The following is a 144,179-nucleotide window of genomic DNA, read 5'->3' as shown; positions in this document are numbered from 1 at the left end:
GTAAGCTCTTAAAACCATTATTAAAGATTTTCTAATTATTTTTAAACCGCCCTCAACTCAAATTTTTATAATACCATAATATTCATTTAATTCATTTCTTTAAAAGTATGAAAATTTCCGCAAAAAATGAAGATATATCACGTGATTATTTGCATATGTTATTTTACTAAAATAAAATTTTTAGGAAGCAAAAGAAAATTCTTTTTTTGTTGATTCCTTAGGATAAATCAAGGATGATTTACACTAGAAGAGAAAAATAAATTAAAAACGAAAAAGAGAAGGAGTAAAAAAGCAAAAAAAAATTAATTTCTATAAATCCAATATATTTCTTTGTGTATAAGGACGCAGCAAAAAATTTTCCTTCAAGGATGCTCTTTAATCCTTAAACACAAAAAAGAAATAATAAAAGAATAATTATTAGAAAGTGCGAAGAAAAAACGAAAGGAACAAAAAAAATACCGAAATCCTTTTATTTATTTATTTCCAAAGTACAAAAAAAAAAAAAAAGAAAAAAGAAAACCATTGACGCAGACACCGTTAACATTTCTTGTTGACAGGAAATTAAAAAAAAAATTGAAAAAGACAAAAAACAGTAATTTTTTTTCCTTTTTCATTTACACATGGGGATTTTTATACCATCTTAAATTAACAATAATCCTTCTTTACTAGACTCTTTTACTTTAATGAGTTTTTCAATAATAATCAAGTAATTTACATATGACTTTGATTTTAGTTAAAAATACAGGTTGTTTCAATTTTCTGTCTCAAAAATTGTAATATATAAGCCCTAAAATTGCGAATTTCAGCCACAAAGTCATTTACTACATTATGAGCTCTCTTATTTATAGTCTCAATTGCAATTCAGTAGTCATTTTACATTGAATACTGCTAGGTATAGAATATTAAAATAAATACGTAGTATTAGAATAGTCTTAAATTGTAAATTAAGATATAAGGTTATAATTTTATCGTCTAACTGACTAGACTAGACAGGAAGTGAGTGAATTAAATATTATATTGTAAAGGTGATATAAAATTCTAAAAAGATTATTGAAAAAATCCGTAATCTTGTTAGAAAAAATATAGGCCATAGGTATAGCTCAATTTAACACCTTAAATCTTAAACACGGTATAATTTACATAATTAAATAAAGGCTTAAGCTACTCAAAATGCTCATTTGACTATTTCGTTAATTCCCGGTCTGATACATGTGTATTCAGGGCAACACAAAACGTATGTGCTTAAATTATTGTCAAAGTGCAATTAAATTCAAACTTCATCAGTTAAAGGATTTAGAAAATATTAAATTCATGAACAGTGTTCTGTTAAACATGTTTGATATAGGTGTATTATTGGTTGAAGTGTTATGAATATAATTTAGCAAAATTAAATTTGTCAACAATATTATTTATATACTAAGTAAACATCCTGTTCCTTTCTTGAGTTTACACTTGGTGTGAAAGGACATATCTTTTTAAGTATATTAAGCAAATAAATTATGTTCCTTTATTCAAATTTTTTTATATATACGTGTACAAAATAATTCATATAGGTATGTGTTGCATAATGTATATAAGAAAATATGTATAAAATTATGTATGCGTAAAAGGATTTTAGGCTGATATTATACCACAAAAAGGAAGAATACATAACTAATCACAAAGCAAAAAATTATTTTAAGAAAGTAAATTAATGAAAAATATGTTGACAAAGGTAAAAAAAAGAAAGCGTGAAGAAAGTAAATGTGAAGAAGTGTAAGGATAAATTAAAAATAAAAAATTTATAATTTTATTGTACAGATCACGTCTGTATTTTTGTTGGAACGAGGTGAAAAGTGTTAACAAAAACATTCATTTAATTAAAATTGTCTCATAATGTTCTTGAAAATTAGGACTTATTCGACTTTAAATGCTATTCTTTTCGGAATTGAGACAAATTGTTAATAGAAAACAGCGTCTTTAGTTTTTGGTTTTTATAAATAAAAAAATCTGATTAGAAAATTTTTAGTTAGATATTCCATTCAATTTTCTTATAATTTCTTGAAAAAGGTCTATAAACTCAATTTAAATACTAAATAACAGTATGCCTTTAGCAATATTCCTCTTAGCCATTTTCAATCGCTGCATATGAAGAATGAGAAATATTTTGTATCCATACCTCAACGTTTCTATTCACCTATAATTTTAGATGAGTAAATTTTTTAGTTACAAAAAATTCTCAAATAATGACAAATTAAATTTTTGTAATTTTTGTTTTCTTTGTATTGTGGTTTAAAGAAATTTAATAAAATACATGAAATATTAAAATAAGAAGAAAAAAAAATGGTTAAAACAAAAGAGATGAAAAAATTTTTAATTTATTTGAATATTTCCTTTGGTAACATTTTTATTATACAATGTTGTGGGAAAAACTAGTAAATAATAATTGAAGCTCAAAATTATATTTTATTAAAAAATATTCAGTACAATTAAATTTTACATTATTTTATCTAGTAATAAAGGGATGAAAGATAAAATATTTGAATTTCCTAGATTTTTAATAATTTTATTTACAAAAAGATTTTTCATATTTGTAATAATTTTAACAAAACCTATATAATATATGTATTTAATTATATACAAGAATTCTCGAAATTCCAATAATATGAGTAAGTTAACACTTGCTTTATATTGCATAATTTAGTATTAAAAGTGTTTCTAGTTTTATATGAATATTAAATCGGATATTACAAGTGTAAACCATACTATATCTATATTATTCATCATACACTAATCAAGCACATTCTTCAACTTTTATGTATTCTAAAACGAAACAATTATATTTAATAATTATTAAATTAGAATGGGGTTAATATTATCCGTGTGTACTTACATTATATGCTAGTCGATAAGTGAAACTGTTTTTATTTTTAAACAAGCTGCCACAGTTTAAAATTTAACATTGATACAATAAAATGACGAACATTATGCAATAAAATTATTATTGCATACTTTCAGGATGCCAATAAATAATTTTAAGAGACTTTAAAGAGAAAGAGAAAGGGAGACTCATAACAATGATGATCGAATTCAATTGGTAATATAATTAGACGTTTTAATGCCGACATAAAATTTTTTAATAAGTTACCTTTCCTTTTTACTTATGTATAGAAATTTACGAAAGCTTATTCCGGAAATATAGAGAAGCTTAAATTCAAAAATTTTGATAATTTTGTGAGTCTATAAGTTAAAAACGGAGATAGGTAGAATAAAATACATCGCTGATATTCCAGACACACTTAAAATTTAATTATATGTTGATTAAGAGAGAAACACACAATTGTTTAAAATTTTACTTATAACTTGCTTCCTGCAGAAAATAAGCAATGCCAAATACTTGAGAATAACAATAACTTAAATGTGTAAAAATTATGAACCATTACAAAATCTAGTGTAGCTATATTTGGATAAGATATATTATTATATGTATATCTTTATTATTATTACATCTACATTCATAAACACATTGTAATTCTGCATAGAAATTCTGTAAAAAATTGCACTGTATGTAATTTAAAATTAAAAATTAAAAAATTCTGTCTGCAATTAAAAAAATAAAAAAATTTCACGAAATCTGATAAAAATTAAGACTTGGTACCCATATTTTAAATAAAAATTGTAGCCATTTTCGATTTTTGGTAATAAAATATTGGGTCCTTTACGGAATTATACAGTATATATAAGTACAAATATAATTATGAAAATATTATGAATTTCCAAAAAATATGTACTTCATATGTTGTTCATAATTTTCGTACACATACAGGAAGAATATACTCATAATTCCTTTACTCTACACGTTTTTTTATTGATTCTTAAAGTTTAGAAAGTCATAAATATAAGGAAAAAAAATATTGAAATCCTTTTTAATCAAAAATAATCTCAAAGAAAGAATAACTATAGCATCGAAAGTTTTTCCTTTTCATATTATTTATGTGTACTAAATATGTGAGATCTTTTAAAAGAATCTGCTTCGAAAAGTTTATTGAAACATTTGGTGGTGATGAAGCAGAAAAAAATTACAAAAAATCCTTTTTACTTTTCTTTCTCGATTTTTTTTCTTATTCACATTCATATATCCTTTTTTTTTATATAGTATTGGTTTACATAATATCTTATAATGATCGATACACAAAAAATGATAAGCAAATATTTTTATAAAAATTTTCTTACTTCCTTACTTGTCTTAGAAGAACATACAATATACATAATATACATATATATATATATATACAAATAAAAAGGACAAGTCCTTCTTGAAGTTTGAATTTTTTATCTTTTCTAAAGTAATTTTTCTTTTTCGACAACACTGTGATTTAGTTAGTTTTATTTTATTTTTACATTTTTTTTTTGTTAATACACAAAAAATTAATATCCTTTTATGTTGATATAGAAGAAAAAAATCTTTTGAATTATCAAATCTCTTGTATCATATCTAAAATATTTTCTTATATACTTTAAGTCAAATACAAAACTGTGTTATTTATTAAAGAATTTAATGAATTGTGGTCTTAGTTTATCAAAAAAAAAAAAAAGTAAAAATAACACACACAAGAACTCATAGAAAATTCTTCAATTTCTTTTATTTTTTTTTTTTGATTTTCCAACAAAAAAATAAAATTATTTTTAAGGATATAAATTTCTTTTGAGTAATTTTTTTTTATATAATTAAATTATAAATTTACTTACTATATATGTATGTACACATTTATTTGAATAGACCCTTTTTGATTTAAGTAGAAAAAAGAACAAAATCAGAACACTTTATAAAATGGAAAAAATTTATTAAAAATGTGAAAAAGAAAATTAAATGAAAAAAAGGACTCTTCGAAATTGAATTAACTTAAAAAGAAATGGAAAAATTTTTTTTAATTGATTGGAAAATAAATGAAGTAAATAATTAAAAAAAGAAAAAGAAAAATAATAATTTTTTTTTAATAAGAATCCTTTAGTTTTCTAATTTCAATTGAGATAGATTTTTGTTCTTTGGGACTTCAAAACAAGAACTTTGTGAACTTCAAAGAAATTTAAAATTAAGATCTAATGAAGAATAAGTACTCAAAACCTTAAATCAATTAATATAACAAATTAATTTAGTAGAATAAATTCAAAAATTAAACCAAAAGAAAAAAAAATGAAAAAAAAATACAATATTTCTATAAAATAGATTTTGAAGAATTAAAAACCATTTAATTGGAAAAGTATAAAGGAGTGTAGAAAAGGGTCATTTGATAACTTTAAAAACCGAATTTGAGAATATTTTTTAAGAGTACAGAGATTATCTTTGAAGATCAAGATCGATTTTTAATTGAATACAAATTTCATCTCATTTTACTTGTACTCGTATAGGTGGTACTTTACCTTTAAAATTTTAATGTAAAAATAAAAGCACTATATAATATATTTGACTTGTGATAAAAGAAAATTGAAAAAATTTTTAACTATTTTCAAATACTAATCTATCAACCTAACTCTAAATCACTAGCGTCATCACAACATTTATTTGGGGGTGCAGCATTAAAACGCATGTAAATTTATGATTGGATTAAGCAATCTTTAAATTTAGAGTGTTCTTTTATGAATTTCACACAGTCTTTTGCTTGAATTCACTCAAAGCCCGTAGTAGTTTTCGTGAATTTTTAGCTTTTTTTTCCCAAAAATGGCGTCTCGTATAAAACTTTATATACCATAGGCCCTTATGATTACAATAGGCTATAATATATAATAGGCTCTAATGAGTAGGCAAAACTTTTATATGGAGATGATATTCAGAGTTCAACAAGTTTGAAATTATGAAAACTTAGAGTTCATTTCGACTGATCATTTCACTCTTTGAAATTCGACTCTTTTTGAAATTTTATTAAATTTCACTCTTTTTGAAATTTTATTAAATATTAATATTAAAATCCTTGAGTAACGGCATACTTATGAATATCTTATTATATATAATATTATATATTAGTTATAATCTGTTCAGATTTCGGAAGCACATGTCTTCGAAAATTTTTTCATTTTTAAAAAACGATTATTTTCTAGGTTGTAGAACCACCTACCTGGAAATAACTACAATTTTAGCACAGCTAGAAACCTGATCAGCTGAGCTTCAATTTTGTATATGAGTCACCTTCTTACTTGTTTTGGTTTACGAGTTATTGAGAAAAATAATGTACTGCAAACTTTTTTTATACCAAATTTTTTTTCCAAAGATTTAAAAAAATGTACAACAATCATTCAAAATGGTGCCTCTCTTCTATTATACAAATTTTCAACTTAACAACCGAGTTTTCTTTACGTTTGCAAAAATTATTGGCCGAGAAAACACAATATGGTGCCTTTCATTGACACAGGCCAGCAAATCATGGTTTTGATTTCAGTAATCTTCTGATTTGACTTAAGTAAATAACTCTGAATATAGTAAAAAAATAAAGTTTTGTCAACTCATTAGGGCCTATACAATGGTACATAGCAGTGCACTTTAATACGAGACAATCTGTATACAAGTTTTCTGTACTTATACAATACTAAAAATCTACCATCTTTTGTAATTGAAATCTATAACAATGTTACAAATTTAATAATAAAAACCATAAATGGGAATAAATTTTCTTAAATTTTTTTTTATTTTCATTATCTTTGCAAAATTTTTACAATTCATCAAATTTTAAATCCTTTTATAGATATTAAAACGGAAACAAAACATAATTTTCTATATTCATTACTATTATTGTGGAAAAACTAGACCTATAGCAATAACACTGAGGAAAATATTTCAACTTCAAAACTATCACGTATTATCGCCTATTTAAGATATCGAAATATTGGCAAATAAATTAAGGAAAACTTCAAATTTGATAAGAAAATGGAAAAAAGAAAATGTTGAACACGAGCAAATTGAAACGAGGAAAAAAGAAAAAAATTATTTTACTCGTGTGCTTAGTCTTCAGTCTTTTTTTTTTCTAGATAAATTTTTGTATGTCGGAAGTGGTTTTTATCGTAAAATTTTATTAAATAAAAAAAGAAAATTGAGAAAAATTTATGTACATAATGTAAACGTGCTATCAAAAGGTAGTGTCGAATTTACAAACACCTCATTAATTTTTGAGCACAAATGAACTTGACACTTACTGGTTCGCATAAATTGCAAAAGTATACAAAAAGTTATGAATACTATGACGTGGCTAAAATTTTCTAAAAATTATTCTAGCATGATATAGTCTAAAACATCTTATTATTATTTTCGTACAAGTTTTAGTGAAAATCAAAAAATTTCCAGAACGAATGACATGAAATTAAGAGTGGAACTTTACTCAAGAAAAATTTTACAAAATCTTTGTGCGATAGGGTTAAAAAATTTTAATGCAAAGTGAATATTGAATTGCGTTATTTTTTTAATTAATATTCTTAATTGTCTGTTGGAAAAAAATAAATCTGCAATGAATTTAAAACAAAATTTATCTCTAAAATTTTACCAACAAAACATGGCAATAAATATTTCATTTAACCGTGTTTGATTCTTGTTAGAATGGGAATCAATATTGAGTTATGAACTTGTTAATTCAAATAAAATTTTATTAAATTGACAAGTGCAAAATAACCAGATATAGCCGTACTCTTTGAAAATTGTGACCTCTATTTGAACTGGTTTTTTTGAAAGTGGTATAAGTCCACTTTTTAAAAAGGCTAAGTTAATGGTGATTTTGATGAGCTATAGACATCTTATCTCCACAGTTACAATCACAATTTCAATAGAGTTCTGCTTAAACATAAAACAAACAAAATATGTTATTATGGTCAATATTTTTTAATTGATTCAAATGCAAAACCTTAAATATGTCAATATATGAAAAAATGAACTTATACCACTTTCAAAAAAAACCAGCTAATTTGATGTCCTCATTGAATAGCGAAATTTTCGACAAAACGACCAAGTTTTAGATATCTTTTAAAGTCTACTCCAAAATTCAAACTCCAAAAATCACAAAATATTTTGAATTAGGCAAATTCAATTGAATTTTTAAATTAAAAAAATATTACAATATTTTACTTGCCTTATTACAATTAACTTATTACTTTGTATAATTTATTGAACATGCATACACAGAGTCGAGATAATTTTCTTAAAAGAAAAACAGAAATTTAAGGATATTGTAATCACATTGTAAAAGAATTTTTTTTTTGACATTATCTTTGGAAGACCGACCCAGTTTTTTTTAAACCATATTTCATTTTCAGTAAATATTCAATTGAATATTTTTCTCTCTTTTATTATATAATTTTATTGAATCATCTGGAATTTTTTTTTTTAATAATAATTTTTTGAATGTCTGTGTTTTCAATGTTGTATAAGTAGGGCTACATGCTAACATGAATAGTAATAAGAAAAAATGGTTATAAATTATATTTGCCAGACTCTTTTTTCATAATATATGAAATAAATTTTTTTTTCTGCACGTAAACTTGAAAATTTAATGGAATTTGTATTGAAAAAGAAAAATACACTTAGAAAAAATTTTGATTATTTAAGTGTTTAAAAGAAATGATTTTTTAGGGTTTTCGGAGAAATTTAAAATTATTATTAATGGATCACACTACTTGCAAAGTAATTGTTTGTTTAATTGTTAATTCTTTATTTTATAATAATTTTTTAATATTTTATTTTGGCTTTAATATTTGGTGGTTGATATTTTTTAACCCAATTTTATGATTTGCAATAAATTAACAATTGTTGTTGGAATATAGCTACAAAAATTTGTTGTAAGTATCCTAAACTGCACTAATAATTTATTAAGGCTACAATAAAAATGTAAAAATAATAAATGCATCTTTTTTTGTAATAACTTAGTATAAAAATGAAACTCATATAGTGCCGCATGTTATTTACAAATTTTTTGCAAGTTCCTTATGCAGAGGTTCGACACATTTTTTTCGGTGTTGAGCTATATTATTATTAAAAAACTATGGCCGAAAGTACTGATATTAAAAATTACAATTTGTGGCGTTAAAAATTTTAATTTAATTAAACTCGTACAAAAAATTTTTTAAAACAAAATTTTTTTCAACTAAATAAAGAGTAAACTTTGTCAGGAGAATTGTTCGAACAAGTCAAAACAACAAAACTCAGTTTAACACAACAATATGCCGCCAATCAGAGTTACCATATTGATTTCACAGAAAATCTGGAAAATTTCGGCAAAAAATTTTGAAAAATTTGGCAATATAAAAAAAAACTCGCATAAAATCTGAAAATTTAAGCATATTTTTGTTGTCATATAAGTATTTAGGTTGTATTTATTAAAATTTATTTTTATTACAATTAAATTTTCAACAAAAAACTTGAATCAAATAAATTTTCAAAGTGCAATTTTTGTTGATTCTGCTTTTCTTTATGCTAGTGCTCTAAATAAAAAAAAATAAATTATTTTGTTGCTTAATTATATTTTTAAAATAAAGCTTACCCAAATTTTTTAACCAATTCTTCATTTCACTGTTAGATCCTTAATAAAATTACCCTTAATTCACAAACAATATCTGGCATTTTGGGTAAGAAATGTGGCAGATCTCGCCAAAATCTGAAAAATCAGATAAATCTGGCAATATGTGCCCGCATATGACGGAAATATCAATATTTCAGTATTAAGTTTAATATCGCCTATTATTCTGCAAAACTTAAATTTCTTTAGAATGGATTTTCCTCTATTTCAAGTGCTTTCATCATTGGAAAAATCAAAATTTAAGGTATGGGTCAGAGGAAAGGAAATCTTTCAAAAGTTTTTCATACATACGTATACAAAGAATCAAGCCCATTTAAGGTAACTTAATCTTTATTAAATTAAATTTTTAGTAAATTATAAGTGATGCAGCACTTGTCTTAGGATGTATTTACTTTTTCATAAATATTTCTGACACAAACCATTCTAAATTTTGTTTGACGACTTTTCTCTTCAATTTTTACGAAATGAAAAATTATTTTCTTTCTTTTGAGTGTAAAACTAAACTAAAAATAGGCTGCTATATAAATTATTTTTATATTTTTTTTACATAATATTTCAGGATATAAATTTAATATTATAGAAATTTTTCGAGAACGTAAAAATGAAAAAAAAAATATAAAAGTAAAAATATTTTCTGACATGTTTTATTTTCTTCAATATACCTAGAATTTTTTTTTTGTTGGTGGAACAAGAAAACCCAGGTAACATGAGCATTAAATTACACCAAAAAAAAAAAAATTTTTGTAATGCTATAAAAAATTATGTAAATTCCTATAATACCTAGAAAATTTTCTGAAACGCATTTTAAAAGTCCGGAACGAAAAGCAACATAAGAAAACAAGGAAGTTTAAAAAAAAGGAGAAAAAAAAAAGTCAAAAAAAAACAGGAAAAAAAAACTTTTTCTTTTTTTTTGTCATTTATCCTTCCTGCTCCTTTTTCACAATTCCTTCCTTTACAATTGTGACACTATAGGTTATACCTGATATCTTTTTCATTATACTTGAGAGAAATATCGATTACAATTCAGTTTGATTCCTTTATTTCTGCCAAGGTTTATTTTTTATTTTATTTTCATATTTTTTTTTTTGGTTTCTAATACTCTAATCTTCGATATCTTACATTTTAAGAGAGAAGAAAGTATAAAAATAAAAGAAATTTTTTTTTACAAAAACAAAATAGAAGGAAAAACTCAATACTTTTCCGTCTGTTCTTTGGAGGCTTTTGGAACATAAGATTGCAGAATTGTTGTACTTGTACTTCGAAATCTTCTTTAACATGAAAAATTTTTAGTGGAAAATATAATTTTTCATATGGTATTTTCTTTGTTATTAACATATTGTTTCCTTAATTCTCTACTTTCAGGTTTTGAGAAAAATTGAATTGGACAATCTTGATTCATTAAGAATTCATTATTTTACAAATTAATATTTTCAATTTAACAATTAATTGAGAATAAAAATTAACAATAATTGCGAAAAATTTTAAAAATGTTGCTTGTTTATAAAGCAGCCGTTCCATAAAGTCTTAGGATTTTAGGGTATTGACGGTCGCCATGCAAGAACATCAACATTTTTATTAAGTTGCATAGTATAATATTTTATATCAAAATTTTAAATTGCTAACGAGGGAAGAATGGAGTCATAATATTCACAAAGAGTTACCTATTTTCAACTAGGTTGCTATATAAATAGCAACCTAGAGTTTGCATTTATTAAATTGAATTTATAATGTGAGAATGTAACACCATACAATCAGAATTCTCCTTTTACATATGCTGTTTGTTTTTGTATTTTGATATTATTTCCAATACAAGTGATATGAAAATAGAAAAAAACAAAATAAAAGAAAAATTTCTCTTGTTTTTTCAAAATCTAGAAAAGTTTTCTATATACTTTGACAAAATATTCAAGCCATTGTGATTTTTTACTTTTATTGTAAATCTAAGTATGTATGAAATTCTTAATTTTTCCCCGAACACTTTTATATTTTGTTCTTATTTGGTTTTGTGTTTCATTCTTTTGACGCCAACATTAATTTTGTTTTTGTTTTTTTTTTTTTTAGATATTTACATAATAGACAGACAATGAAATATTGCAAGCAATTTCGAATAATTTAATTTTTTTTTCTTCCTCTACTTCTTTGAATGTTATCTATTCTACTTTGACAATATACGATGTTTCACCTATACCTTATCTAGGAAGAACTGGAGGTCTTGTCAGTTTAGTTGAGTTTTCTCTATAAAATATTCAAGATAACTTTTGTAGTTTTAACTTATTGTATATTTTCACATTTATCACCCGATATAGTTGTTTAGTAGATAAAATTTACAATATTAGAGTTTATAGACTCTCTTGGTGAAAAAAAAACTTTATATACGTATTTATTTTACATTTGTTGTCAAAATGTGGGATTAAACTTTACTGTATTGATTACTTAAACTTTGCGTAAACTTATTATAGTAGTATAACAGTTTTCATTCAACATTTTGGATTTTACTTTTTAATTTTTAACGAATTCATGTTAATAATACTTTGTTTCATAATCATTTAGTTGCGGGACATTCTAAATAATATTGATTTTAAGAGTTTTGAAGTTTTGTGAATTTTTTGAAGAGATTGATCAAACAGAACTTAAAATAAAATGTAGAAATTCCCATTCATAAGAGACAATTTAATTGAAAAATTCATTTGACACAAAATTTAGCGCAGCAAAGGTTATGAGTAAATAAAATAGAGTAATTTTGCAGAATTTATTGAAAATTTTGTACTTCAAATTAGAGCTCTATACAGAATATGGTCGAATATCCTTTCAGAATCAATATTAGCTAAAAAATTTGACGCCGGAATTAGAAAAATATTTTTTAATACCTACAGAATTCGGCCATTACCCCTTTTAATTTATAATCTGTAGTAAAACATTATTACGGCCATTCTAATGTAAGGGAAACTTTTATTCTACAAAAAGAACTTTAGATCATATAAGTAAATAAAAATGTTCATATATAGTTGATAATGATTATTCAACAAATCATATTCAACGCACCATATTCTAGTAAAAGATTATTCAGTACAATATTCATTCAGTTCTGCATTGAAAGCGTTTTAAGGAAATGAATGAAAAGTATAAAAAATTTTAAATTACAACATTATATGGGGCATAAAATTCAATTATTTGATAATAAAATTTATGTATACAATAATATTTAAACATACTCGTAAAATGAAGGAACTACATATATAGCAAAGTATTGAAAGGAGTTAAAGTACACAAACACATGTGAATGCCCTAATGGTATTATAAAACAAAAAGAAACGATATATAGTTGCTGTTTGTATGTTACCATGACTTCTATTTTTTTTCTATTAGACTATAAAATATAGTGATGTTTCAATGTACTAGTTTGTCTACAAGAAACTATTATGTGACAAGGTAAAAAAAAAAATTCTTTTTCCCCCCTTTTAATCTCCTTACATTGATGGACAGCAGAATAGTTGAATGGTATAGTTGAGTATAATAGTTGAATAATAAATAAAGAATGAAGGGGATATTCTGCAATAATTTACTTAAAAGTAAACAAAAATTTTTTGTAAAGGATTGTTGAGGAAAAAAAACATAGACGTGGAGTATTCAAAAAATTTAAAGAATTCCATTCAATAATTGTATTGAAAGTAATGGAATAATTTCCTTATCGGTATATTTTAAGAAGAGAACGGAAGATTTGATTCCTTTGTATAGGTACTTAGATGAATATGTATGTTAATTAAAATTTCGCGATTAAATATAGCTAGTTTGTTTAATAATTTTGGTACTATGCTCTTGTATTGAATGTCAATAAAATATAGCACATTTTCATTTAGCAATAGGGATAAATTGTGCAGATTAATCTTGGATAAATTTATTTGAGATTTTAAAAGATTACTGTAACAATTGCACCAGAACTTAAAAATACACACAAGTCCATAATGTGTACTATGTAAAGGGTGCCCCGCAAAATATGCAATATTTTACCAAAACTAGTATTTATAAAACTGTGAGCAAGAAATGTTTTGTAATAATCATTAAATGAAATTGAAGATCTATATAACTCTTTCAAATGCTTATTGAGCACTAACATGCTCAAAAATATTTTCTCTATTGATTAGATATGCCATTTTCCAATGACTACTCATCGTTTCACCAAAATTTTCTCATTTTTCTCGATATTCGTTGTCGAATTTGTCACATTGTAAAATGAAGTGACTGAATGGCAAATTAATTTTGAAGAAAAACCAGACACGAAATATGAAAAAATTCTTTAAATTTGAAAATTATAATACTACTCAAACATAATATTGTAGCCACTTAATATCTTCTCACTCGACCAATAAAAAGATGAGATACATAGTGAATCTTTTTAGTGCTTTTGAAATAAGTTGAAATTTTAAATTTATTTTACCAGAAACTACAATATTATGGCGACACCATATTAACTGCAATTTATAAGCCAACCTAACTCTTTCTATACAAATGTACAATAGTATTTTCATTTGTAAGTTTTACTATTTAAATAATAGTAACATTGATGATGGTGATTGCTTTATATCCGGTAGTGACTGGTCGTTTGAAATGTTAAATTGAAAAAAAAAAATTAAGTTTGTTGAATGAAAATAATTAATAGGTTTTTTTTTTAAAAAGAAGAATTAGAAGAATTCTCTATAGTTGATAAGGACTAGTGTTTTTATAGAAAAATATAAAAACAAAAAATATATGAGTACTCGTATTATTGATTGAATCAATTAAATGACCAATAAAATAGTGTATAGTAAAAGTTTATTTGCTTTTATACTAGGAATAACGATTTATTAAGAAGTCTAGAACAAATTTTATAGAATTTTTTTTTCTAATATTATTGATTTTCTATTTGTATATGTAAAAATGTAAATAAATGAATGAGATTTTTACCCTTATATGACTAATTTTAAATGAATTTTATTGGTTAGAAAAGAGAAATAAAAGTGCACGTAACTGTGGGTTAATTTAATAAAATAAATTTTATTTGTATATTTAATCAGTAATTGTAAGAAATTAGAAGGTATAGTAAATTCAACACTGATTACGATTTTAAAGAAGCGTCAACAAAATTTCGCCCCCATAGTTTATTGTAAAATTATAAAATTTTTTTTCTGAACCTAATAGATTACCCATGAAATAGTGGGAAAAATATGGCGTAATATAATTTTTCTGATACATAGTTTATTATACCTTTGTATTGTTTCGAATTCAAATAGCGATACAAATAACTGGAGATAAAAAGCAATTTATTCAGATTTGTTTCATAGGTTTTTCAAATATTTCGCAGTTGTATATCTAAGAAGCGTTTATAAAAATATTGAAAGACCTAAAATATTATTTGCAGAATAATATAATATAGACTCCTTAAATTGCAAATGTTGAATGATGAAATCAATTAATTATGTTGTCCGACCCATGATTTGTGCTACTGCCGGTCGATAAGAGGAGCATGAGCGATGCAGATACAGAACACAATTTAAATACCTACATTAAATCATTATTCTTATCCAAAATTTAATATTAAATTAAACGTTAAATATTATTTTCAAAGACTTTATATGATTTCATTTAGATTAGTTTGAAATTTGGAACTATAAACAACCTTGATTTCTGTTCGGTTCAAAAAATGTAAGATTATTAAATATCTTTGAAGTTTTCAGAGAATAAAATCCCTGATTGATAACCAAACTCTGTCTTTGAATAAAAATTACAATCATAATTATGTTAAGGAATATTCTTCGGCAATTGGAACTCCTGTAACATATTAACATTCTCAGTTAGTAGTTGAGTAATCAAACGAATATTTAAGCTGTTTTTTTTTTATTGAATCCAATTAGGCAGTTAATTATGTTTTATTAGAATATTTTAAATAATAAAATTTATTCCCGCTATAAAAATGGTTGATTAATTTGTAAGGCTGTAAGATTAGATAGTAGGTATACAATACTAGTTTTACCTTTTACGGTAACAAAAAACTGAAATGGAAGCTTTATAGCATTAAATATCACTTTAAGTGATTTTTTAATACCATTTTTTACGACTTCAACAAATCAATTTCAATTTTAATCCTAAAGAAAATTCACCATAAATTCGATTTTATTCTTGCTTCTTTTTTTCGTGTATGTTTCTTTCTATAATGATTGACAGTAAATGTGTGAGAAAAAGAATAATAATAATAAATTTAGAAAGGTAAAATCCTTCAACTTATTTAGCTAATAAATTGATCCTAAATCAGGTTAGCAAAATTCAAAATAAGATAAAATCAAATCCACAAAACTCTTCAATAGTAATAAAGAAAAGAAAAACTCAGAAAATAATAATATGTTAGTAATAATATGTGTGTGGTCAATCAAAAGAATCCTTGAAAAATGAATTCTCAAAAAATAAAAAAAAAAAAGAAATTGTAAGGTACTTTTTATTGTATTCCTCTTTTTTTTTTGTTCGCCTATACTAAGGGAATATGAACCTTTTGAGATCTCAAGTACAGTAAAAAATAATAGTTGTATAACATAAGAATTCCCAATTTTCTAATAAAATTTTATAACAATTTTTTTATTAAGGAAAAAAAGGAGTGCAGTTTTAATATATGAATTATAAGAAAAAAGGCTGATAAGGTAAAAATGAAAAAAAAAACTGATGTCCTATAAAAGTAAAGAAAAAAAAATGAACCGCAAAATCTATCCTGATTTTCACCTTTTTTTTTAACAACACGTTGTAGAAAATGTTAACTGAGGGAATGACAGAATCTGCTACTTAACTATATATGAGAAAAATCTTGATTGGTTTAGCAATCAATTGGTATTTAGCATTGAGAAAAATTTTTTATAGAATTTTCGATGAAATTTAATATTTCATTCTTTTTTTCAGCTTTCTTTACATAAAATACAAGAAAATTTTCCTTGATCGTAAATTTTATAATCTGTTAATAATTGTACCATTTGAAAGTTTTAATATTACTAGAATAAATTAGTGATCGCCCTTCATACATTTTTGATTAATTCATTTTATGCCGCAACAATATTATGTGAACAACATTGGAATTCAATTTGGATTTCTTGATTTGTTTTAGTTACTTTGATAGATTTGACAAAATATTATATGAATGCGACAACAGAAACGATGCAAGTCCTTTATGCAAGTCAATATCATAGAAATAGAATTGAAAAATCAAAAGGTGAGTGCTTATTTCAATGTACTATTAAAAGAAAGGTAAACTCATAAAATATGTAGATTGTAAGTAAACTAACTACTATGGTTCTCTATAGATTTTAAATTTTTTAAATTTTCAATTCATTTTTATACTAAAAACTGCGAATTTGGTCATCATTTTTTTATTGCCCTTAAAAAATTATTGTGCTCAAGTAAAACATATTCTTCGTTGAATAAATTCCAGTAATACAATAAAGATTTCAGTTAAATGGTCGTATGTTCTTTGTAAATTGAATGTATTATTATTCCTAATTTATTAATAAGGAACGTATTATGAAAACTTGATTTTATGTGAAAAAAAATTTTTAAAGAATTTCAAATATAAAAGAACAAGTTGGTTTCATAACGCATCTTGGCTCTCAAAATAAATTCAGTAGAACTTATTGAAATAGAAGAAAATTTTCTAGCGAAAGCGGGCTCAAGAGCTGGTACACATACACTATAATATAGTAATAAATCATTTCAATATAGATTAACGGATTGCATTTCTCTAAGTTTCATTCAAGTATATTTAAGGTTTCAAGACCATAATATTAAGCGTCAAAATATTTTAAGATGAGTGTGTAAAAAAAAAAATCCAAAGTTTTAATATCAACCCACACAAAAAATATTACACATGCATAAATAAAATCTTTTTATCCACCTACTTCCAATTATATCCTTTTTCGATTGAGTTTTTGAATATATGAAAAGGATAGGTGTAACTCTTTAAGTGCTTAAAAATGTCTTGAATTCGATGACAATGAAATCCAGGAAGAAATAAATTTTTACACATATTTTTTTTTCTTTACGGTACATAAATGTTTCTTTGAAAGATACCAACATTTTTTTTTTTATTGAAAGGCATAATAAGGAATAAAATATTTAAAGGATAGGAAAAAATGTTCAAGAAAAATTTATTGTTAAAAAAAAGAGTGTGCTAAAAATAGTAAGTTGCTGCAAGAGACTGGAATTTGATAGTTACTTTAAGAGAATTACAGGGGTAATTATTTAAAATCTTAGCACTGCCCAAGTAATAGGGCTTTAATAGATATTTTGAAAACTTTCAAACATTTGTTAAAAATTTTTATTGTTATTTAAAAGCCAATCAGTTTTGAATCTTTGAAAAATGCGTTTTCTGGCTTTTCAATTGAATTTTTGGAACACTTAATATAAAATATAAATAAACACGAGTATAAATAATTAATATAAAATGTATCAAAATATAGGATCAATATAAAAATTCAGGCATGATAGGCTGTAGAATATTATTATTATTGAACGTCTTTGAAAATTATCGCAGCCTTCTTTCAACTTTTAAAAACAAAACAATATCCAAAATCCCAACTTATTTGCATGTAACAAATTTCAGAACTCGAGTTGGTTTGAACAAATTTCGATAAGGAAAATCGTCGGAGTCTCGATATGGGAATTTTTTTATAGTTTTTCTTGAAACTTTTTCCTCAACCTTAATATAAAAAAATAAAAAGGGAACTAGTATACCTAAATTATTTATGTTAGCAAATACAGAAAAAAAAAATTATAAAAATCGTCAGAAAAAGGCTTGTAGGTGGGTGGATATTAAATACAGTTTAACTACAATTACTTTTGTTCCTTGAATATCAATTTGTACTTAACAACACCTCTTTCGACAATATTCAACTTCAAAATTTTAAATAAACCAAACCCTAGTAACAAAGGATATTTTTTTACAATATAAATTAATTACTGCAGTTCTTCAAGTCAAAGCGTTTTCAACCATTGAAAATTTATGCTTAACCTTTGTATTTGACTATGAATGACGAAAAATCCTTCTTGGACTCGTTCTTAAACTCTTCCAGGCAATCATTTCCCATGTTAGAAGAAACACGATCAGTGTACAAAATTTTTATTGCAAAACCAATTTCACCTAATCCAATATTATTAATCATTTATAGATTCTTTATAACACCAACAATTACTGAATCACATAATATGCATAGAAATTTGAAAACTCTTAGGAAAAAAATGCCTAGCAGAAATCAAAGAAAACTTTTTAATTTTACAATAAATGTTTGATTAAAAGTCTAAAAATATTAAAAATCAAATTTATTTTTGCAAAAAATTCTTTTTAAATTCTGAATAAAATAAAAATAAAATTAGGATTTTGCCCTTAAGTAAAAAACTTGTGTCGTTTTTGTTTTCAAAACTTTTTCAATTTTTTTGTTATTTTTGTTCTTAAAACAAAAGGTTATCTAAAGGAAGCGAAAAATGTTATTTAAGTTATCGTTTTTAACTTTTTCAAATATTTTGAAAAATGTTTAAATTTTCTTAAAGCCTTATAAAATTTTAAAGCCATATTGGTTTTACTTGATGAATTAATAATATGCTTTCAACTCATTTTAAAAAAAAAACGAGATCATGACAATCAACTCTGTGATACCCTATCTGACCATGACATATACCATACTTGACCTAGAACAGGCTTTAAATTTAAGTTGCCATATTACCATAATAATATAGGCAAAATTTTAGTATTTTTATTTTAATTGTTTCTAAGGTATGACGAATCAACTATTGAAGTTGTATGACTGCTAAAACAAGAAGTCAAGAAATTTATTTACCTAATATCGTACAAAAAAATGATTCTGAATTCATTGCACGAATGCATGGCAGTAACAAAATGCCCACACAATGACGCTAACCGAACTGTAACTGAGAATAACGATTATAATCAAATGGCTCTTAGAAAAGAACCAATCTAAAAACGCTTATTGAGAAATAAAAATAAAAATTTGTCTTTCCAATGAAGTTTACGTAGGTTCAATTTTTTAACTTTATTATTTGAAGTAGAATTTTCGTTATAATGTGTACTAAGTTAGAAATTTTCAAATTTATTTTTTAAGATAGCTAAGATTTCATAAAAAAATCCGTTTAATCAACAATTTGCGAAAATTTTTCTTCCAAAAACTACCAGGAATCCTATACTTTACAATACTATTAACGAAATAGTTTTATCCAACCCGAATTTTCCTATAATTTATGATTGATAAATAAAAAAGCCTGATTATCTAAATAAAATTTTTGTATTTATTTTAAGTAATGATAAAAATATTAAAAAAATATTTCCACAATAGAACAAAAAAAAAATTGTATTTACAGTTTGCTTCTTTTTTCTATAGATTATTTTATTGAAATTATTTTCTTATTGAGATTATTTGCGATAACTTTTCTGTACTCAAAGAATTTTATTCATGCACATATACACACATACATATATACATATTTTGTACCCACATTAAAAAATAAAACTCACAAATGAAAATTACAAAGGAGAAAATAAAAATTATAAAAATAAAAAAAAATCCTTTACTCTTAGTGCTACCTTAAGAGAGAATTTTTTTTTGTTGTTTTATTTTGAAGGGCTCTCCTAAACAATTCTACATTAGTACATAATGTATTAGTACTAAATGCGTATGTATGTGTCAAATGAAAAGTTATTTGAAGTTAATCCCTTATAAAAGGTTTTTTCTGTTTTTGATATTTTCACTCCTTTTCATTTTTCTTTTATGTTTTTCAGAAGATTTTCACATTGTTAAGGACTTACATATTATATGTATAGGTAAAATAATATAAAAAGGAAAAACAAGAAAATAAAAGTAAAAGTATAAAACTTCTTGAATTCCAAATGGTTATTGAAATTTTCGCATACGTATGTAAAAAAAAAGGAATTTATTTGATAGTAAACACTTCAAAACATGTTTAAAGGATAATAATGTTTTGACGTACGATTTTGTTAAAAGTAATATGTGAGCTTGTTGGGAGCAAAAGAAAGGTGAAATGTTTAAAAATATTATTTACGGCTATTTTTATCTGTAAAATTGATTAGCTTATGATTATAGATACTTATTTTTATTTATTTTCCACTTAATAGATTATTTTTAAACCAGTTTCCAAGACAAAGAAAAATTATGAATTTTCTATATTCAGAAATTTGTGATTATTTGAAGTAGACCTAGATATGGTGTATTTGTTAACATAAAAGTGAAATATGGAACGTAGTGTTAAAAATTTTTAATTTCATGAATAGTTAGTACAAAGCTCAAAAATCATAGTACCTCCACGGTTGTGCTAAGAATAATATAAGTAAAAAAGAAGGCAATAATATTCAATTATAGCAATAAATACTTAATTAAGAGTCCAAATTGCATTCGATTAATTTTACCATGGTAAATTTATAACCAAGTGGTACAATCCCAGGAATCTCCGTTTTTATCAAAGCCGGACATTAGCAGAGGATATTGGTGAACATCTCTAGTCATTTCCTTTCCTTCATACAGCAACATCTGTGGGAATGTATGTGTAGCTATTGAAAATATAAGACTCCTTTGAACCATCTTCAAAATATATCAAAATTTCAAAAAAAAAAATGAATAAAAGTATTTCTGAAAATAATAGCTACATGCACTACATTTTATTAAATGAAAAATCGCTTATTGGGAAGGCCCAAAAAATATAATAAAAATATTGAAATTATCACATTATAACATCGTCCACTTTAATTTTTTGAATTAAAAGTTTTGTTTTTTAAACTGATCACTATACCCTAAACGTTTCTTAAAAATCGAAATATGCTTAATTTATTATAATAATTTTTGTATTTGTATATGAAAACCTGGGATTTACTCAAAAAATTCATACTACTTAAATCTTTTATGAAAAAATTTTAGTATTGCAGTCTTAATAGTACGGTGGTTATTATAAAAATATTTTTGAAATTGTATGGTAGTTTGTTCGAACAACTCTTTATTAATTGTATTTATGATTCCTATGCAGCTTTAATAACAATCAAGGTCTGTTCTTAATACTGTTCCACTTACTATAAATTCTCTTAACTTTCAAAATCTTGCTCTTCTTTTTAGATATTTCCTTTATAACCATGGAACATTTTATTTGAACCATGGAATATTTAATATCAATTATACGTACTTAATATATTTTAGTCATGCGTATAGTTGCTTTTTTCAATAACTTATTTTCAAGTTTTAATATTTTAAATAATTATTGCACATTTTAATTTGAAAAATGTTTTAAAGTGTATAATTGAAAATTATATTTTGACTAAAATTTTAAATGCCATATCAAATTGTTTCAAATTAATTTGTGTTTTTTTTAAGAGAACTTTATACTGAAATTTTAATGTGGACACTAATTTAATATTAGAAGGTTATTCAATTTGAAAATATATTCATGTTAACGATGCTTATGCAAAACGAACCATTAAGACTGGCTATTTAATTATTAAATAAGTACTTTTAAAATGAAATACGAGATTAAATTAAAACATATGTATAAGTGATGAACTTGCAATTAATTTCAGTGAAAATTTTTAAAAATTCATAACCGTAAAAAGAGTAGATGAAATTCAATCCAAAACATCACTTTTTTTTCTCCCTTTTCTCAAAATAATTTTAAAAACAAGAGTATTAAATTTTTTCTATGTTATTGCATGATATTGCGAGAATACTAAGTTTCCATATTTTTGTAAGATTACGAATATAACTAACTGACCCGGCCGAAACTTGGAGTTATAAACGATATTTTTATAACGTTAATGTGGTAATATTTTTATGATATTTGGGTGGAGTTAAATTATTTAACGAGTATAACAAAAAAAATGTTAAATAGAATTTTAATAAAATTTATCAAATTTTAATAAAAATATGAAATTATTCAAAGTTGTAAGAACCTCCTCGCACACATTTATAATTTTTGAAGAGATTAAAGAAAAAAAAAAAAAATTTCAAGCTCTTAAAATTTAATTTTTCTAAAAATACAAAAAAATTATTTATTCATGTGCAAAATATTAAGAAAATTTTCTTGTATGTTCTCATTGAATTAAAATAAGTAAAAATTCCAAAAATTAATTTTTGTTCTCAAACTTTTTAATAAAAAATTTGAATTGAACTTGAATAAGAAAATTATAATGCTAAAGGATAAAGTATTAAAATTAAAATTTCTAAAAATTTCTCATAAGATGTGACAAAAACTAAAAAAAGTGTATTAGTTAATTAAAAACAACATTGCTTTATTTAATAAAATATTATAGATATAGTAAAAACGAAGTCAACTTCTAACATAACATGACATCAACGACTTAAAAATTAAAAACCTCTTCAAGAATCTTAAGTTTATTTTCTTTAAATAAAAGGCCTTTTCATAAAAGACTTGCGATTATTGAGGAAATATTTTTTACGTTTTCCAAAAATTCCAAAAATTTCGTGTTAAATTATATAAGTTATGATTATACTGTTATATTACTCAAACCCAGATACCGAACCTATGCTCCCTTAATTTATTTTAATATTTCACCGAAATCTTATATTTTGAATAATATTCCGCATTAAGTATAATTAATTTTTTTTAATAATTTTCATATATTTTAATTATGAGGTTTGCTCGATTATTCTCCTCCCATAGACATAAAGACAGCCCCGATACCTTTGGAATTTTTATGAAATGGCTTGACAGTAGAGTTAGGCTCATGAGATTTAGAAGTCATATTTTTAATTATAGGTTAAAGGTTTTATAGAATGGCTCAACGGTAACTGCCATATAACTATGAAAGCAAATTCTAAAAATTTAAAAAAAAAGTTTTCTTACTCAGATTGTCAAAGTGCCGGTCGGTTTCGTTTATAATTTTACATGTTATTTTTAATCTACTTAAATTTGCATCTGTTTTACAAATATTTTACCAATTTTCTCGTTCATCTACCATTTAATATGCGTCATATTATACGTAAAAATGCAGAAAATGTTAAAGCAAATATTTTCAGAATAGGAATTTTTTTTTATGTTAAAAATTTTCCAATTAAATTTTTAAATATTTTCCTAATCCTTTAAATAACTTCCTTTTCAACGCAAGCACATGAATACATTATATTATATGAGACACAAATTAAAGTTCAAGAATTCATTCTGTATTAGATAATTTTGTACATGTGTAACACCACACTTCCTCCTCACCTTATCTATAATATTAAAAAAACTTCATAAATCCCCCACTCTTGCTGCTCTAATTTTCATATTTATAATATTATATAATATAGAAAAAAAAGTTAAATTAAAAATGGCGTATTATAGAAAAAGTATGTGCTAAGATTAAATGAAGATTTTCCAGGAAAATTGGTTTTAAATTTTCAAAGTTTAATCTCATGTAATTAAAGAAAACAAAAATGGTATAAGTTTATTAAAGATTTCTTTTTTTCATTTCCTTAAAGTTAAAATTCTCATATTATAGGTACTTGTACATATAAGAAATTAATTATGAAGTAAATCGAAATTGTGTTTAAGTAAAAAGGATTAAATTTTAAAGTAAAACTTACTTAAAATTATTTTGATATGAAAAGTTTTAAATTTTTATTATTTAAAGAAAACTCATTGAATTTTCAAAAAATTAATATAATTTTTGAATTCAAGAGTAAATTTTTGTGTAAAGTTTTAATATTATTATAACACGTTTCATTTTTCAAGTTTTCCAATAATTGTTGAAAGGCGCAAAATGAACAGGATTATAATGTTGTGAGAATACGGTATTAATTTCATCGTTAATGTACGTTATTTGTCCCAAAACACAACATAGAATTTTCGGATTTTAAAATGTTTTGGAAATATTTTAAAGTATATCATCGTAAGATTAAAAATAAGACTAAGTATAAGCGCAAATTTAAGTTACAATTATAAATGGAATTATTATTGTTTAAGAAACATGCTGTCCTTATTGAGTAATTCTAGTAACAATTTAATCTAGTTCTATGTTATAGTTTTTTTCGCGTAGTTTAAATTACTTACCTTGCTATTCGTCTTAATCTCAAAAATTTTTAATATAATGCAACATTGTATCTATCAACATTGTATGACGCAAATAAATCATAAAAATACCAGAACAAATTGACATACACATACCCAGTTATTCTTTACATAATATGCACACAAAAATATCTGTTGTAAATTTACGGAAAATTTATATTTTCTTTGTTGTAACTTAAATTACTGTATAAATGAACTGCACCTATTAAAATAAGACAGTCACTAAATCTAGGAAAAAAAATACTAACTATTTGCAGTATAATTAATTATAAATTTAAAAATTTTTGATGTTATACTTTGTCGTTGTATTTTTTGACTTCCACCAGATTAATGCAAAATAATCGCATTTTAAACAAAATAATCTATTTTAATTATCTATGTATAACTATTTTAAGCCAATTGGGTAGACAATTTGTAATAAAGCACATTTCCTATGTTTATTATTTTAATTCCACTAGTGTTTTTGCATTTACAAAATTCGAGTATGAATTAGGGCTTTTTATAAATTATTTATTTCAATAAAGTTTCTGGCACAAATTTGTCATTCCATTTGTTTCTCAAGAACCAGTTAAAGTCTAAACGTAAAAGGAAAAATGTATTTCTCTAAAAGAGCAGTATAAAATTAAAAGATTAAAAAAGAATGAAAGAAAGAGCATTACTTCCGACTCATAAGTCAATATCACGTGAATTCAATCACTTCTGACTCTGGAAAGAATTCAATTGGCAAAAAGACAAATTTTTAATTGAAAATGGTCAAATAAGCAAATTACTTTGAAATTTTTCGAAATATTTCTAAAATTTAAATTATTTACCCAAAATTTATTATTGTAATTTTGACATATTAATTTTTTTTTAGATTACATGCTATATACATGATGTAATCTAATCATTTACGTATGCGGACACAAAATTTAATTAATGTTTTTTTATTTTATTTTGCACCACATACAATTGAGTTACACAAAAAAGGATTTATTTTTAAACAATTCATGTGAACATTTAAATTATAAATAATTTATATAACAAGTTGTAATGTTATATATGTAAGTTTGAATAAGGTATAATATGTAATTATAACAGTTATTTTGTATAATGCATAAAATATTTAGGTAAATTTATTTTTAAATTACAATAATAATGCATTTGCTCTTATATAATACAAGTTTATTGTTAAATTTTAATTTTATGTTATACGAGTACCCATACATGAGGTTTATCGTTTTTGGTCAACTACAAATATTATGCGTAAATTATTTTGAAAACTTTATATTTTTAAATACTGGAATGCGGTTAGCGATTTATTCTATTGTTTTTTTCAAATTATCATGTAAAAATAATTTACTCCTTGTAGTATTTTTTTTAAGTTTCAATAATGAAAGCACTTATATAAATATAAATGCATTATAGTTGCATGGTTATTATAGAACGTGATCACTGTGTAATATATTCGAGACCCATTTTGTTTACTGATTTAAGCAACAAATTTGATTGAAATCGTATAATTTTTACACAATATCTATAATTTATTGAAATCATTTTACGTTGCTTAATACAGTGGTAACTTATGGCTATTTTTCGAACTTATTTTGAACATATTATAAATATATGTACTTTTATGGTGCAATAATTTCTATGATATGCTATACCGGGCCACATATTTTTAAATCAGACTCCGTAAATACTTAAGCAACACAGGAACTGTATTTCGATTTCCAAAGTAAAATGATATATGAGGGGCACAGATTCAAAATGACCTAACCCTTACTCCAAAAATTTTTGCCACAATAGATGAGTTAGAAAAAAGTGCTTTTTTTTAAAACTCACTTTTGTGCCGGAAAACATTTAATTTTGGATTTAGACCAAAAAAAATAACGGAATATAGGAAATATTTGACTTTTTCGTCGATAAACTTAAATTTAGGAACTAATTTTATATACATTTCTAACAAAAAAGTAAAAATTTTGGGGCTGAAGATTAGGTCACTTTGCTTCTGGGCCTATGCATACTATATGCGGGATGTTTAAACTGACATATACTTCCAAAGTCTTAGAATTTATCAAAAGGATCTTTATCACACCAGTTCTTTATAGAAAATAATTTGATTTTTGAAAAATCTATTCATTGATAAAAATTCAAAATTTGCATAATTTGGAATAGCAAAACAAGCCGAGAAGCAGAAACTCTTTAATTTTATTTTTGTTTGCATGTTCTTAAAACGTGACTAGTAGAAAAAGCTTTTAAAAGTACGTAAAAGTCTTACAATACAATTGAAATTTTTAAAGTTTTCTTTTCTATAATTAAAGAACTCTCACATAAATTTTAAATTCATGAATTTTTCCAACTTTTCGAATATTTTTCAAATATTTTATTTTATTTCATTAATTTTCGAAAAATTTTTTATCAACAAAATAATTTTTATAAATGTTTATTTTAATTAAAAATTATAATTTCGTTTCTATGATTTCGGGAAATTTTTCTATTTATATCATAATGTAAATAATGCAACGTACATAATAATTTCTATGGAAATTCACATTTAATTGGAAAATTTTAAATAAAATTAGTTGTATGACTTCATTTATTTAAAAATATTTTGTATTTAATTGGAATTCGTTTAGAAATTTTGCTGCTTATAATTAAAACGTTAAAATTTAAGTGGATATTTCAAAATATTTTTGATCAGATTTTTTTTTTATAGCAATTAATTTTAATTTTATGTTAGAACTTAGAATTGCTTCTGCATTAATATATTCCTAGGAAACTGAATAATCATGCATTCAATAATAAATATTGTTTTTAAATTTTTATAGTTAATGTTCATAAAAATGGGAAAAAAATATTTATTTTCTTTAAAACAAAATATTTTATAGCCAAAATTTTGAACTTTCCATTCTCTAAATAACTCTTTACAACTCTACTCTAATGATTCTGTAAATTTTTTCTATGTTTCAAGGGACCGAGTGGGGTAACAGGATCTCTCCTTGGTTACCGCTTTCATTTGTGACTTACTGTACACCCTCCCCACGCTCTCGCATATAATATTCGTGTCTCAAGTAAAAAGCAGGAAATATTCCAAGGGTTGTTGAATAGCAGTTTCATAACGCTTGGGAATACCCATTCAAAAAAATTGTGAAAAAACCAGTATCGGGCAGTTTCAAAGGTTATGTATGAAGTTTTCGTTACTGTCTTCACAAAATCTGCACAAGGGGGAGCCCGATTTCCACAGGTTTTGCAGGTGGGATTTTACTGGGCTGTACCCAGTAAAGAGATTCATAAAAACGCGAACCCAGTTTTTATATATTCCAAACAACTCTGCCGCCAACTTTCTCGAGCGTGATGGAGGAAATATATTCGCCTGGCGACACCCCTTTGTATGATAAAAAATCAACTTTTATCGAAAGCATACTATAGCAGTAACGCAATAGTTGCACAGCACAATACAGAAAACGTTGATAAAATGTTATTTGGAAGTCTTTAAATGGATCTAAAGGTACCCATCTCCAAAATTCTGTACACCTCTTTGATTAGCTTAAAAAAATTTTATTTCTGTGCAAACATCTGACTCAACTAAGAAACTATATACTAATAGCCCCGTTTTTATAGTAAACAAAAAGCATATTAACATTTTCCACAAATTTTAAAATTTTAAATATTTTTTAACATTAAAATTAAAAAAAAATATTTTAAAATGAAATTAATAAATAATAAGTCTTAAATAGTAAATTATTCCAGCAAGCAGAAAATTTTACTCACAAAATATTTTCTACAAGCATTATCTTATACACGGTTTGCGTCATTGATAACTGCGGATAAAAATTTCAAGTAAAATAAATTGTTAAATATTTTTAATTCTTAAATAAAAAACCTTATTAAATTTATAGGAATTTGATACGAAATATAATTTATTTTAATTGATCACTCACAGAATAATTATAACAGGGCTTAAAAATAAATATTATATTAAAGTAAAATGATTTAGCTCGTAAGAGAAAAATTGGAATAGTAAAATTTTTCTGGTCCATATGACGTGTTCACTCATTTGCTCTACAAAAATATTTATATTTTTATTTATAATTATTAATTTCATAAAAATAAAACTAAAATAATTTTTTTTTCTTTTTTTCTTTTCAGAATAATTTCTAAATTAAACATGGATGACCTTTAGTAAAATACAAAATTTTTAATACAAATAAAATTAAGAAAAAAAATAATAAACAAATTTCAAAAATTATTTACAAAAAAAAAAATTAAAACAAAAAATGACAGACTTATAAAACAAAATAGTATTATACAAATAATAAAATATCCTTTATTATAATAAAAATATCCTTTATAATAATATTATGTGCAAGTATATAAAAAATTAACTCCATATTATTATTGTTATCCTTATATACTTTTATTATTTGATATAATATAATTTTTTTTTTCATTATAACTAATTTTAAAGTAAACAAAAATTTTATTATTAGGTTTGCCTCGCATAACAAAAGGACAAAAAGGCATAGTAAAAAATAATTTATTCTTTTGTTTTGTTTTTGTAATACCATATGGAAATTTTAAATCAAATTAAAATAAATAAAAAACTAACTAATAAATTATAATGAATGTTATAAAAATAAATATTTAATGAAAAATTTTTGTATATAAAAAGTAAAAAATTTAATTAAAAAAATATAATAGAAAAAATAATAACAATATTTGAGATCGTATGCAATAATAATAAAAAAAAAACAAAAAATAGAAAAAATAAATAAACTAATTAAAGTAAAGGATAAAATAAAAATATTTTTAATTTATTTGGTAAAAATTTTGTGATCTTATTTGGGGCCTCGGACATTGTTTCGTTTTTTTAATAAAGAATAAACAAAAGAACCAATTTTGCAAATAAAAATTAAATAAAATATTAATTTTTAATAAAAAAAATAGCCTCTCTTTTACATTTTCATAATACCTTTTTCTTTTTTTTTATTCATTGCAATGTTTTACATAATTTTTTTAATTACATTGAAAATTCTAGGAATTCATGTTGTAAATTTTTTGATTAATTTTGATTTTTTACATGTCATGTACAAGATTATTACAAGCAATTTTTTTATTTAAAAAATATTCAATATAGGAAATTTTCTATGAATTTTTCCTTTATTAATATTTTTAATAGTGTCATTTCATTGCAATTTTTTGTTTACTGTGATTTTAATTAAACTAAATTTAATTTAAAATGTCTGAAATTACTAATAATTTTGTAAACAAATTTTGAAATTTAATTCGAAATTAATTGGTTTTTGAATATTAATATTGTGGTGATAATTCTCTAAAATAAAATTGAATTGAAACAATAACAAAATATAATTAATATTATGTAAATGTAATAATTATCTATGAATTATTATGAACAATTAAGAAAATAAAATAAACTCAAAATATCGATTTAAATTGTATGCTTCTTAAATAATACGTAGCCAATGTATAAATGTCTACTACAAAATTCCATAATAGAATGAATTCGGTATAATGCCAATCCCTTTTAGACTTCAAATTTATAGTATATATAATATTTTAGAAATTGGTCGAAAATTTTTCTGCAACTCGATTTTATTAAAAAATTCAGTTCACACCATTGTTATTAGTATAACTGATATATTATAAAATTAAAAAAAAAGTATATTATTTTGTCATTATTTGGAATGGTGAAAATATTTTATTGTAAAACTAGAAAGCTCATTTTATATCTGAAATGAGCAAAAGTGAAAAAAATTGTTTTGTATTTAATTTTCAAGCCCATACATAATTTTCAAACTACAATTTTCAAGAACCACGTTCATTTGTTTTCAGGTATCGGATCGAAAATATAAAAAAAAACAAATTTAGCGAATATTTTAAATTTAGGGACCTAATTTATCCAAAAAATCACATTCAGAAAATTTAATATTTCACAGTAAATTTAAATAATAAATTTCATTGACGAGAAAGAAGTATACGATTTGTAATAATAGGTTCGAAAATTGCCTCCCATACCATAATACACCATATTTTTAAAAATTTGTTACATAATTTGAGATTAATCGGAATTGAAGAAAATGGAAGTTAACTTAATGAGTAGAAAATTTAAAATTACATGCAAACGTGTTTTCTATTGCATATCGAATAAAAAATTTTTGTAGAGAAATAAAAGAAATAGTTTCAAAAGCATACGTCAATCGAATATTGTTCTAGTAAAACTCTACTTGCTCAACCTCAAAATGAGCAACATTTTAGGTTTAACAGTCTTATAATCTTTTGATTTTAAGCATGAAATTTTATTCAATGAAATTTCAACACTTAATTAGCCAAAATTCATATTTCAACTTTAAATTTCAATTATTTTGTTTTTTATTTCCAAATTTTCATGCAAAATAATAATATTATTCTTTTCCATTTACATTTTAGTTTTTTTAGCTGTTGAAATAGGTCCAAATTATTCTTAAAATGAACGAAAATGAATTTAATGTTAAAAAAAAAGAAGAAAAAATTTGAACAAACAATAAAAATAAGTTAGAAAATTTTTAACGCCATCATCACCCTTAAGAAAATTTGTGAAAGAAAAGTAGAATTCAAATATTGATTTGTTAATTTTTTTTTTAATCTTTTCCCTTATTATTTTGTATTTTCTCTTAAAAGTGTATTATAAAGTTCAATAAAAATCTACAAAATGGCGCCATCAAATAGTTATTATAATTTTGAGAGTAATACAAGCTCATATAGTTTCTGGAATTCACCAGACTATTTTAAATTGTATGATGATGTTGGTATTTGGAATCAAACAATAACAATTTTAAATCATACAACATCATCAATACCACCATTATTGGCATCTGTTTCACCGTCTACTGCAACAAAATTTGAACAATACGATGATAGTTTTTCATTTGATGATGATGATGATGATAGTACCAGTAGTAATAACAGTGGTAATATTAATATTAGTAATAATAATAATAATAACAATAATAATAATAATATTTTAAGAAATGGTAAAAATTTAGATAGAATAGAATATGGTAGAAGATCAAAAACTAATAATGGAATCATTGGATTTAGAAACATTTTTAATAGTGATAGTGGTAAAGAGCGTGAAGTAAGAATTGCTGCTGAAAATTCAAATTTATTACGTGGTAATAAAAATTTAAATCATGATCATAGTGATACTTCAATTATTGATTATTCATCAAATGAATTTGGTGTAATTGATGGTAGTAATGGTTATTCAAATACACAAACTGGTGGTTTTGAACGTTTCTTTAATTCAAAAAATTCAACGAATAGTCATATTAGTAATATAGATGATATTAATAATTTTGATAATACCGATATAATTGGTATTAATAGTAATAATAATAATAATAATGGAATAATTGGTAGTACTAGTAATGTTGTTGGTAATGGTGGTGATGGCGTCATTAATAATAATGGAGGTAGCAGTAGTATTAGTGAAATATATCAAAATTATGATACAGGAGGATTAAGTGATAATAATAATTTAATTGATGAAAGTAATGATAATAATAATAATATTGGTGGTGTTAGTATTATTGGTAATAGAAATTTGGGTAGTAATGGTTTTAATGGTTTAAGTAATAGCAATAATAATAATAATAATGGTAATGGTGCAAGTGGTAGTAATTTTATGTTATTATTTGAAGATTTCGGTGAATATTTTTATAATTATAATAGTAGTAATAGTTTAGGTATTAATAATAATGATGGTATATTAATTGGTAATGGTAATGGTGGTATTATTGGTGCTACAAGTAGTACAAGTATAAATATAACAGATTATGATTTACAAACAAATTGTTCATCTGTGAATGCAACCTGTACTATAGATGATATAATTGAAGGTAAGTTTAATGAAAAATATTATTTTATTTAATTTATAAAAATTATAAATTAGATTTAAAGATTAGAATTAAAATCTAATTTAGAAAATTTTAAAATCGGCTTAAAAATCACTTTTTTGCGAGAGTTTTTATTATAGCAGTGCCCTATAAGTATGCAATTTTAATATAATTTTAATTTTCGTTTTAAGAAGAATGATCACATAATATTTTTTGACATAAAATATTATGTGAAAACTTTCATTCTAGAAATTCGGTTTTATTTATTACTTGAAATTTCTAATTCCTAGATCGCAAATTTCGCTTTATCTCCATTAATTTTAAATTCTGAAACTATTCTGTACAAATTTTTTCCGATTGAAAATTCCAAGGACTTTTATAAAACATAGATCTAATTTATTGTTTTCAATTTTAATCTAAAAAATTTATTCATTTTATAGCTATATTGAAAAAATATTCATATTTAATTTTAACTTTCAATTTTATTTTATCTTTACAGCTCAATATAATTACTGGGCATTAATATTAATATTATTTCCAATTTTAACATTATTTGGTAATATTTTAGTTATATTATCAGTATTACGTGAACGTTCACTACAAACTGTGACCAATTATTTTATAGTTTCTTTGGCATTAGCTGATTTATTAGTAGCTGTATTTGTGATGCCATTCGGCGTTTATGTTTTGGTAAGTTTTATTTAAATTGTTGCCATTATTATTATTTAAAATTTATCTAAAATAATTTAATAAAATGCATCTATTAATTTATTATATTAAAATTTATTTTTTATAATGTGCATAAATTAAATCCACTAAAATAATAAATAATTGCTTAATTTAAGTTCCAAACAAAAAAAATTTCAACAATTATACACTTTACGGATTCGCGTATATAGAAGGACATGGTAAAGGACAATTAAAGTATAACCTTTAATAATAAATTACAATTGAATTTTATTACTCTAATATATTTTGACATACTAAATACCTTAAAAACGAAAATTTAATAACATTTTTGACCTTCATTGAACATACAAAATTTTAGGATATGTTCGTATGTGATATGAGGTTCTTGTTTTAGTACGACTAGATTTACTTATACAATATTATATAGAATGAGGAAAATTGTTCTATAAAATTATGGTTGAATGAATGTTATTGATATGCATAATTTGAATTTAAATATTATGTACATACATTTGAAAATTAAACCACATCTAATTTTATAGCATTAAATAAAAAATTTGTACAATATATTTGAAGAAATATTATTGCTTCATTAATATTCGTTAAAATAATAATGATATTAAATAAGCATAGTATCCGATTTAATCTTTCTAATATTTTATTTTCAGAATTGTAAAATTTCGAGTAAAATTAGTATTTAGCTTCAAACTATTACTATATCTTTATGATATTAAAAAATATAAGCCCAAATTGTAGTATAATCGTCCTAACGTTGTGCATTTCTTATGATTTATAATTTTAAACGAATTTGTGAAGCAATACCATTTTAGCATAAATTTTTAGATAAAATTCATATTAAGCAATTTATTAAAGTATTTTTAAAAAGTTGGAATAAAACGAGAATATGAGTACAGCTTCCATAATATTTATGGAGAAGTTTTTCATTATACAAGTAAGCTACGAACATGAAGTCAAAATATGATATAAAAACAATGATAATATGACAATATTTTGCACGAAAATCATAATTTTTCACGGATATTTTATATCTACAAAAATTGTGTTGTGAGAATTATGAATCGAGACTATGGTAGAGTCTAATTACCTACAATAGTTTATTTGTCAGATTTCCAAAAACTGGTAAAAAAAACGCTTTTTAACTGTTATCAATAGCGCCCAGCTCTACAAAGAAAAATATTACTCTCATTTGAAGAAACGATCATTGTTGAATAAGAAACAAATTTCTAAGAAGATTACCAGGATATTAAAACATTTTCTTAAAAACGGCTATATTTTTAATACTGACTTTTGTAAGATTAGTTGCATTTTGTGTGGCACAATTCGCAAAACATAATGGTGCTAATTGAAATTTTTTTAAACTGCTCTATAATAATTTAATTCAATATTCCCGTTTAAAACTTTCTAACTATTTTATTAAAAATCAAAGAATTTTTGGTTTTAATTCTTGACCTACATATTCCAATAACTTCTAATAAGTACAATGTTAAAGAATAGGTAAAAAAAGCATAGCTCATTATGGGTGTTATAATTTATTCAATATTATAACAGTTATTAATCCCAATTGCGTTTTTCACCTTGATAAAAACATTATTACCTACATGCTTAATTTTACAAAATCTACGTGGAATTGAAAATCCATGTAGATTTCATAAAATTATATAGATAGAACTTGAATTTGAAAATATTTCCTTACCTATACAACTATGTGAACGTAAATATATTATGTAAATTAGAGTAAAATGTTATGTACCATCTAATGAATATTTATATTTATGCATTAATTTGTTTTCCCTTTAAAATAAATTTTTTAAAGAAAAAAAAAATATTTTGCATATCTAAATTATGGTTATATAGAAGGAAATATAAAATGTCCGCCCATCTAATAATTTATAACCGTAAAGAAACATTAAGAAGGTGTGATTCAATTTTTATTCTTTTGGAATACAAAAGTTTTGTTCCTTATTCTTTCAACCATGCGTAAATTTATATTAACAAAATGAGAGATGCTTAACGAAAGCATCACATTTTAAGTTTTCATAAAAAATTAAAAAATTAAAAAATAAAATAAATTGACATTTAAGGTGTGCAGTGTAAAAGAGCACATTTCATTTTAAATATTTTGATTAAATTCGGCTCATGATTTAATTTTCTTAAATTGTTTCTGATGAATTAATCAGTAAAAGGCAAGAGACATTTTCAAAAAAATGCAATATACTCGAAAGCAATTATTCACAGTTTTATAAAAAACATTGTATTTTTTCGGGTAGTATGGAAGTGTAGTCTCTTACACATTGATTTTACTCCATATGTAAAAATTTCTCATGTAACAAGTTCATCCGAGGTAAAATGGATCTCATAATTAAACATAATTTTGCTTTGATTTAGAACTGTTATACGATTAAAACCGAATTGGTAGCAATACGATGTACATATAGTTAAATTCTCGTAGCTTATATTAATTCACCACTTGAATCTTATCTAGACGAAGACTATAAGATCTTTTGAAAATCATCTACGGATCATTAAAAAGCTTTGTGATTTGAAATTTATCTTTACTGCTTGAAAGATGATATGCTTAAGTGTCGGCTGTAAATCGTACAAATTGTCGTACAATTTACTTGTACTCAATGTAAACCTCAAAAAGATAGTGCGGTATAACAGATATTTAAAAGTTAATCCTTTTGTATCCATTTACAACTTATAAATCATGTGATACTTCAAAGGTTCCTTAACTGGTCCACAATGCACAAATTATTAGTGGATTTCGAAAAAAATTAATTTTTTGTTTTATTTTGTCATTATATTCAAAGAGTGTAAGAGTAACTAATTGCTCTCTGGTCATACATAAAAATATTTAATTCAAAAAAATGACATACCGGAAAAAATGAATTTTTTATTTCTTAATAGCGTTAAAGTAGCCTGAAAAATGTCCTAAATTAACATCACATTTTTTTTTTAAGAATGATTGAAATGTTTTATAATTTTTCTTATTTTTGAAAAATTTAATGATTCGTACTGAGATTTTTAATTTAACATTTTATAAAATCATTTTACAAAACATAAAAATATATACATTATAATTACCGGAGGTTTGGTTTGAATTAAGAAATCTATTCTTTTATAAAATTTTCAAAGTAAAAGAATATAATAATGTTAAATAGCTCGTGAAAATTTGTGGTCAAAATTACTGCTTTCATGGTATTATTTTGATAAAGGTTAGGATAGTTATTATGAAATAAAAAGTAAGAAGATAGAAAGTAATTAAGGTGAACCATTTATTTTTATAATAATTTGTTAATTTTAAATGTCTGTCCCATTTCAAAAAGAAATCATTATTATTTGATTTCTTTTTTCCTTTTTTTTCTTAATTCTATATAACTTATAAAAGTTTTAATACTTATAAATTGTTCTTACCAAAAATTAATGTTGATTTTCTTGATCTTATATTATATTTATGTATGTATATATAATATAATAAATTTTATTGATAAATATGTCAGAAAATTTTGTAAAAATTTCGGAAAGAAGATGAACAAATAAAATATAACTTTTGTTACATTAATGTCAAATTTTGGTAAATTGATGTGACTTTTGATTTATCATTAAAATTATTGTAAAAGTATGAGAAGTGAAAGCCTCAATTTATAGTAAATTTTGTATTAAAATTAGAAATATGAAATTCATTAAATTAATTTTTGGAATTTAAATGGTTCAATCAAAGTGTTATATTTAATTAAATTAAATATTGTGTCATTCACCATTATATTTAATTATTTTTGATAAAATAAAAGTCGTGTTACTAATATGCGGAATTTCCAATTATAAACCACAAATGAAATTATTAATTATTTTATTTATTAGTATAAGCTAAATCAGAAATTTCAATTATAAAAGTAATTGGTTAAAAAATTTTGAATTTCACACTTATTCAGTTATTGTGACAAACTAAATAAAAATTTTCTCCAACTAATTTCAGCTTCAATAACAAGTGTTTGATATTAGATCGAACAATGTTGCTGTATGTAGAAAAAAAAAAGTTGAATCAAGCCAATGCTTTGTAATAGTGCTACACTTTTCCCATCAAAAAGTGAAAATACTGATTCTGAAAACAATCTATGTATATACAAAATTATTAAAATTACTTTCATTCATATACGAATATATTTAAAAAAATTGCATACATTTAGGATTAGCGCAAGGTGTTAAAAATTCAAATTTTACATATTTCGAGAAACGATAACTTGCAAGGGGGTAGAGATGGAAAAACATTTATTTTAACGAAATGAACTATTTATTAGAGTCTAACAGCTGCTAATTTAAGACTCCTACAACCTACCATCTTAAAGGAACACGATATCAAAAATTTGGAAAAAACGGATATTAGCGTTAAATTTTAACGACCATTTTGTTTTTTTTTTAAAGTTCAAGTATGGAATGCTGTGGTAGAATAACCCAGCCACCACTTTTCTGCGTTTGTAAAATTTAAAAAATTCTTATGGTTTAGCTACTATATATTGTTGAAAAATGGAATTTTTAAGGTTTTTAGAGGTTATAAATTGTACAGGTGAGGAGATAGGTAAAAACTTTCTTACCACGGAAATGAATATCTAGTAATTGTCTATGTAAATATAAAGTTTTAGCTTTTTATCTTCAAGGTGTTGAAATTTTGTAAACATGGTCACACAACAGATGGATGAACGCACGGGCAGATTGAAACTAATATGAACTTTTTCCAAAATATTTGGGGCTAGTAATTTATATTTTTTAACCAACCTGGTTTAAAATTAAACAGTCTTCTTCATTAAAAATTATTTCATGAAAATTACACTTTTATGCTCGAAATGAATTCATTATGCTGAATAATATTTTTTACCGAAATTAGTAGCACTTATATGAAACCCTTAAATTAAAGTAAAAAAATAATGAAAATTTTAGCAATATTAATTAGCAGATAATTTTGCGCGTTTCTAGTTCACTAGTTAAGTTAAAATCTTGAAAATTTTAAGTATCTAACCCCACGTTGCAATAAAAATATAAAAATCTACACAATTCCATTTTAAATTTCATTTTAATTTATTCCTGTAACAAATTACTTCCTTCTTTCTAATAAAAGAAACAAATTTGTATAATTACAAATTTTTACTTTAAATTACTAAGAAATTAATTTTCTATTCAGCAACATGCCAACAATCTTATCTATAGATACTTTAAAGTTTTATAATATAGTCGATTCAAATATCGTATAAAATAAAAATAGCAAAGGAAAATAAAGAAAGGACCAAATAATTTTGAGTTTTTTTTTTTTTGTTAAACGTGCTCAATTCCTTTCCTTGTCAATTAAAATAAAGCACAAAAAAAAAGTAAAACTTTTTTCTTTATTTTGACTGCTTCTTCTTCCGTTGTCTTAAATTTTAAGAGTTGTTACTATCTATACTATGATAGGAAAATTTATAACCCATAAGGGAAAACATACGTACAAATAAAACGATTCCCAGTAATGAAAGTCGAAAATGTAACTGCTACCTATGTGTATTTGTAAATAAATAAATATAAACTTTGTAAAAAGATTAAAACTTCCAAAAAAAATAAAAAAAAATTATAGTATAGAGGCCGGATAAAAAAATGTTATAAGCTGAATCTGAGAAATTTTTTTCAAAAATTACATAATATTTTTCCAATACAGTCGCTATCTTAACTTACACGAATATAATTAATGGCTTTATCTTCTCTTTTAGACTTTATCTTTTGAACAAATTTTGCACATTTCAGCCAAAAAGTTCGTCATCCATGTATGAACCAAGCCAAATTTTCTGTAATTTCACTTTTAAAATTTTGTCGTATTTCATACGCGATTGAACTCTTACTAAAATGCGACGAATCCAGAGAATTCGAAAAGATATTGGAACTACTTACAATACCATTACAAATATTAATACTCTTACTAACTAGTTAGTAAGAATATTAATATTTGTAAAGTTATAAATATCACTAAAATTTAGTGAGATATAACTTCAATAGCTGACTGTCATTCGTGCTATTAAACTGTTGAAAGTCCTTACATCAAAAATATTACTATGCAATATGGCCCAGTACATAATAAATTCTGTTTATAAAAGACCTATGAGTCAATAATGTTCATAAATAATTTCGAATTCCATTACACATTATAAAGTACGCTTGTTCAAACAAATTTGATATATTGTCCGAAATTCAACGAATCTTTATTGAAATCTTTATATAGGCATATAAAACACATATATATGTGTGAATGAATATAATATTATTTAATAAAGAATACAATTCATCATAAAATAGAGTCGATCGATAATAATCAGTATTTTGTATATAATAAAATATAATCATAATAGTAGTAATGGAAGAAGAATACAAACAAAATATTATATTTGTACTCAGAAACTCAGAACAATTCTAATTTTCAGGTCTATTCTGCATGGACCTAATTTTATTATGTATAAAAATATACAAAATCAAGATAATAAGATTCGTTACACTTTTATATACACAATAAATATACGACATTTTTACGTAAATGATGTAGACATTCGTTTGAAGAAGATGTTTGCGATTAAAAAAGAACTATTTATAAAGGAAATGTTGGCAATTTTTACTTAACAGCACAATTTTAAAAATTCTAAATTTAGAAATTTGTGTACAAAATAAGAAAAACATTTTGTTTTTTTTCTAATTTTATTAATAACTCAAGTTCTCCAGCCTTGATTCTATATGATACTGATATACATTGTAATGCATTTTGATGCATTGAATTTTGTTTTTCTTTCCAGCCCGTAGAATATCTTAACGACTGAACGACTTACTTTCACTAATTTGTAAATTAGTAAACTTGAACAATTTGGTAGGAAAATTTAGTTGTTAGAACGCAATTTCATTAATTTTCAGATGAGTACAAGTGTAGAGCCCATAACAATCATAAAATGATCGCAGAATAACAGAATTATAAAAAATTATTATAATTAAAATTTCTAAAAGAACATTGCAGTATATTAAGTATAAGTAGATGTCTCTTGGGAAAAACAATTTTACTCTAAGACACAAATTATGAATTAAGGAAAAATTATAAAAATTTCTTTCAAATAAGATCTAAATTTGCCTTATAAGGATGTTTTGTACTAAAACGCTCATTGAACATTTCAATTTCAACAATTGAAATTTTCACATTAGTCATTAGGATCGATGAGAAATTTAGCCTTTTAATTTTTTTTTATTTTTCTATTTTTGTACATTTTACTATAGGAACTTGATTCCCAGAACTGAAATAAAAAAAAAAATCTATCTATTATTTATGTGTTATAGAAAAACAAAGCGAAAAAACACTAGGACTTCAAATGTTCGTGATTAAATCTTTTAGTTAAGTTATGAGCTTTGTTTTTTCTTTTTCCTTTCTTTACCCTTTCCAAGTTTATTATGTGTTTCTTTTGTTTTATGTTATTTAAATTCTTTGTTATCCTTTTTATTTTTTGTTGCTTTTGTTCTATTATTTTTTGTTATAAATCGACATTTTAGTCCTTTTTTTTCACAATATATTTTATATTATTTTTAGAATTCAGGATTTTATTGTCATGTTTCTTGATTTCTATTTTATCTGTGCAATATGTATAAGTATTTACGTATATATAAATCACGTATAATATTTTATTTATTGCCTTTGTATTTGTTTTTTTTTTTATATACTCAGCGGTTTTACCCTTTTTTTTAATGTAAGGTATAAAAGGACCATTGTTTTATGTTTTGTATTTTTTTTTTATAATTTTTTTTAATACCATTTCATTCAAGCTAAATTTTGTTTACGAGTATAAATGGCGGCGGGAAGAATATCGATTGATTTATTCCTGGAACTTGTCCTAAATTTCATTTTGTTTTTTTTTTTGCCTTTGTTAAGTTTTCTTTTGATTATGTTTCCTGGTAGTTATTTATGAGTAAATTTAAAATGTTTTTATTATTATTATTGTTTTTGATATAGGCAAAATAAAATTTTATAATATGTATATATGTAAAATGTTTTGTTAATATAGTGTGACTTATATTTTACATTTATATTCAAATATATTGGTTTTTATATTGAATTTTACGTAATATAATAAAAAATATTTTAAAATATTTTGTTTTGGAACAACGAAGAGTGTTAGAATAGCGACAGTATCAAGTGGAGGATATTCACCAGTAAATGGAGAGAAGATCTTACTCACTCAGAAAATGAATGCATACTGAAAATTTTTAATAGGTATTTAGAGCTTCAAATTAAATATAGAATTTATTACTTGAGCTGATAGTTTAACTAAGGCCAATACAGTTAAAATTACCTCAATTAAAGGCAATATAGACAGTTAATACACATTCATCTCAAAAATATTATTCATCAGACAGATTTTTGAAGGAGTAAGTAATTGAAAAATTATTTACAACATAAAATTCAAGAATATCTGAAATTCACCAGCCAAACCGACCCAATTAGCTACATAATTTGGATGTCAACTTGCATTTCCTAACCTGTTCTATAGTATTATGCAATTTATTCATAATTTTATATTCATTGTTTGAATATCAGTTAAATTCATTTTGAAAATTTCATAAACTCTATAATATCATTTAATAGGTACTTTGATCTCCACAATATTGAATAAATTCACAAGGAAAAAAAATATTCACCTTTATACCACTGAACCTTGAAATTTTTTTTATTGAAAATATTTTATGGTTGTATGCCCTCTTAAATTAATTTTTTTGTTTTTTGTTTTTATATTCTCTTATATTCTCCATCCATTATAAACAAGAACAAATCATTAGATCCGATAATTGATAAATTTTCCAAATTTGGTGTAAATTACCATCGTAAAAGAAATCATGAAAAATGAAAAAGAAAAAAAAAATCCTTAATATATAAAATTTTCTATATACTAAATTAACGGTTCATTTCATTTAAAGGATTATTACTCATGATGATGATAATGATGATGGTCGCTATCTATATACTTGTGTATATAATATAAAATTGAGTGATGATAATGAAAACCAAAAATAAAAAAAAAAATAAACGAATGAAAAAAAAAATCCGGGCATATAAAAATGAGAAATACAAGCGAAATTTTAGAAAATGAGAAAAGGACATGATTTTCAGATTTTGTTAACCTAATTTTTAAATCGATAAGCAATCAACACAGGAAAAATAAAAATTAATGATAAAAAAGGAGAGAAAACAATGAAAAACGGAGGCTGAAAAATAAGCCTGACAAATTCATTTCATATTGCGGTTGGGATCGTATATATAAAATATTTTTAATTGCTGTTAATACTTAAAAAAAATTAGGATTGTGGTGAATTTTTTTACAACATGGAAGAATGAAAGAAGGCAGGGAGTAAATACTAACTTCGGAATTGAAATTATTAAAATTAAAATGATTATAAATTTAAAATGAAAATTTCGAAGATTTTCATTAAGACATTTAGAAAATGTAATTATCTTATGTTAGGAATTGGGCGAGTAAACCCATTAAATTTGTAATAAAAAATTTTATATTGAGTGAAATCTGAGGAAGATGTAAGTAAAATTGGAAAATTTTCTAAGGCAATTGATATTAATAGGGTGTAATTTTGAATTCCATAAGATAAACAATTTTGTATCCATTGCGAAAGTCGATTGATTTCATAATGATTAGATATCGTAAAGGAACTACATAATGATTAATGAAGTTTTTAATTTTTATTGAAGCACCAATTAGATGAAATAAATTATTGAATTTTTACGTTATAATAATATTATATAGCTTAAGAATTTCTGTTTACAAAATTTGCAATTAAAACTGTCATATGAATAAGGAAACCACAAACAAAGTCAAACTATTCGATTGAAAATAAAAAGTTGGGAAAATGGACAAATTGAATTTATATAAGTGCAAGAAATATTTTGATACTGTTACAGTTTATTCATATTTACTTCATTTGAAATCTCCATATTTAGGTTTTACTCACATATTTGAAAATCCGATTTTAATCAAACAAAAAAATATTTTGTTCTTGGACCCTGGATGAGAATTGTAAACCATAACAGCCTAATCGTCTATTTCACTTCTACATCTGATTTTTTATCCACTTTCAAATGAAAATTCTCCACTTTTCTAAAGGATATTCAATTTTTCCAATAAGATTGCAAATTTTTTCAATTAGATTCTTGCATTTTTTCTCAAATTATCGACTAAACGTCTCACCTTCAAAAACAAAGTGAAATTTATATACGAAAAAATTAGCTTCTGTGTCCATAACACTTATACATGTGGACTATGTCAAACGCTCTCTATGGTGTAATTTGATTTGACCTTATCAACAATCCTAAATCTAGTGCAATCTGAGAACAATTTTATTTTGCAATCAATATAAAAAAATTTTAACTATAGGTGGAATTTTTTCTCTATAGGTGGAATTTTTTTTTAAATTTGTAATTTTACGTAAAATAATTTTTAATTTAAAAAAAAAAATTCTTTCAGTTCATTTTCAAAGAGGCAAAATTTATTTTTGATTGATATTTTCACATCTTAATTTTAAATGAAAAAAGAAAAGTTAAAAAAAAAATTATTTTGAATCCATTTAGATTAAAAAACTCTTATAAAAAATTTAATGGTTACCATATAGAAGTGAAAATTATTTCTATCATGGAATGTCATGCGAAAAATTCTATTTTTCTCTCTGTGGGTGTTATTTTAATTTTACCAAAAATCTTTTTTGACTAAAAGAAAAAAATTATTTATAATATGACGAGCATATAATTTAAATTTAATACACTTGCATAAAACACCAAATAATTTTAGAGAAAGTAAGACAAAAAACAACTTTTATTACAGGGTGTTTAAAAAAATTATAAACACTTGGAAAAAGATTAGATCTCGCTAACTTTATAATAACTTTATAATAGCTTTTGTGTTTGTCCCATTCTCTGCGGTTGTTCCATATTCTCATCAATTTAATGAGATCTTGTGTGTGTTAGGAAAAAATAAAAATTCTATAATCAAGGGTTTATAATTTTAAAATTTCCAAAAAACTTACAAAGACGACATTTCTTTGACAATATATTTTGTCAGAATTCGGGAGCATATCAAAATATTAAAAATGCCAACGGATTAAAATTGCGAGTGATGTTAATTCTTTAAGGAAATTTTTCTTCAGAATCAGTTTGGCATCAAATCGGTATGCGCTACAAATATAAAAATGTAATATAAATTCTGACACACTTTGCGCCATCACTCACTCAAAAATATATTAAAAAATAACACTTATACATAGACTGAGATTATAAAAAAAAAGTCATTAAAAATTAAAAATTAATAAAAGAAAATATATTATGCGAAGACTGGAACGAGTATAAAATAAATGTAAGAGGATTAAATTAAAATGAAAACAAAAATGAGAAAGGAAAAGATTCTTTTTTTTTTTCTTAAAATATAAAAGTTGAAGTTGAAAGATAAAAAATGAAAAAGACTGCTGTAATGAGGATGATAATTTTAAATGCATGACGTTATAGACGTCTAAAAAAGTATTTCTGTTAGGAAAACTTTAATAAAGGAACAAAATTGATTTCTTTATATAAGGATAAGAGAAACAAATAAACAAACACTTAAATAAAGTGATAAATTTTTCAACACAAGATTGGAGTAATTTTTAGGAGTTGTAACGAGTTTTCATTTCACTTAATAGATTAAGTTTGAAATTTTGTTTTTACAAATTAACTTTGGAATCATATTCTGTTTATAGAGAATCTTGAAATTTTCAACCTTTGTTTTGATTGGAATTAAAAAATTAACGTTATTTTAGTTTTATAAAAAACTTTGATTCAATTGCAGAAAGTTGGAAATATTTTTACTTTAAACATTACTGTAGTGGAAATCAAATTATGAGCATTTAAAAAATATTTGTTAAAATTTTATTAAATTGGTTTAGTTTAAATCAGTGGCCACAAATCGCCTAACTCGAGTTGAGACAAAAATGAGATATGTATATCAGCAAGTTATCGGAGCAAATTGTTGTAGCTGGAATTATTTTCAAATACACACATCACCTAACTCGAAATGGTAACTTTATCATGTACACTTGCTATAATCGCCTATAAATCGAGTTAAACCACTTATTTCGAGGTTCCCATTGCAAATCAAAATTAAGGACAAATTTTTTTCAAAATTAGCGACTGCTTATGTCGAGTTAAGCTTATATTGCAAAAGTATTTTTTAGTTTATTCAATGTATGTTGCTGTTATGTAACTGTAGTTAAAATAAAATCTCACATTCACAGCGAAAAACAAAATGCTGTATTTTTAACTCATAAAATAGAAAACATTATGGATAGTTTGAGGAATTTAAATTACCTCTATTTAAATTCCTCTAACTATCCATAATTACAAGAATTTGGAATTCTGATTTCTTTTTTTTAACGGACAATAAATTTATATGTCATTTCGTGATTTACCTCAAATCTCATGATTTGCTTCAAATGTTATTCTTATGCAAAGGCCGGAATTTTAATTCTTCGTGACCCAAAATTGCTATTAATTTAAATTTGAATTAAATTGCAGGACATTCCAATTCAAAATTTATTATATATGTAGTTATATTATCGACATAGAACATTTCCTGCAAATGTACCTATTCAATATTGAAACTGGTTCAATTTATTTTAAAAATTAGTTTGTCAAGCTTGTTCTTCGAATTCAAATTATTGTCGAATTCGAATTCACGTCATATCAGCAAAATTTAAGAAAAAAATTAAAATCTTTTCAAACAATACACAAAAATTATAACATACAATAATGGAATATTGTTAATTACAGTTATTTAAAAAGAACCTTATATTCATAACTTCATAATTTAATTTACTCAATAATTATAAAAAGTAAAATTTTTCTTAATGAACAGTTTAAAAAAAAAAACAGTTCACGTTCACAGTATATTGCAATTAAAATGTAAATAAAATTTAAAGATCCTTTCCCTATGGTTGTTATTATTTCCATTTGTATATGTCCTTTTCTTAATTCCAAAAGGAAATTTACAAGCAAAACACGCAAAAATGTTACTGATTTAAACCCTTTCAATATAGAGCAAAATGTACAAAAACAAAACTACTGCAAAAATGTTTGTTTTTTTTTTTCCTCGTCGAGTTTTTCGAAATGGTTCATACAGTTGACCCTAATGAGCCCCCAAAAATTTTTATATACTAATGAGTATACCACGAATAACAGAATAAAAAACAGAGCAAAAAAAAATATAATGGAACCGACTTTTGTCTTTATTGGTTTTCCCATTAAATCTCACCCTTTTGATCATCCAAAAAAAAAAAATGGCTATAAGTACCTATAAAATAAAGAAAAAAGAATTTATAATCGTGAAAACCACAATTAAAATATAAAACGCTTTAAAAAGTTCAGAAAATCAACAACAAAATCAACAATATTTTCATTCTCATCCCAGTTGAAATTAAAAAGAATTTTTTTTTTCGCAAAAAAAGAAAATGTTTATTTTTCCAAATAATTTTTTTTTTTCAAGTATGACCCCATAGCCTAAAGGGTTACCATGTCAATTCAAATAAGAATAAATTTTGAATTCTTTTCGCAAAAAGTAAAAAAAAAAAAATGATATTTTTTCCTTTAAGCGGATTAATAAATTGATTAAAGCCCCTATACAAAGTTTGTCTATACACCCAAGTTCTTCTCTTTTCAACGTTAAAAGCAATCAAAAGAGGCAATTTTATCTACTTTTACTTATATAGTACCACAAAATAATTTAAGACCGTTTATTCAGGACGAATAGAGAAAAAAAGGCAAAAATTAAAAAGAAAATTTTTTAACCACATTTTAAAGAATTAAAAAAAAAAAGGGTTTTTCTTTCTATTTTTTAACATAGTTACATGTAAATTGCAACCATCACCATCCATTATGTTCGCCATTAGGTTCTTATTGTATATTTGGAACAGTTGTGTGGTTACATTTTAGTTAGTTATATAAGTATCTAGACAGTATTTTCTTTATAAATCTTCTTTTATAATACGCACTTTGAATAACAATATTAAGGATAATTTTTCAAAAAAAAAAAATTTGTTTTTCTGAAATTTTAGATTTTTTAACATCTTATAATAATAAATTGTCAATTGACATGACATTGTGTCAGTTTTGTACACGTGGCTTTTATAACAAAATACACCACAAAAATTATAGTATCTATATAAAGTATCATTAAGTATGTTATTATTTAACCACGTACATTAATATTTATAAGGTATAAAAAAAATTGGAAAATTTATAACAGTAATGCGCTTTATTTCAAAATAAATAATTTCTGAGGCGTGCTTATAAAACTATTTTTCAAGAATGAAGTCTCGTTGGGTAATAGTCTGTTCCACTTTTTTTACACGAAATCTATTTAAATAGCTGTTAAGAAATCAATCGCTAAGAAAGGCGTTCTGCACAATCTGGGTGCAAGTAAAAAAAAAATTCTTATTACTTCCAAACCTCTGTCCGTTTGTCTATTTATAAAATTTCTACTCCCTTTAAGATAGAAAACTTAAATTTTATATTAAAATTAATTTTTACTAAAAAATTATTTCCTTAGAAGAAAATGTTTACCATTCCTCTAATAAAAGTAATAGTCTCTGAAAGTTATTGTTTGACAAAAGGCCATTGTTTGACTATTTACTGTAACGAGACAACAAAAAATTTTTTAAATCCTGCAAAATGTATTGGTGAGCTTATTCTACCACAGCACAGCTTTGTTGATCTTACAAAAAAAGCAAAATGGCCGTTAAATTTAACCGTTATCTATTTTTAATTTTTAATACTGCTTTTCTTCTAGGACAATAAGCTATAGGAATCTGAAATTACAGCAAATTTTACATACGAATTAGCAGTTTATTTTGCTAGATGAAATTTTTTTCTAAGTGGATTTCTTCTCAAATTATTGCTTCTCGAAATTTTTAAAGTTCGAAAATTCGGTCCTCTATATTTCCGAAACGGAAAATTCTTCAAAATTTCTATAAATGAAATTGCTGGCTGTAAATATCGAATCATCTAAAAATATACAAGTTATTTTTCTTAATTTACTTGTTTTACCACTCAATTCAACCATTTTATTAATGGTTCTTCAATTGTTTTTTTGCTCATCCCACATGTATGCAATTTTAAACATAATTTGGTGGGATATAAAACTAAATTAAGTTAAGTTTTAAGAAAAGTGTTTCTTTACAAATAATTGGTTTGGCAGAACTTTATTATATGATAGTAAAATCCTGAAATAGTATGACGTAACGAAAAATTTTTTATAAATGCTAGTTTCATTAATAAATTTAACGTTACCTATAGTACACAATTAAGATAAAATTAAGTACTAAAAATAAATAATTAACTATACTTTATAACTAATAAATAGCAATTAAATAAAAATTACATTTGACATTATTTAAAATAAATTTTATTGTGTAACTGCACAAATTTACAATAATTCTGATCAAAGCCCTACTACGAAATTTAATTTTTCCGGTATCGTTAACAATTTCCAATAGCAACCAGCATGATTATGCAATTCATTCCCATTGCTCTAAGGTGATAATTACATAATGTACAAGTATCAATTGTCAATAATGTTCAAAATCGATTTTTAATATATCGCGGAACCATAAAATCTCAGGCTATAAATTTGGAAAAATTTTAAAGGTTTTTCGAAATTAAGGATTTAAAAAAAAGTTTTTTCCTTCTCATCTTCAAATTATTTAATTTTTAAGTAAAAAATCCTCATTTTAAAGGAAGTTTTCCTAAAAATTTATCCCAAAATCATACGAATACCTTTGATATAATATATATATACCTACAATATTTATATACGTATTATAATACTGTATGCATTTTTATTAAACATTTTTGAACATTCACCATAACACTGCTAATATTTTATGCGTAAACATGAATTCATAATAAAGAGATTTTTTTCATTAATATCATAAAGATCGGAAAAATTATCTCTAAGGAGATTTTTAATGTTTTGTGATTACTTTGCTGTTTATATACTTTATTTCCTCCTCCATATATGAATATTAGGTATAAAAGTTTTTTTTTTATTTTGCACTATAATTCCTCGTTGAAGTTATTCTACAGAAGTGTGTCAGAAATAAATGTGCCTCTAAATTTTTGTACAGAATCGGTTTTGTATTAAATTACTTAATGAAAATAAATCGAATTGAAATTTTCCACACTTGAATTATTTCGCCGTACGCGCATGAAGAAGGTTCCGAACTCCGTAAATCTTTGAACTCTGTATTATTGTTTTGATTTAAAATCCAAAAGTTAACCAAATTTTTCAAACATTTTTTGAAAATCAAACTATGCACTTTAAGATATATTGAGGAAAGAATTGAGGAAGAAAAATATATTGAGGAATCGCTTATCTAAATTACTCATTCCATCATTACAAATTTTAAAAAGAAAAAAAATTATGATCAAGTTGGAAATTCTTTTGAGAAGCAAGCGACATCTTAATACAACCTATGGCTAATTGAGCATACAGGCCTTTTAATAATTATAGGCTGCAAGTTAAACCATAAAAGTACCCAGCTATTTTGAAAGGTCTAAGTTATTATGATGGAATTATGTTTACCTTTATTGATAGTATTAAATTTCCTACTCAAATATTGAAGATTTTAAGGATTTTTAAAAATTATTGATACATGAAAATAAAATTCTATAATTTCTGAATCACAAGTACACGACAAAAAGTCTAGAATAACCCACTATCGCATTATATAACACACAAATATGTTACACATATTTTATGCTTACATCATAAATGTTATTTATAATGTGTGTATGTATAAATAAATAGATGTATTATAATTATATACATATATCATTCATAAACAATTTTTTTTTCGTACTATTTTTATAACCTTATCAAATTTTAATGGAGAAAAATGTCAGGTTTTTTACTTATTTTTTTTTTTTCTTCTCTCTCTCTTATTGTGCGTTTATTGATGTCCTGGGATATGTACGCATAGAAAAATAATGTGTCATATGTGGTTTGAAATATGAATATGACTATAGGTATAAATATGTATAATAATTTTAAATCTATATAAAATGTATCCTTAATCTATATAATTTAAGTTATAAATGATAACAATGTATTAGAAAGAGACCATATTGTTATTATATTATATGAAAATGACGTGAATCTAGTAATAAAATGCTATTTTCTTAAAAATTTAATATATTTTTAAATTAAGATCAATTTAAGGAATCAAGTATTAAATTAAGAAGATTAAGTTAAAAAAAAATTTCATCAATAAATTGTAAATTTAATCTTAATTGTATTAAATTTTAAATAGATTTTGCTAAAACGATTGAGGATTATTAAACAACTTTAATTTTAATTTTAATAATTGGGGTGAGGTAATGACACAAGAAATGTTTGATTTAATATATTTGGCTTGGAGATCTTTAAAAGTATGAATAACACTTTCAAATATAAAATTTTTTTATAACTTTTAAATTAATATAATATCGTTTCAACTATTAAAGCGATATATTCTGTTCAACTCAGCTTAAAATTTTTTCCCTGATTTAGACATGTTCGTCCATCCGTCGTCTGATCGCACGATAAGTCAAAAACGAATAATGCAATCGACATCGAATTTTCAAAAGCTGTTTCTTTTTTGCCAAGGACGACTACTATTTTAATTGGAAATTGGACTGGTTCGAGTAGCTGCCATACAACTCAAAGAGATTACTTCTAAATATTTCGAAAACTAATAGAGATATTAATATGAAATTTTGTAAGAGTATGTCTAATTAAATTCTATGTGTATTCTGATAATTTTAATGGAATGGCTGTACTGGTTCGGGTAGCTGCCGTACAACCCCATGAGCTGATTTTAGATATTGGATAATATATAACAAAGTCTGATTCATGAAAGCTGGTAGACGTGTCGTGTGTCCAATTATATAGTTCAGAAATGTGTGTGAATTTTTTGTAGAATGGTTTAACAGATTCGAGTAATTGCCATCCGACAATGAAAGATTCAGATTAGCCTTTGCGGGTATAATTCAGTCGATTTTAATAATGATTTTAAGTGATATGAAACAAAATTATCTTGTACATTCAAATTCTTCAAAACAAAATAGTTTTGATTCAATTAAAAAATTCCTGGTACCAAAACACCGTTCTTCTGATTTTCCTTTTATATAAAATAAATATTTTTACAATAACAAGTTAACAACCGCAATATTGAAATTTTACAAAGAAAAGCATCAGAAATTTTCGCGTGTTTAATATTTTTTAGGAATTTTTACAAATTAATAATAACACATAAATTTTTCTGTCCTGAATTTTACATAGCTTTAATTTAACAACAATATTATATTTTAACAAAATATCGTTATACATATATGTATGTATACAAAAAATAAAAGAAATTATACGAGTATTGTATGTCATTGTAAGATTTTTATTATCATACGTCATGTGTAAAATAGAAATTATTTGTATATTGTTATAAACTTGGTGTGCTTGAATTATTAACTAAGTTTATACTATTTAAATCTATATTTAAAGTTCTTTATGTCTACGCGTGTTTCAGTACAAATTCTTAAATTATATAATAAAAGTGTTTGCAGGTATAATAAACATGGTGTATTTATTTAATGAAATATGCAAAAATTTCATAGCCACGTGTACGACTAAGTTTATTTTAATTGGAAAGGGAATTATATAATAAAGTGTAATATGATGAATAATTCTTTTATATTTCTGAAGTCAGTAGCTAGAATTTGTTTTGTCAGATTTACAAGTTTTTGTTGTTTTTTTTTTAGTAGCAAATTGCTCAATTTGCTTTTTGCTACATGACACAATTATAACGATAGTAAAACAATTTTTCATGTAAACTTTATGATATTGACGAGTTTTTATAAATTGCAACAAGGCAACACTGCAAATTTATTTAAATCGTGTTGAAAAGATTAAATATTTTTTTATGCGATTCGCATTGTTTTATAACTAGAAATGTTAAGAAATAAATAATGTAAATTATTTGGAGAAATAGTACATAAGGTACAGTGTAATGCGATGTGATGATCTTTCGAATGTGAAATTGAGATATCTTTGATACTCGTAGTAGACAAAAATGACTTAAATAATTGTGGAATCTTTAATAACATACAAATTTAAAAATATAACACAGTGCTTGTAATTTTGTATAATAATGGTGTTATGATTTCTTTAAAGATTACATTTAGAGCAGCCAGCTGGTTATGCGCAAATACGTATTATGTGAGTATGAGTATGGGCAACTCGAGTTTCTTACATTACCTACTTACAAGAAAAACGACATGATTCAACTGATTTTATTGATTGTTTTGTTTTGACAAATAATGAATTTGTATAGAATTTTATGTTCCTATATCTATTATTTATGATTAAATTCTAAAAATTTTTTTGAAAAATTTTAGTAGTTGCAACCGAATATAATATTATTCTCTTGCAAGTAGTATATGATAGGCCACATTTTCAAGCTGAACGGGCCGCGTGCTGCCCTGTGGCAGCCGACCTAATAACTAAGCCGAGAAAATATAAATTCAAACAGTGAAAAATAAGGATTTATTAATTTTAATTCAATTAACACTAAATGGGTGAGATCTTTCTGAAGTATAACTAACAGGATTATGTAGTTTTCAATTTAACCTATAATAAATATGGTATTATTACTATAATGTAGGTCCAATAATTTCTTAATCAAATTTTTTTCCACTTAATTATGATATTCTCATTGCTTGAACATCTTGTATTTTTAATTTGAAAAACATTTTATTATTACCGGCAATTTTTATATTTGGCAAAATACATTTATTTTCGTGTTATTTTTTTCTATTAATTCATTTTATGACCTACGTGTTTTATACGCATTAAAATATTCATGGTCTTTAAAATCACTTATATATTAAAAAAAAAATAAAATCGAAAAACAAGAAAAGTCGGTATATATTTGTATATATAAATAGTTTTATCAATATTTCAAGGTTATATAAATTCCTTTTTGCTATAAAAACATCACTTTACATACATCTACAATAATAAAGAATTTTTAAAATTAAAAAATTTTCGAATATTCGTTTGAATAAGTAATTAATTTTTTATAATATAATATTCATGAAATATAGGTATATAACAAATATATATCAATATACAAAATTATATAATATATCTAATATTATAACGCAGCAAATGTGCGTATTATATTTTCTTTATTATAACCAGACTTCCATACATAAGACTCACATTAAATATTGTATACAATTAAAATGTAGATATGCGTGTTGTATACTACCTAGCTATATTATATAAATGTGTAATTTTGAACACCTTTATTTAATAAATCTTTTTTAATAGTTTTCATATAGTTTTTAGGATTTCCCGTAAAATATTTTTTTTTTTTGCAAGAAATACACGCATACAAAATAGTTATTATGACTGTACGTGTTAATGAAGGACAAATCCTTTATATTTTATTAATAAGTATTATAATTTAATCTTATATAATATGCAAGGTATTAACTGAATACACAATCATTTTATATATCCTTAGTATACACTGTTCTAATACATACATATATGTACATATAATATACTAAAATAATAGTACAGAATAGTAATGGGTATAAAATATATTTATTCAAAATAACACGTGAATATAAAGGTAAAAATTGTTATTAGAACGTGTTATAGTAGAAAAGTGTTCTTAATTGCTTATAGTGTACTAAATTAAATACATATACATTCATACACAAACACTATTATTTAATTTTATATATTTTTTTTAAGTAATATGGAAGTGATGAAAACTGTTGCTTTTAATTTAAATATCAAATATATATATATATATATATAGATGTTATATAATTGTTATAATTGAGAGAATATTGTTAATGTAAAACCTTTTCCTATACATAATATAATATTTTTTTAAGGTATACTAGATATATTTTGAAGGTTGAATTATAAGTATTAAACGACATTGTGCGTGTTTTAAGATTTTCATGCAAAATATTTTTTCATATTGTGTATTCTATGTCGATATTTATATAGCGTTATTCTAATATTCTAATATAATATTCTTAAGAGTACGATATTGTTCTTCAAAAGGATTTAATTTAAATGTAGTAGCCATATGCATTAATTATGGGTAAGTATGTATGATAAAAATTACGGGAAAATTAATGCTTGATTTTACAAATCAAAAACTTATTTCCTATATTTACACTTCTATATTTATTTATATAAAATTATATTTTTTTTTATATTTAATGAGGTTATTTAACTGTTAGACACAATTTTCTATAAAATAATATTTTATGTAATTTTATTACGCAAATAATGTAAAAAATGCACCTTCTGTTTTGTCATTGGCTTTTCTTAACTCAAACTGCATTATTTTTCTGACAGTGTCTATGCTTGAAATTGGGGTAACATTGTCTGTTGTGAGTAAAATTACTTTATAAATTGGAAAAATCAATTTTCCACGTTATGAATATCCACACTCTACCTAAAACTAAAGCATATTATTTAAAATTTAACAAATTTAAGACTCTTTAATTTAGATATAGTCACACGTTAATAATTGGACACACGTTAATAATTGGATTCTCTCTGACAAAACCCCATAACACTTCACTTTTCCTACTTTCAGTAGACTTTTATAGTTGAGACTCTAAATTTTGAGGTAGGCTATATTTTTTTTTGAAATGTTATGTCTATAATATGTAATCGTAATTCTGGAAAAAATATTTTTCTTTTAATACAGGGTGGTTCGCATAAATCGGGAAATGATTTTAGAGATAATTCTTTGAAAAATTTCTAGCAAAAAAATTTATTCTGAAAAAATAAAAATTCTGATTTTGACAAGATTCATCTCAAAAATGGCTCAAATCAAATTGATTATAAGACGCAAATTAAAAAACAATCAACCATCAAATAAACAAATCCCCAATGGTTACTCTACGATGCATGGTTCCGAACATATAAGCATTTATTTATATGCAGAAACAATCTGGTACTTTTTCTTTGCTTCCAACAGGCTGTAGCTCGAAAATGACTATATCTGCACCCTACCCCCCCAGCCATATAATTTTTCACCTCTGAAATTTTATTTTACCTTATGCAAAACACCATGTATTACTATCACCACAAAAACAAAGTTCTCCTTTATTAAAAATTTTAATAAATCATTTAAAATTATATAAAATTTGATATCGTATATAATTTATATACATACACACATATATAAATAAATTTGTATTAATTATAATAACGCTTCAGATTTTTTCTTTGTTGCTTTCTTTCAAATACAATTTTAGGCACTCCATCAATCATAGTCACATTATACTTATTATACACTTATTATTTTGTCCTATGAGTATAATATTAGATAATAATGCTTATATACAATAATTTTATAATATCATGAGATTCATATCAAAAGATATTATACTATACAATAAAATCATTAATATTTATGTATTTACTTGGAAAAAAATATGTTAGTATGTTACGCTTTAACGGCTTTAGTAACATATTGAAATAATATTGTGTAACTATATTGTATAATATGATTGTATAGTTTAGATTACAGTCAAATTTTTAAATCTATTTTTTTTTGTGTTTTATACATTCAAGCTTTTTTAATTGTACAGGGATTTTTTTCAAAAGTAACGACGCAGGAGATGCCAAGAAAATAAATTTTTTCAAAAAGAATAGGGAACAAATTTGTTTGACTTCTTGCATGTCTTTAATGATGGAATATTTTAAGCTGAATTAAATTCTAGTACCCAAAATAAAAAAAGGCATGCAAAAATTTGGAAAAATTTCATATTATATGCAATACATTCATACTGTAAATTTAATAAAGATTTGAAATATCTAGAATTTCTTGAATAAAGTTTGATATTTTGAAATTGTACTGAAATTATATTTCACGTGAAATTTAACAAAAACATAATTTTAGCCAATTGGGAAAAATAAATAACTCTTTTTTTTGTCATTACAATTTCATTTTAGTTCTCATAGTACTTAATATAAGTTTTCTAAGATTTTTAATAGATGACCTCATAGTATTCTTCCCATTTTGTGAAGTGAAACAATAAAATATATAGTAAAACAATATTCACGTAATCTTCGGAATAAGGAATTTCAAAGCAAATGTTCATTTGCAGCATTATAAGGGAATATGCCTAAATTCTGCTAAAAATATTATTCAAAAAGATCAACTTTAAATTAATTTTCTAGATGTATCAAATTGAATTCTTAAAAATAAATCATATGTTTTTATAATATAAAAAATATTTTTGAAACTTGACCAGGGAGTTGTATCAAAGAGGAAAGTTTCATATAATTTATAAACTGATATATCTAAATGTAATTATGGGAAAGACCTTCACCAATAAATTTAAATAAAATGTAGACGAATATATATAATATTTGCTTTATATATAATACGTAAAGTAAAATACTAGTAGTATAAGACAAGGATTGTGCTACTACAATTAAGGAAATGTACATAAGTATAGTATTATTGAGTTCATATTAAAAGAAGTAAGTGTACACAAAAAAATAACACGACATGAAATATTCAAGTTAAATATTCGGACTATGCATAATGTAGCAAAACAGTCAACACTTGTTTAAAGAACTGATAATACAAGGTTCTTAACGCAGTCTTAGAAATTTGAGAAGTTAATATTTTAAAATATAAATTTCTATTTGAGAAGTAAATTTTAAAGCGAAATCAATAAAATTTTCTTTTTGAAATAAGTTAAGTAAATTATAACACACATGCATAAACTGATCCCATTAAAATTTATAATTAGAAGCGAAATTAGTTACAATTTCAATATTCTGGCCGTATTAAATTTCTTTATCTATCTTCTGTCTGTATTTGTTTAAAGTAAATTATTAAATACCAACTAACTTAGGATAAATGTTAGTGGATATTTTTTACGATTCTTAGTTCCTATGTTACTCACAGGTAACGCCGAAAATAATGAAAGTCTTATGAACAAGAAAGTAATAGCAAATTTTTTAAAGCGATAACCCTGTAAATACAAAAAACAAAAATAAATAAGATAAAACCATTTGAATTGAAAATTAATGAAAAATAAATTCATCGACCCGGAAAAATGTCAAAACTAAAATTTATAATAAATAATACCTATGCGTACGCATAATATACTAAAGTCTATGTACGTATGTTTATATATATATATATATATATCATATTAACATATATATACAGATTCCTGAACATAAGTACAATTATTTTTCCTAGAAAGTATCTATGCATTTTTTAAAAACAAAACTATTATTAACTTTAAAACCTATTGCAAAATATGCGAATCATTGTGGTTATGTTGTTTGGAAGCTAATATGGTAGCTGATCTCGGAATTCAATTTAAAGGAAAATTTTTATATTCTTAATTTTTATATAATTATGTAACATTTAAAGTTGCTTCCAAATTTTTGTTAACACATATAACACGTTTTGCTGGCAAAACTAAAAGAGATAGAGGAAAATAAAGAAAAAAAAAATTCTCATTTTAACGAGCTTTCAAAAACTATGACTCTAACTGAATTGATTGTGCTACTGTAAAACAAGCTCCTAATAGTTACTCTATCTCGCATGATTCCGAAGCATTTATTAATATGCAGGAAAAATCTAGCAACCATTTTTTTTCACATGGCTGTAGCTTAAAAGAGAGTATATTTGCCCCCCCCCCCATACAATTTTTTACTGGAAATTGATCAAATCATTTCTGAAATTATTTGCGATTTTATGCGAAACACCCTATATACATAATATGTATCTAAATTTAGATATTGCTTAGATATTATTGAAAAAGATCATTAAAGTAAAGACAAGACAGTTTTTTGCAAATATGTAGAATATTAAAAATATGTAAAAATTTGAAGAAACTGGCTCCATACAGATATATACAATATTTAAATTATGTTGCGATGGATAGTAAAATTTAGATCATATTCCAAAACTGAACCAAATCTAAAGCTGTACATTATTTTTCATATGATGCATACATACATAAAAACATGTTTTTGTATTTAAAGATTTAAGTTGACGTATTTTATGCTTAATAAATTACTTGTAAATTTATTTTAAAAACTATACTATTTGAAATACTTTTTTAAGCACATCGAAGTGCTCTTTTGAATAAAATTTCATTTATTTTAAAAAATAATATTAATTGGAAATTATTTTTTTAATAATGAAGAAAAGAAAATACATATTTTCGAACTAATTGAAGCCATAACTGGTTTAGAAAAAACGAAAAATATAGAGAACAATAGTTCTTGTATAATTGCAAGCATTAATTTCAAAAAGCACTAAAAAAGGGAAAATTTTGCGGATATTTAGAAATTTAGATCATTTCAAAATCTAGGATTTCAGGAATGTGTAGGTAAAAAACTCAAAAGCCATATAAAAGCAGCTGTGACTGAATAAAGTGGAGTTATGATGCTTTAAACTGATTCGAAGATCTTGTGTTATTACAAATATTTAATTATGATGAAGTTTGATCCATATAAATTTTTCAAATCAAAGGAAATTGTAATTTAGCGAATAGATTCTAATTCAGAAGGAAAAACTAAGAAAATTTCCGATAAGAGGAGAATTGGATACTTGGGTATATACATATGTATAAGGTAATTGATTTCAAATTCGTTTTATAAAACTAAATAACCAGGTATAAGTTATTGCTCTTTTCGGTAATTCTAAAATATTATGAAAAAAGTGAAGTTTTTCTTTAATTGTATTATTTTATTGTTATATGTCTGGTAAAATTTAATTTCAGTAAATGTATTTCGGTAAATTTTGCCTTCAATACCTTTTTGAGCTTCTAATAAATAAGTTCTACCTCTATGACTTCATTTTAGTTTTTAAATTGGGGTTTAGAATTGTTATATCCTCTTACCTAAAAGAAGCTATATGCATAACTAATTACATGCCAATACTTTATCTACCTGTACCTCTGTAGGTTTATTTATTTACAGATTTTTGTTTCCAAACATTTCCCTCAAAATTCTTTGACAAATATTATTTGAACGTTATACTGTAAAATAAAACCAATGTAAAATATCTATTCTATAGAGAAAGATTCTAAGTTGGAATTAAATTTAATTAAAAATTGTGTTTATCCGAAAATAGAAATTCCTAAAATTATTTGTCATGGACAAGATTTTCAATGCTCCATTGTCTCTTGGCATATGTACGCTGTGAAAAACAAAAATTGAATTTTTGTAAAATTTTTTGTCATCATAAAAGGGATTTTTTGAATTTTTTTTAAATTAGTAGTCTGAAATTATATTTCAAACACATAATACTTTTAAATATATTTTGTTTTAATTCATTGAACATTTGATGATATTTTCGAGTTCAATAAGAATGTTGAAAAAACTAAGACATCATATTGTGGTGCATAGTTTTTGATTATTAATTTTATATGGAAAAAATCTGTGAAACATGTTTTCCAGGGTGTTTTTCAAATCACATGTTTTTCAAAACTTGTTTTCCTATTGTGAATAATTTTTCTGATTTTTTTTTTAAATTAAAGGAATAGTCGAAGAGTATAGCATGTTATTCTCCTCTAGTTTGAAAACGGTGTTAGTTATTATTACAAATCAGGTTAGAAAATAAATTTTATTATTGAGCAAAATTGTCAATTAAGAAGTCGTCCATTCGATTTTAAATAAGAAAACCCATTTGATTTTAAATAAGACATAGTTAAATACATATTTGATTTGTTAAATTATAGACCCTTAAATACAAAATAAAAAGTTTAAATGAAAAAAATTCACAAAGTTAATTTTTTGTTTCTAAATTAAATTCAGATATGCAGCTAAAAAAATCGTACTAGATTGTGAAACTTATGAATATGTAGTAAGAAAATTATTACAATTTCAAAATTGTTTACTATCAGAATCTCCAAAAATTTAATAAAACCATAGAAATTTAAGAATGTGTATGTGCATAAGTAGCTGTATAAAAAAAATATTTTCAGTAACTTTTCTTTCCTGCATAAATAGAAATTTACATAAAATACCTACTTTTTGTTAGAAAATTTTTACTTGTATTTTTTATTACGTATATAGTTACGATTCTTAAATCCCAGGACACTAGATTGTGTTAATTACAAAACATTTTTTAATTCAACAGTTGGCTATATTTTAAATATTTTTATTATAGTTAATTTACTTATTCCATAGTAGATTTGGAATTCTTTTGTGTTTTGTTTCAGTTATAAAAAAAATAATTAAGAATTAAAATATTGAGGACAATTATGTAATTAGAGAGGAAAATAAAATTGTGATTTTTAGAAAGAATATTTTTTTTAATTTTTGAAAGTAATTTTTCCTGTAAATACAGAAATTAATTTTGTATTTTAATATTTTTGTGGTCAAATAAAAAGTCTTGTTGCGAAAAGTCAAATAAAATGTCTTGTTGTGGCTTTGAATAAGTTTTCAAAGTCAATGTTACAGTTTTTATTCATAAAAACTAAAATTATTACGCGTTATTTGTTGTTAGATTGCTAAAATTTTATTTAAATGCCTTTTTTATTGTAGAAAATGTGAAATGCATTTTCAGGATATGTTGTTGATACTAGAACATTCTAAAGGATTTTACATTCTAAAAAAAAATTAGAAATATTCGAATTTCCGCCTTAAAAAAAATGTATGAAAGCAGAATAACTTTTGCGTTAAAATCTTGAATTTGTATTTTGTTTATAAGAGTTCAGTCGGATTTAATAATTTCGATTTATTTGAGTACTTAGCGTTGATACACGTATACGATATTAGGATTCATCCGAATTCGTTCGACAAGAGTATTGAAAATATTTTTCTTTGAATATTTATGATTGAAATTTTCCAATTTATTCAAGTAAAATTTAGTGGTATGCAATGGAATTTTTATTAAAAAGTTGCTATAAAATTCTCCACATAAAAATTATAACGTAGATTTTTCAAGCGAGATATAGGCAAAGGAACTTCTCCTCTCCAACCACCACAGCCATCCTAGGCTTATTGTAGCCTTTCCATATCTCATTTAAACTATCATCGCAGAGCTAACCACAAGCACGAGCACACAGCGCCAGACCATCTTGAATGTGACATGTTATAACGTAATTAAAGGAAAATTTCAATACATCATAATAATGTTGAATCTATATAAAAGGCCTTAAGATTTTTTGTCAACTTGTTCACAAGCCTGTATTGCACCGGAGAACTGAAATTTTAATGAAAATTGTTTCGTTTAACAATAGTTTTGATACCATTTTGCTCTAGTTAATAATGTTGTATTATATAGCCTTAATTTTAGTTAATTAATTTAGTTACTAACTTAAACTTTTCAATTTTAAAAAACTAAAACTTTTATATAATGCGCGTTATTGCAACATATGTTGGAAATTTATTGAACTACGTATGTAACTTGTATTAGTTAAGATTTTTATTAGTTTTAAAACTTAAATTAAGTTATTTTTTTTTTTATAGTGACCCTATTTTAATATGGCAGGAAAAAGGAAACCTCAATAATTTTCTTAAATTTCATATACTGTATGCATCCTTTTTTTTTTAATAAGGCCTCTGTCACAATAAACTTAATAATAAAGTTTTGCCTGCAAAATAATAAACAATAGTTTTAGTTTACAAAATAAAAATAAAAATAACGATTTTAGGACGAAATTAAATAAAAAGATGCGGATAACTACAGTGTTTGTGCAGTATAATATTATCGAATAATTATAACTCTGGTATACACAAAAGTATACAGTAAATAAAATTTAAAATGTTACTATAAACTTAACCACATTGTTTGGAACTTGAAAATATTACTTAGAAATGTTTCCAATTAATATCAACGAAATTCTCAATAAATTCTTAACTATTTTCCACAAACTATTGGACATTGGAAATGCAAAAATTAATATTTAGTTTTCTTTGTGAACATTCAAACGGAAATTAATTTTCAACGAAAATATTTTTTAATAAAGAATTTACTTTATTATTTTGCCTGTTGTATTAGGCTGTCTTACTGAAAACATAGTTCTCAAAATTCTATAATATTTTAGCATTTTAAAAGTTTAAATTTGTTAAGTATTAATAAATAGTTTATTTCGTTAAAGGAAATTTTTTTTCTTTCTCCACCATCTCTCAAGTTATTGCTTCTCGAAATTTTGACCTTATTTTCGGCACCTTATATTTCCGAAACTGGAAGTTTTCTCAAATTTCTATAATTACAAAAAGCTAACTGTTAATTCTGTGTCATCAAAAAATATAATTATTTTTCTTAACTCAATTTGAACATTATAATATTAACGCCTTTTCAAATTTTTATTTTGCCTCATCCTAAAAGTATGCAATTTTTTAAATATTTTGGTATATAAATTAAAATAATTTTAATAGTGTAGCTAATTACTTTTAAAAGTATTATTTTGACTTGTTGAAGCGAAAAGAACTAATTTCAGGAAACCATATTACACAATATCATTTAAAATTTGTTCGAGTATTGTTAAACTGAAAAAAATAGAACATTCATGTACATACAAATATGGTTTTAAATAGTACAATAATTATGAGGTACATTAATGAAAGTCCTCGGGATCAAAAGTATTTTTGTACAGTATTACTATAGTACAGTACAGTATTTTAGAATATTAAAATCGTTTAAAATTCATTTCTGTGTTCTTCTTGTTTTTGTTGCCAAATTTCTACTATCTTATTGTAAATTCATTGTTGAACAAATTGTAAACTTATTGTAATCGAGAAAATTCTTTCAAAAACTTAATTTCACTACTTAAACAGAATTTATTTTTAAAATTCTTTTTTTAATAGCTTTAAATCCTTTCAAAATTTTTAAACAATATAAGTAAAAGACTTTTTTTGCTATGAGAAAACAAGGTTTCATGTATATAAAAATTAGACACTTTATAAAACTGAACGACAATCTTGTTTTAAAGAATAAAATCGAATTGGTTATTAATAACTCGAATTCTAAGAAAACACAAAACTCACATTATTTTGATTACTTTTATTGACAATCAGTTAAGTTAAGCTTCTATGAAAAATTCATTGAATTCAGTTTCCAAGTATCTCATCTCTATTCTTCAATTTTATTGGTGTGATTTTTAACATTCTTGGTTTCAAATTACTGCTTTAACGGATTCTATAAAAACAAATGTTTTAAAACTTATTTCCAAACAACTTAAGTTGCAAGAAAAGAGATTCTAATACACATTTGCAATATTAAAACAAAAATATTTAAAATAGAAAAGAAAATTAAATCGCTTCGTTCTTTTAATATTTTATCAACCTTCATTGCGCTTAAAAAATATTTGTTGATTTCGAACACAAATGCGATTTTTAAAACTTTCAGGTTTTCTTGAAATAGAAATAAGAATGGTTGAAACGTTTTCGAATAATATTAAATTTTATTATCTAAAAATAAAAGTAGATACTCGAATTCTCATATTCTATGTTAGATATTACGATACAAATGTATATGTGAATATATATATATAATTTTTATTTGGAAAGATTAAAGTAGAGAATATCATTATACCCTGCACTTCGTGAAGGGTATATTAACTTTGGTATGGAGTTTGTAACTACTTGAAGGAGCCATCTGCGGTATGGACATATATATATATTCTTGCTCAGCGTAAAATTCTGCGTTGATTTAGACATGTCCGTCCGTCCGTCCGTCCGTCCGTCCGTCCGTCCGATCGCACGATAACTCAAAAACGAATAATGCAATCGACATCAAACTTTCACAAGTTGCTTCTTTTGTGCCAAGGACGAACCCTATTGTTATTGGACCAATTCGGACAACGGGTTCGGGTAGCTGCCATACAACTCAAAGAGTTTATTTTAATTATTTCAAAAACTAATAAAGGTACAAATATAAAATTTTGTATACATGTGTCCAATTATATTCTAAATATGTTATAAAAATTATAATGGGGTAGCTGCACCGGTTCGGGTGGCTGCCATACAACTCCAAAAGCAAATTTTTTATATTCGGCAAAATAATAAAGTCAGATTCATGAAACTTGGCAGTCGTGTGTCCAATTATAGGTCAAAGATATTTCTGAAGTTTTGGTGGAATTGCTTGACAGGTTCGAGTGGCTCCCATACAAGTCCAAAAGCTTATTTTAAATATTTGGAAAAATAATAAAGTCAGATTCATGAAACTTAGCAGTTGTGTGTCCAATTATAGGTCAAAGATATTTCTGAAGTTTTGGTGGAATTGCTCGACAGGTTCGAGTGGCTCCCATATAAGTCCAAAAGCTTATTTTAAATATTTGGAAAAATAAAAAAGTTAGATTCATGAAACTTGGCAGTTGTGTGTCCAATTATTGATCAGATATACCTGCGAAGTTTTAGTGGAGTTGCTTGACAGGTTCGGGTGGCTCCCATACAAGTCCAAAAGCTTATTTTAAATATTTGGAAAAGTAATAAAGTTAGATTCATGAAACTTGGCAGTTGTGTGTCCAATTATAGATCAGATATATTAGCGAAGTTTTAGTGGAATTGCTTCGCAGGTTCGGGTACCTGCCATACAACTCCAAAAGCTAATTTTAAATATTTGGAAAAATAATAAAGACAGATTCATGAAACTTGGCAGTTGTTTGTCCAATTATAGGTCAAAGATATTTCTGAAGTTTTGGTGGAATTGCTTGACAGGTTCAAGTGGCTCCCATACAAGTCCAAAAGCTTATCTTAAACATTTGGAAAAGTAATAAAGTTAGATTCATGAAACTTGGCAGTTGTGTGTCCAATTATAGATCAGATATATTAGCGAAGTTTTAGTGGAATTTCTTGGCAGGTTCGGGTACCTGCCATACAACTCCAAAAGCTAATTTTAAATATTTGGAAAAATATTAAAGTCAGATTCATGAAACTTCTCAGTCGGATGTCCAATTATAGGTCAGACATATCCGTGAAGTTTCTATAGAATGACTTCACAGGTTTGAGTAATTGCTATACAACAATGAAAGGTGCAGGGTATAATTCAATCGGTTCATACCGACTGAAACGTTTTTACTTGTTTTAAAATAACAAGCAAATTGCATTTTCATTATGGTTTTTTTTTGTTTTGTATATTTCTACACTACGTACATGTATACTCATAAAGGTAAAGGATATTATGCATTTTTGTATAAAATGTAAACTGCATATAAGAAAAAATAATGACACTGTATTATAGGTATATACCGTAAAGTTGATTTTAATTTTATAAAATGCATTCAATTTGCGAAAATGATAGTTAAATAATTTAATTTAATGACGATTTTAAGGATTTGAATTTGAGAAAAACAAAAGAACGGAAAAAAATTTATTAAATTTTCAATAGCTTTTAAAATTCGGTAACTTAAAAAAGTTGTTATCAAATTTAATTTAAATTTAATAATTTTTTTTTGTTAAAAATTGAGGCAATTCTTATTTAGATATTGCGTTGATACATTCAAAATGTTTTGTGCTAAATGTTGGCATTTGTTCAATATAAACTGATAAAAATACTCAGCCTTGTTCTATTATAGAAGCATCACATTTGAGACTGTCATTTAAGTCGCATTTTTTATTTTTGTACTCAGTATTATTTTTAAAAATTTAATTATACTTATATCTTCTTCATTTTCTTTAAATTTTATTTTTCAGTAAGTTTTATATGTCTGTCGACAACAAAAATATACGTTACTAAATGTGACAAAGAAATGTGAAAATTTTCAAAACTGCGTTTAGTTCCTAGACTCCAGCAGAATAACATTATGGACATATTCATTTTGTGACAAATAAAGGGACGCGGGTCTAATAGAATAGAAAATCTGTCACCTTACACATTTTTATTTGCAACGCGTCTGGACCGATTAATTAATAAATTTCATGAATTATTAATTAAAAGAATATGTTTATTATAGCGGTATTCTTGATCTCAAATTTGATCACTTTGAAATCTGATTTTCTGATTCGTTTTGCCAACTCAATAATTTTGTGACTATTATTATTTTATTAACAACCTGGTCGTGTATCTTGCTTTTTCATTTCACTTTTTATTCACTTTTTTTATTCTAATAGATATTTAATTTTTCCAGTAAGATTACAATTGGATGTGCTATAAGACTTTCTATAAGACTTTGCAATTTGATTTTTGCATTTTTTTTTCGAATTATAAATTAAATGTTTTACCTTGAAAAACAAAGTGAATAATATGGAAAAATATGAAAAAATTCTCCTCATTCGAAAATTACATCGTAGAAACACATGAGAGTCTTCCTCTATACATCATAGGGGAAGACTCATATACATTCCAAAATTACATCATAGAAACACATGAAAGTAACATAGCGAGTAACATAGCGAGATAAGCGATCGTGCCAATAATCTGAGTATTCATAAAATATAGTGTTTGTACTCAGTTTAAATCTCCTATTAAAATCTTAAAATTTTCAATAAAATTTCGATCTTGATAAATTTTTTAAATAATTTTTTTTTTTTGCTTTTTCTTTCAGGTAAGTGCACGAATTCACCACGATTTATTCATCATATTTCAATTTATTAGTAAGTTGGTTTCAATTAGTTTTATAAAATATATAATATAAATTTAATGAAATTTTGAGTAAACCTATGTTTTGTAGGGAATTTATTAAATTTATTTTAATTACTGGGAGTGGATTAAACATTAAAAAGAATTTTTTACCAAAAACATTCTCGGAAACTATTGTGATTAGTTTAAATAGTATAATTGTGATTAGTTTGCAAAGTCTTATTGTTTTGCTCTATTCGCTAATATTCTACAGGTTCAAAATGGATTTCGGGAATTAATTGTAAATATTCGGGAATTGTAAGTCTTCAAACCTAGATCAACTACAAAAAAATTTTTATTCCTTTTCTCTCTCACTTCAAGTATGCATTTTAAATAAGACTTAGATAATGTGAGAGATTATTATACTAAAGAACATCTAATTGATCAACTTATAAATATTCAGAGTATTTCTTAATATTTTTTTAGATATTATTGAAAATGCTAATATTATCATATTTTAAGCTGACGGGCTATCAGAAGATACACTTAGGCCAGGTAGACCCATTGTAATACCACTAGATATCCATATTCCCAACCTAACGTGAACCAACTTGAGTACTTTAATAACAGGTTTGAATCCGTGGAAATTACATTCGCCATGTCCGTAACTCGCATAAAGAAATGCGAACCAAGAAACCTCTGCCTGTTTCGTCCCAAAGCTATGCGCGACCACAGAGAATAAGCCATCGTCTTCTCTTCCTCTTCATCATCACCGAGCCTCGTGCCGAGACAGTTAGTAGGGCGTTGCATCCCCAGTCTGATTGAAAATACTTTACTTTCCTTTCCAATATAATAAAAATTACATAATCTTAAAAATTTAAAAAATAAGCGAATACCTAATTTGTATAACAATTAATGGGTAATAGTATTTAAAATACAATAACTCACCTGCAAATTATAAAAATTAAAATATATTACATACAAACTTTCGTTTTTAACTCTTTAAGTATTAAGTAAAAGCAATAAAATAATATTACTCGTGTTTCTCATATTATGTATGATAAAAATTTTTCATATCCTTTTTAAAATTTTTATGTGTCTGGGAATGTTATTGTCAAATACAATGTTTTTTTTTTCTTTTGTTTTTTGTCAAAACTGGTACATACTTACATTATTACTACATAATGTTATTTATTTAATGTCATTGTATGTATTTTTTATATTTTTTTTCTTTATACTTACTTTTGTTTTTGCTTCTTTGTGTTTAAACAAATTTCACTTTAAAAGTATTACAACGAATTTTGTAATACGTACTTAAAATATCCTTTTAAACAGTTCAGTTATCAAAATATAAGGTTGGGTCAAACCAATGTTTTGTAAAGTAGCACTTCTCCCTTCAACAAATAAAAATACTGTTTCTTCACTCTACTACGTATTTTAAATTACTGCTATTCATATAATATTAAAGTATTTTAAAAATTGCATACATTTAGGATGAAACAAAAAAAAAAAGTTCAAAAAGGCTTTAACATTATATTGTTTTGTTAAAATTTGAAAGTTAATCACGTCGTGTCGAATTTTCTAATTCTATAAATTTCGAGATGCGACAATTTGGGAGGGGGTGCTGGAGGAAAAAAAATTCTTTTAACGAAATCCTGAGATCTAGAAGAATAATGAATCAACCTGAGATCTAGAAGAATAATGGTATCAAAAATTAAAAAAAAAAAAAGCAAGTTTAAGATAACGGTTCATTTTAGTAGTCATTTTGTTTATTTAATATTGAACTATTGTGGCACAAAAAGGGAACAAGCCAGTACTCTTTTGCGTTCTGCGTTATTGTCAAAAAATAGAATTTTTATGTCTTTAAGGGGATAGGAGTGAAAATTGGTAAAACTTCCCTTTTACGGAAGTTTAAGGTTCTTGTAAAGATCTATTAACATATGAAATTTCAACTTTCTGTTTTCAAGAGTGTAGAAATTTTGTAAACGTGTCCACAGACGGACGGATGGACGGAAAGAGTAAAATTAAAATAATAAACACTTTTTTTCTAAAATTTTTTGGAAATGTGATGAAAAGAGAAAAAAAATTAAAGTTTATGTACATATTTTAAATCTATAAGAACTTATAAGAACAAATAAGTGAGTGAATTTGAAAAAAACAAAAAACAAACAGTATGTTATATTTAGCATCCAAAAAATATATTAGCATCCATATGTATGTTATGGTTGTGAACTTGTCGTATATTAGAAGTGAGTAAATACCTATAATACTTATTCATTTTAGCTCGTAATTTTAAAACAAATTCTCTATTGAAAAGAAAGGAGTAATCAGAACATTCAAAAGTTATGTAAGCATTTAAGCTTCTTTTTGGAAGTTTTTATGTTGTTTATTATTTTCTAGATATTATTATTGTTAAAAAACATTATTTGTTAAAAAGTTTATAAATTATACAAGTATTTAATGAAATTGATATGTTAGAAAATTTTGTAGTAGAATATGAAAAAGTATTCAGCTAGTTTGATAAATAAAGTGTATTTGTGGTACAAAGTATTTACCGTAACAGATCAGTCAATAGTTTTGTATAATTTTATTAAAGTTTAAAATATTTTATTAGTTTAATCGGTAAATCCTTAAAATATAACATTGAAATCATTTTAAATTATAAATAAGAAATTTGTAGTTTAGAGTCACAGTGATCTAGTATAATTCACATTTACACAATCTGTTCTTAATTCAATTTAATCTCGTATGTAATTAAGATTTTGATGTTAAATGTTGGTATATAGGAAAAATGTAGTTAATATTAAAAAACATTAAAAATGCCATGCAAATTCTGAGACTATAAAATTCAAAAATAAAAATCAATTAATTTGCTCGGCATATATCAATGGTGACGTGCACAAATATGCTAAGTAGCCAATTTTTCAAAATACATTTCTTTACATTAATACTAATTTCGAACGGCCCTCTTTATGTGACAGAGGTTTCAGTGACGTAGGTGTATTAGTTTCTGAGAGCGGCGTGGCACAAATAGGTTAAGTTAAAGAATGAAGTACCAAGAAAAGGCTTAGTGCTTTCCTAGAATGTTTATGTTTGCTATTAACAGTTTTAACATTATTACACATTTTCTGCTATGTGCACAACCTTTTGTTCAAAAATTTCAAAATGCTGCCTTGCAAAATTTTTAATACTCGTATGCGCTTCACCATCGATATTATCATTACTATTATTGCACATCAATAAATTCCTTGATGATCGATTTTATATTTAGTTACAGAACTGTTGTACTAATATTTGTAAACTTTAATGATAATTAAGAAAAAGTAAGAAATTATCTAATTACACTAAATAGACCATTTTTAATTGAAACTAATCGGGTTGGGGATGTGGAAATTGTAACTAAATAGTTGAGAAGAAACTATATTTATAACCTATAACAAATCGCGACGTGTAGTCAGCCATTATGATTTACAGTGATTGACTCTGTGGTACTGTCTTGTTTTTCGATTAGCTTTGTTTCGTATGACATTTTCATTGTTGAAAAAAAATTTTCCATTTGTGATAATCGTTCCTAATTACTCGTCTCAAAATGACGGTAGCTGTAATATAAAAAAACTTTTAGAAATAAAAAATTACATACACTTTTTCTGTATAAAATCTTAATGAATACATTATTAATATTGCTTTCCAACTTAATTAGTTTCCCAAAAAAAAAAATACTTACTCGTAATATAAAAATTTAAGGCTCTCGCAAGCAATGAAAATATTCATTCAAATTTATAATATTGTACAATAATTTGTAATATGAATTTTCAATATGAATGAAAACCAGAAGGATATGCTTAATTTTTTAAAGTAATATAAGTTTATTATACAGATGATTGTTTTATTGTACAATTTCCTTTCAAATTAAATTTCATTTTCCATTCAATATATATTCAATGTTCTAGAATATAATTTAATTTTGAACGAGTCAAAAAAAAAAAAATGTAGAGCAAAAAATAGAAAAAAAAAATTATTCAAATTCATTTACGAATCCATCAGGTATAAAATTACCTTCGCTTTCTATATGAAAATTAAATTAAATTTTTCATTTACTTTTCGAGGTTATTAAAATTTTTCATATATATAGTGTCTTTTTCCTATCACGAAATTTAATATAAAATTTTTTTACATTATGGTACATATTTCGTTTTCCATCTGTTATACTGCAATAATAGAATTTTATAATTAAATTAATTTTCAAATATTTCAAATAGATTTTGAATGAAAGAAATTTGAATAGGAATTTTATTTAATTTACGTATATATTATAAGATTTAAATTAATAATTTTTTTATTGAATTAGAAATTAAGTAAATTTTATAAAATAATACTAGCAATTTAAGAAATATATGATAAGGTATTTGATATTGATAAGGAAAATATTGGGCTATATTTAATCGAGAAAACACGTAAATACCTGGAATTATTAAAATTGTAAAATTAGGAATTATTTAATTTTAAAATTACTCAAAATATTTTATGAAAAAACGAACAACATTCTTCAATTAATTTTGTAAATGCTCTGTTGCTTAACATTGCTTTACAAATAAAATGTACTCCTATTTCGTTTTAGTTGATTTAATTAGAAAAAATTATCATTTTCAAGATAAAAAATAAGAACATATTCAACATTATTTTAATCATTTTTCAACAAACTGACAAAGACCAGGTTTGCTAGAGTGCCTTAATCAGAAATTTTTGAAAATTATTTTCATATCGGAAAACCATGAGCTAATCAGTGATTCCGAATGAAAATTGTTATATATTTCAGTTGTAATTATTAATAAGTAAATGAAAAATTTATTACAAGACTCATTCTTAATTCTGTGGAAATTTGCCAAAACCCGATTACCCATTTTTTGGCCAATTTGAGTTAATGATAAAAATGAAATGTTAAAGAATCAATCCTTACTCTACATACATCACAAGTATAAAAAATAAAAATATTAAAAGTTGTTGAACCCATAACCAGATAAACCTAATTAATAAATTTTTTCAAAGTTGTAAATTTCCAGAGAACTCCATACGTTAACTCCATACAATAAGTTTTTCCGACATAGACAATCCAAATTCTTTATTAGCATTAGGAGAGAATATTCTATTAACATGATATCCTTGAGTTGTACAGTGAACTCACATAAACCAATTATATTTTGCTTTTAAATTTTTTTCAATTTTATAGACAGCGATATTATCATGCTCATATTGTGTAAGTAAATTAAAATATGTTATGTAGGCATATACGTATGTACTCTTGTTAAATTTTTTAATATATCTGCGATATCACTTTTAAAAAAATTGAAAAAAAAAGAGAAAAAAGTAATAAAAGGTAGGAAATAAAACAATAATAATAATGATAATAATAATTTCTATATAATTCATTATATATATATATATATTATGTATGTATATATATGCAAGTATGTCGTAAAATATTAAAATTGATAGAATGATGAAAAGCATTGATGAATTTAATGCCAGCGGTAATGAAATTCAACAGCTGCCTCTATATACCATATATAAAAGTTAATATCCTGCTCGAAATTTTTAGTAATTTTTGTTTTAATTTTATTCCGTATAAATTAAATTCTTTTTTCAATAATAATTGAGGAAATATTTACGATTTTCAATAAAATTAAAGGAAAAATAATAAATATAAATTGAACATATGGAGTTGTTTTTTTTTTAAATTTAATTAATTCACATACATATACGTATACTGTGATATTAAAAAGGAAGGCAATTTAATATATTTATTTAGAATTTTCTATTTTTATATAACAGTTCATATATAAAATCATTAAACAACAAAGTGTCTTTTTACATTAACAGGTAATGATAATATGAAAAATATTATTATTTTATTTTTGAAATTAAGATAAATTTTGTGGTATAAGTTGATATCAAATAATTTATTTTATTGTATCCTTAATGACCTAATTCTTTTTGAAAATTCCATTGAAAAAAAAATGTTGATTTTGTAATAATCATAGTATGGTATATTTGCCTGAACTGGGTCACTTATTTCTCCGTAATTTCTCTAATTATTATTGTAAGATATTTTACTGTTTTGCTTTTTTTTTTGTTTATTCGATGTATTTTTATATCAAATTTAATTGTAAACGAGAAAAAAAATAGAGTTGACCTTGTCAACTGTGATACCCGTGCGAATTTGTTATCCTATGTGCGAATAACTAATGTGCCATAACTAACTATGGGGCAGACTATGACTTTAAGTTGCCGTATTACCATATTAATTTATGCAAAGTTTCAGTACTATGTGTTTTTCAAAATACTGGTTGTGCCAAACTACTATTGATGTTGTATGGTAGCTACCAGAAAGAGCCAAGAAATTTTAGCGAATTTTATCAAGCACATCGGCCCTACTAATATATTCACTTGTGTGAAATCTCAATATCACAGCTTTTATAGTTTTTGAGATATAGTCAAATAACTTTTGAAGTTGTATGGCATGTACCAGAAGGAGCCAAGTAATTTCAACGACTTTTATGAGACACATTGGCCCTACTAATATATTCGTTTGTGTGAAATTTCAATACCATAGCTTTAATAGTTTCTGAAGTATAGTCAAATAACTTTTGAAGTTCTATGGCAGGTACCAGAAGGAGCCAAGTAATTTCAACTACTTTTATGTGACACATTGGCCCTACTAATATATTCGTTTGTGTGAAATTTCAATACCATAACTTTTATAGTTTCTGAGATATAGCCAAATAAATTTTGAAGTTGTATGGCAGCTACCCGAACCGGTACCCCGATCATGTCCAATTTAAATAGAGTTCTGGAACTTACTATAATAAATCATTTGTGAAAATTTGGTGAACTTAGCTCAATTAGTTTTTGAGTTATCGTTCGGACGGACGGACGGACGGACGGACGGACAGACAAAGCTAAATCAACTCAGAATTTGACGCTGATCAAAAACATACACTTGAGTCTATATCTAACACCGTTATTTCTTAGCGTTACAAACGGTAAGGCAAATTTAGTATACCCTTCGAACATACGTTCGTACGGGTATAAATAGACTAATTACAAGGGATTATTTTACCTTTTTGAGAGCACTTTTCCTAAAGAAATTTGGAGAAAAATGTTTATTGGTTTCACTACATCCGCCCGTCTGTCCGTCCTTTAACCAGGTTAGAAAACTTCTACACTCTTGAAGATAGAAAGCTGAAATTTCATATAGATCTTTACTAGAAATTTATGTACGTCGAAGAAAATTTTTACTTATCTCCCTCCTCCCCTCTTAAATTTGTAGCTCCCAAAACTCTAAAAATGCCATTTTTGAGCTATGTACTATAGCAAAACCATAATCATTATTGAAATTTTGAAAACACAGAAAAATAGTAGCCTGCTTCTATTATAACGGGTTACCATACTTAAATTTTAAGAATTTAAAATTTACCTTTATCTAAAATTTTTTTTTTTCCCAGATTTTTGATATAATTTTTCTATTAGACCGCAGGTTGCAGAAGTCTGAAATTTTAGCAACTTTCTGATACTAATAAATAGTTAATTTCAATGGAAGAAAATTTTTTTCAATTTTCAACCCCTCTCAAGTTATAGCATTTCTTCAATTTTTAGCAACTTATATTTCCGAAATTGCAAGCTTTTTCAAATTTCTATGAATGTAGAAAGCTGATGGTAAATTTTGTGCCATAAAAAGATATAATTATTTTTCTTAACTCAAGAAATTAATACTTGAATTCGAGCATCATGTTAACGCCTTTTACAATTTTTTGTTTGTCTTATCCTAAATGTATGCAATTTTTCATATATTCATTTCTTCGTATCTGAATGAAAATAATTCTAATAATGTAGTACATAACCAGATTTTTTTTAAAAGCAGTATTTTAACTTGTGAAGGAAAAACTGCTACAATACAAACCATCTGTTTAACCCAATTTTATTTAGGTTTTCTTTTATTTGGAAAAGTTGCACATTTTTTTTTTTTAAGAAAGTTCTAAGAAAATTGTTCACTATTTTAGAATTAAATCATTTTAAATAGGCGGAAAGTTTATCGTATTTTCCTTATAATAGGAGAAAATTTTAATTTCTGACGAAGATTTTTAAAAGCAGGGAAACAGATACGTAAATTTGTAAAAGAAGGTGGCGGTAGAAAAGTGTTTTTATCTTTTATACAAGTATTCGAAGTATTGAAAGTATTAAAAGTATTAAAATTCGAAGTTGGTAAATTTTATAGTACAGAATAAAACTTTAATCATTATAAGATTCTAATACTTGCTTTATTCTTGTGAGATATAAAAATACTAAATTAGTATTACATTTTTATAATATTAGGATTTTGATACGACCAGCTCTATAAAAATTATTTTTTACGATACTTAAACATTTAATATTTGTAATGAATTATTTATGCAAAATAAGATCCTTTTATATATTCAACCACATTAATAAGAAAAATTATATCATTAAAAATTAAGTAATTTAATCTTAAAATATCCAGAAAATTATCCTTTTACAATTAAGTATGTATTTAATATGTTCTTGTATAGGTTCTTGTAATTATTTTAAATTTATAGTTAGGGGAGAATAACCACATCATTTAAATAAAAGATTTCCACTTAACCACTTATAGTGCTTTGGTTTTAATATACAAATTTTATTTTAATATTTGGTATTTAAATTTTCCTACCTTGAGTTCATTAAAAAAACTCGAATATTTTTTTTAATGAATTAAAATTATTTCATGTAGAATATTTTAAACATGTAAAATTTAATCCAGTTTGCATTAAAAATTAAATTTATTAGAATTATTAAAAAAATACAGACACTAATTTAAATGAATGCAAAAGAAATAATAATTTTAGTTTTTTGAAAAATAAAAATTTAGAATACTAAACAGAGTATATGTAAACAAAATCAATGTTCCATATACAAAATTCACGTACAAGTTCAGATCAGGTCCCGACGAGTTATACAGAAAATAATTATGTATTTTGCAATTGGCTGCATCTCATATTATAAATTAGCACAACAATGCAACTTATTAAAAATTTTTCAATCAATCGTTGGTATCTTTGTATGAACCACAGTTTTTTTGTACATATTATATAGCTGCCATTTTTTTAAAAGCCACAAGATATGAATTTGTAAATCGATACACGTTCATGATGTGATTATTGAGAATTATATTCAGGCTAAATGCGAAATGATGAAGTTCTCTCATTAATATTATATATAACAAGTTTTTTGAAAAATACGAGATATTTGCATATTAAATTCAAATAAAACTAAGAAATACGAACTTTCCAAATAAAATTTTACCAAAATGACTAATAGGTCCTTAATTTTATGTTTTATACTCCGAAAGCTAATAATCAATTAACCTAGAAATTTCCAACGTTTATAATTTTTCTTATAGGTATTAATGGAACTTTTGCCAAAAATACTCATCTGCTATTTCAGATAATTAAGAGCAAATATATTATTATCTCGATACATCCATAGGAGATCGATATTGTGCTCCTTTAAATTTAAACCCTTAATTATTATTATTTTTTAAATCGAAAGTAAGCTGAATAACGTACACCTGAATTTTAAGTTAGTCTTCTTTTCATTACAATTGTTCTCCATTACACGTTTCGTACAGTTCGATAACTTAAGTTGGTAAACTCACTCTTACATAAAATACTAGTTTCAGATTTTTATTTTATAAAACATAATTTAAAAAAAAATGTTAAAAAGTTGTTTATACAATTTTTTTTATTCCCTTTTTTATTTAGAAAAAAAAAATTCTAATTATTTTCGAAAAGTTAAACAAAAATATTTTTAGGTTAAATTCTGCTTTCAACTTTTTTTAGGATGGGGTGCAATTTTTTTTTTTTACTCCTGAGAAAAAAATTATATTAAATTTAATGGTATTTAACAGTAAATAAATAAATTTTTAATTTATTTACGTAGTTTTTTACATTTTTCTCTTTAAGTCATAATTTATGTTTTGTTTACAAACAGGAGTAAAAATGAGCACCAAAAGTAAAGAAACCATATTAATAAATCTTATGGTAAATCTCTTTTATATCGTTTCACCTAAAAGATTTTGTGTTTCACATTTAAGGTTAAACAATTATTAAGATATTTATTATCATTTGAGAATCTTTATTATGTTGCTTTCTAAATTCTTAAATATCGTATTTTTATCATCCTTATTCGAATTGTATCGCAATTTTTTCTTTTATTGACCCCATTATTAATAATTAAGGGAAGTATTGTATTGGTAATAAGTTTTATATGTCGTATTGCTTGCGGAATATTTGGTGATTCTTTGTCCGCGTCATTATTTTAATTATAAATTAAGGATTTTTCACTTATAAATAATTTTCAATATCAAAATTTTTCAAAAAGAATTCGTAACACAGGCTAGCATGCATTTGCAAAATGAGAAAATTTTATATAGGAATGAGGTTGAGACTGTAAGGTAGGAATTTTACAAATTCTAACTGATTGAACGCTTTTAAATTTTATTAAAAATATGCCTGTAACATGCTCTCTTCATTTATGATATCTCTCATTCACTATAATACTTAATCTTTTACCAATCTAAAAATCACCATTAATATACGGTTATCCCAACTGTAATATTTTAATGGTTTTAAGCACTTAACTTAATGGATATTTGTTTTGATAATTATTATATACATATAAATTTATTGTATATTAAAAACGTAACATATAATATTGGTTAGTGTTAACCAGTGGTAGTATTAGTTTGATTTGTGTATAATGTCACAATTATTATTTTTGTACAAAATATGTAAAATTTTAGTAATTTAATCCGCATTTCACTTGTTTAGTCATAATATAGGAGCAAGGTAACTGATTGAATTTATTATGTATTTTAACAATATGACAAAAATGTTTTAAAACGCACTGTTTATTGTGATTTTTTCAAAAAATTTGAGTGAATATTATGTAATTAGAAAAATGTTACTCACTACTTACAAAATTGAATATTGAAAATTTAAATTAGAAATGAATTGCAGTGCTTATTTACCTAAATACTTTTAAAATTTTGTTCGCTATTTTAAATGCATAATAATTAGAAACCAAACAGTGTCATATAATTCTCATTTTGAAAATTTCCTACAAATAATTCTACCACTACTTTGTTTTTTGTTTGTTATTTAACCCATTAGTGTTCTCTATGCAAAATTTTGTTCTGTGCAATTTCAATATTATAGTGCTATTGTGCTTTAAATTTTTCAAGAATCAAAACATCTTTAGGACAATGATATTAAGACAAAATATAGAATTTAAAATTCAAAATTTCTATTAAATAGTAGATTGCGTCAATTTGAATAGAAATTCGGTAATCAGTTTTGATTGCTGAACAAGACAAATTAACATCTGATGTGAATAATAGGTTTTCTTTTTATTTTAAAATAATCAACAAATTCTAATATTTTTATCACAATATATCCTATGGTAGGACTGAATGACCGCCAAAAAAGAAGTATGCACATAAATTTTTCTCATCTATTTTTTTTCTACAAAAGAAATTTATTTTCAAGGGCTATTTCATAATTTTGGTAATGTCTTTTTTTTTCTCATGTTCCCTTCAATATAAAAAAAAAATTTACCTCATTAAAACCTGATGTTTTAGAAATTTTAATAGGATTATATTAGAGTAATTTAAAAAAGAAAATATGGTACTTACTTTCGTGTATTTTTCTCTTGTTTTGTTGTTTTTTTTTGTTTTGTTTAAAGGTGAGCAGCTCATACTAACTAAAAACATTCTATCTATATTGAAAGTCTTAAAACGAAAAATATTGTATCTGCATTGAAAGTGGAAAAAAAAACTGAACGTAGGGAAAATTTAATGTTTTGCGCAAAAATGTAATTGGTTCCTTTGTTTTTCTTTTGTGCTTATTGTATTTTGGCCCTTTTATGTATAAATTTTTACCTCATCTTTAAAATATTTTGGTATTAAAAAGAAAAGGCAGAAAAAATAAAATAAACGTAACATAAAATTTTTTAGAGGAAAATATTTTGAAGAAAAGAAACTGTTGCAAGAACCAATTTGTAAGACATACCAAAAAGGAAAGAGCAACTAAAATAAAGAGCAGAAAAAAGTAAAGAAAAAGTTAAGTGCCTAATATGTATTCGAGGTTATGGTGAAAGTAATAAAACATGGAAGAAATGAACACAAAAAAAAGGAAAGGAAAGGAAACGAAAACCCATTCTTATGAATTAAATAGGTTTGCCACTTAAAAAGGATGCTTTATATATGGGAAGGATTCTTTATTGTTTTTCTTTTGCTTCTTGAAATTTGTCAGGTGTCATCGTCTCATTTTTGTATGAAATTTATTATTCTTTTATTTTTTTGTACTCCTCATCCTTGGTTCCTTTTCTCAATCAGTCCTTCAAATGTATAACAGATATTTATATTCACTTGAGTGATTTTTAATGACTTTCTATATATAATTATATATTTGAATAAAAAGTATTAAAATTTCACTTACAATGCATAAATAAAATTAATGAATTCCAAGTTATTTAAAAAGTACACATAGGAGTTCAAAAAAAATTTACTTATTTTACAAATTAATGGGTTAAATTGTTATACTATGTATAAATGTAAATGTGGTATAATAGATTTGATGCTTAAAGGAAATTATTAGTTATATAAGTACTAATTAATTAAAAGTGTATTCATTAAGAAGACAAAAAAAAAGAAGAGGAATATAAAAAAATATGAAAATTAAATTAAATTACCTTGAAATTTCTTTTAGATTTTTTGTGGTATGAATACCTTAAAGTTAAATTTTGTATAGGGATATTTGTTGAAATTCTTTTACTTCTATATTTAAAGCATTTCTAAAATTAAGTATACTTGTATTTTAAGATGAGTAACTTTAAATAACATAGTAAGTGAAAATTTTTTGGAAAATGTTGAGAAATGTGGAAAACATTATTAAAGAATATTAAATTGAGTTTATGAATTTCTGATTTTCTTTGAAAAATATTAAGTAATTTGTTACCATACCACACGGTAATAGAATATCCAATTATTTAATTGAAATTTAATGTGCAATTAAAGTCATTTTATAATAGATTCAATTATTGGTAATGTTCGAAATTTTGGATTATGTGGATTGGCTAATAATTCTGTAGTTCTAATACCAAAAAGAGAAATATTATAATTAAAATTTCATTAAGAAAATAATGATTTGTGTTACGAAAATCTTACGAAAATTATATTGGAGCAGTTATAACGCTATCAGTCGGCCAGAATTATATTTATTATCAAGTTTTATTTTAATTTTGAATTTTTACCAGATTTACGACGGATTAATAGAATATAATGTGAAGATTAAATAAAATTATATTAATGTGAAAATATATTTAATAATTAATATAACAGAAACGATATGTGACTATTAAGAAAGAGTCAATTATGATGAAGCAACAGTGGTGAATGCAGCAGAAGCTTTTATAGATGTTAGCAACATGCAAGTAGTGTTATTTATTAAGTTGAGTTTTTGGTCAAATTTTTGTTTTTTGTAAACTCTCTGCAAATCTGAAAATTCTAATTCTGAAATACTTTTGTACCATCAAAAAACTTTAATTTTGACGATATTTGTATCTTAATTTTGAAGATTTGTATGGAAAATTTTAAAAATCTCTTTTCGAAGTTTCGCACAAAAATTTAACCAAAATATCATCATTTTGATCACAAATTTTCATTTGGTACCGCTATATACAGCAGGTCTCTACCGCGCCCATTTGTGTCAAGTATTGTACATACCTTCTTAGCCGATTCCTTACTAACGAAAATCTATACCCTATATATAATGCACAACCATGCAGAAAATCATTCAGGTTACTTCAAAACTGATTCAAAAGAAAAATAAAATTTAATATTATTTAATATTGAAAATTTAACGGGTTGCAGTGGCATTTTTCCACTATTTTAATTACATTTAAACTCTCAAGGAAAGTTCTTGTTAAAAACTAAAGCATAAACTTGAATACCTATAAATGGTTAACTTTCCAAAAAATTCTTATTATGTAGGAAAATAATTCAACTAAATTGAATTTTCATCATTTTTAATTTATTACCTTTTATTTCTAAAACTGTAGAAACATAAATTAAAAATTTTAATTTAACAAAAGACAAACCATAATATACAAAGAATGAAACAAGAAGAAAATTAAAGACCCAAACCCTTAATGGTAAATAAATCTTTAACTAATAATTTTAACTTTGAAATTATACCATTAAATTTACTTGAAAGATTAATAATTCGCTTTATAAGCAAGCATAACGTATAAAATCTCCAATGGAATTAAAATAATCAAAATACAATAGAAAAATAATCATTACCTCTCCATCATTTAAATTCGAAATTTCTTTAGCCTGTGTTCCGCCTCATGCAAATTCTATATAATTTCTATATGAGAAATATTTTGTGATCTACCATTTCATGGTTATATGAAGAAGTACACAATTACAATCCACAATTTCTTTCTTAATTGGAATAAAAAATTGAATTTTGAATTCATTTTCTAAAGGAAGAAACATAGAAAAGAATAAAGTTGGGTCAAACCAATGGTTTGTATTGTAGCACTTTTCCCTTCAACAAGTGAAAATTCTGCTTTTAAATACAGTCTATGTATACCTATGAAACTATTAAAATTATTTTCATTCATATACAAAACTATTTCTAGAATTGCATATATTTAGGATGACGCATATATGCAGTGTTTGAAATAAAGCAAAAATTAATATAAAAAGGGGTTAACATAATGCTCGATTTTAAGGATTAATTGTGTGAGTTAAGAAAAATAATTATATTTTTTAATTTCATGGAACTTACCGTTAGCTTTTTGCGTTTATAAAAATTTGGAAAAGGTTGCGGTTTCGGAAATATAAGGTGTCAAAAATTCAAATTTTACGAATTTCAAGAGGTGATAACTTGAGAGGGGGTGGAGATGGAAAAAAATTTTCTTCTAACGAAATGAACTCTTTTTTAATGTCTAAAAGCCCCTAAAATTTCAAGCTTCTGCAGGCTAGGGTCTAGAAGAAAAATGACATCAAAAATTTGGAAAAAAAGGAGTTTAGATAACGGTAAATTTGAACCGCCATTTTGTTTTTCTAAAGTTTAACTATAGTATATCGCGCTAGGGGAAGCAAGCCACTGCCTTTCTGCGTTTGCAAAATTTCAAAAATGCTTATCGTTTCATTGCAACAAATATTTAAAAAAGGCCATTTTTAGGGTTTTGGGGGGGTATAACTTCTAGAGGGGGGGAGATAGGTAAAAATTTTGTTCTACGGAGATAAGTTTCTAGTGAAGATCTATGTACGTATGAAATTTCAGCTTTCTATCTTAAAGGGTGTAGAAGTTTTGTAAACAGACACACGGACAGACGGACGGACGGACGGACGGACGGACGGACGGACGGACGGACGGACGGACGGACGGACGGACGGACGGACGGACGGACAGAGTGAAACTAATAAGCACTTTTTTCAAAAAATTTTTTGGAAAAGTGCTAAAAAATAGAATTACATTTGGAATGGGAACAAGGAAAATTGAAGGTTAATTTCGGGGTCTATAGAAAACTTAATTTCAATCTTATTTTCTATTCATGTCCTGTGTATTGCTCTTTCTATCAGAATACAAAAATTTACATTGGAATTATACATTTTTGTTTTCTGTTGTTCTTTTAGTTTTGTTTAAACTCTAATGAATTTCAAAGCCTGAAAGTTCACAGAAAAGCAATTATTTCAAATGAGCAACTTTGTATAGATTGTGTATAAACTACTTGTATATCTCATGCTACTTCACCTTATATATTGTTATGTAATAAATTTATTACTTCGTTTAGGATGCTTGTAAGGATTCACAAGAAAAAAATATTATTTTTGTATACAAGCGATCTATAATTATGTGCGATGCAGCTGTTTGAGGTTAAAGAGTCGGAACTTGTTTTATAAATGTGGAACTAACTTATTTTCTTTCAAATCTTAGGAAATTCTTGTTATACGTACAAAAATAATTTTTAGTAATATTTTTAAGATTCATCAGTTTTTTTGTAGTTTTGCAATTCTTTTAAAGGACTGAATTCAAAATTTTTTTAATTCAGAGTAGGAACGCAACCAATAGAGAAAGCAAATCCCAGTAAACTCCAGTTCATATCTTATTAACAATATTTTGAGTCATAAAATTAATCTTAAAAGTTCGTGTAAATTTTTTGATTAGCATAGTACATTGATGATGTTATTTGGTAATCTCGCTCTTGTTAAGAAAACTAACACCCCCACAATGCGTAGTATCGATATTTTCTTCTCCATACCAAATCAGTTTTAGATACCTTATTGCACCAAATTCTACCGGGTAATGATTGATTATTCAGAATTTAATTTCCCGAAACAATAGCTACGAAATTTATCATTTTTTCTTAAATTTTTCAAACAATTTTTTTTGTTTTCTGTTCATAAATTGCTGGAAATTTCCTATCTTTTCAATTTATGAGATTTTTCTAATTATAATATTCATACATTATAGCTATAAAAAAATCAATTTAATATTCCTTCATCTTATAATATGGCCGAAGCGTCCTCCTCTTCTTCCGTTATAATTTGTTGAGTTTATTTAATTTTTTTTTCTATTTCCATACTTGAAAAATCTGCTTCGAGTAAATATTTATGCTAATAAGTTAGTAAATAACCATTTAAAAAAAAAATTTATCATGACACCCGGACCCATTAGCTTTCTTGCTTATTTTTTTCCACTAAAAAATATTTGTTTATTATTGTTCTTAAATGTAGTTATGCTCCGTTGGTGTTCTGATTTTAAATATTTCTTTTCTATATTCTTTTACCAGTTTAGTTTGCTTGTTTGTTTTTTTTTGCATCGTTTTGGCGTGTCTCTCTGGTGATTTTAATGCTTATTTTCTTATACGAGTATAGTTCTTTTTTTCCATTTTTAATTTTTCTTACTTTACTATATAAACAATTTTCATTTTTGTAAAGCATCAAGCCATAGAAGAACGTATATTATAATATTAAGATATACGAAAATAAAGTTGACGAATAAGGAGGTACACAAAAATGTGATGATGTCAAAGAGAAGCCAAGCAGAAAAATAAAATTTTTGTATATGTTTGTATATAGAAAAAGTAAAAATAATGACTATGAACGAATAAGAGAGCAAAAAAAAGAAAAAAAAAATAATAGCGAAAGATTGATGGCTCGTTGACTATATACCACCCCAATTATACCGCCATAGGGGAAAGTAAAAAAAAAAAGAAAAAAATTTTGATGTTATAATATAAGAGTCTAAACTAAAGGGATTGCTGTCCCAGAATATTCTATAAAAATATGATATTACACTTAAGTATAGATATATGTTTATATGTAGGTGTAGGTCCCGTATAATATATTATTTGGTAGTATATTGTAAGGCGGCATCAGGGGACATCATTAAAAAATATTACTTGTTGGGTATAGCCAGAGTACTAGTAAGGTTGGTTTCCTTCATTTTTTTTCTTGTTTTCTGTTGCTTTGCTACTATACTTTGGTTTCTTCGGTATCTAAATTCAATTCAATTTAAATTTTTATTTTTTTTTGGAAATAAATTTTCTAGACCAGAAAGTTGAAACAATAGAGCCGGAGAAGAAAAACATATAAAATGTAAGGGAGAAAGAAAAAAAATGAAACGACTTTTTAAAAAATTGTTTTTTTTTCTTGCGTTTTTCATCCATTTTATCTTTTTTTTTTTGTTTGTTGTTATTTATGGTACGCAGTGATAAATGAAATGAACTGCTAAGATTGATTTTCGAAAAATATTAATTTTATTAAATGTTTTTTATGTTAATGTTGGTATAAATATCAAGATTTTCGCTACTTAAATTTTATTAAAATTCTATATACAGAACGGAGGCGGCGGAATGAAACGAAGACCAAAAAAAAAAAATGAAATGAAAATAAATTGTTTTGTTACATTACCACTCATTGTTTTTGTTCTTTGGACAAACTGACACTTTCATCATTGAACAGTTGATATTGTTATTGTATTATATGGTAATATCGAAGTCACACACTAACACACAATAATAATATTATAAATATTTACGTCACAAAATATAGTTACAAATTTATTCTTATGTGTATGGTGATTTGACGTATATTTTTTGTGATTAAATGATAGACAGGAAATATAATTAAAATTGATTCATTGAATTGAAGTGAAAATTATGTCAAATACATTTAAATTTTGATTTATTGGCATATATACGTACATACAATGTGTATATGAATATTAAATTTATACGAAATTTTCTGATATAATGAATTTAAAAAATATTTTCGAAATAATTGAATTTGTTTCAGTAGAATAAAATTCATGTGAAAATTTTATTATTTGTATTTATATGAATTTTAAAAAATTTAAGGTATTTAATTAAGAATAAATAAAATATTAGAGTTTCTAGAAAATTTACAATTCCGATAGGTTTTGTTTCTAACATGTAGTTTGTAATTTATTTGATTTGATTTTTAAATTAGAAATCAGCCTTAAATCGAATCAGTTGCAACAAATTTGAAACTTTTCCGAGTAAAGAGCAAAGGTTCTGCCCATTTCCGCCTACCTGCTGTGAATCAATGCTTTATAAGCCCTAACTCTGTCTACAAAACCAACAAGATCTATTAGTATCTTCGCTCAAAATTTTCGGTTGTTCCTTAAGATTACATAGAGTTCTTCTAAGAAAAATATATTATTTTTAATTATATGATTTGAAAAAAGGCTGTAAATTTATTTTGTTATGAATTTTTACTGGAATTATGGGTTATATTTCTAAAACTTGAACACGAATGTTCGCAAACTGGTTGCTGCATAAAAAGGATGTTTTCATAAAATTACTGTGAATTTAGGTATTTTATTATATTAACAGGTTAAATCAAACTGTCATTTCTGAGGTTGAAGGAACTTTTTCAAAATTTCTGAAGAATTGATTTACAGAAAATGAACGTGAATTAAAATTAGCTGGTAGGCAAAAGTTCCTAAGAATATCAATCCAGATGATTTTCTTATTTAATCCAAGGTGCGATGGTTAATTATTTGTCTTTTGGACTTGATAATCTATTAAATTGGCTCGATAATCTGTTAATAAGTTAGTAAATAACCATTTATACACCACACATTTAGTATTTATGTATGTATATAATTTGGTATTAATATTAACAATTAATATATGTATAGGTAGTAATATTTTTATTAGCTACCTAAAAATATGCAATTTTTTTTTTAAATTGTAAAATATCACAATTTCTAATAATTCACCGTTATTCTTCTAATTTAACTTGAAATAAAATAATGGTTAAAAAATAAGAACAGGAAACAATTTTAATATTAATTATTCACTAATACACTCATAAAAAATGCAATTGTAAAATTTTGCAAAGTAATGACGGTGCGGCACATTTTTTAGAATTTTATAGAAATACATTAGAATTTTTTATTTTAGTATTATTTTTTGTTGTACCAAGAAAAGAGAAAATTAAAATAAGAGAAAATTTTGCTCTTTTTTTTCTCTGTGTTCGTGGATTTTCTTTTTGTAGGTTGTTCACATGTTTGTGTTTTTTATTTTGGTTATTTTGATTTCCTTATTTTTCTTTTTGAATGTTCCAATAAGTGAAATTGTTTTAAAATAACAGAATGAGGTAGGTGGAGCACTTAAGATTAATGGATTGAATTTGTAGGAATGATTTTTACATAGAATTTCCAAAAATTGAAATTTATTTTTTTTATTTCAAAGGACATAATATATATATATATGAGTTCAGTTTAATTTGGTATAAAAATTTTTTAAGTATTTAGATAAAATTATGCTACCAAAAATGTAATAAACATAACGTATGGATATCTTGTTCTAAAAAGAAAAATAAAGTCTTCAAATTTATAATTTGCCTCACTTGGGTAATTTAAAGTCCATAAATACGCAATCATTTATATGAAAAAATTCATAAAATTATTGAAAAAAAACTTTAGGGCAAAAATAAAATTTTAAAGCGAGCCTTCAAGAAAATTTGGCAATATTTTCTTTTAAACAATAGCTCAAGCGAATGAAGGAATACCAATGGGAATAAAATGTAAGGGACATAAAAAAATTTTCATTTAAAATTATTTTCAGTGTGCGTTCTTTATTCTTTTAGAAGACCATGTTGATTTCTTTTCAGAAATAAAACATGTTTTACTATTCATGAAAGATTAAATTTTTCCTAGAAGCAAAATTGAATTTTTTATTAGAGTTGATTATGGTTTATAGTTATATATTATATAAATATACCATAGATGGCTACATTATACTGTTGATATGTACACTTGGCCAAAATTTCAATTACCATAATGACTTTGATCAATATAAAAATAATGATAGTAGAAATTCCTCTGTTTTGTTCCTCTTATTTTTGAAAATTCATTAAAGGAATAGAAAAAAAAATTTTTTTTGTTCATTTTATATGGTTACGAATTTTTTTCGGAGAGTTGAAAAATATAAAATTAAAGTACATATTTACATAATGCGTACATTTTTCATTAATTTTTATTTATGACTAAAATAAATGTGCATAATTTTAATAACAATTTGAGATGAATATTTCGCGGTAAAATAAATGAAGGTTTCTGTTTTATAATGGGTAGCTTCGAGGATGGGAATAACATAAATTAATTTTTATTGTAATAGCGGCATATATTTGATTAGAGAATTATTCCAGTTCGTAAAGTTTTCATACATTAAGCATTAGAAGCAGAAAGTTATCAATAATATGCAAAGCAACTTAGTATAAGTCGCATAATTTTTCAGAGCTATTGGAGTTGAAATTAATATAAGACAAAACTTAAGGAGTTTCTGATGTAGATATGGGGAATCTTAAATTGAAAGTTTAATAGATATAGAATTTTTTAGTGGTTCTAAATATAGAGTTTTGGCAATTAACACCATCACACTTAACATCTCTACTGAAGAGAGACGCAATTAATAAGATAAAGAAAGCGTGATAATATAATTCAAAAAATAAGGAATTTGAACATTTATCAATCCAAAGCAGTAAACATCGAATATTATTATACCATTCTATTAAAAATAGGACAACAAAATTTTTGCTAACAACAAAAAAAAAATTTCTTAATAGCGAGTCCTACAGACATATGCATACTATTAGGCGAAAAATCTGTCTATAATGTGCAAACACAAAGTCAAAAGTGAAAGCGGATCATTGTTGTTCCGGGAGAGTCTAAAATGAATGGTCAGCTAAATTAAATGTGTAATGACTTGGTGCCGGTATCAATGTATGCAGTAGTATAACAAAATTAAAAACTTGGAACTGTGTAATTTGGCAGAGAAAAATTCAAAACAATAGCTAATAAAAAATACAAAATGAAATTTTCAAGGACATCAAACAATATTTTCAAGAGGACAATGAAAAAGAAAAGGTATACTATATAACCTTCAATATGACGTAAAAATTCTTGATCCTTAATTAAAAAGAAAAACGCAATATAAAAACATCAAATTTAATTTTACAAAAGGAGTTGACCAATTTATTGTTTTTTTTTTTCATCCTTTATAATATTCTTTTTTAATCACAATTTGCTAGACTATAAAGATTAAATTATTAAAACAGTTCTTGTTCAATAAGAATACAAGCTAGATGTTACACTTATGGCATTGATACAAGTAAATAACCTTCAATTTTATCAAACTTCTTAAAATTTTATTCATTCAATCAATTTTAAGCCTTTTGTGTTTTCTTCTTTCTTAAATTATATTTTTTTTTCGTTTGGAATTCAAAGAATTTTGTTTTCTTATCTTCTTCAATTTATATTTTATTCTGGTCTCTAATATTTTTGCAATTTATACATGTATGTGTGCTTATATAAAATATTATCCTATAAGTATAAGTTTGTTAAACAATACCTAGGTACAAATTTATTATTATTATTTTTTACATAACGTAAATATTGAAAAAATATTATTGTTTTTGTTGTTGTTTTATTTTTTTTTAGTGACCTTGACTATGTTAAAAGTATTGACCTTTATTTATATATAAACTTTTATAATAATTTTTGAACTAGAGTCAAAGAAAAGTGTGTACAATGGCGATAGCGCTTTTATAAAAGCAAATAAATGAAAACAAAAAAATTTGCTTTGAAAAGTTGAAGGATATTTAAACAATTGATTTTCATTTAATCCTTTGATACGTTAAAGGATAAAAAAGAATTTTTTAGGCTTAAGGTTATTTTTTATTTTTGTTTGTTGCTTGCTTTATTTTTTTGCTTTTCATAAGCAAATATACTTGTAAATTGATTATTTACGTAGTAGGTCTGAAAAGTTGTATTAACAATTTATTTTTATAGTCATTCTTAAAATATTTTAACCTATTAAAATGTTAAGCGTTTCAGCAAAAAAAAAAAAAATGAAAAAGAAAAACCGAAGAGAAAGTTTTTATTCTTTGTCTTCAATGGTTAGGTACTTACATAAGTGTATTTGTAGAGAAAAAAATAAGAGCTAAAATATTTATAAACTAAATGTTTAATTTATATATAGTACAAGAATAATAATACTGAAAAAATTACCAAAAATCTTGCAAAAAATTGACTCTTAAAGAGAAATTTTTAAAGTTAATAACAAAATTTTTTGTTTTTTGCTGCCAAGGGCAAAACATATTTTCAAGGATAAAATTTTTGTTTATCGCTTGAAATTTTGAATTGAAGTTTTCTTTTAAATTTATTCTATATCAGGTTTTATAATATTGAATTTTTTTTTATTTTAAGAGAATTTTATTATACAAAAATTTAAAATTTTATATATTGAATACGCAAACACAAGCCATTTTTACTTGATCTCTTTAAATTCGCATATGTCTTAAATATACGAACTTGTATGTTTTTAATAATTCATATTTTTATACACCTAAGGGCCCAGGCACATATGCAATTTAGACGCAAAACTTTAGTTGCTCAGATGTCCATCGAAAAATTTTAAAAATTGTATGCCTTGGTTTAGGACTGGGTAAATTATAAAATTATAAAAAAATACATGAAATTTATTTGAAAGTGCTTTTAAGTACGAAAACTTACTGCTATAAAGCTTACTGCTATACCGTGGACTTATAAACAGTTTTAATTTAAAAAATTTTAAAACATAAATTTTTAACATTATAAAAATTGTGTATTTGTTTGTAAAACTATTTCTTTTTTGACAAGAACGGGCGCTATTTCAAATGGATCAATTCCGCCAATGGATTGTTTCAATTACAATAGGAAAAAATTATACATATTTAGATGAAATTATACCCAATTTCGTTTTATTTTATATATCCCATCTCTATATATTCTGGAAATTGTAATGAAATTCCTGCCGTTTCGGAAAATTCCATACAACTTGTTTGTATTCATTTCGATATTCAATTTCAGCATATTCACATTAATAAATTGACAAGAGCAAATGCTTTTTAGAAATTTTCTTTTTTTTTTAATTAATTTTTAATTGATACAATAAATTTTCGTAAATAATGTGTATGAAAAAATTGGTACATACGAAAAACTACTCACAAAGTCACTCTCTCATATATTATTGAGGAATACTCTCCATCAACCACAAAATATGCTATACTTAATAAATTTTTACTTTGAAAATTGCAATAAGATAACGAAATTTCTTGAAAATTTCTTTCCTCATGAACCAAGTAACATTTCGCTTCAATTATTATTTTATTGTCACAAACCTAACTAATATTTTGATTTCAAAATTATAATATAATTATGATTTTATATTAAAAATAATAGGAAACAATTAAATTTTCTTATTTAATTTTTATTTAACCTCAATATTTTTCAACATTCACAAAATTATATTCAGTCTAATGAATTCAGATTAATTATTTTGTTTATATTTAAAAATTATGATTTTTTCCAGAAAACTCACCATTTCATTTTCTCTTCAATCCTTCGTTAGTATTCAAAAACATTGAAATTTGTTGTTTTTTTTTTAAAGGAAAACTCTTAAAGGAGTGCAATCAAAATCGATGAATATTTTAATGGAAAATTTTCTATATACTTTTTTTTTTAAAACGATTTGTTCAATACCTCATTAAATAAATAAAAAAAAAAACTCAAAAATAAATAAAAATTCCGGCGTCTCAATTGAAATCCTCTACAACTTTAAAAATTCAATAAGAAATCAAAAGTTCACAGTTGTGCATGAAAAAAAAAATTTTTTTTCTAGAAAATTTTTAGTAAAAGTAAATTGAATAGCACTTTAATTTTATTTTAAATTTGCTTCACTATAATGTTGTAAGTAAAATAGTAAAAAAAATTGTTTTCATTTCTTTAGCACATTCTCCAAAACTTACAACCAATAAAATTGAAATTTGAAATTTAATATTTTTCAAACATTGCAATGACAAGGTAGCCATGTAAATTAACCTTTATATTAAACCGACTTTTCCAAAATTTTACACAATATTTCTCTGTTTAATGGAAAATTGTAGGTGCCTATAAGTGGTTTGTTTCGTCGAAACAAAATCGTTTTTTCACATTATTCTCAAGCTCTTGCTTTTTGAGGTGAAAATTACCAAATATCTAAACAATTTGTGGCTTTTTATTTTATCATAATTGAAAGCTTTACCAAAATTCTATATGACAGCAAAAACTCACAGTAAACTTCTTGCCATAAAAATATATAATTATTTACCTTGACTCACCCAATTATCTAATTGACCGCCGAACTCAACCACTTTACGTTTTAAATTTTGACTTTCATCCGAAAAGTATGCAATATTTTTTTTTGCACAATAGAATATTTCTTACATTAAAGAGAATAACTTTTTAAAAAAAAAAAATATTTTCATTTATTCAAGGAAAACGTGCTACATTATAGACCGTTAGTTTGATTTGATTTTATTTTCTATTCATTCCTTGAATCTCAAACTGAATAAAGGAAAATTAAGTCCTATAAGAAAATCTTTACAGAAAAAATGTCTTTCAAAACCTTTTTTTTTATTTTTGATATATTTTTGCTTTTTATATTGCTGCCTTTTGCTTTAGAAATTTTTTTTAGTTTTATTTTTTGGTTCTTACTTTCGGGTGTGGGTGAGTAATGAAAACAGTTAAGTGGGAAAGAAAAGTTCATTTAGTCCATAAATATTCGTTTCATTTCTTCAATAAATTTCATTTTTATTGCGGAAAAAAAAAACATGATACTCGTACAAAAAAAAAGGAATATTTATCCTTTCTTTTCTCAATACAAATACAACTTAATAAACAACAACTATTCAAAAAAAAAAAGACGAAATTGTCCACAATGTAGGATTTTATGTAATGTTAAAATAAAAAAATTTCACATTACTAAAGATTTGATCTAGGTACTTAATAATATTGTGCACAGTATTTTATATGTATGTATATTATGTTTATGTTAGTATAAGATGGTTTGAATCTTTAATTGCAAAAATAACCCAAAATGTTAGAGATTTTAGTAGAAGTTAGAGTAAATTTTAGTTATATAATGTTATTTGATATGTGGTGAATTGGTGTCAACTGTGAGATCTATGTATAAAGAAAATTTAATTTATTTTTAATGAAGTGTTAATTAACTTATACTTACTTAATAAACCATATAGATTTTGTTTGAATTACATTAAGAAAATTTATATGTTAAACTGTAAAATCGGATTACTTTAGAAGGAAAATAATGAAATATTTTGCATGCAAACGTATAAATAAATTCTATCTTGAAACCGGATTGTTGATAACGCTAAGCTTCACATAAAATTATATTGTGGTAGCTAGTATAAAAGATTGTATGGATGAAGTTAAATCTTAAAAAAAAATAAATTAATTTCCAATTAAATATGGGCTTGAAAGAGTTAAAATTTTTTTTAATTTGAACAACTAAGATAAAGGTCAAAAAATTGTCTTATACCAAATAATATAACTCACTGATTAATAAGTTCATTGCAGGGAACAAATATTTCCTCAGAATTAAATACGAGAAAAAGTATTCCTATATAACGAAAACATTTTCATCAGTGTATTGAAAAATTCATTTCTTATTTGAAATCCCTAATAAATTTCTTATAATTAAGAACATTTTAATATACTATTATATACATTTTAATATATTGTTATATAATTTTTAAATATGAAATGTATTGAAATTATTAGTACTTTCGACCAAGTGTTCATTGAAAATAATATTGAAAATGACTATTCTCAATCAGTATTAAATGTGCATTCATCCGGATTTACTTAAAATATTTAAATGCAAAGTGAAAAAATTCGAATTCTGGGAACGGCGCCCGAGAGTATTTATTGAATTTCCACCTTAATTAATCCAATATTATTATATTCGTTGTAAATTGGTTCATTATAGTATTTCACTGAAATTGTCCGCTTAGGTTCCTACATCATATATTTTAAATTTAACACTTCGAACAGAAAAATATAAAAATAAGTATTAAAAATATGAAACTTCATTTATTAATACTATTACCTTATAAGATTGTCAATAAGCAACAAAAAAAAAAAACAATACACGTGTAAATGTGTAAAAAATTCCGAAAACCAATAACCTCGGAAAAATAGAGTTCACACACAATCAAATCTCTATTTTACAAAATCGGATAAGGATACGTTGAAATTTTTTTATTAATTAAATTTCCCATTCAGTAAAGTTAAAATTTTGAAGAAATTGGGTATTTAAAATGGGACCAGTTTATCATTATGTGCTATTTGCTTTTTCCTTCGCCAATTTCGCGATAAAATTGCATAATATTCTCCAAAATTAATATACAAACTTACCCATTACGGTACTTAAAATAAATTTTTACATTTCTGACGGAAACATTTTCCCTTTTTCATCTCACTCATTGAATAAAATGGTACCAATCCATTATTATGATAAATATGTCAAGTAAAAGATTTAGAAAAAAAAATGCCAAACCACAAATTTATTATTGAATGAGTTATGCGTCACTGTATACTTTCAGCTACAAACACAATTTTATAGGAAACGGAAAATACATTTCATAATATTAGTGAGTTTTTTTTTTTTATTCTTAATGCTCTTAGTAGCACCACATAAATATAAACGTAATTATGTATAGGATGTTATAATGGACAATAGAAAACAAAAAAAAAAACAAAAAAATAAAAAATACAAGCAGTTTTTTACTTTCATTCCATATTCTTTTAAGCTGCTTAAATATATGGGTTAATTCAGAATTTCTAGATTTTGTGACTCGATTATTGTATAAAATAAAAAAAAAATATAAGAAAATATAAAGTTACGGGTATACAAGGGTATAAGTACAGAGTGTATTTTATACTGCACCATTACATTGCTTCCTACTTTTTGAATCGACTGCCTATTTTGGTTAAGAAAAAGCAATGCGGGGTTAGCGAAGTTCGAGAAAATGATTTATTATTGTAGAATAGGCTCATAATTATAGTTGATTTCTAAGGTATAAATTGCTCTAATTGATTCTGTAAAAATTTCTTTGTAAAAAATACAATATTATGTAGGTACGATAAGTTTAAGGGAATTAAAAATTTGATGAACGCAATCATTTGTAATTAAAAGAAAAGGGTAATTTAACAACCCGAAATGGAATAATATAAATGGAAAGTAGTGATAAATTTAACTCAATGAATTCAGTCGATCGCGAGATAAAATAAATTTATTAATTTCTTAATAAAGTTGAATTTTTCGAAAATTTAATTTGAAAAAATTTTTTATAAATAAAATGCTTTTCCCTTATACAAATTTTGTTAAACATGAATACCAACTTTCCCTTAACTATCGAAACAAAAGATTAGACATTTACATGTTATTCATACATCAAAATACAAAGGCCATCTGTCGACTGAAATATGCATAACTCTCACTTAAGTGACTCTTACTGAGAATAGTTTGGAGCTGTTATACTGAAAGACTTACAAATAACACAACCAATATTGAGTGTTCAATACAATTTGTATATACTTTTCATTTCTATTCTTGCAACTAATCTGCTTACGATGGTACACTTTGTATGTATGATTATGTATTTAATATTTTTTTCAAGTAAAAGGTTATTATGAGGTTCTTTTTCCTTTTTGTTATTTTTGTTTGTCCGTTAGTATAACATATATATACAATTAAGCTAAGTATATGTAGATTGTATATAAATATAAGGATAGAATTTTCGAAAACAAGATGGAGTTAACCTTGTAAAATAATTTCATAAAAAACATAAAAGTAATAAAAAACAAAAAAAAAAATATAAAATAATATAAAATAAAAAAACAAAAGTAATTTTCTTTTTTTATTTTTTTTATGTATATTATTATGTTGAAAGGACATGGACATTAAATTATGAAATATGATTTTATATTTCAATTTCAATGTGACATTTTTGTGACAACGCGCAAAGTATACGCAATGAAATGTTCGTTATTATTATTATACGATCTTAATATTTATGATTATTATTGAATTTTTTTTTTCTCCTTTTTCTATGTATTAAGAGTATGTCTTATAAGAATTAAATTAAATTTAATTTTACTTCTTTTATTTTTGCAAAAATTTTAATACTTGCATTTCTTTTAAATTCAAAAATTTTCAACAGTATCCTGATAATTCACAATATTACCGAGTATTAATTTCGAAGTTCAGACTTGGAAATAATAAATAATTTGAACTGATATCGGACTTAAAACACCTTATTTTTTATAGTTTTTGTTTCTGGTTCTTTTTTTATGTCATTTGTCCTGATTTCTCTATCTGGATCATTAGAAATTTAGCTCACTAGTTCAATTGATAGTGCATTCGCCTAAAAAGTAGTGAATTACTAAATCAAGGGCATTATTAGGAAAAAAATCTTAATTAAATTTTTACGCCTTAGCCCGTTCCTTTGGCCACGACAATCCTTTATTAGCTGAATACTATGCGTTATAGCAATAAAATATAATAACATATAAAAAACTCAAAAGATCTTCAAAATATTTCTAAATATTAACACAAAAAATGTAATTCACTGGGAGTACTATTTGACAAATCAGAAGAAAGAAAAAGTTTCGAGAATTTATTGAAAATTTTGTACATATTCGTTAATAAGAAAAGAAGCATTATATCTATACAAATTGTAGTCAAGCAGTAAAATTGAGAGCAAGACATTTGACATTTTAAATGAAGGCAATTTTGTATTAATTATATTCGGAAGTTTTTTTTAATGTTGTTTAAATTTCTCATAAAATCAATAAGTAGAAGTCCTTCTTTTTAATGAGGGAAAGTTTCTATATGGTTAATAACTAAGGATGCTTATTATAGCATAGATAGTTATAATATTTGCCAATTATTTCATTTTTTTTCCATAAATATTAATTTGTGAATTGGTTGAATTGTGTTTAGTGTACCACTCATACATTCATATATGTACTGTACTGTAAAATAATTTCTTGTCATCTTAAACTCATAAACTGCATACTCATATTCCCATACCCAGCGAATAGAACTTATTTAAGAAACATATTAGGTCTATATAAAATGCAAATAGTTATAAGTATATAAAGGCATAAAAGCCATACTATAAAATTATGGTACAAAAATATTCCTTTCAAATATCACAGAATTTTCCACAAATTATATTAACGACAATGATTGAGTTTTATGAAAGAGGATTGATTTTTTTTATTTTTTCATTTTTTCCTTTTTGTTTTGGTGATAGGAAGGACCATACATTCATATATAATTTTTTTTTTTTATAGAATTTTTGATGATTTGAAGAAAAGAAAATTTCTGTATTACCAATCATTATCAATGATTATAATTTTTTTTTATTTCAAAATTTTTTTAAGTGTTCGACTTAAAGTAAAAAAGTTTTCCTAAAGTTCGATTAAAGTATATTTTAGTAATAAATGAATTTAGTATTGGAACATGCCAATAATTCCGGAAACTACTGAATTTAATAATTTATTCTATGGATAAATTTTATGTACGAGTATTATTCTTCCATTTTATGATTTATCCTTGTAACGAACTTCTAATTAATAAGTAGATATAAAAAAAATTTTTGTGTTTTAGGTTTTTAGATGTTTAAGCAGTCAATATTATGCCCAATATTACTATAGTTTTTATTCTACAGCTTAATCTTTAAAAGTATTTGCATTTTAGTGGAATGGGCTCATATACCTTTTCATTATAATGTGATTTTATTGAATAAAACACAAAATTTCTATATTCTTGTTTCGGCGTGCACTTAAACTGAATACACTCATACCTCACTTAACAGAAGCTTGCCTTACGAAATTCCGGTTTTACGGAATTCAAAAATTAAACCAAAGTCTGTAACGGGAAAAAAATTCAATTTATGAAAATTTTTTAAAATGCTATTTTTTGCAAATTAACAAGAAATATATGTACCTATATAATTTTGGTCAAAAAATTATGTGGTTGAATCGTAATCTAAGTAAAAAGATTATTAGTTGCGTAAAGCGAGGGAGTGTAACTACATTTGCTTAATTTGTTAAAATTGAAATATTAAAGTTCACTTTACAAAGTAACACATTGCTGTTTGTACAATATAAAATTTTAGTATGTTTGGACTATAATTTTATTTATTCAAGAATTTAATTGTTAAATCTCATAAATCCTTTTCCGTCATAAATTCAGATAATAACGCCTACTCAATTAAAATTAAATTCCATTCTTTTTGATAATACTATTAATCGCCCCCAAAAATATGCAAAATTTTGAGTGACATGGCAATTATGACAATTTTTAACTAATAATAATTTTCCTCATTCAAATAAATTTTAAATTTAAATTTGGAAAAAAAACTTCATTCCAAATCACTGCAAAACTTTTAAAAGTATTAAATCTTGCTGCCGTAAAATGTAAGGATTTTCCAAAAATAGATTATTATCCTTAACCAGAATATTACATATATGAATGTGTATATGAGAATATCAAAGAAGAGAAAAATAAATATGTTGTGTTCTTTAAATTATTTATTTATTTTTAAACTTACATGTCTATATATACAATTTTATATGTATACATATGATATCGTATGTATTTTAGACGTATAAACTGGAAAATCCATTAAAAATGAATGATCCTTTTTACTCTTAATAATTTTTATACCATATTTTTTACACTCCTATTTTTTATATTTTGTTTGTTTATTTGTTTGTTCGTTCGTTCGTTATTGTAATCAATCAAAACTGATCTAATATGATTCACTTAGCTATAAAATATATTCTATTATATAAGAATTTTGGTATGATATCTATGTATTCGGTGTTTTAGTATAAAATCTTATAACGTAAGATTTCAAGGATTTTTAAGATTTTGTTTTTTTTTTAAGCGAAAGACAGAAAGAGAACTTATTTATTATTATTGTTATTGTAATTTTCCATTGTTTTCAACATAAATATTTTCTTTTCTTTGAAGATTTTAACTAAATCTTTTTATTTTTAAATTTCATAACTTATCCAATCCGTTTTTATCGCCGGTTTAAAAATTTTATTCATTTGTAGAAAAAAATATTTTTCGTAGTTTTTTTGAAATTTAAAAAAAATGCTTTTTGTAGACAGACGTTGTTTGATATCACTTAATAAATTAAAAACACACAAACAAGAGGGACTGCAGGGACTGTTTTTAGTAAAAGAGACTGCGGGGATTTTTGTTTGTATAATAACAATTATTCGAAAAATAGAATGCATTTCTGCTGATATGAATTTTTAGGATGCATTTCTGGGTTGTGTGTACTTGTATTTTTGAAAGACAAAAACAATTTTGAAGCTTTGTCCACTTTTAGTTATACGAAAAAATTCAGATAACTTATAGAATTTGCCTCTTATCTACTTCAAAAAATGTGTATATGTGTGCATAGAAATACTAGGTATTTTACGAAACCATTAACTAATAAATAAAATTTTTGAAATATGTGTAGACAGTTTTCAATATCAGTGCATACTGTACCCTATTTTAATAATTGGCAATATTTTAATACATATTTTATTTGGTCATGGTATTCAGGTTCTATATCCTGGAGAATATTGGATTTTAAGACAATAAAATCAGCAGATTCAAAATCTTTTTAACATATTTTATAAAAAATATTAATTTTTATTAAAATAACAGTAACATACTTACGAATATTCAGGAAAAGTTTAATTTGATATGAAGCTTACTTTATAGTGTTCAATTAAATTTTATAGTTCGAAAACAATTTATTTTCTTGGGAGTTCTTTTCGTAAATTATATTTCAGATACTGCACTCGTTTCTAATTTAATATTATGCAGATATGATTCAGTAGCGTTCATACATAATGTGTGATTATACTATTTTTACTGAACGGGTATGGGGTACTGACACATGCCTAAGTTTAAAAGCAATAAATTTATATAATAGTATAAAATAATTTTATGAAAAATTTATGACCATCTTATAAAATTATAATGACCGCAATATAAAATAAGTGGAAAAAAAAATTAAAAATTGATTTTATTTTTTTCATAAATTAGTCCTTTTTTTCTTCTCTTTTTCGGAGTATCCTTTGTATTTTTTTCATATAATTTCTGTAGTGTAGACTTGTGATAATATTTATTCTATAGTATAATAAAATTTTACTAATTTTTAAAATAAAATTTTCAAGGAGTCTTGTTATTTTGTGTACTAAATAAATTGTGTAGTATCAAAATAGAATTTTAATTTTCTTTTTATTTCAGTAGTAAAACTGGAGAATTATTGCTTACTAAACTAATTTTCATTAGCTTTTAATGTTTACAGTTTTTTATGTCACATATTATAATTTCATTTATTACTTTGGTGAATTGGTCTTGTTTAAGAGAACAAAGAATACAAAAGTTATTATAGATGCAATATATGCACAACATAAAAATACAATGGAAATATTTTATAAAGGAAGTATTCTGAATAAAATATGTATACTGTAGGTAATTAGTAAAATAATATTATGCTTGTTTTGATGACCTGACACTGTTATAAAAATTCTCTAAAATTGTATAAGGAACACTGTTGGGATATTGAAAATTTCAGTTTTTTGTAATTAATTAATTATTTATAGTCTGTAAAATAAGTAATTGACTTTAGAATGCAATTAAAATAAATCACTTTGTTTGCTGAATCGGAAAGCATTAGTTTTTGAAGTAGTATATTATTTATATAAATTTTATGTATAACAAATCAAAGCTCATTAGTCGAAGTTCAGAATAGAATGTTAAGCATACGGTCCATACCGGGGGTTGGCAAAATTTTTTGGAAAACAGTACATTTTCAAAATAAAATTTTTTACACGGGATGCACTCATATTATCATACTCATTTCTACTTTTCGTGTCGACGTAATCTAAATTCTTTCAATATACTTACAGATTCTTTGCAAATAAGGCATAATAAGGCTTTTATGTGTAATCATTAATAAATAGATAGGTTCACTTTTCATTAAATTCTTGGTTTTCGCCACTAATTTTTCTCTTTTTTGGTATTTTATTAATCACTCCTACGACAAAATATAAATTATTTCGTAAATAAATTAAAAATGACATACATATACTTCCTGTTATACTTACTGTAGTGAAATGTCATATAGAAGAGAATGCTACACTTTCAAGGTGGAGAGTGGAGATCAAGCTTCTACACATTAAAATATGCTCTACAAATTCGATGATGTTTTCTAAAAATATTTTGGTTGTTTAGTGGGCTACACAAAGAATTCTAAAGTGCCGCAATGTTACCGACCCCTAGTCTAATTACTTACTTTACCGTATACTCTCCTTATGACCAATATCTTCATAGAAATATAAAAAGGAATGTCAAAGTAAGCTATTTGCTTCATATTTTGGACATATATTAAATGTTTTTATAAATCTGTCGCAACAACCTGCAACACAAGCTATTTCGGTTGTAATTTAAGTAAATTACAAAAAATCCCAAAAATTTTGTGGGTAAAATAAAGCTTTGGTTCATACTTTGTCAAAACATGATATAAATTCCAATGTGGAGGATATCCGCGTTATAGAAAATTTTCACAGAGTCACAATCTACGTTTGTTTTTATCTATCTCATAAATATTTATACACATACATACGCAGTTTTGTGAATTAATGAATATTATTACTTAAAACACAATACTCTTCTGAACGCGAATTAAAAAAAATGTAACAAATATTCTTCATTTTAATGAGAACTTGAAACTGTTTTTCTTTTTAAAAAAAAAAATATTTATTTATTACTATTTGAAAAGATTTTTAATATTTTTTAAAAATAAAAAAAAACAAAGGGAAAAAGTAACGAGTGCTTTGAAATCAAATATTTGCATTATTTTGCTATTATACATGGAAACGTTGAAATATGAAAATCATTCCTTCTGATGAAAAACCTTTAACCTGAATTCATATAACACAAATAAATGTATTATACAAAACAGTTAAAATAGAAAAATCATATTAAAAAAAATATGTTTTTCAGAATAATTTCTTAGTTTTCCTTTTTTCTTGAAACAAAGTAAGAACAAACTCATATTATTATTACTTTGTCTTCCATCAAAATATTTTCTTATAAAAATTTTAATGAGATTAAAATAATTTTTTCTTGAAAGCATAAAAAGAATATTATCAAATGCACTTGCATAATAATGTATGTATGTGTGTTTAAAATTTTCATAAATACTCTGCTTAATAGTATTTTGTAATACTTCCATTTAAATTAATAAAATATCAAATGGAATAAATTAAATCTTCTTAGAAAATATTAATATATATGAAAAATATTTGGGACACATTTTCTATTTTAATTATAATTAATATTTGTATAATTATTTTTAAATATATTTTGTAAATTCAAATTGTTGTTGCAAGATGGTGCTACTCTTATGAAGAAAACAGAAATTAAATTTCTTAAAGAAAATGTGATGCGATCAGCACTCCTAAAAATATTTAATAAAACCCAAAGAGTATTTTCCAGTTTAGCTAATGTTTAAACAGAAATGAGATGACAGAAAGTAGTCCTTTTATTATAAGAATCAAATTTATATTAACTTGGTTACTATAGTTTCTTTAAGGTTCCAGTTTCTAAGGCTTTATATATTATTAAAATTGATCAATCCGTATATAGTATAATCAAAATAAAATCTGATGAATTATGAATTTTCATCAAAATGAATTTTATTGAAATTTAGATATACAAGTGAGTAGACAGAAAGACCAACAGATCAGCAGCTCTCTAAAAGTAATCTGGATACGTTTTTATATCACGTCAAAATAGATTTTTGTTGCAAACTCCTAAAATTTGGTGCCTTCATATACAACATAATTTATTGTATTCAATACGATTCACCATAAATATTCAAGTAACAAATTAAATTTTAATTAACTGAAAGAAATTAATTAATGCTGTAATTATTTAAACATTACAAATTTCATTTAAAATAATTAAGAAAATTATATAGCAAAATTTAAAAAATTAATAAATTTTATTAATTACATTATTTGAATAGCAATATAAATAGTAATAGGTCGCAAAAGAAACTCTAAAATTTTGCGTCTGTTTGAAATTTTAATGCCTTCCAATGCCTTAAAGATTAAAATTTATTTTAAAAATTTTATATTTTTGATTTTTAAGTTTTCTTTAGATTTACTTAATACAGGGTTTACTTCATAAGTTTACAAAAAAAGAATAAAAACTTTTAAGGCACGTGTAAGATTTGACTTCAATTCCAGACTAGAAATTCAACCTTGCTGTAACCGTTGCATATATACATAATTATACATTTTTCAAATCTTTAACACTTACTCCCCGATTATCAATATTGACCGATACGGCAGCCCTTAAATACGGTCAAACAGATATGATCTTTTTCAAAATGTTTTTGATTAAAATGAATACATTTTCATTGTTTTAAACATTTCGTCTGCTTTCTAGTCGTATTATGAATTGTCAATCAAAATAAATGTTAACAACACCTAAATTTTCATGCAAAATCGAGGATAAATTTATAGCAATGTCGAGGATCGTCCCAAATTATCACAGTATCAATCTATTTTAATCACATTTGGTACATCATAATTTGTTTCAAAAATTATTATAGTTTGCTGATATTCATAACTAATACTACTGTGATACAATTTGAAGTCCTTAGGTTTAGATCAACTAATTGTCATTGGTTGAAAATTCAAAATTTTATAACGGGTTCCAAAAGCTTTAATAATAATTATTATAATTTTATTTTTAAAATTAACGCATTACTAAATTACGAGTATCACTAAATGATATCTTTTAACTCATTGTCTATTGACATAATAAATTAAGAGCGACATCTATGATTTAATAGAAATTTATGACTCCTGAAACTTTTGCATCTACCTGCGCTACTTTCACTTATTTTAATTTGTAAATTTGATTTCTATATTTTTATTCATTTTTGTTTTAAAGATTTTTCCAAACAAATTTTAATTATTTCAAAATTACGCAAGGGTAAAAATCTCAGTACCTTAGAATTTTAATTTTTGTAAAAAAAGAAAATGTAAATTTTATTGAGGTAATCATGTTTTTCTTTTTTTCAATATAAAAAATCATTTTATATTTTCATTTTGTATAAAATTAATCAAAAGGGACACTACTAAAAAATTATAATTTATTTAACTTTTATAAAATCTAAGCTTTTCAAAAAATATTTATTAATTTATTTTTCTTTTTTTTTTTTTAATATTTTCAATTTTATAAAGATTTTAATCTAAAAGGGAAAAATTGAAAAAAAAAATATTACAAAAATTTACGACTGTTACCAAGGTTACACTAGAATAAAATAGTAGTTATTATATGAACGTTTTACAATTTTTTTTTTCTTGTATGGTACCTAGGATTTATTCGCATCTCTTGTATTATAAAATTTATTTTAAATGCATTTCAATATTATTTCAAATAAAAGTTGACTTTTCATATAAATATTTTTTCTTTTTCAAGTTTAAAATAAATACTATAAAGAATAATATAAAAATAATAAATTTCTAAAACTAAAATTATATGAAGAAAAATGAGAAGGAAAAACAAAAAGGATAATTTAAGTGGTCTGCAATAGCAATTTCATTTTTAATTAAAATTGTATTCCCTCCTCTTATTGCACCTGCAATCAGCTCCCTCTAAATAAAATATACGAAAAAAAGTAATGTTATTAAAATAAATTATAATTTTTTTTCTTTTTTATTACTAGTCAGGTTACCTAATGCCTTACCTTGAAAAAATATTATTATTATTAATGAATATTAATGAAAAATATGTAGAATAAAAATGCAAATAAAAAAAAGGTTCTGTTTTTGTTTTTTTTTAATAAAAAATATTTTGTTTTGTTTTGTTTTTGGTTTTGTATAAGGACTCTTATATCTCTTTTGTAATAAATTTTCTAATGTAATATACTCGTAAAATAATAACAAATAAATCATTATAAAATAACATTGAAAGAATTTATAATAAAAGAAGGAAAGGTTTTTTTTTAAGGATAATATTAAATGATTACTAAATTTTAATTCAAAAATAGTTTGTATAAAAACTGGTTTTGCTTATTATATTTTTTTTTTATCCTTTCTGAACAAAATCAAACTTTAAGAGTTAAAAATTTTAAAATTCTAATCACAAATTTACATATGTTAATTTTTTCATATATTCTATTCGGATTTTTTTTTTTAAAAACAAGCAAAAATGAAAGGTTTAAAAAAATATAAAGAAGAAATAGGATATTTTGGAAATATCCTTACAATCCTTATAAACTGAATAATTTTATTATTTTAAATAGGTACAAGCTTCAACGAAAATATATCGTAAAATAAAAATTTTGAATATATTTATTAACTAAATTCGTAAAATTATCTGTAATGTTCAGATTCGTCAAATTATAAATTTATTAATTTGTACATTAATTTGTAAATTCTTAAATTTACAAAAGAACAATTGGCATCTCTCTCACTTTCTCTCTCTCCTGGTAATGATCTTGTTATTATTTTTCAAATATTTTATTCTACTCTCTATTATCGAAATACTCTACGAATATGACTGACTTTATGCAAATGTGCTTGTTCTAAGTGAAAATCCATAAATATTTTTCAATAATGGGATCTACGAGGTCAAACAACAACATTTTTTATTATTGAAATACTCTACGAATATGACTGACTTTATGCAAATGTGCTTGTTTTAAGTGAAAATCCATAAATATTTTTCAATAATGGGAATTCAATAATGACTTCGTAGATACAACAACATTTCTATAACATAAAGTATTGCCGAAAGCTACATATTTATAACAAGAAGTAGACAATATTTTCATCTTCCTGATATTATCCGAGTTATAGCTTAAGTTATCCGAATTCTTATTGTATTTACAGTTCCACCACAAAACATGGTGGAACTGTAAATACAAGAAGATTTTCAATGATGTGAAAATATTAATATAATTTCGAATCAAAAATTTCACATCGTAAATCTTTGGCGTGCAGCATTACTATTTTGTAGATGTTTTATGGTAATGCCTCATTATTAGCAGCTTAAAGCATTTCAATATTAAACTTAATTTTTAAATTTTTAAAAATCAAGTTAAGAATATTTTGATATTTAATTAATATTTTTAGAAATTGTTAGAAAATTAAGGCAACAAGTCAAAATTTTAACTATGTTAAATATGCGGTATTTCTGTTTTGTGGGCCCTAAGACTGTAAATTTTGGACCTTTAATTATTTTTATAGTATTTTCTTCAACTTAAGTATTTAAAGTGCATAAAATGAATAAATGCTTGTTTAGTTATACTAATTTCTTATAATGTTTGATTTTGACAATCTTTCTATCACAATGCTTGCGTTTCAAATACGATATAGATGCAAATCTTTCACACTATACCCAACACATACAATATGCGCTATTCAATTATAGATTTATTCCAATTTCAATAATTTAAGCTCGTAAATTACATCTATCTTATATGCATAGTAAATTATTATAAAAAACAAATTAGAAAACTAGACCTAAAAGCATAATGGAAATATAATTCTAAAACACAGAAGAGTTTAACAAAAGAACAAAACAAAACAAAGGATTAAGCAAAAAAAAAATAAATAAATTTTTCATCTTTTGTATCCTTTTTTTCTCGTCTTTTGTACAAACTTACCTACCTTTTCCTTTAAATTTCATGCATATCCTTATATTTCAAGGTTGGAACACGTAAATATTCAGATATAAGACTTTCAATTTCCATAATTCTATTGATCTTTTCAACACACACACAAAAAAAAAAGAATTTGTATCAACCCATACGTGTTTTTTGAATCCTATTTCTATGAGATGAATGGAAAAGTAATGTGTGAGATGACAAGAGTAAAGGAAAAAAAAAAAACCGAAAATAAAAATGAAAGTATCCTTTAAAATTATAATACTCGTATAGTATTAAGGACATTGACTTCCTTTATAATTCAACCCAAAACTGATGATTTGCTTCAGTTATCCTGAATGTTATACATGTATGCTTTGGAAATATATGAAAGGGTGAATTAAGTTATGGTGAAAGGAAGCAGAGTTTTGAAATAAAGAAAAAAAGGAATAACCTTAGAGGCTAACCATAATCCTTTTTTTTTGTTCCCATAAATTTTTTTGTTATATTTTTTGTATATTATTTTTTTTTTTGTTTTTTTATTTAAAACGAGTTCTAAATCCAAAAGAATAAAGATAGTAAAATTTGCATAAATCCAGTTAGGCTCTTATTATATAAAGGTACACTTATTTTATTTATTATAGAGGTACATTGGTATTTATGTTTCTTTTCTGACTCTCAGGGTATTGAAGGTTTACAAATGATTAAAAGTTTACGAAGATATTATGAATCGTTATTTCTTTTCCAACATAGAAGTTTTAAAGTGCAGAGTACTTAAGAATTTTGTTTTAGAGCTAATTTTTGAATAGAAATATGGATAGTGAATTTTATTAAATTTTGCGATCATGTATTTAACAGATAATGTACAGGACGATTAACCACTATGTATAGCATAACAGAGTGATATTAGGTTAGTTACAGATTTTAAGAGAATCGGTTAAGTAACCTGTTTTTAGATATTATAATTGCATAATATATGAACTGTATGACATTATTATTATTTGAAGAAATTGAAAATTTTTAAATTTTTTTGTTCATAATAATGGAATCAATTTAAGTACATTTACATATATTACCTTGCAATGTGTATAAAATAATTTAATCTGCAGCTGGGTTGAATTTACTTGTAACTACCGGATTGTAACTCCCAAAATAATAAAACTTATGTTAAGGCTATACAATTGGAAAATATCTAAAATTTTCATTCAAAATCGTAACAAAACATTATCTAACTTCCATTCAGTTTTTCAATTTTGTATTTAAAGTAGCACATGCGGAAGCTAGTTTACAGTGTAAAAATAATATTATAGGAAGTTTATTAGTACCATAACTCTCTAAAATATTCTTATTTGTTGACGCCATATAACGAAACGAATAACATATTTTGACATATTAAAGTGAAAAAATTTATATGTACCCTAACATGCTTTTAAATTCGAAACTTTTTTGTTGCAATATACAAAAACTTCTCTTATACGTTGCAGGTACAAACATTTTGCTTGTTCTGCAATTGTTCTAATACAACATTCGTTTGTACAAATATATCAATTTATTTTATCATACACTTTAAATTCTCTGCGTATTAAATTTGTTTTTATTTCCCCTCTGTATTTAAATTTTTAACAAATATTTATTTTATTAAAATGGTTGAATTACTCGTAAAAGGAGAATAGGAAAAAAGGGATAATTTTTATGCTTAGATTTTTTTTTATAAATTTATTTTTTCTAGTTGTTAGGGGTTTCTAGTTTTTTCTTTATTTTTTAAGTGATTTACCTTTGATAACAAGAATATGTTTAATAGAATTTACGAATCTCCCTACAACTTTAACATTTTATTTTTGGAAATTATGCAAAAAATTGTTCGATTTTCATTAAAAAATTTTAAAGAAACCTTAATATACTGAATTTAAATGGAATTTTAGGCCTTAAAAATTATAAAATTTTTAAAACTAAGTAAAATTTAGTTGAATTGCGTAATAATTTTTTGTCTTTGAAATCGAAAATGAAAAATTGAGAAAATCAGGTGTACGAGGCTGTTATTAAATTGCTTTATGCTACAAAGCTAATTTTATTTCACAAAAATTGTTTTTATATAACCATTGACAATTTAGATGGTCTCCATAATTTTTGGTATATAAGTCTGTATGATTTGTGGTATAACTCTTTATAATTCGGTTTTAAAGAATATTATGGTATAATTTTGTTATAATAAACGTAAATTAGTGGAAAATTCATGCTTAAATTTCTAATATTCATGCGAATTCAATGAATTTTATAAAGTTTTTTTGTGTAGAACCAATTGTTATTAGAATCATATTATTGCCAATACCATTCGAAAATACGTTGAATTCGAGATTATTCAAATATTTGTTAATAATTTATTTCTTAATTAAATTTATTACATTAATAATAATATTACTTTAATATTAATATTTACTCATAGTATCAGATAATGATTATGTAATAAATAAACTTCATGTGCTATACTTACTGAGAACAATGCAAAGAAAAATATATTGTGTGATCACATAAATTTTAAGATATTCCGCGTTCAATTTGCATAAAATGAAAAGAAAAATTCTTCACCATATTGTAAAGGGCATAATTCCACTTTAACATTATTTCATATGCTTATGGTATTAAAAATTATTTCAATCCAAGACATTTACAATTAAATAAACTTGTGTTATAGACAATTTGTATACATACATATAAGTACATACCAATTAAGTTGGGTCAAACCAATGGTTTGTAAAGTAGCACTTTTTGTTTTTCAATGTTTATTAAAATTAGTTTCGTTCAGAGTATATTTCAGAGATTGCATATATTTAGAATGTGGCAAAAAAAAAAGTGATAAAAGGCATTAAAATGTTCGAATTTAACAATTAAGTTGTAAAGTTACGATTAAGCTGTAGAAGTTTTGTGAACGGAAGGAACGAACGGACGGACAATGAGAGCGAAACTAATAAGAACTTTTTTTTCAAAAAATGCTAAAAAGACATATTACTAAAAAAAAAAAACTGAATTAACCGCATAAAAATAATTTTTAAATATTGAAACCACCATTTGTAGTCAATATTGATTATATTTGCGGTTTTGTTAAATTGTTTTTGCAATTTTTATTTCCTCATTTTGCAATATTGTTTGCCATTATCTGCGGTCAATTCAAATAGGATTCATTATTTTTAATAATAATTTCAAAAAATAAAAAATAAAAATATAACAAACACATTTTCACATAAAAAATCAAAAAACAAAAATATTTTCAATAATTATTTCAATAACATTTGCAAAATTTAATCATAATAAAATTCATCACATAATTAAAAAGTATTAAAGGGATTTATTTTTAAAATTTATTATTCAATATATTAATTTTTTTTTTTAAATAAAAAAAACAAATAATTAAAAAAAAATTTTTATTTGTATAAAATTCCAATATAAGTGCATAATATCAAATAATATTTCTTACGTTGTTGTGATTTTCGAGGATGTTTTAAAATTTTCTAGTTTTCAACCGACATAACAGTACACCGCGATTACATATGAGGATCTATTGTGTTCCCAACCCTTTTAGTACGAAGAATGCCCCACAACACACGCTCGAAACTCACAGCCCTTATGAATTCAAGAAACTTGTGAGGAACGGAAAATAGATACCCCGATAGGAAAACCCCCCAGTATTTCCCTTCTCCTATGAAGAAGAGTGAAATACTGGGGGGTTTTAAGAGGAAGTGTACTGAGGTCTCCTTATTCCCCCCACTTTATCTCATTATGTGTATTTGTTAATGCTAAAAAACTTATAGTCAAACGTACATTGCATACGAGTATAGATAATAATTATTCGTTAAATACTCCGATTAAAAAAAATTAAATTGTTTACGTTTAAATTATTTTTTCCGTCAAACTTTATCAATTCATTGCTTATGTGTTTTAATTTTTTCAGCTTAACTTTTTAAGGTCAATTGAAGTTTTAAAAAATGGTAATTTAGTAGGTGGCTTTTTTAAATGGTTTTTGTTTTCGTAAATACTTTTTAATCATACAATGTTTTATTTCACAGGTATTTGATTTGTATAGCTTTATGAGAAGTGGTTCAATAATAACAATATATATCAATAATAACTACATTATATATAGATAGTTTCGTTGAATCAATAAAATTAAAGGATCCCTTATAATAAAAATATTTTAGTAAAAGCTTTTCAAAAACTTTTAGTATAATAGGAGTGAAAATGCTATACATGAGAATAAAATTACCCCGAGAGAGAATTTAAGACAATTAGTGTCAAAATTTTATTTAACTCATGGAGTAAATTTACTACAAAAAATTATGTTTGTTAAATAAGAAATTGTACTACAAAACTACGTGCTCTATGATAGAGTAAAATCATTTCAGTCAAGTAAATTGCAAAATTTTTTTGAAGCTGTGTAAAATTATTAATGCAATTATAATCGAAATTTTTTCAATTAATTCCATAGTACTCAATTCTTTTGCTTCAACTTTTAATAAATGTTTTCAATAAATACATAGCTACTAGAAAAATTTTATAATGTAATTTTAATCCTTATTATAGTATGTCTTCTTAATTATTTTGGGATTTTGGAAAATTATTAATAGCTATTAATCTTGGAATAATCTGCTCTGATTCCTCTTCGATGAAATTGCTAATGTAATATGATTTTATAATATGATAAGCTCATTATACAGATGTCAATGTCACTAGAAAGAAACTTTTAAGCATTCTTAAAAAATAATTTATTAAAAAATTGATATAAGGATTAATATGTATTTCAAAATATTCCTTAATTTATTTATGGGACGCGTATAAGCTTTTGAACAGCTATATAACTTTGATTGTAAATTTGGAGCATAAGCAAAAAATAATTGAAATAAATAATATAGAATGATTGAATATTAGTTCTTAAAACTGCTACTTTGTCTGATTTTAATTTAAAGTCTAAAGTGCAGAATACCTCTTTGTAAAATATGCGTTTTATAAGGTGTTAAGATAAATCAGTTTATCTTCAGCAGCTATTGTAATAAAATTTATAGCAAATTTGGAACAGTATTGCAAATAATTAAATTAATTTTCTTAAAAAATGAGTTCCTTTCAAAGTCATGCACGCTACGCATAATTAGCCATTTTTTAGAAAATTTATCATACTGAATACAAAATTAATCATCGAATCAAAGCATGGAATTAAACTATTTGTTTTGAAATGCATTGTATATAATAGGTATACGTGTTATCACGTTTATTTCGCTGTAAATAGAAAGAAAAAAATTTTCCGAAAAACTTGTAATGAAAAACAAATTCTACTTTTTAAAATTTAGTCCTTTTTTTTGTAAAGTTTTAAATGGTGTTCCTGGTTTCCGACACTCATTTCAAATGCTTACTTCATATACATGATAGATCCGACGTTGTCTATACTGTGTCAAGTCAATTTTCTTAGTTATAAGTTTTAATAAAATTTCTTTTAACCTTAAAATATTATAATATTCAAATATTAACGTATTTATTTTTATTATTCTTTACAGGTGAGTGAAAATAACATTGCATACATCTTAATTTTTTGTTCGCTATACAAAAAATACAAATTTTGTAAGTAAATTTTGAATTATAACTATAATTGTTTATTGTTATAACAGAAATTTAAATAATTCAATTGTTTAGTCATTAAAAGATTCGACCCAATAAATCTGGTTTGACCCGTCTTTTACTTCTATGTTTATTTCACAGCATGAACTATAAATTCAGGTTCTACTCTAAATTTTTCTCGTAAACCATATGTTCGATATAAAAAAATAAATTTCAGTTATCTGTGATAAAAAGAATGTACATATTTGAACGTATATTTTGTAAATTAGTAACTATTAAATTTGGAAAATATTTTCTAATATTTACTGTTAAATAAAGTTGGGTCAAACCAATGGTTTGTATTGTAGCACTTTTCCCTTCAACAAGTGAAAATTCTGCTTTTAAATACAGTCTATGTATACCTATCACACTATTAAAATTATTTTCATTCATATACAAAACTATTCCAAGGATTGCATATATTTAGGATGATGCATATATGCAGTCTTTGAAATAAAGCAAAAATTAATATAAAAAGGGGTTAACATAATGCTCGATTTTAAGAGTTAATTGTGTGAGTTAAGGAAAATAATTATATTTTTTAATGTCATGGAATTTACCGTTAGCTTTTTGCGTTTATAGAAATTTGAAAAAACGTGCGATTTCGGAAATATAAGGTGTCAAAAATTCAAATTTTACAAATTTCAAGGGGCGATAACTTGAGAGGGGGTGGAGATGGAAAAAAAATTTCTTCTAACGAAATGAACTATTTGTTAATGTCTAAAAGTCCCCAAAATTTCAAGCTTCTACAAGCTGGGGTCTAGAAGAAAAACGACATCAAAAATTTGGAAAAAAAGGACTTTAGATAACGGTAAATTTGAACGGCCATTTTGTTTTTCTAAAGTTTAACTGTAGTATACCGCGCTAGGGAAAGCAAGCCGCTGCCTTTCTGCGTTTGCAAAATTTCAAAAATGCTTATGGTTTCATTGCAACAAATAGTTAAAAAAGGCAATTTTTAAGGTTTTGGGAGGGTATAACTTCTAGAGGGGGGGAGATAGGTAAAAATTTTGTTCTACGGAAGTAAGTTTCTAGTAAAGGTCTATGTACATATAAAATTTCAGCTTTCTATCTTCAAGGGTGTAGAAGTTTTGTAAACAAAAAAAGTGTCCACGGACGGACGGACGGACGGACGGACGGACGGACGGACGGACGGGCGGACGGACGGACGGACAGAGTGAAACTAATAAGCACTTTTTTCAAAAAATTTTTTGGAAAAGTGCTAAAAAGAAATTAACACACTTACGTCATTTCGAAAAAATTTATTAATTTTCATCAATATTATTTACATTCAACACAATCTTAAATATCTTCATCAAACCATATTATATGAAGAAAGTGGAAATAGTATATTATGAAATCACGTCATTCTTACTTAACCTCAAATCCTTATACATTCTATAATAGTCATAATATAATATAGAATTCAACAAAATAGGATTTAAGAGAAACAAAATTAAAAGAGAAAATCTTTCTAATAAGAGAAATAATTAAAAATAATTTCATATATCGTTGCAAAAATGATGATGACGATGAGTGATGATGACTATAATAACTGACATGACAATATTTTATGCAAATGAAGAAATTCATTTCATATATTCAAAGTGTTTGTGTGGTTTACTTCCCACTTGTTTTCAATTTTATTTTGTTATTTTTTCTTTTCTCTAATACTTCATTTTTATACTGTCAATACAATGATGATAAATGTTACATGCTTCATAGTTTTAGGGTTAACAGATTTTTTAATTTTAAACAGGACATTTTTGAGATATTAAATACAATAGTTTAGTGAAAATTTAAGAGAATTCTCTAGTGTAGTGTTTTGGTACATGAACTAAAATATTAAACAGCACTTTTTAACTGCTTAATTCAGAATTATTTTACAATCATTAATTTAATATTCATATTATAAGTTTGTTCCGACATGTTCCCTCAATAATATATTAAAGAGTATTTTCAATAATCTTCAAATTTGTACTTTGACTTTAGCCTAAATTTTCTATAATATTTTTTTGAAACACCGTTTTTGTTTTGGAAAATTTACAACGAAATTTAATTTTCTATAATAAATTTAATATTGCTGGTAACAATAATTATTATTATTAAATATATATGTACTATAATAAATATTATTTTATAAGAAAAATATTATGTATAAATTTTGAGACAGATAACTGACATAATGTCACTTCCTAACGGTATTTATTCTAGTTGATTGAAATATCCGGATTAGCTTATCAACAATTCTATTTATTCTTTTCATCTCTTCCTATATATATATATACATATATACCGACAATTCCCATATTTTGTCGCATTATTATACACATACTACTTTTCTGTGATGATTCTGTGACTGTGATGATTTTATGCTCTGCATTGTATTTATGTACAATATCATTTCATATCTTGTATGTTCCTTTATTTACCGGCATGCATTTATCATAAAGAACATTTCGAATGTATATACATACATATGTGTGTTATGTATATTTATAGATAATGTTCAATAAAATTTATAATACTTTTTTTTTCCTGATATCCTTATAATACTTGTTTATCATTTCATTTGTATACAAATACATTGTATTGCAATGACTATAAAGTGTATAAGTATATTTTTAGAAATATAAAAAATAAATGTATGAATGTTTAACAAAAAATAAGAGAAAAAAAAGCAACAAACAATAATTGAATGCGAATAAAAAAGTTTTTCAACAAATGAGGAAATAAAAGAAAAATCGATAACAGTCATTTCACGTTCTAGTTTTTGCTTTATTATTTTATTTTTTATTTTTTGTGTTTAAATTTCACCTGTATAAAGGTTAAAGTATACAATTGTGCATGACGGCATATTTGTGCATATTTTGTGTTAATGAACTATTGAAAAATTATATGGAAAATTTTATGAATATTGAGAAACATGTCAATACCATTCATTTAATTTTATTGTTTGTTTTTTTCTAAATGAAAAATTTTAATCTCAATAATAATTCAATTCTATGCTAAAGGAATTGTTCGAATGTTTAAATTTTAAATATGAAATTTTTTATGCAAAATTTTGAATAGATTTTACAATAATTTTTAAAAAAAGAACGAACGATATTGTCTCGAAAGAGAAAATTATATAAGGGAAAAACAATGGAAGTTTCATTAAAAATCAAAATAGAATTATAATCTGAAATCTGTAGGAGCAGTTTCCTTATTTTAAAAATTGTATTTCGAGAAAACTTAAATTGTAGCTTGAATTTAATTTTTTAGAAAAATTATTCGGAGTTAATTCAAATACTGATTGACGCGACCCTTCGAATGGTGTACTTGGGTCTTTTAGCCATGTTGTGATACTGCCGAGTCTCTACTGATTGACTAAATATTAATGAAATGAAAATTAAACAGTTAGAAGGGGTTTGAAAATTTGAATGAATTTAAAAAAAATAACTTAAGAAGTCTTAATCTTCTAATTAGAAATGAGCTGGTATCTAAATCAAAACTTTTTGAAATTTTAGAATATTGTTCTCGATTTTGGTTCTGAGTTTTACCACAATAACTTTAAAAAAAGTTATTAATTTCAGCTTTGACACAAAATATTTTGAAAAATCTTAAAACTTTGACTCTTATATTGTTAATTCAAGCTTTCCCCTTGGCTTCAGTTTCATCATTACTGGCCGGATACTGGCCCTGATAGCGTCTTCGGCTGTTGTAAGTTATGCCTTCACAAGAACCCGCCTCTGGCTGATATTCTCCAGTTTGTTATCTAATTCAGTAGTACTACAAAAGCAAAAAGTACAAAAATATGAATGCTACTCAAATAGTTATTTTAATAAACTAAGATATTGAACTGTTCTCATACTGTAAACTTTAACGTCAATAAGTTTGATAATATAAAAGTAGGAAATTGGTTTTGGTTTCGATATAGCTGCAACTCTCTCTATTATATTGAACTTAATAACACTCAATACGCCCCATATTTTAAATATTTTTAAAACAGGAAAATATTTCAATTGCAAAATTTCCCTGGAACATAGAAAATATTTACCATTTTCAAAAAGATAAAAGTATAAAGTAAATATTTACAAAACGTTTACATATTTCCTTTTTTTCTGCTTTTAATTTCTCTTTTTGAAAAATTTACCATTCACAAGTAGTTATGCAATTTTTGCAAAATTTTCAAATAAATGGTATAGTTAAAATGTACTTGAATGTGGGAAAAATAGATAGAATTTTTTTTTTAATTGTATTAAAAAACCGAGAATAGTTTGTTCGTTTCTTATTTTTATTTTTTATTATAATTATGAATTCATTCGTATCGATCTCAATTGTATGTGCCTATACAAGTTATTGTCAATATGCAGACAAATTAAAAAGTTAATTAACTTCATAAAAAGTGTATAGTTAACGAAAATTACGTAATAAAAACCATGGTATATATGTATATAGATCGTGTTCATTTATTGAAATTACAGGCAATATTGCAATCAATTAATGTTAGTATAAAATTTATAAGGTTATTTATTGAAAATTTTCCAGTTAATGAAATGGAAACCTTACTTGTTGTGACAGTAACAACAGTTATTTAAAATTATGTAAATGTTACCATTATATTTTGTTTACATGTATGAATTTTAATGATTTAATCAATTTTATAATTAATTATCACATAAAAATTAGTTGACCACAATAAATTTTGTTGCAAAATGTGCAATGGAAGACTATTGTATAATTATAAATTTATTGTTGATTAATTTTGTACAAATTTTTCAATAATATTTTTAAATTATTTACAGAATTAATTTTTTCAAAAAACTATTCAGCAGTATTTGAAGAATAAATATTGCGTGCCTCTTGTAAGAGTAAATGTTATAGATAACATAAATACAAGAGAGTCTCCATAAATCTATCATCCTATACACACAACCACTACTCTTTTAAAAAAACAAATTTATTATTTTTATTAAAAAATAAAATGTTTTGAAAACTGCTATGGTATTGTGAAACATTGTGTATTTTAGTAGATTTTTGTAGATTTCTTTGTAGTTTTATTGAGAGATTCGACTGTTCATTTAACTATAGGAAAATATATATACGGTAATCTAAAAAATTATAATGAAATGTTAATTGCTTTAAGAATATTAACCTTTCAAATTCCTGATTCATGGTATTCAAATCTGAATTATAATGTTCCAATTATTGGTATTTCAAGGGACGTAATTAGTTTGCAAGGTTGGTAATTAAAACAAAGAATAATGGAATAGCGAAACTATTGAAAAAATTGTTTTACATCACAACTCGGTTATATTTATAAAATTTTTGACAAAAAAAATCTTTATATACTTTTATATAACATATTCCAACTCGCTTAATAGAAACTCTCTTAAAATCACGTAATTCACGACATCAAAATGCTTAATTTCATTCAATTTCGCTCACTTTTGTTTTGTTTCCTGCTTCACTCCTAGGTGAAGTATAAGGTTATTGCATGATATCATAGATAATCATGCCTAAGTTTGGTCATGATATCATAGATAATTATGTCGGGCTTGAACCCGAGACCCTTCGGTTAAAGGATTGGTGCCATAACTACTGTTTAAAATCACTCGTTTAAAATCACATAATTAAAATTTTTTTTTAGGAATAAAAATATGTGAAATTCCAAAATATGTGAAAAATTCTTAATATAACGTTAACATTTTTTATTTAAAACTTGGGAATTTGATATCAGAGAAATCTTGATATGAATAATAGGAAAATAAAATTTTTAGTAAAGAATGCAAATAATTTCATAAATGTCCACATATACTGAGAAAAATTGCGGTTTTTAGTAAAATTGAATTTAGTTCCAATAACCAGGATATGTATAGCATACGAAATATATAACTTTTTATAGCCCCACAGGAATTTAAGTTAATATTTTCCTCACAAATTCTCAGACTATTCAGGAAATCGTAAATTTAATTCTTCGTTTCAAATACACAAAATTAAAATTCAAGTAAACGTGAAAATTTCATCATTTGAGTCTTTTAATCAACTTTAATATTTTTTAAATTTTTCTTCAAACTTCATAATTTCATAAAATCTATAATTTTTCCACATTCTTTAATAATTTATGTAATTTTTCTTAAATTTTCTTTCTCAATTTCATCTTTATAACTATACAGTTATGATATAGTAGCATAATAATCCGATAGAAACTGACGACAAAAGAAAATTCCTATTCATTTTTAAAATTCAAAACAGAATACCAAAAAAAAAATTAAGAAAAATCGCCATCTTGACAAATATATTATAATTATAATTTCTTTTATCCTTTTTCTTTGTTTTCTTTTTAAGATCCTTGAAGTTCTTTTTCTTTATTTAACTATATACATACATACATGTTTGAACGGTACATGAAATGAAATGGAAATTTTTGAAGGAAAAAAAGAATTATTTTGGAATTTTATAAAAAATTAAAAATGATTTGATTTTAAGCTTTTGAAATTTAAATTTTTTGAAAAAACTTGAATTTTTCTATACGAAAAAATTAAAACCAACCAAAAATATTAGTTATTTTGAATTTTACGTATAAAAAAATCCTTTCTCATTCTTGATTTTTCCGAAAAAAGACGGTCTAAATTTTTGCGGTTACATTCTTATATAACAGAATATTGTTTTTTTTCGGTTTAATGTTAAATACAAATTGTATTGGGTTTTTCAAAGAGTTGGAAATTTTCCAAAAAATAAAAATAAAAAACATAAGCAACATAATGCAACATATGGTGTAGATAAAAATGAATTTTCTCTTCACAAATTTTTGGAAAAAATAAAAAAAAAATATGTAAATTTGATTTCAACACGTTTTGATTCTATGTATATATATTTTGGGTATATCGTATATGTATACTAAAAAATACATGCGTTGGAAGAGATATTTTAGAGAATGGACTAACAATTTATCATAACAGATTTTTGTAATTTTTCACAATGAAAATTTCTGTAGTAGGAGTTTAGATTTCTTTAAAAGTAATCTAGAATCATACCATAACGGAGAGTACATGATATAAAGTACAATAAATCCTTGAGAGATTTTGTTAAATTTTTTTCTTTTCTTTCGAAATATTGTTTTTATGACTGTCGGGCTTTCATCTGCTACCCCATCTTTATATACTATTTTATTGGGAATAATTGGACTAACTAGAGTTTAAAATCATAAATCATGTTCATTTTCCCATTAATATATACCAACAGTATTGCTAATATAATTGTTTATTATTTAATAATAATGTTTTTTTTTTGCAAAAATTTTGTATATTGTTATGTTAGAAGAGTAGAGTTTGTACATTAAGGACACTGAAAATCTCATAACTTTTGGTTAAAAACCACCTCAGGAGCTTTTTAAAGAAAATACCGCCTTTAAAATAGAGCAAGCAGGGATGCTGCTAAGAAATTTGTTTGATACAAATATTTGTTATGTAAATATTTATATGAATATGTAGGTGTATGTACGTTTTATAGAGATTTTACGGTGACTTTAATATTAAAGTTACCAAACCCATTGTAAATATTATAAATTTTTTCTTTGAGTGTTTTTATAAATTTTTGAATTTTTATTAATTAATAATTTATTTTTATTGTGTTCTAGCATATATTTAGTATAGAAAATGTTTTTATTCAAACTTAACTAATTATGATTACTTTAACTATTATTTTGTGCTTTAATAGCCTTGCTATTAAAGCACAAGATGCCAAGAAATTTTACTCAAATTTTGAATATGAAGAAAATCATTATACGCTTTAAAAATTTTAAATTCCAAAATTTTAAAGAAATTCAAAAATTTTTCAATTTTACTTTTATTTGTTTATATTTTTCTTCTTAATTTTTTCGTAAAATGGCCAACAGCTTAAAATATCCTTGATGCTATTAATGTTAATTTTTCATGATTGTCTGACCTTGTAAAAAACTTTCTTTAACAAAATTATATGCAAGAACAGAAAAAGAATCAAACCAAATTCAAGAAATTCAAATAATTTGATTTAAATTTTGTCAAAATGTCGATCAAAAATACGTCAAGGAGAATATTTTTTTTTTTTCGTTCTACTTTTTATTTTTATTTTTTATTCAGATTCTTAACTTTTTTCTACTTACAATCAATAATAAAATTTTTTATCTCGAAAATTTTGCTAAGGAAAAGAAATTTTTTTCTTTTTGTTTTTGATTCTTTTCGAGCGTGAAGTATAACAATTTTTCAATTTAATTTCTCTCATTTAATGACATCGATTTGATATAACAGTAAAAATACTGTCATACGATTATTTGCCAAAATTTTCTATTTACTCGCCCACCACAAATTTCTTACATAAATTTTTATGTCTGACGTTTTTTTAATTTTTCTTTCCGCATATTTTGCTGCGTTTTCGTATGTACAAATAATTTTTTTGTGTCTATGAATAAATTAGTTCTCATTTGTGCGTAACCACTATTTTATTCTTCATTTTGAATTACTTATGTATTGTAATTGTTTCCTGATATTAATCTTCTATAAATACTCATTTAATTTCTTTTTAATAACATTCTTTGTTATTGATATTTGTATTTTATAAATGACCGGGTTTATTTAAGAACAAAAACTTACAATCAAAATTTTTAATCTGCTCCTTCCGCTTCTTGTAATTGATTATTTGAGAAATAGAACTAAACAGATTTAGTTAAGTAATCCGAAATTGGGAGAGATGAAATTTACATATCGCAATTTTCAATAACTTCAACGTTGATCCAATGGCAATTCAATATTCACTATATAGTTGGTTTATCTACAGAATGAATGAATTCATTTGTATTTAGTTAAATAACAAAATAATAGTCTTTTTTTTAGGCTCGTATTATAAATGGGCTACTTACTTTGTTCTTATTTTTAAAAATTTATTTTAAGCTTCTTAATTTGAAGAGCTTTAATTATAGAAATTGAATTATTAAAAGTTGAATAACCTTAAATTTGTAGCATCATACATTATGTATGTTTACATTATCTACAATATAATAATATAGTCTGCAAATACAGAAATATATTTTATAAGTGTACCGTAGATTCACATCTATATTAGCATGCACACAATATAAACGATGAGTTATGATGAACCCAAAATTATTGTACTGTTATATGAACTGGGACTCACTTATTTTTTTAATAAAAATTTTAATATAAAACTTTAAAATATAGTGTACATATTAATGGCATTGGTTAATTCATTCAAACTAAATAATAGCCGTTTCACTTACCTCAACCCCTGAAATTAATATTATTTAATATTATATTTGTGGGTCTATACTGTATCTACTTCTAATTTTAACCAAGAATAATTTTAAATTCCGATTTGTGTAGGAAAAATTTTTCTAAAGTTTTAGAAAATTTAAAAGATTCAATAAATTTTTGGGTTTCTCAACATGATTTCACTGTACAATTTAGTCTGCTAATTTATTGTAAATTTACTATGTCAAGTGCTTTATCTATTCTCACTAAATTAATTTTAAATTGGTTTATAACATTTAAGGAAAATAAATTTGCAGCTGTTAATAAATTGAGGAGTTAAGCAATATTTTTATCCTTTTTCGAAAATTGGCTTTTTTTTTTAATTTTTCAGGCAAAAGTTGCAATTTTTTACAAATCGGAAGTTTACTTCCTCGCTAATTAACATATGTATAATTATTTAAAATTTTAGGAACATATTGTATATGACCTGGAATGATTCCATTAAAAGTCAGAATGATTTAGAATTTATTTCTTGTTTGAACAGCAAAATAATTTTCATAAGCGTACAATCCAACTGTTTTCAGGTTCAGTTTTTTTTTGAATTTCAATATCCTTAAGTTCACAGTTATCTAAAATGTTATATGTAAAAATCAAAGTGCACGAAATAAAAGAAAAAATAAATGAAATAAATCACAAAAATTTTTTTACTAATTTTTTATTTTTCACTTATTCTATTCTGATTTTGTTTTATATGCTTTTTTTTGGAGCTGCTTCTCGTTTAACTTTGTATTATTCACTGTTATTACACTCTTTTTTTTTTCTGTTAGTTGCTTTTTATGTTATAATTTTTCCATGTTTTTGTTAAGAATTTGACAACATTTTGTACAATTTTACCATTACATTATAGAATATTTTGCGACATGTGTATCCTGAAATAACCATTTTTTATATTATTTGTTATTATTTTTGCTCAATTCTCCATATACAGTTAGCATTACGATGGGGAAATATTTATTGTTTGTGTTTACTTTAATATTTTTTTCTGTCTACTCTGCTTTTTTTTGTTTTTTTTTCGTTTTGGTTATATAAGTATACTTTATTTCTTTTAATATTATTTTATAAAATCTTCTTTTTTTTTCTGGTTCTTTATACATGAATGGTTGGTTGGCCTTACAAGGACTACAAATGATAATATGTATTTCATGGTATTCTACTTTCATCTTGTAAATATATTTGAAATTTACTTTTACATATGCATGTATTATTCATGTAAATTATTATAAGATGTGGATGTGTTATGGTACAAGAATTTGGTAGATAAACAAATAATATATACAAGAATATAGAATTAAGATTATGAGGTAATCTCATTTCGAGGAATGAATCTGAGGTTTTAAAATATTATTTCAATTAGAGAGGAATTGGTTAGTAAATTTTAGTAATTAAAATAAATTTTAATTTTAGAAAATTGTAGAGAATTTCGTAATTATCCAGATAACACGAGATCTTAGTCTTGTACAAGCTACAGCTAACACAATATATTATTTTCTCTGATTATTAAATTTTCTAATAAACCGTTTTAATTTTTATTTGCGCATTTTTCTTTATTTATTTGTTTAATTTAGTAGGTAATTAGTATTAGCCGAAACGACCATTGTTTAGTTCTAAATATAAAAGTTTAAATAAGTTTAAATATTTAAAAAGAATTAAATTGTAATTTTCCAAAAACTTATTCGTATTTAGTCTCCATTTACTTAGGAGACACAATTATATTATACAGGTGATTTTCTGAATCAAAAGTCATCTACATAATCCAATCACACAAAATCATTTATCCCCGTGTATAAGACGAAAATATTTGCAATATGATAACTTAACATACTTTGGATTACCCACTTATAATACATATCCTCTGTATATACATATAATCTTGTGTACCTTTGTGAATCATTTTGGTTTGAAAAATCGGATAAAAACTGGTGAAAATTTATAAATTTGTATTGTGGGATTTCAAATGTTATACATTCGAGTATATTTATTATAATTTTTTTCTTCCTTTACTTACTTATTATTTTTTCAAAATAAAATTTAGGCAAATATTTAAGGCTAAATATGACAATTTTCATGTATGGAATTATTTAAAGTTGAATGATCTTAAATCTGTAATATTAAGCGTATATTATATGTGTATATTTTGTTAGTAAATGTATGTACATATATGTATATATTTTGAATTTCAACTAAGAAAATGTTATGGATTTCGATATGTGTGTAAGGAAGGAACAAAAAATTGTTTTTACATAATATGAAAGTTTGTTTGCCTACTTTTAGGATGTACAAAAAAAATATTTGTAAGTACATACAGTAATTTATTAGTGTTATACAAAGCCTGAAAAACCTCAAACATAAAATATGCAAAATAAAGAATAAATTTTTTTTTTGTTGTTTTTTATAAAATATTTTTATGAAGCTTTCATTAGACCACCTTTCATATTTTGATTTAAAATATTATTTATTCTTCTGCTGTTTTTGAGGTTATTTAAGGTTATACTTTTATGCCAGTAAGGTAAAAATTTGTTTAAAAAAATTTTGGTGAAAAATTTGGTTTTAATTGCAGATATTCCATGCTTTACATAAATCTTATGTGAACTGAAAATAATTTAAAAAATAAATTAAAAATTCAAGATATTTTTTTAACAGAAAATATTTTTGTTTTAATAATTTTTAAAAATTTTTGAAGAAAATTTATGATTGGTAGATTCTAATGGAACCGAGTGGACCAAAAGAACAAATTCTCCGAGCCAGAACAGCCATTCGCTACTTATTGTAGTCTCCCAACACTCCCGCCTGCAATATCTCTGTTCAAAGCATAAAACTGGAGGTATCCCCAACCGAATTAGACAGCAGTTCTCGAACGATCAGGAAACCTTGCCATCGAGACAAGTCGAAAAGAATGAGCAAAGCAATCACATCACCGCCCCCATAAAATTGCACATAAAGGGTCCGTTTTCCCCGGTTTATGCAATTGATACCTTACCGGGCATTGTCACGAAAACTTATGATAATATTATTCACATAGAATTTGTATTTGAATTTTGATTTTTTTATGTAAGAATAGAATTATAAAAATATTTTTTTGAACTCTGCAAAATTTTAATTAATGAATTTTTAAGTAATATTCGAAAAATATGAATTAGATATTTCTTTTAGTGCTTCTTACAATTCAGCATAACACTCCAACTAAGAAAAATTATATTATTTTGTGCTATTAGACGCTTCGAATACATCAGATGAATCTCCCTTTAAATGCACTCATATTAACTATGTGCTATTTAACTTTAACACTGCACGTGTAAGAGTTTCGTAGCATATATTGATCTTTGAAATCTTAATGATTGAATCTCATTTTCTTAATACCCTTAATATCAATTAAATTTAATTAAAAATAATCAACTCATTTCTAATTTGCAAATTAGAAAACAAGAAAAATTGTTTTGTTTTTTGTGTCTGAATGATAAAAGTCTTTATACAACACATAACGTAAAGTTTAAGTAAGAATGTCAATATATTTTGTGTGGTTTAGAGAAAAATCTCAAGGTCATTATCCTAAATCTATTATTTGATTTAATATTTTGTTTCTAACACATTTTTTATAGCTTATAACCGGATTAATTTTTTCTTTCAACTTCAAGGTATATTAAGATTGATTACCCTAAAATATCCTTGTGTAAATAATGTAATTACCATCTTAAAAATATTTCTACAAAAGATAAGGTCAACATGATGTTGTATATGGTGGAAAAAAGAAATGGTGAAAACTAAAATCAATACTATTTATCATTAATTTGATACCAGTGATTCGTCAATCTTAATTAATAAATGTGAAAAACCAAAAAAACATGTAAAATTTCTTTTTTCATACATGAGCCTATATGCAATACAATATGCAAAGTTTTTGCACAGGCAATTTTTTTATTGTTAACTTTTTTTCCTGAGAAAAGTTGTTTTACGTTATTTATGGTAATGAAACACTTTTTGAACTTGATCCTGGACAACGAAAACCCAAAAACCAGAAAAAACACAAAAAAACAAAGCAAATTCGAATGGGTTCAGGTAGCTATTGACTCTTACTCTCTTAAACTCTTAAATGCATATAAGTATTTGTTATGTATTTCTTGGAATTACTCTAGTATAACTTACATATAAAGTAACTCATATGTAGCTTCATATGTTATATGCAAACTATACAAATTATAAATTTTGTAGGAACATCCAACATTAGATGAAACAGAAAACGTTGTGAAATGAAAGCATTTATGTTAAGTGAATTATTCATTGGAGTCTTAGGATTTTTACATAAAAACAGATTCACATCTGCTAAAAAATAAATTTATATTCGTGTTTTGCCTTAGAAGAGCGTTCAGAGTTAAAAATTTATGCTCATATATAGCATTTTACATGTTCAAAAAACAATTTCAGATTTCACAGAGCTCACATGCTATTTAAACACTTCTAATTTGAAAAAATTACATAGCAAGAGCTTAATTGTGTTCAGTTTTAAAATCAGAGCTCTCAGTTTTAAAAATTTTTTTATATAATCTTAGCGTACTTTGTCACCTATGAATCTGATGAGATTAAATGTTTGAGTTAGAAACGAATAGAAAAACAAAAAATTTCATAAATATTTAAATAGGGAAATATGACCTTGAACTAATCACGTTATAATCATTTCCGAATCTCAAATTAAAAAATTTAAATAATCGATAGTAAATAACGTAATAAATTAACGTTATTAAAACCAGAATAATAAAATAAAAAATAATTGTACAATTACAGAAATTAAATTTTTTTCGTGAAAATTTATCCTGAATAATTTTTACCTTATTTTATTTTTCGTCCTTATTTTTTTTTTTTGTAAAAAACTATTTTCAAATGAAAATCTTAAATTACCAATTCAAGTTTTTGTATTCCCAGTGCAAAGTTCAAAACAGAAAATTTCGTATAAATTTGCGATATAAAAACCTTAAGCCATTGAAATTTGTGTCATTTCTAATGGTTCAAATAAAATGTATTAAGAGGCTGCTATGTGACACAAAAATTTAGAAAACACTATAGTCCAAATGCTATTTGTTGAAAATTTTTCATCTATTTACATAGGAACTCAGTTATTGAATTTCCCAAAAAATCTTTTGAAGTTTTGAATCTACTAATTATCGTCTACAATTTTAATATTAAAAGAAGCAATATTCGACCACGTTGTTGTGTTATTGTGCCATACGACGTTATTTATTCTATTGAGAATTCAAGTTAGGTTAAATTTGAAATTAACTTTCACATGAAAAGCTTGAGGTTTTTGCAAACGAATGAATTTCAGTAAAAGAAGGCAGTTTCAGTAGAAAGGCAGTAAAAGAAAATTGACTCGAAAAAACTGTGGAGGTGTGCTTCCTTCTATTTTTCATAACAGCTTTTCAAATTTCACTCAAATTTCAATATTATTTTGCATTTGTTTGCCAAATCATTTTTTTGTTTTATTTTTGATTATTCCGAAGCAAAAAAAAAAATTTATCCAACTTTCTAGCAAATAATTTCCAATTTCGAACTGGAAAATTTCATTTTAATTATAATTAACTGTAATTTTATCCACCATTATAATGTAGAAAATATTGTCGTTATATTTTATACCAATAGTAATTAATTTAATTATTTTTTTTTTGTTTTAAATGTAACCACAAAACATTTTAATTATAAGTTTTTACGCCACTTTTTGCCATTAACATTATAGTTATAAAAAAAAAAATCCTTAATATTATTTTAGATTACGATGAGAAAATTCCGACGAAATAAAAAAGGATATGAAAATTAATTTTTTATTTTAGATAGTTTGAGGCGAGTCGCAAAATAAAAAGGAAAACAGAAATACTCACACACGTCTTGTAAATTAAATATCAATTGTGGTGTAATTGTCCTGTTTTTTGTATGATTAAAATTTATTATCAAATGTAGTCTCCACGTTTGTGATATCGTATGATGAAATTCATCATATTTGGCACCGCATTTTAAAATGTCTGTTGAGAGTGTAAAATTATATTAAAGTTCTTAAAATTTTTCGTGCTTCAAAATTAAGAATATATTTTTACCGACCGTATTTTTATTTATTTATTTATTTATTTATTTATAATCTTCCAGTAATATACAAATTTTTGTCTTAAAATAGTTGGTTATTGTTTTTATAGAGTTTAGGCTGTTTTAAAGTCTTTACAACTAAGATATTTTTAATGTTTTATACATATTTTGGCATTTATTTAATTGAGAAATATGCAATTTTAAGGAAAAATGGGAAAAAACCTTTTTTGACTTCGAACTTATAACTATACTTAAAACTAAAATAAAATTGTTATCGGTTATTAAAAAGTTTAATTTGGTATTTTAAAGTAATTGTTGGTACATATTTTTAATGATTTCGTTTTCAGAAAATTGTAATTTAAATTTAAATTTCTCCTTTAAAATTAATATTTTTTCATTTATAGTTTTCAAATTGGCCTTCCTGTGTAGTTTGGTGGTAGAGTAGTAAAAGGGAAGATTAAATATCATCTTCAAGAGTTTGTTCTGTGCTACCTGTAGTCTCAAAATGTGGGTCTTTGCGCAGTCGCCCCAAACTGGAGAACCGTACAGCAACCGACCGTATTGTGTTAACAATAGGTAGGTTATGTGATGGCAACAAATTTTGCATATCAAGTTTTCGGTGGGAACGTACTTCTCCATAGTAGGGAAGTGTAAATAAACTATTTTTAGTGTAAATAAACTGTTTTACATTTTTGAACATTTTGAAGAAAGTATTCAACCGATTTACTTGAAATTTTTTATATAAGCTCAGCTCGACCGTCCGCAAAAATTCGTATGTTTTGGAAGAAATCAGGCATCGGCAACTAGACGTTTACTACAGGCCAAATATACATTTTTGTGTATATAAAGAGAAATAATCAACCGATTTCATTGAAATTTAATATATGAATTCCTCATATTAAAGCAATGAACATATAACTTTTTTGGAAAGATCAGGGCTCCAGAACTGATTTGCGGGCCGATTTCACATTTTTCACCATATCCACAGAACAAATTGATGGAATTTCTTGAAATTTGATATTTGAGTTCTGGTTGTTACCGAAACTAACTGGCAAGCATTTCAGGGAATTCGGGTAGCACAAAGCGAAACTCTACTAAGAGCCAAATTTACATTTTTCTAAGTATGTTAACTATAAGCTTACTAATGTCCTAAAAATTGGAAAGAAGTATTTAACAGACATTTTTATAATATTCTGTAACACTTTCATTTAACTAGACAATACACAATGCGGTCGGTTATGTGCTGACCACATCAGATTTTTTTTTATATGTTGTTTTGGGTTCTAAATCTGAGTTTGATTGGGTTCAAAATCGTGTACTACATGGAAAATTTTAATTAAGAAATTTAAATAATATAGCCTTCTTTAGATCTGTACTTATGGGGTTTCAATTTAATTTTAATAAAACTTGAAGATTTTGTCTACAATCGCTCACTTGAGTGCGTTCCACGACATCTATCCAATAGAAATTTCTTTTAATTTTGAATTACACAGTAGTAATACTATCTGTAAGTAGAATGCAATTAATTCTGGAGGCTATAATAGGAATATTATTAAAAGAAAGACTCTATACTCTTTTCTGGAAAATGTAAACTCAATAATTCTAAAGCTTCAATTTTATTTAACTCTGTTTAAAATTTTCATAAAAAACTATCACAGAGTTTTTAATATTAATCTATTTATATTGTAATCCGCAATATTAAAAAATAAGGCTGTGCCTTATTAAAAAAAATATCAAAAATGCTTAGTGAAATGACTATGTAAAGGCGTACAGGTAGCCTTGTTAACCTACCGCTTGCGTTCATTGAAATCATCAATTAACCTGAAAATGTTTAATTTTAATCCTCTTTTTTTTTTTCGTTCCTTAATCTTCTTTTTTTTTGTGTAATTTATTTTTGTAATACGAGCATTTTCTCTTTTTGTAAAATATTTTATTATTTAGGTTTTTTGATTTTGGATAACTAAATTTTATGTAACGTAAATACGTATTCGAATAGAAATTTTTTGTAGAATTATCCATATGCTATAAAGAATACAGAAGTTTGTATGAGCATAGTGCTGAAATATTTAGAAATTTTATTTTCTTTAGTTAGGTAATTTTCATGCATAAAACAGCAATTAAAATTTTTCCTTAAACATACTTTGGTGCCTGGTAATTTTTAGGGCAACTGAAATTTTATTACTTTGTATATACTTTTAAAATTTCAACTAGCAAAAAAAGACTTGATAAAGAAGAAAAGGGAATTTTTACAAATCAGAATTTCGTCATATAACTGTAGAATAGATGGGTGACGTAATTAAAGTAACGAGTCAAGGCAGAAAAATTAAAAAATTTTGCTTCTCGAAGCAGTGAAATGTAACATTATGTATGTATATTACTGTAAAGCAATATGAACAACAATTTTCCAGTAAAAGGTAGCAGAAACCGCTGCAGCTCAGTTAATAGAGCATTCGCCTAGAAAGCTGTAGGTCACTGGTTCCAGTCCAGTGCGAGCAATAAAATTTTTTTTAATAAATTTTTCTACCTTGATGACAAAATTTCCTTTTCCTTAAAAAAATTTAGATGGATAGCTACATAAGACTAAGAAGGTTTTTGTTTCTTTTTATGAATAGTAAATTAGATATAATATAATTGTAGTTTAAGCGATCCCATTACTAATGTTACTTCAAATCATGGAGATGGAAAATTATAAATGTAGTAGATGGTACACTTAATAAGACTATAACATTATATTGAGCTAATCTGAATTAGCATACTAAATGCGAGAAGGTGACTCAATCTGGGTGTCAATATTGCATAAGTAAGTAATTATGGGCCCTGGAATTACACTTGCATATAATGTTATTCACATTAGAATATTAAATGTTTTAATTAAAAATTTCAAAACAATAATCAGTTTGTATACAAAATTAGTTAATAATTTAATGCAATCTTCCAATATTGAAATTTATTCCCCTACTATTATAAGATTTTATTATAATAAAAGTTTTATGAAAAGTACCATAACAGTTCATAAAAATCTATTTAACCATGTAATTAACCAGCTCATTTTAATTAGAAAAAATAAAGATTTTAATTTTTTATTAAAAAATTAAATTTAAATTTATTTCATTATTGTTATATTTTGTATACAAATTAATATTTTGTATAACTTTAAACATAGATTTAATGTTTTAATCAATAAAAAATTATTGATGATATTAATATTCTGTTTTTCGTGAAAAGTACATAAAAATAAAAATTTATTATAATAATAAAATTGAAAATTTGCTAAAATTATTACAACCCTTGATCATTATAACACTAAAACAAAAAAAAAAAAAAACAAACACAAGAAAATTAATACTTTTTTATTATACAGTGTTTCATACTTGCTTGTTGCCTTTTTTTTGTTGTAAAATTTTATTACAGGATAATAAGGAAAATGTTCATAAATATAAGGATAAAATCAACATTTTTTCTTATTTTTTATTATTGTTCTTTTTTTGTTTATGTAGACGAACCAGTAAAATTCGTACAATAATAATTGTAGAACTGTGAAGTAATGAAATTCAAATTTATATTGTTGTTATTAATCTCTGACATTATCCATTAAACCAGAATGGGAATAAAAGTATAAAATAAAAAGCACAACAAAAATATAAAAATTAGATGAAAATATTTTATAAACATTTTCAAAAAATGGAAGTATCAGGATGTGGTTTTACAATTTCTTTCTCATATATCCTTTTTCTATTCCAATTTTTTTTTTTTAAGGATTTGCATTAAAATATGATCTATTAGAATATATTTGTCTAGTCAGTGGTAAAAATATTCTATTGCAAATTTTTTAAAGGAATATGATGAGATGTCATTCTTTCATAACTGGTTCTAGAATGTTCTAGAATGTAATTTTAATGTATATATCACAAACTGTTATCATTCATAGTTCCATTCCATATCTCACTTTTTATCCACTTTCATAATTTAAAGCAAGTTGTAATTTCTCTATTAGTTTTCTCATTATTTTATCCTCATCCCTCATTTTTACTTTTTACATAACATCACATAAAATTTTAAAATATTGCGTAAACATACGGTTACAGATTGGCTGAGTGTTGCATGCTTGTCTTTTCGGAAAAATTTATATATTAAATCAAAAGTATATGTCTACTCATATGACAATATTTGTTTTCTTTTCATTATGTTGATTAGGCTAGTGGAATGTAAAATTGGGTTCTGAATTTATTATTATTTTATTAGGAATTAAAATTCGCTGAGTTTCACAAGTAATACTTTACAACGAAATATTGTTGCAGTATATTCAATATTTTTACTATTATTATTGAATATTAAAAAAAATTGCATACTGTTAGGGTACAACAATAAAAATCAAATATTATTTATTAATATTATTAGGTATTTTCTACCAGACATCGATGAAAACATCAAAATCATCGGACTGAGTCGATATTGGTTTGACTAGGTACAACAATTTAACCCCGATGTGGATACTCCGGCACCGAGAAATTAAAGAGAGCGAGAATACTGATCAGTTAGCTCATAGGGGGATGGCGACTGTATTTGTTAGGACGCAGTCTTACTTTGGGTAGTAGTTGTCAGGGAATGGCGTATTCCAGAAACGTTTTATGGTCCCTAGGGAGCGGTAGAAAAACCAGATCTAGCTGAGTTTTCGAGACTTGAGCCTGGTGGCTGGGATACTCATTGGACATTGTTTTACATTGGACCGGAAAATTAGGGGAAAAAGGATGAGACGGTCCATGCTCATCTGGTATGCGGGTGTGAGACTGTTTCCCGGGTGAGACTTACGTAGTTCGATCGAAATTTTGTGCTCCCTTCGGGGGTTTCACGGCTCCAGTTGGATGTAATACTGAGATTCGGGCCCTAGAATTAGTGTTCATGAAACTGAATCGCGAATCAGAGAAGATCTTATTGGTCGAGTTAAAAAGCTTCACTTGTCCGGCCACCACTTTAAAAAAAATTATTAGCTAACTATTCAAATTCATTAACTTTTTTCAAGCTAATTTTAAAAATTTCTTAGTGATTACAATTCATTATTATGAACGTTATGGCAAGATATTATTTATTATAACAATACATTATTATTTTTTTTGGTAAATATTTTACTTTCATATTATGTTCCCTAGAAGTATGCATTTTTTTTTTCAAATATTGTTAATATTTTTCTTATAATTTTACTAAAGTTTTTGTAAAATAAAAAATTAACTCATTTATAATACTAAAATTCAACAAAAACTTGATTTATTTCAAAATCCCTTATTAACATTTTTTTTATAAATGATATAAAAGATTTCCCAAATCTACTAAAAAAAATTTTCCCACTTCCATATTATTGAATTCAACGAAAGTGGTGAATATTTTCTGTAAATATTTCATTTCTATATGATATATCATATATATATATATGGTAATTTACATAATATGTATTTACTTATACTTCCCATTCGAAATTATATTATTATTATTTAAAAAATATTCCAATTTTCTCTGCAAAGAAAAAAAAAAACAAAAATAATTCAAATGAAATGCGCCGAAATTTCCTAAAAAAAAGCTACATAAAAAATAAAAAATTACACGCGTCCATTCAGAAAGAAATTTTCTCCCTGTTTGTTTTTTTTTTTATATAGCTTTTTATGATCATCCTGTTTAATGTTATCAATTCATCAAATACAAAAAAAAAAGTGTATGCTGTTAAATCATAAAATTTATATTTATGTGTTCACTTGTTTTTGTTTTCTTGCGAATATTTTCTTCTATCCTTTTGCTTTCTTTGCCAAATATAAAAATGTTTATTTTAAAAACATTTCAAATTAAAATACATTTGAATGCCTAAACAAAATTTTTTTATTTAATTTTTCTGTAAGGTTGGATTAAAAAATATTTTTAAAATTAAAAATTTTCAAGGATATTCAATTCTCCATTAATATTTTAATGCTTACAAGGACATTTCTTATTATAGAAATTCTCGGGCACTAAAATTTATAGATATTATAAGTTTTCTGTGGAAGTTTTCGAATATTACAATAAAAAAGGGTGAAAGGTGTCCTATATTTCGCACCAAACATGTAAAAATTGAGAAATTCTTAATTAATCTAACATAATTGTTGTTCAACATATTAATATCCTTGTTAATCGTTAAAATGGAAAACCAATAATAGTTTTTTAATATAAAATTAATTAAATGTGGGGAATTTGAAAATTTAATCGTTCCTTTTGAACAAAATTTCAATTCGGAAACGATATTATTCTCAAAATCTCTTTAAAATTTTTATTTTCCTCGATATTGGAGATGCAACAGTTTTACTCCATATTTTAAGGCAACTAATCTCAAAATTGAAAGAATAAAAAAGTTAAATTTTTCTTCCATCCTAAATATTAGTATATGTACCGAATCCCTGTTGATAATTTCTCGCATTAAAGCATAAATTTACATTAAGAAAGAAAAATAAGTGCTTAACATTAGAATTTTTTCCTTGCTTTTTTTTTTATTTGAATTCTAACACTTTTTTGATAACATTGTATATACGTTTATGTACATATTATTATACAACATTTGAAAATTTATAAACAACAGAAGAATTCCTTTAAAAAACGTTAAATAGTAAAAATATTTACAGACTTAGCTACTAAAGAAAATAAAAACGGATACAAGATTTAAAGAAGATACAAATTTAGTATTAAAATTTTGTATGCACATGTGTGTATGTGTGTACAGAGTAATGTGTATAAAGAAGAAGGTATTGAAAAAAAAAAGGATTAGCAAATATATTATAAGTTCAACAAAAGAGGAAAATATTATTTGTTTCGGGAATTTTAAAAATTTCGCTTAATTTAAATTATAAATTTTGTTTTTAGGAAATCTAGTAAGACTTTTACATATTGCAGTTGCTTTACTCAACATAAAAGAATATATCAGATTTAATTTAATCGGTTTCAGAATTTTTTAAGGGTATTGAAATAGTTACCTATGGTACTTGGTTTGGAGAGAATTTCTGTAGTAGCGAAATAACACGTGCCAATCGTTTCATCATTCACTTGAAAATTTAAAAAAATATTGAAAAATCTTTAAGTATCCGCTTTGATAAATTAGGAAAAACTTCGAAAATATTTGTTGGCCGAATTAAAATAGATTTCTAATCGAATTTTTGAAGAATTAAATCTATTTGCTGGTGAAACTGGGAGTATTTTTCTTAAACCTGTGTAGTACCTGTTAAACCTACAGTAATCTTTCATTATTTCCTATATCCATTTTATTAAAAAACCACTGAGAATGTAGCCTTCACTCAGACATTGGAGACATCACGGCAATTCACGAAATTTGTAGAAAATCCATAAAATATTGCATTACAGAAATTTATATAAAGAATTCTTTATATAATAATATAGGAGAGACTCTGTATCTAATTTCTAAATTTATTTTTATTTTTATATCCTTTATTTTTCTAATTTATATTGTCATTTTGTTGAATCTTCTAATTTTTATGACCTTTTTTTGTATTTATGGGCTTTAGAATATTAACAACAGAGACAAAAGGGAACTGAAATAAAAATAGCTCTCATCTTTTAGTAATAATCATATCAAACAGTAAGCCATAAAAAAAATCAAGCAAAAGAAACAATAAGCGAAAAATATCGGCATTCTCCTCATTGATTGAAGTAAATTCTCATCTACTATATTAAAAATGATAAAGCAAATCAATATATTTATATATACATTATAGAGTAGATTTGAAAGGAAAGGAATTTTAACACTCTTTTAGTATAACAAACATACATACACATAATAGTTAATTTGCCATTAAGCACGTGCTATTTATTCATTTTAATTTTTTATTATACCCAATATATCTAATATTGTTGTTTTTGATGTCTAGATTCAATTGGCACGTGTATTAGATTGTGATAGCTTCAATTTTATCAGAATTCAATTTAATTGCAAACTTTCTTTTTCAGAAAAATTTTATCTTGTTACCTTATTTGGATGCTTAATAGTGGAAATCCTTTTAAAGATAAATGGATGAAATTAATGTTTTTCTATCCCAATGAAATAAAAACTCAAATATTTTGGAATGTTTTTTATTTTTTTTAAATGAAAATTCTTGAGTTGTTTTGATGAAATTTTCATGGCACTAGATATCATCATTATGTTAAACTAATCGGTTCTTGTTTTCATCAATAAATTTTGATTATTGAGTAAAATTTTATGTGCTGTAAAGATTATAGGGCTCATATTATAGCACTAATTAGACTATTTTATTAAATAAATTTTCTGTTTTTTTTTTTTTTTTGAAAAAAGTAGTTTGTTTTCAGTTTCTTATTATTTTCCGCTTGAAACGGCTTTAATAATACTATACGTAATTCTACACCTAATTAATTAGGTTTCAACTTTAATTCAATAATAGCACTAACAAAATTTTTTACTTTTCGGTAATGTAAATTTAGTTGAATGTTGGAAGAATCATTAAAAATTATAATTGATTTTTTTTAAATATTTCAGTCTGAAAAGAGACATAATTTAACGCTGTGTAAGAGAAAGCAGGGCAAACAACTCTGTATTATTAAAATTATTTGCTCAATAAATTAAATTTTCCAAGAATTTTATACTCTGTAATGTGTATTTAAATTTAAATACAAATTGTATAATTAAATATTTGAAATCATCTGATGTTCAAGAAAATTTTTTTGTCATTTAAATAGAAAATTTTTGAAACAAAGTCTTTAAAGGGATCTCTTTTACTTATTTGTTTCCGTAAGCCATTTTACACTTGATTTTAGATTTAAGAAATGTACGTTTTATGTGCTACTCTTATTGCAATGAATTAAAGAACATTAATTAATAAAAAATACTACCTTTAAGTCAAAACAATTCTAGATGTCGAATTAACTTGAAAAATTTTCGCAATTTCTCACAGTTTATTGCGAAACAGCCATGTTTAACAAATATCAGGAAGTGGATGAAATTAGAACAATCGATGAACTAGTACACGCAGCACAAAACCGAGAAGAATTTGCAAATATAATCAAAAACATGCAATAATACAAACTACAAATAAGGAAAAATGTGATCGTCAACATGATATGAGTGAATAGGCAGCTGAAGAAGAAGAAGAATTGAAAAAACAGTGCTATTTTGAAATTTATCTTGTTTTTTTCAAATATCTTTTAATTCTTTGATTAAAAACTAGCTATGTTTTAAACAAAAAATCTTTAATTTTAGCTTAATTTTTAAAATTCTCAAAGGCATTTAATTGTTACATTTTTAAGTTGTAAACAAGACAAACAAATAAAAATTGATGTGTATATGAGAGATATGCGAAATTAAATCCAGCCTGTTCTAAAATTAGCTCTCGAATAAATTAGAAATACTTTCAAGTTGAAGGAAATTAATATGTGTGTGTAAAAGACAATAAAAGAAAAACAAAAAATTGTTTAATATCGAAAACTGAAAATCGAATGATTGTTTTTCTTTTCTCGGTCGATTTCCTTTCTCTTCCTTTTATAAATATTGATTTTCACTTAACTTTTATTGCAATTTATACTTTTGGAATTTTAGTTTTAATGTTTTCTGTTTTTTTTTGTTCGTTTTGAAGATTTTCTTCCTAAATTATTTAGTTATACTATATAAAATGTTATTTTATTTTTGTACATACTTATAGGCTGTGCTGTTCTTGAACTTAATATGCTGGATATTAAGCTTTACCGTGAATACTCTAATATTGTTGATGCTTATATAAATAATCATATAGTATACTATAGTGTAATATAGTGTAAACATTCTCTCATATTAATATTATTTTCCAAAGAAAAATAAAAACATTTTATTGTTTGGATAATATATAGAGAGTATTTTTTCTGACCAACAATCACAACTGTTCTTTTAAATATACTTACGTAAAAAATCAAAATAAAATATAAGCAAAATTTTCTTTTCTCATCAAAAATAATCGTACCCGGAGATGATTACTTGTACACAAAAAAAATTTTTAGTAATAAAGACTCATTTTCAAGAACATTCAAAATACAGTAAATGAAAACTATAAAAGAGAGAGAGAGAGAGTGAGAGAGGGAAAGACAGAGAGTTTTGTTGGCCTAATGAGTTCAAAGTATATGTATAATGCTATAAGATTAAAGTGCTAAGATTTCTTCTATTCGATTCGATTTAATGAGACTTCATAAAATTTTATTTTCTGAAAACAAGCAAAAAAAAAATATCGGACCACAAATGAACTTGAAAAGAAATTTCGTATTTATATTGAATACTTATTTCTCGTTAATATCCTGCTTAAAAAAAATAAAATGTCCTTCAAAAGTAATAATTGAAAGTAAGTTTATTTTTATGTATGAAAATGATATGAAATTCTATATAGGAATGTAGTATATACTCTTGTACAATCATATACTTATAGATCGGTATAGCTGGATCATGGTAGATTTTAATAAAATACAAACTAATATACTCGTATGTATATACTTGAAAATGGCATTCACTATAATTTTCTTTAGACCATGACCTTCAATATAACATCTAGATATATTATAGTATACCTACAATAAAATTTTGCATTTATAGGAAATTAAAGAATTAGCAATAAATGTGGTGGTTTCATTTTTTTTTTTAATTTAAGCTAATCACAGGGAAAATAAAATTTGTATGTGATATTCTGAATTTATAAAGATTTTGTTATTCTTAACATTTATACTCTATATTTAATGCATAATGAACTTAAAATATTGTTATGAGAATGAGTGTGAGTAAAATTGTCCAAATACGAGAATTAAATATTAATATTAAGAGTAATGAAATTATATTTTGAATTTAGTAAGAAATATTCGAATAATAGTTTTGCAATTGAACTGTTATAAGTTTTAAATCCTCATAAATTTAAGAATAATAATTATTCACAAAATTTATGTGGATTTCGATTCTGGTTTAGTTGTTTGACATAATTTAAATATTATTTGAAAATCTTTGAAATTTAATTAATTTCCTTATTATGAAGTCTGCATTTAAGCAAGAGTTTAGATGATTAAATTTACAAGCTGTTTTGTACTTGTGCATGTTTCCTTCATCTCTTTTTAACTTCAAAAAATTTAAAAAAAAAAAGTGCTTGTTAGTTTCACGTTGCCGGCCGTCCGCCCGTCCGCCAGTGGACATATATCCTTCCATATTCTTGAAGATGGAAAGTTAAAATACCATATGTACATAGATCTTTACATGAAACTTATTTCCGTACAAAAAAATATTTATTTTTTTTCCCCTATTTAAAAATAATAGCCCTTCAAAGTCTTAATAATGCTATTTTTTAATTTTAATGTTAATTATTGCAAAAAAACCAGAAAAATTTTTAAGATTCTGCAGAATTAGAAAAGCATTTGCTGGCTTCTTCTACCGTGCCATAAAATATTTGAACTTTACAAAAACAAAATGCCGGTGCAAATTTACTGTTCTCTAAAATCTGTTTTTTTTTTTTGTTTCAAATTTTCGATACCGTTGTTATTTTAGACCATAGGCTGTAGAAGTCTGACGTATTTTGAAAAATTAATTCAGACTTATACAACCCACAAGCAAAAATTTTAGCAACTTTCAGATACTACCAAGTAGTTCATTTCATTAGAACAAAATCTTTTTCCATCTCCACCCCCTCTCAACTTTTACCCCGCAAAATTTTTAAAATTTTTAACAAGAATTTTTGCTCCCTTTTACTTCCGAAACTGCTAGCTTTTTCAAATCTCTATAAATGCAGAAAGCGAATAGTAAATACCATGTCATTAAAATATATGATTATTTTTCTTAAGTCATGCAATTAACCCTTAAGTTTTAGCATTATGTTAACGCTTCTTTCAATATTTCTTGGCTTCATCCTAAATATATGCAATTTTTTCGTAGGTAAATGAGAATAATTTTAATAATGTACTACAGTACACGGATTGTTTCTAAAACCAGTATTTTCAATTGTCGGAGGGAAAAGTGCTTCCTTACAAACCATTGATTTGACCCAACTATATTTTTCGCTCAACTATATTTTGTATTTAAAGGAAGATAAATTATTCATTTTAAATAATTTCCTATGCACTCATTCGAATAATATGAACATATTTACTAAATTTAAATATTGAATAATTAATTCAAAAATTTCAGGATTAAATTAGATTTTCTATATGTTGCGTTAAAATAATGTAATGAAAAATTTCTATGTTTCTTGTATATTTGTTTTTATTTCAAATTTTAATCAATTTTACGAATAATGATTTTATTGACGATCGATTACAATATCAAACTATTTCTTTAATTTTAAATAAATTTTAATTTAATTTTAAATAAATTTACAGGAACTTTTCAATTTACATTTACTTTTCAACAAAATATAATTTCATTATTATACTTTTCACATTTTCATCTCCGAAATTTCTTTTTTATTACATAATTTTTTACGTAATTTTTAGAAATTTTTACATCTCTAATTTTTATTTTAATGTGATTACTTGCATTAAGTTTTTTAGTTGAAACTTTTTAACAAAATTTTTTAACTTTTATAATTTATTTTTTAAAAATTTTAACTTTTTGCTCTTTTAATTTAATTTCATTACTAAAATCATATTAAATTAGAATCCTTACCAAATACATTACGTATTACATCAATTCAAATTAAGTATTTGAATGTGTTATATTTCTAATTATTCTTAAAAACTTTTATATGAATTTTATATTTTATATATCTAATTCAATTAAAAATAAATCCTTCCATTTAAAATGAGTTGGTAATTTTAGTATAATTAAATTTTTAGAATTAAGTCTAATTAAAATGCAGCAACTTTAAAATGAATGATTGATGTAAAAACTTCAACTATTATGATCAAAGAGATTTTAAAATTTTTCAAATGTATAAAAATTTTCTATTATATTTTTATACATATGCGATTTTATTATTAGTACCTATCTGCATATTAAATGAATTGAATACACCACTATATTAAAAGATTCAAAAATTCTATATAATTTAATGGAAAATAATTCATGCATGAATCACAAAATTCAATGTAAATTTAATTAAATCTTGAATGCATAATATTAATTTTAAAATTTTTATATTAAATAATGAACAAAAAAAAATTTTTGTATTTAATGATCCTTGAAATTGGATTGCAAATATACTTAGTTTAAAAAGTTGATTTTTAGTATAATAAAAGGACAAAGTAGAATAGAAAATTTTGAATGAAAGCGTACATATTATAAAAGTAACGAGTACTTATTTAAATAATAATGAAAAAAATTTAAAATGCTTATTATAGTTTTTGTGTTAGAAGATTATACCCTTTCAACATCTATTTAGTTCTTCAATGGAATTTATATAATTTTTAATTGGAATTTCAATGAAAATTGAATTAAAAACCTTGTTTTTAATTTGGTAAAATTTGTAAGTATTTCAAAATATTAAGAAAATGGCCTTTAATTCAAAAGTTTATGAATTTGATGCTTATGTAAATAAGAATATTACAGTTTTCTAATTTTTGACACTTCTCGCACCAATGTGTAATCGACTCAGTTTTTTTTTTTCTTTCTTATTTCAATGCTTCTCAGTTTTTAACTTTCAAAATAAATATAACCTCGGAGAGTAGTTAATTTCACTTTGAACCTATCGATTCCATGATTCTAAATAATTTTTTTTTGTGAGCACGAAGCTTCTCTAGTTTATATTAAATGTCCGGCATATCAGTTGCATATTTAGAATACAGTATTAAAAATGTAAGTGGCGCTGAAATTTCCAAAGCAAATTATGTAAAAAATTAATATAATCGAGTGAATTTTCTCAAACGTAATCGTGGCCTAAATCTATATAAAATTATGTATAAAAACACATTATGGTTATTATTTATTTATAATTGCAAATAAATCGTGAATTTTTTTTAACAATGAAAATGGAATGCTCAAAAAATCGTAACTTAAATTAAAAGTTTCTCAATAAATATTATTAAATTGTTATAACAAGATCTTTAAATACAAACAATAGCCCTAATATTATTGAATTCTGACAAAAAAAATATTGGAATTTCGAGAGTAGAATTTAAGGACTCAACATATTTTAAAAGAGTATAAAAAGAGAAAGTGACGAAGAAAATATGCGATTTATGATCCCCAGAATTAAGATGGAAAAAAAATATTTATTACAGAAAATTGTTTAGTATATTCTACCAATATCTGAAATTGCGTTATTTTCAATTTATGTGGTATGTACGATCTTAAAAAAATTTTGCTAAAAAGACCCAATCATTTATTGTTTGAATTTTTTATTCGCACTTCTTTACATACGAGTACAAGTTCTTTTTTCTTGTTACATTAAAGGATACTCAAATGTATTCAACGAGAAACTTTGTTTTTTTCTTCTGAATTCTTAAAAAGAAGCGAAAACATGAACTCGCAATAATAATAATAATAGAAAAGAGCCCGGAAAAGAAGAAGTATGTAATTACAATTGAAAAGTGATGAAAAATATCAATATTTTCTGCTTTTAAAATGCTTCTGTTGATGAACAAAGGAACTTGTTTTTTGTTTAGTCTTTTAAGAGTAAAAAATAATGCCTTGAATTGTTGAGTAATGAAGAAGCACTTCATAATGTTACCGGTTTTTTTTTTCTTTGTCCTGATTTTCTTTTTATTTTATTGAATTTTCTTTTTTTTTTGCTTTTGTGTCCTTAATGGTATTATTATAATATATATTACATGAAAATTAGTTCCGTTTGAGGAAAATAAAAAGAAATTGTTTTTATTTTTTCCTTTTGTCATATTTTTTTTTTTCTATTATCATCCTTATTTCATTTATATGACACATCCAATATTATTATAGCGTAAGAATGAGAATCAATCAGTGAGGTCTATATATATATTGATTTTTTTTACTTCATCATCCTTGTGATTCTTTTCCAGAGTATGGTGTGAAATAAATTTCATTTTTTTGAAAAATATGGTTGGCGTATTAAATGTAGCGTAAATGTTAAAAAATGAAAAATGTCCTTCTAATAGATCGGCATTTTCTGAAATAAATTTATGTATCTATCGCTATATTGAACCGACTTGAGTAGGTCCCAATTTAATATTGAGCTTCACATAATAAATTGTTGAATTTGAACTCAATTTTACTATTTTACGTTATAGGATTGTTCATTGGTTCTCTACAATATCAAGAAGTAATTTTTATAGAAAACACAGGGTTATAATTAAAAATTGTAAATTTTTTATTTATTTATATAGAATACAGTTTTGGGTTATGCATGGAAAAGATAATCGGGTAAATGGCCTCCATGACTTTGCTGGCATATACGCATCTTTTGTTATAATTTAATCATAATTTTTTTACATAAATGTGGCAGAATTTCGTTGATACTTCAATTTCCAAAAGTCATCAAAGAAAAAAAAATCCAACGGCATTAAAGTGTATGATCTAGGTGGCCAATTCTGATCACAAAAAACGGGAAATTACCCGACCAGGAAATTACTGTATGGAGGCTCGATTTTACCTCAAACCCAAAATCTGCATCAAACAGTGACACGTTGTGGAGGCATTTGTTTCTCAACAATTACTTGTGGATTTTCTAAACATCAAATTCGACCATTTTGTCAATTAATAAAGCCATGAAGATGAAAAAGAGTTTCATCGCTGAAGATGGTTTTGCTGGAAAAATTTTCATTATTTACAAAATATTGCTCAAAAATAAAAATGCGTTGTTCTTTTGTGTAGCGCTCCATTTTTAATTACCCTGAACTGTTAGTTGTCAATTTTCTTTTTTTGTTTAGCAATAATTTACCGCACAAATGGCGAAAATTTCTTTATAAATGTGTCTAGTATTCAAGAATTTCTCATTCTCATCCAGTCATTAAACTATTGATGAAAATATCAATCTGATTCTCTCATTAATATTAAATGAGTTTACTAGATTCATTAAATTCTGTGACTTAATTAACTATTGTTTTTATGGTATTTTTAAGTCAGTCATCATAGATTTCATAATTAGTTTCTCTACATTGATAAGTTCTTCATTAATTTATTTTAAGGTAACAAGTCTAATTAAGTGCTTTTCTATATCAATTTTATTAATAAAAATTTTACAATTTGTGAATTTTTTTAAAAGCAAGGAGCACCAATTTTAAATGACAGAATTTTTAATAAATTTAGTGTTAAAATTAAATTAAAATTTATAATTAATAGTTGAAATTGAAAAATTAATTACCTAAAAATATTCTTAATGACATCGTCTTGCCGTACGCCTTAATTACCAAAAAATATTTTTAAGTATAAGATTAACATCCCTAAACATTTTTCCTTTGGTTCATTTCAATCTTTGAGTTAATCCTCGAGAATATACTCTTTTGTTTTTATTATTGTTATTTGTTCTTTTTTGTTTTAAGAAATTATTAATTGTTAATTTTCACTTCAAAACCAAATTATTAATTAAATTTTTCATTTTAAGATGTTGAATTGTTTATTTTAAAAATTAATCTCTAAATAAATTCCTTTTTCGAGAAATTTTTATTCAAAAAGAGAGAAAAAAAAAAATTTACTCAGTTATTTTAGTTTTACCTTAAAAAACAAAATAAAAAAATAAAAAGTGTCAAAATCCTATGGCAAACAATTTATATCCTTTTATTTTCTTTTCATTGTCTTCCTTCTGTTTATTTGTCTTTGGAAATATTATAACACTTGAGGTAGTAAAACAAAAAAAAAAATCAGAATTCGTGAAAAAAACGAAATTATGTTAAAGATAATATTGAACACCTGTTCTTTTGAAAAATTCACATAAATTACAAGGATATAATAATTAAGCCTAATTAACTCCTTTAACACTTTAATAGATTTTGAATAAGAACAAGAAAACGGGAAAAAACCACAATCCGTTAAGAATTCTCGAGTGATTTATAATTTGTAATCACGTTGGAAAAAAGGAATTATTCTTTGTCTTGTACACATGTATGGAAGAAAATATGGGAAACTTCTGAGATTTGATTGTACAAATGGAACCGTTTCGTTCAATGACTTCAAAGAGTTTTTGTCTTAAAGTTTTCTCTATTATAGAAAATAATTTTAATTTTTCAAAACATTTTCACT

The 144,179-nt window shown here is 24.5% G+C and overlaps 1 protein-coding gene across 1 annotated transcript; it reads left to right on the top strand.

The window, feature by feature from the left end:
- Positions 1-31,233: 31,233 nt before the first annotated feature.
- Positions 31,234-136,118, top strand: LOC129611444 (probable serine/threonine-protein kinase clkA). The gene is made up of 4 exons (XM_055524622.1): positions 31,234-32,497; positions 32,994-33,184; positions 111,614-111,650; positions 135,994-136,118. The coding sequence occupies exons 1-4, from the start codon at positions 31,309-31,311 to the stop codon at positions 136,116-136,118; spliced, it is 1,542 nt and encodes a 513-aa protein (XP_055380597.1). The 5' UTR covers positions 31,234-31,308.
- The last annotated feature ends 8,061 nt before the right edge of the window (positions 136,119-144,179 follow it).

Source organism: Condylostylus longicornis, unplaced genomic scaffold, assembly GCF_029603195.1.
Source record: "Condylostylus longicornis isolate FDR11 unplaced genomic scaffold, ASM2960319v2 ptg000049l, whole genome shotgun sequence".
In the NCBI taxonomy this organism is placed as follows: domain Eukaryota; kingdom Metazoa; phylum Arthropoda; class Insecta; order Diptera; family Dolichopodidae; genus Condylostylus; species Condylostylus longicornis.
Note: the sequence above shows the minus strand (reverse complement) of the source record. Positions and strands in the feature narration are given on the sequence as shown.

Coding starts and splice junctions, on each gene's coding strand:
- LOC129611444 (XM_055524622.1), top strand. CDS start 31,309: ATGGCGCCATCAAATAGTTATTATAATTTTGAGAGTAATACAAGCTCA. Junction 33,185..111,613: donor CATTCGGCGTTTATGTTTTG/GTAAGTTTTATT, acceptor TATTCTTTACAG/GTGAGTGAAAATAACATTGC. Junction 111,651..135,993: donor TGCATACATCTTAATTTTTT/GTTCGCTATACA, acceptor AATTTCTCACAG/TTTATTGCGAAACAGCCATG.